A 133,467-nucleotide genomic window follows, 5' to 3' on the forward strand; every position below is an offset into this window, starting at 1 on the left:
GCCAATTATTATTCATAAATATCTTGTAAAAAGATATTTAAATAAAATTATCTGTTATATTTTGTCTACACTTTTACGTTGCTCAGGCTGCCAAGTGCCAAGAAAAAAAAGAGAAAAACTGTCTGCTTACGGCTGTGGTTTCGGCATCCACCAGCAGGGGCAAAACCGCTCCTGTGAAATCACATCATCACATGCGCTCAAATCACCTGCTTACATTCCCCTGGATCGCATTGCTCTAAGGTTTTAATTTCACTTTCTTTCCTATTCATTTTTTACATCTGCCAGATTTTCTTGCAAATCAGTCAGCAGGCCTAAAGTCACGTATAAAAGATTCGTTTATTCTGCAACCTTTAGCCTACCTGTTTTCAGAATAATCCGACAAGAGAGGATAACGTTAGATTTACCATGAACTTTGGTTAATCCGGCAAATATGGAAACATGTAGCCTACTTAATAAAATATTAAAACCGAATAACTTAATGATAATAAAAATAATTAAATATTTAGGGTCTGTAGGCGACTTTGTAGACTACTTTGCGATATTTAATCAAAGGATCACTCACTTTTGAAAATAATGAAAGTTTCCTTAGGTAAAACGACTGTGAAAACAATGGAAATTAATAAAGAAAATTAATATTTATTTATATGTGAAAATATCTGTAAATCTGTATCGATTCGTATGTCAATTGGTAACAACGTGGTTCATGATTATTAAAGACTAAATGATTGTGAATAATAAGCTAAAACATTTGAAATAGGCTATTCTACTTTTTCCATTTTACCAACTGCCTACATTTACCAAGCGCCCGTGATGCACTTGCGCATTGTGTCTTCAGATGAACCCGCCTCCTTAGCCACAGCATCCTCAGAGCAAACTGAATGAATAGACACGTCTTGCGATACTGACATCATATGAAATACTATCCGAGAGCAGACTCAGGGTGATATTGAGTGAAAGACAAATGATCGTTCAGACAGAGGCAAAAACCGAGACCTGGCACAGGACGTACGGCTCCAACATCCTCGCATCTGACTCAAGAAATCTGACCAGTGATGCAGCGGGAAAATGCACACGAGCATCATTTCTAACACAGAGACTTCTGTAAAGGACTGCTCAATACATTTCATTAAATAAATCCGGGCTGTGTTATTTCGTGTTACTGGAGCTATGTCGATTCTTGGGGTTATACTCATACCAGGTGATGTCAATGAAATCGTTTATCGTTTATAAATAAGAGGAAACACGCAACACGTTGTTGACTGGCAAATAGGAGCTCAAGATTAATCCAGCCTTCATTCAGTGAGTATATGAGTGCTTTACATTATACACTATAATTATATGTAAAATCTAAAACTTCATATTACGAGCAGGAGTAAGAAATAACATCTCAACCAAAGACCAAACCACCCATGGTTTCAGACTGTTTAAGACAAAATAGTGCAGTTTTTCTGTGGGTTGTCATATACATTTTGTGGTTGTAAAATAATAACAGTGACACGCATACTGTACAAATAAGTTTTTTTTCTTTGCTTCATGCTTGCATATTTATAATATAGAAGCCTAATATGTCTATTGCATTCCACTGCAGTGGAATAATAAATACATACAAAATACATAAATACAAAATTTGTTTATTTTGCCATGCAGTGTATTGAATTTCAGAATGGACATCTACAGCAACAGTCAATCTTTTGTTCGATCAGTAATGTTACTTTAATTAAGTAGTTTTTAAGTCGTTATCTCGAGGTGTGAGGTTAGAAGCTTAAGTTGCTTAATGGTTGAAAATAGACATAGAGCTTATAAAAATAGATCAAAAAACTTTCTTCTTCTTATAAAAAAAACAAAACAAAACAAAAAATTAGTTGTTTTTAGACCAGCCCACTTGTACACCCAAGACAAATGATCAAAACATCCTCAATCGTTGTGGAAAAGATCCTATTATTTCAATTTTAGTGCTAAATATGCACAATTTATTGTGTACAGTACCTTGATCTCTGCAATGGTTAAATTATATTCTCAATAGCAGATTTATGATTACTTCCCTAGCTGTCCCTTGATACATTTTTTTTTAATAAAACGTTTTTCAAATGTTGCTCTTATTGGTAAAACACTTAATATTGTGAAAACAGATATGCAGAATATCTGATGCACAAGTGCTTCACCTTTACATTTATGCACTTGGCAGATGCTTTTATCCAAAGCGACTTGCAGTGATTTACAAAGCATATTTTTTCAGTCAGTGTGTGTTCCTTGGGTTTGAACCCATGACCTTTTGTACTGCTAATGCAATTCTCTTCCACTGAGCTATAAAGGATGAGTTCTGTATACAGGTCACCATGTCTGCATGAAAAACATCCTTAAGGAAAACAGTTTTCCCCTTTTAATTTGACAGGAAAAGCTGCTGACTAAGAAATTTAATCACACACTCTGTCTCTGAAACTGCCTGAAGTGGTTTTACTGGAAGTGAGCATTTTCTTAAAAGAAAAAAAATTCCCGCTTAAGAATCAGTGCTCAATAAGATTAGTGAGCTCCCTAAGCTCTGAGACATGCTATCTTTAAACAGATTGATGACCTAATGTACAAGGGTTTGTTGTAAAGGACTTTTTGTGTTATCCAATTAATAGTTTCAACCCAGTTACTCCAATAATTCCAAATTGACATGAAAAACATACAGGCTATACTCATTTTCATTACCTTTGTCTAGATACCTTTATCCTACATCACAGTTAAACCAAAAACTTCTAGATCAGTTATATAGTTGCTTTGCAAATTACAATGTGTTGTAGGCAGCCTACTGTAATTCCATATTGCTTAACACGATGTCTTTGATACAAATAAACTCTCAGCATGGGTCAAATAATTATATCTGCAAATTAATTAAGTCTCATTGGGTAAAAATCTCTCAATCTCAGACAAAGCAGAGTCCCAATATTAAGTTTAAAGCCTCTTAATTAAGAACCAATCAATGCTCTCCACAGGTTTTGAGTTTCAGTGGACAAATGATAATAGCTTTGAAGTAACAATACACCAGACAAAGGACTAAGTGTGAGGTGACTTTACACCAGGCTGCTGGTTAATTGAATTTAAAAGAGAAACACCACACCCACATTTAAGATGATGCTACAGTAGGTGGCTGCTAGTAATAATGACATTGTTTATTGATACTAATTATAATCAAACAACTGCAAATTTGTTTATTTGTGATGCAATAACGGTATTAAAGACATTTTAAAGTATGCTTGATCTCCATAGTTTATCATTTGTAAGTGCACTAAAGGCCAAGGACAACAGAATGTGAGTTTAAAATTCTCAATACACCCTGATAGCCATCATGGTAGTCCCTGCTTGAAATTTTTGGGTCAGATAGTGAGAGCTTGTGAGTGCAGATGGCTGGTCTGTTAACCCAGCTATTCCTGAGGGAAGTTTAGCCACACTCAGACACAGCTTTGACACAAAGACAGATGGGCAGAAAACAATCATGATCGGATCTAAGGCTCCAGCATTTGTGATGTGAGCAGTGAGTCTGTGCATTTAAATACTGATTTTTTGATTACGCTGATTTTAAGGCCATGTTGGTTCATAAAGTTTTCAGGAAATTTACTATTCCCTTAACAAATCTGAAACGAGTCCCTTAATGCTCCCGTTCTTTCTATGTTTTTGAAGCTTTGATTGTGTTTACAGTATGCAATATAACATGTGTTCATGTTTCACGTGTAAAAAAAGTGGTATTTTTCACATAATTTACTTATCTGTTTAGGTTCGTTTTTACTGTCCTCAAAACAGGCTGATGTCTTCCTTGTTCTATGAAGTCCCTCCTTCAGAAAAACGTAACGAGTTCTGATTGTGTAGCTTGTTTAGTGTTTTGTGATTCGATAGCAGCTTAGCTTGCCGTTAGCTTAGCTGACGACTGACATATTCCTGTGGGCAGAGTTTAGTCAAAAAACTGTTCTACTTGCGTCATTAAAGCAGGAAGTAGAGGGCTGTAGTCCAAACCGGCCGTTCGCTGTAGGCTTTGAAATAGGACTTAAAGAAAATATATCGCCTGGCAGTGAACTTTGAGTTTTATCATTTTACAGGAATTATTTATGCTGTTATAGCAACATTACAAACTAACTATGGTTTAAAGAATGGGATCAGAAAGAATGTGAACTTTAAAGTTGAATTTTTTTTTTACCATCAGCAATTTTGACCATACACTGCGTGTACACAGTGATATGAAACAACGTTCCTGCACCATATGGCATTAACAGAAACTCACCTGTTATGCCAAAAGTGTTACTTTGTATAAAATCAGTGCTTAGATATTTAACTATTAATCTTTGCTAAAGGCAAAATGAGTAGTGTGTGTGTGAGTTTTGGCAATGCAGGATCCACCTATAGATGGTATTATCGAACGCACGCACATTGTCACGTTTGGACGGATCTTAACTTCCGGTCTCTGTTAGTTTAATGGTCTGACTTGTGGCTAAACTGAACTCAATACCTCAAATACCTCAGTGAAAATAACAAATGTTTTGGTTTTCATAAAGATGAGGGGAGACGACGACCATGGCTCACCACTTTCTATGAAAACCGTTTGTTCATGTTGTTACTGCTGAAACTGTCTATAATGTTTCTGTCTGTCTTGTCTTTATCCAGTGGGATGACCTTCTGCCGTGTGGCCTGTCCCATTAACCCCTGCATCCCTCTCCTGTCTGTCTGTGAGCTTCGGACTCCAGCAGGCTGATGAGACGCTTTGTGTACTGTAAGGTGGTGCTGACCACCTCTCTTGTCTGGGTGCTAGTGGATGTCTTCTTACTGCTGTACTTCAGTGAGTGCAACAAATGTGACAACAAGAAGGATCGCTCGCTCTTGCCTGCACTAAGAGGTGAGTTAAACCATTTAAAAGAATTAAGCTTTATTCTTAACTTGCATAGGTGCAGGTGTGCAGTTTCCATAAAAAGACTTGCAGAAAGCTACCCCTCCTCTGACACTGCTTGAAAATTTTATTCTCACTTGTTCACATTCAAACATGTTTGAGTCTGCTAGCATTTGTGCAGTTTCTTCTAATGTGTCTTAAAACAGTGACTGCTCAATAGATGCCTTTTTCTTAACATTAATTCTAACATCATTGGATTTTTGTCCTTGAATGCTCTGCCTAAATAGGTTTAGAGCTGTAAGCTGCTTTCATGTTTAGATGAGGGCAGCCAATAGGACAGCTTTTTCTGAAACTTTTTTCCTTAAATGTCTGGTTATAAATTTAGATCATGTGGTCTGTTTGTTGCTTAAGGAAAGTTGACAAACAGAAAGCTTGTATCTGTCTGAATTACAATCTGTGTCATGTATTCGTTTTCTAATAATGGCATGTAAGCTGTTAGGGTATTAAACTGTCAGTTAGGGCCAGCAGACATTGTGCTGAGAAAAGCAGTGCTTAGAAGCAACCCAGTCTGTGCAGTTGCTTTTATATAAGCTTGGTTCAGGTTGAAGATCTTTTCTTGCTGAGGTCATGACAGTCATTGGCTTATTAACCCTAATAGTGGCAGTGCGGCAATGTGGCTTAGTGTATAGCACTGTTTTCTCACAAGCCTGTAAGTTTTAGTCCTAGCTGGACCATGAAAGCTTTTTGGGTGCAGTTTGCTTGAAACACTTCAGCAGTGCACATAACAGTGTACTACAATCATTTTGAAAAAAAAAAATAATAATAAATAATTGCATGTATTCATGTGAAACAGGCATAACACTTTCATTATCTGCAGAGAATAAATTAAACTACTACTTAATTAGTTTAAAATATTATTATATAAAATGTAAAATAGTAAATCATTTTTGTTGTGAAAATAACAGGCCGAGTACTGCAACTGTAAATACATATATCAAATCGTCTAAGAAGTTGTCAGGATTCGGACGATTATGAACCCAAGAAACAATAATTTATTTAAACAAACAGAAAACAAAACCCATGAGCGGGCAAACAGAACAGGGCAACCACAAATCAAACGAGACTACACTAAACACTATCATTTAAACAAAACACTAAACAGGAACAATAAACAGGAAAACTCACTGGTAGACTTCTTGGCAAACAAACTAACACTGACGAACCCACACTAGATGACAAACACAAGGACTCTTAAATAGGTAGAAAATAAATTACATACACCTGGAAAAATCACAAGTAAGGGATCGGGGAAAAAGTGACGAGACCCGGGAAATGCGTGGTCAGAATAAACCAATACTAAAACCACGCATCTCCCACATAAAACATTGGACTGTCAGAACCCTGCCATGATGACTAGATCTAAATACAAACAAGGATCTGGCAGGATCCTGACAGAAGTACTTTTTAAACATATTTTTGGTCCAGTATGATCCAAGAGCTAGAACTAAGTGTTGTGTATAGCATCTGCTATTGCCTTTAATGTTACATTTTAGATTTAATGGAAGATAAATATTCATACATGTGTGTAAATTTGCATGTCTTTTGATGTATGCTACTAGGAGTTATGTATATACAGATGTTCCCCAGCTCATATTTAAGACAAATATCTCTAACTATACTGCCAAATGCACTTGTTTTGCCTTTGTTGTGTTTATAAGGTACAAATGACTGTTTGGGTTATTTTTAGATTGACTGTGCAGGCAGTTTTTACCTGACTGCAGAAGATGTATCACTAAAAGCTCCACCATAAAAAGAGAATGAAGTTTCAGCAACCGACCTTTTATTACCAAATAAATAGCGGACTGGGATCAATACAACAATGCAGTGGAGAATTGTTGCTTCCCTGCCTAATTGCTACATCATTAAGTATACATCAGTCTCTTTTCAGACTGCATTTCAAACTAATGATGCATCAGAGCTTTACATTCAAATAAAATAAATGAGATGGTGCTTAGTGAACATCAATTATTCAATGGCCTTTCATAGCTTGCCAAATAACTGTAAGTCAGAAATCCTCAAATCTCAGATGGCTCCCCAAGAAATTAATAAACAATGAACAATTTCTTTTATTATCACAGTTTAACAAAAAAGTTATATTAGGTGTGCTGAATAAACATTTAAACCAGCAACATTCACAGTGTCACAGAAAATTATATTGTGATGTCACTTGCCCAGTGACAGTTCCATCAACTTGCCCAAACATAAAACTGTAACACTGCCAAACAGTTGCCTTGGCAACCTGTTCCCTCCAGGATTATTATAAAAAAAGAGTTTGCAAGTTTTCATTCTTTTTATAAATGTTTGTCTTATGTTGGTTTTTAATGCCTTTTAATAATGCCTTTCATAATTTAGATCAGATGGGCTCTGTTCAAAAACGTTGTCAGCTGTTTTGCTGTCGACTGTTTACATGTGCTTTTTTAAATAAGGTATTTTAATGGGCAAACATAGTTATGTTGCCAACCTTTTCCAAAGTCCTTATGTCTAAAATGTGCCTGTTGTCCCTTAAATTCCCCCTGTAGTCAAAGATAAGATTTCTATCTTAGAACTATAATTGACAGCATATAGGCTACAAATAATACATTTTATTTACAAATAAAACCGGTCCGGGCCACTCGTGCGTAAAATTCTGGTCTCTGGATGGTTGATCGGAGAATCTTTGAACATCAAAACAGTATGTAAAAAGTTATTTTTTTATTATAATTTCTTAATGCCTTAAAAAAGCTTGAATGTAACTTTACACCCTTGCCTTATTTAGTATACGCCGATCTATGAATATGTGAATTAGTCCTTGCCTCCACAATTGCAACAGCTCAGACCCTAGATAGATATGAGGAGCTCAGATGCAAAATCTGCTAAACGCCACCTTTGTCAAAAATTATATATTAAATGAATGCTCTCGGCACATATTATACTTAATTATTAATTATTATAATAATAATTATTAATATTATGCTTAATCCCGGACTCAGGCCAATTAGAAATAGTTTTTTTAAGCAAAATTTAAGGGTGATGCAAAATTCAAATTTACAAGAAAACGTCAGATGCACTTAGAGGGTTTTGCAACTGAGGTCTTCATATTTACATTACATAGTTACCACATTCGGCAGTTCCAGACACAGCAGTTAAGGATGGTTTCACAATGCATACATGAATTGCACATTTACAGCACTCATATTTTTTTCAGCGGTGATGGTAACAGGTTAGAGTGTTATGAGTCCGCAGCACATGGTTACGTCGCAGACGTCTGAAGCAGGAGTGCAGCAATTGTTTCATTGATAAGTCTATGCGGCATACATATCTATGGGTCGTACTGCCTGATCCACTCACTGAACTGTGATTTGTAACATGTTTGTCACTTATGAAACCGGATGGAGTTTGTCTTTGGAAAACTGCAGTTTTATAGAGAAAATACTCAGCAATTGTGTTGAATGATGCATTTGTACATTCTTTGTATTAAAGCATATTAAAAACACCACATAGACAAAAATAAAAAACTTGATTTTCACCACAGGGGGACTTTAAAATGCGGCTTACACAAGTCTCTGTAATGTGACAATGATACCAGATTTATTTCAATGGCATGAAATTATGGGTTGTCCTTGTGTCCAAGTGGATGCTATTTTTGGATTAGGTAGCTAAATATGACTGCCGTGTATAAGTGTGTATCAAAATCCTCTGCTGTTCTGCTTTAATATAAATTACTGTGAATGTTCTCAATGTTGTTCTCACTGTTATTGTCAAAGACCTTGATAAGTTGCTTTCTGTCATACTGCGGTCACAGCACTCCTTCATATATCTGTTTGTTTTTTGCTCGTTGTATCATATACTGTTCCCTGTCAGAGTTCATATAGCCATGTATATGCCCCTACATTCCACCAGGTTCAATCAGACTTCTTAACCGAGAAACCCATCAAAGCAGACAAGCCATCACAGTGGCCTCTGATTGGATCCTCGTAACCAAGTCTGCTGTAAATGGATCTACTGCTCCGAAAAAGCCCAGAAGTTTTATAAAAAGCACAATAATAAATATGGGGATGGTGGCCATCCTCTTCCCTCAACTCGAGGCACATAACTCATCCTGTGTCATGGTCCTGCCAGTCTTTCATAGTTGGTTCATGGTCATGTGGCAGGATCGTGGCGGTACCCATGTTTTGTGTGGCAGCACATGGCCTTTTGTTTGGGTAGTGTGCTGCTGTGTCTCGTTTATATTCCCGCCCCCTTGTCTCCTTGTTAATTCATTATTGGTTAACTCCCCTCACCTGTCTTTCCCTTGTTGTCTTGTTTAGTTTTCTTATTTAAGGCCCCAGTGTATTCTGTCCTGTGCTGGATTGTTTTGTATGTTTGTACCGTTGCTGTTTGTAGCAACTCAGTCAAAGTTTCTAGTCAAGTCTGTTACTCTTTGTAATTGTCTTAGTCAAGTTAGTCTAGTCTTGTGTGTAGTGTCATCTGTTCCTGTGCTGTTTTCCCCCACGTGGGCCTTTGTTTTTGGTTTAACAAACCCTGTTTGAGTTCACCGTTACCTTGCACTTGGGTCCCGTTCTCTGTGAATCATGACATCCTGTACTGTTTGCCCTGTGGATGGCTGTGTCCAGAATAGCCCTCTATACCCTTACATAGTGCCCTGTTCCATGGTCCGAAACCATAGTGGACATTATTAAGTGCAAGCATTCAATCCCTGATGCAGCACAGTAACAAGTGTACAACTGATGTAAACTCACAACTTGCTGCTACCAATCCAATGTGAGTGGTGAAAGAATTCCCTGAGATAACACCCACAGCCCTCTGGCGCAGTCAATATTCAAATTCACTCACTCATTTTCATTTACTCCTTTAAGTGAATTTCTGTAACATTCACAGAACCTTTCTGTTTCACATAAAGTTCTTTGTATAAAATGGCTTTAAATAAAGAAATGTTTATTTTAAGAAACTTTGACTGAATGGTTCTTTGGGGCACCAAAATGGTTCTGTGGCATCACTGTGAAGAAACCTTTGAAGCACCTTTATTATTAAAGTCAAGATTAAATACATTTTTACTTTTTAATGGAATATTGTAGTGATTTTTAAAAAACAAGGGTCATTATTATTATTTTTAAATTCATGTGCCATCACAATCATTAATCAAAATCTAAAAAAACCCACCCTTCTACTTACACCCTCTTGTGGCGATCCTTCTCAGATAGGAAGGTAGCTGGCTTGGGTGGAGCATCTGTTAACCCCAACAGTTAGTCTGTTACGATTTCCATTCGGAATAAAATACCTACTTATCTATATCCAATCAATTCACAGTGGAAAGCACAAGCCACACCCACTGTTTTCTTCTGATATTCCGTTTTACTCAGAAGTACGTCAAATTCATAGACTGTAAAAAATATGGACGTAGGGTCTGTGTCATCACCCATTGGTTTGTGAAGAGCATTTTTGAAGTTCAAAGTAGGCATTGCCTGCCGTCGCTTATTGGCCGCGCGTTACCGCACATCACTCGTGGATAAAACGAAAATGGGTAAAGGCGCGGGACATAGGTGAAGCTGAGGTGGCTGGTTGCTGAAACCATGCCCTCCTTGCTCGATTCTAGTGACAGCAGTGGCCGTTCACCCCTCACTCAAGTGGCCACGCCCTTAATTATGCAGAAGTTTAAGGCTTAATATAATTTAAAAAGATGAGTTAGCAAAATTAGCTATACAGACCAAAAAAGAATTTGTACCAGGCTGTAAAAAAATATTATTTTCTACTGTAAAGTTGGGCATTTTAAGATGGAGGTCTATGGGAATTGACTCCCTTTTTCAGCCAGCCTCAAGCGGCCAGTCGATGAATTGCAGTTTAAGTCACTTCCGTATTGGCTTCATCTGAGAGATCGGAAGGTTGCCCCGCACTCACAATACAGTAGTAAAGTTGATTGCGACTTCCTGTTCTCGGTTACATGGGAAGTGTAGCACTGTAGGAATTTGGCAGAAAATGTTAATTTTTTCCAAGCATTACCTGAATGTTTAATCAAATTTTTAGGACATTATGTGTGTCTGTCACAGACAGATTTTATGACATGGATCGATGGTCCAGAACACTGCTGACTGTTGTTGGTGGATGTTAAAATGTGCATTATAAATTTGCATAGTTTTGAAACTTTGTCATTAATCGCTATGCACTGTGCAGTTTGTGAAGTTTTGGGCATCTTAATTCAAATGAAGGTGTATTCATTTGTAACATTTTTTATTCATGAAAGGCCATTGGCAAGCTATATAGGTTTCATAATGTGACATTTGCTGGTGAAACAGGATATTCACTGAGACAAAATGTAGGACTGTATTTAATCCATCAGGAATTTTTTGAATAATAGAACTGATGGTTGGAGCAGGCTTTTTTGCTTCTAATTATAATAAATAAAAATATGTTTTGTGGAATAAAAAAGGTGACAAAAGCCAGTATGATTACATTTTTGATTTAATTCTACAGATTTAAATACATTGTGAAAATCATCTGAGCTACATTTACCAAATGCTTTTTCTGTATTTTAGCGGTGATGTCACGAACCCCAGAGGCTCCTGGTGAAATGGGGAAGGCAGTGATCATTCCAAAGGAACAGCAGGACAAGATGAAAGAGCTCTTTAAAATCAATCAGTTCAATCTGATGGCCAGTGACATGATCGCACTCAACAGAACTCTGCCAGATGTCAGGCTGGACGGGTGAGTGTGTATATATGAGAAACAAATGCACCATGATCACACTATTGACATTAAAGGGATATTTCGTCTGTAGAAACATTAATCTTTATTGAGAGTGGGTCATATTTGTAGTCAAAATGTAATATAAATTTAGAATTTGGTGCCTATTTGACAGAGAAAAGACAGAACGTGACCTTAGGGCGCATCTGTATGGAATACTACAACTCCCACAATGCATAGCTCTGCAAGCCACCACCACTAATCCAGAACACCGCTCGCTCAGCTGTATGCAATTGTGTACATACATGCCACGTTAGTATAAGAAAGAAAATAAAAACACTCACTTTATAGTCAGATGTCCATTTATCCCTGCAGGCTTTGACTGTCGCGTACAGTTTCTAAACCATGTATCCAGGATGCCGCTGTCCATATACGGTATGAAGCTTGGGTGGTTGGTTCACCACACAAACGAAAGGCTTAACTCAGTTTCTTATTTATTTTTGAGAGTGCTTGGCCAAACATGTAAATAATCCCAAAGAAGAAAATGCCGCACCCTGCATACAAAACGAGTTCACCGCACAATACGTTTACTCTGCTGATGCGTGGGCTCAGCGCCTGTGCTCGTGAGTAGAAACGCGTCTGTGAAACAAACACGCCAAAACGCAAGTAGTAGTATTTCTCTTCCCTGGGACCATTCACCACACAAACATCCATATCCTGATCTGATGCAGAAATTTCATACAGAAGGCACACACAAGAGTACAAGCACTACTAGTCGGTCCAAGTTTCCGCCAGTCCGGGCTCCTCTACACAGCCGAGGTTGCCGCATCCTCCCCGGGCTCTTCTACGCAGCAGAGTGATGTCACACAGATTTGCTTAGAGCGCCTTTCAGCATACGGTCTTGTGCCACTGGCCTAAACACAGCCGTGATGAGAGAGAGCTACATCACACTCCTACTCGAGCGATATTGCTTAAATACATGAACGTGACCAGCCCCCACTCCCAAATACTTCTTGTCATTAATTGGCTTGAACACTTTTTATTTTTCATGCTGCTAGGTTTGGCCACTTTGTTTTTGTTGCAGTTTGTGGAGCCGTGGCTGTCTACAGAGACCATGTTTTTTTACAATTTGTTCAGGGAACAGGCAGCAAGCAGATAGTGAGGAGATGTTTACTGTATGAAACAAAAAAAAATTATGGCCTAAAAAGCGTGAATCCGCTTAGAGCACCTTGAAGAGTTTGGTTCCAAAACGCAATAAATCCATTTTTACTAAATTCGGTAAAAACTTGTTTTCTATACCAAGAAAGTGACAAGATGAAAACCACTATTTTCTGTTACAAACTTTCACATAGCATCTTTAGGAATCCATAATTTGATTTTCAAATATTTATTATAAAAACTGATAATTTTTCCACAAAATGCAATAAATAATTTTTTTTTTCCAAAATATTATAAATCTATTGAATCAATATATAAATGTGCATTCATATTTGCCATGTTATATTCATTTAGTTGACTAGCGGCATACACTGTTTCCTGAGTGCCTCTCGTGTAAATTATTTCTCTCGTGTAAATTATTCGTTCCTCTGTTGGGATGTGTAACAAATTTCATAGATACTTTACTGAAAAAGTGGAAGATATCTACAGCTCCATGGCTATTGATCACTCTCATTCAAGTAACAATTTTCATTGTATGTATTTATCTTTTACATTCACTAATTTTGTCACTGTTACCACAGATGATATTTCAAAGCTGATTGTGTCTATGAACTCATCTACATGTTCTCTCGATCCCATACCCACAGAGATGTTAAAAAAGTGTCTACCACTATTGTGCCCCTCTATCACTGATATTATTAACCATTCTTTATTAACTGGTCAGGTTCCTTCGGCCATTAAGTTAGCTGCCATCACACCAGTCCTTAAAAAGACTGGCGGTGTTGTGGAGGATTTGGCCTATTTCCCATCTAGCTTTTTTAGCTAAGGTCTTGGAACGAGTTGTAGCTAGTCAGCTACAGCAATATCTGACCATCAACAATCTTCTGGAACCATTTCAGTCTGGATTCAGATCAGGTCATAGTACTGAAACTGCCCTAGTTCGGGTCACTAATGATCTTCTCATTTCCGCTGATATGGGTGTATGTAGCATTTTAGTTCTGTTAGACATCACTGCCGCATTCGACACAATATCTCATGCTGTCCTTCTTGAAAGATTGTCTGCATGGTTAGGAATCTCTGGTATTGTGCTTGAATGGTTTACATCTTATCTCACAAATCGATTTCAGTTTGTGTCATTGGGGGAAAACAAATCTCTACCAACACTAGTCCAGCAGGGTGTCCCACAAGGGTCGGTGCTTGGTCCCATTTTATTCAGCATTTATATGCTGCCTCTGGATGACATCATTCGTAAGTTTGAGTTAGGGTTTCATTGTTATGCTGACGATACGCAGATTTATATCAGCATGCACCCTAATCCAAACCTTGCAGTCACAGCCCTTAGCACCTGCTTGGATGAGATAAAAGCCTGGATGCATGACAATTTTCTTAAGCTTAACCAGTCAAAAACTGAACTTCTTTTTGTCGGTACGCCAACATCCTTACTCAAGCTTAACATTTATGAATTGATAACTGCTAATGACTTTCTTAACCCGTCTTCTCAAGTGCGCAATCTTGGCGTTAATTTTGATTCTGAACTTATGTTTGATGCTCATATTAAAAATGTCTCAAAAACGGCATTCTTCCATCTTAGGTATATCGCTAGATTGCGACCATCTTTATCGCTGCCAGATGCAGAGAGGCTTATTCATGTCTTTATTACATCGAGGCTCGATTATTGTTATGCGCTCTACTTTGGTCTCCCTAATCGGTCCATCAAAAAATTACAATATATCCAAAACTCAGCTGCTCGGTTATTGACACATACAACTACTCGCCAGCATATTACTCCAGTACTCTTTGAGTTACATTTGCTACCCATACAAGCACGTATAGAATTCAAGACACTGGTTCTAACATATAAAGCCATTCACGAAACGGCCCCTGCTTACCTTTGCAGTCTGGTCACTGCGCATATCCCAGTACGCTCTCTGCGCTCTTCCAAGTCATGCATCCTACAGCAACCTCGATGTAAATTAAAGTGTATGGGTGGTCAAGAATTCCCAAGTCACTGCACCACGTTTATGGAATGCTTTGCCACCGGAAATTAGAGACTCTCAAACATTGGATTGTTTTAAGAAGTGTTTAAAAACACACTTTTTTAGAATTGCTTACTGTACTTGAATGTATTTAATCTACTATATATTTGAACTGTTTTCTAATGGTTGGTTATTATTTTAGTGTATTCTATTGTGTTTTTTCTGTATGTTGTAGCGCTCTGAGTCTAAGAAAAGCGCGTTAGAAATAAAATGTATTATTATTATTATTTGATTTTGATGGCTTACATTTCTTCCCCGCCGCAGAAAACCACCACAGGTTTATCAACGGCATCAAAAATAACATTTTTGTTTTTGTTTGTTTGTTGATCACGAAGTACAAAGTAGATGAGGAAAGATAGGATTCCATGTGAATTCAATGGGCCACCTTTGTTGTTTACAATGCGTGGATTTGTTGAGCGGATTAATGCATTGTACAGAGAAGGAGGAGTGGTGTTTATCACAATTTGGGAAAAAAGATGACAGAATAGCACAGCGGATATTGGATTTTGCATAAAATTAAGAATTTACTTTTTAAAACTGACCTGATACCATACTGATTTTGGCAGTAACTCATTTTTATTAAAAATGTATACCAATAACCAATATATAAATTAACACAAGGTAGGTCTACCTTACGTTATTTGGCAAAATACATGAAAAATATTATTAATTAAGAAAATTATTTAAATTTTCCATCTGTTGCATACTTCATAAATCTTGCTTGTGTGTTTTATATCAGCGGTTTACTATGGGCTACTGAGGATTTAATTATATTATTTGAATATAGTCAGTAGTGAACTAAAATGGGACGGTCTAAGGCAGTGTTCTTCACTCCCAATCCTGGAGAGCCGGTGTCCTGCAGAGTTTAGCTCCAACTTTAATCAAACACACCTACCTTTGATTTTCTAGTGATCATGAAGACATTGATTAGCTTGCAGTTGTGTTTGATTAAGGTTGGAGCTAAACTCTGCAGGACACCGGCTCTCCAGGACTGGGAGTGAAGAACACTGGTCTAAGGCCTGAAACTCCAGGGCTGAAAATGCGTTCCACTCCTGATCTGTGTTAAACTGACAACAGTTCTATTTTGTGAAGCTTAAAAATCTTTTGCTTTAAATCAAAACTATATTCCTTGCAAGTGTCATTTTGGGTGGAAGACGCCAGGAACATGTCCTTACCATGGCTGTGTATAGCCCCGACAAAAGGTTGCCCAAAGTTTTTTTAAACAGAAACGGTGATGTGTTGAACACCCTGTTCTGATGACACAAGAGTTGCAACTTTGATAGCTGAGAAGGCCATTATTTCTGTTCTTTTTAAAATATTTTCAGAGCCTGATGCAATCGTTATAAATACATGTTTAATACTGTAAAATACGCTTAATGTTACAGTCACTGCCCTTGCCGTCCAGAATGAAAGAGAACATTTCAACTTGAACCCATTGTGCAAAGCTGTCTCTTTAGTACCAGGTGGTTTATTTTGTAAGGGAAAAATAATATCCATCCGTTGGCCCAATGGTGGAAACCAGTTGGCATGGCGAAGGATTCTCACCCATTCTGTCTTTTCTGATCCTCACTAATGACGCTTTAACGTTACGTTATTTAGGTAGTTTTATCTGACTCCAAAAGATAAAATCTGGTTGTTTGTAATTTTGAATCAAATAGATATAATTGTTGAATTTGGATAAATGTTTTTTTTAACACTAGCTGTGTTTTATTTGAACACAAAATCAACACAAAATTACACATAATGTGTTATAAGCTTAACATAAAAATTAACAAATCCTTTTTAACAGTGCAGTTATCAATCCAATTCAAATACGAAGCATAAATCAATAAACAGTGTAATGAAATGAACATTGGAATGAACATTTTATTCATGGCAAAAGGATGAAGATCTGGCTATAGATTCTTCAAAGTAAATTAAAATAAATGATGCTGTGTCAAAGACCCAACATCATTGGGTTCATTTTTTAAATATACTGTAGAAAATCCCACATGAACCAGTTACAACCCTTTCTTTAATATCCAGAAAGAACAAAGTAATGATAAAAAAGTTGGTAGTGATTGGGCATTGTGAACTTAGGGGCTGTGACTAATCTGCATATAGTGAGTGATTGGTTACAGGTTTAAGGTGGGGGGTCTCTCAACATTGAGTGAAGTTTGCTTACTTTATTGTTACACTTTACCAATTAATTCTGTTGTCATGTGAGTGAGACTATTGTACCACTTGCACTGAGACATTTCAAATGATATCAAACAAGACCAGATTCAGATTATTTGTGCATGTAGAATGTAGTAATTCATATACAGTTTGCTCTGAGAAAATGAGGATGGCTGAATGTAGCGCTTTTTACATACTATATAGTATGGAAGTAGGCGGTTTGGGATTCAGCCGATGATATCTGACATTTACATGTTGCTGCTGATTGGACTGCAGTTCTGACACACCTACAAAACAAGAGAAACATATCTCAAACCCTGTTGCACACCTGAAGCAAAACCTTGCAGACTGGTTTGAACTTGAACGTGCCCCAGGTGTGCCACATACACATCTTGAAAAATTAAGGCCAAAACATTTTGATCGCCCCCTGGTGGCTGGCTACATGTAAACGAATGGCACATGAGCCAAACTTAAAAATCTAATAACACTCTTCCCAATGATGGTTTCTGTTTCTTTAGTTATTTCTATCTTTATTTCACAATAATTCACTGTAATGTTCAATACATATGATTTACAGTATCAGTTCTTATTCTCTTCATTTTAAGACATTCATAAAAAGTTACTGAACTCTGGCAATTTTTTCTGATATTGCAGAGATATTTTGCTCATAATAATTGAAAGGGGTGATAATAATCTTTCCCACAAGAAAAATGTGAATTGGAGAAAAAACATTTATTTCGTTTTTTGAGTTAAGGATCAAGAAACAGTGCATCTTTATTTCCACAGTCTTCTGTGCTCATATTTATAGAGAATTCCAAGACAGCAAGAGAAATATCAACCAAATATCAAATCAAAGATCAAGTATTATAGTATGCCTAAAGTATTCCAGGCAGGAGCATTACTATTTATCTGCAGTTGAAATTTCTTGCAGCTGAAGAGTCCCTGCAGGGTGTTTATCATAAAGAGATGCTGCTGGGGTTTGCTGTAATCTTTCTCTGTTTGTGGCTTTCCCCCCCTTCCTGTCACGCTGTCTGTGCAAACAAACAAGCTCTTCTCCTTACTTCTCATCCATCCATCCATCCACTACCTCTCTACTCTACTTTTATAAGTTCACTCCATCACTAACAAAGTCTTATACTTTATTTAGCTTCTCCTGGTGACACTTCTCTATTGACCACTAAATGTGAGGAGCAGATAGATTCAGCGATTTCACATACAGTTCTGTAAGAAAATAAGAATGACAAATGTATTCTCTAATTGAAGCGTGACACTGTATGTGCAGTATTAAAGGAATTGGAGTTGACATCTGCTTCACATCAATTTTGATATTACATCAAAAGACATTTAAAATGCAGGGAACCAGTTTAAAACTGGTTGGTTACAGCAAATAATGATCCCCTGCATCGTAAAATGGTGCTTGGTCTTTTCTGATAAGGTTAAGAAGAGTGGGGATAAAACAATGTAAAATGCAAATAATAAATTATGAAAGAACTAATTAATGATTTTACTGTTAACTTGTGTGCAACAGTTGTTTTATGTTGGGCTTGAGTGCTAAGGAAAAGTTTACTTGCAGGATCAATTAAAATTGTAACACAATTTATTCTTATGCCATCCCAGATTTATATGACTTTCTTTTATCAGCACATAGACCTACCATAAAAGCCTTCATAAAAGTAATGTGGGTTAATAAATGTCTTCTGAATCGAAGAGCTGACATGTTTTCTTGTATATGAGCACTTTTTTATCAGACATTTATTGGATTCTGCCAACAAATCAGTATTTCTGAATGGCCTGAGGCCGGGATTGAGTGGATTTGAAGCTAAACTATTTGATGAATGAATAATTTGTGCAGAGAGCATTCGGTTAATTATCTCGAATTTGATTAAGTTGGTATTTTGAGGGATTCCCATCTGACCTCTTCAGTTACTGGAGTCTGTGCTTTTGGGAGCTACTCCATTTTGAGAACCATATAAGATAATGTAATGGCATTTTAAATTCACAGTATGTACAATTTTTGGATAAAAATATTGTGATACTTTGATGTCATATGCCTGATTTGTAGGTTGAACTGAATTGATTAACATCCACAGCCAGGGCCATGATATAATGATGATATAAACTGGAACGTCCTATTTGAATGACGCAGATGAGTTGGTGGTGTCAGGGGTCAAAGTTATACATTTTAACAGAATGCTGTGTCATCCCGGGGATAGCTGTCCATCAATTGTAATGTGTGCAAACGGATGGAATATGATATCAAACCATCACGAGAGCAGACTGTTCTGCATGCTATCTAATCACTCTCGCAGTACTTTTATGTTTTTTTTTTGTGGATCGACCTGCAGTCAGGTGGTAAGGGTGTGGAGATGCGGGGATGGCTAAAAATGACGAAATAACGTTATAACATTTCGTCTTGTCTCGTTTTAGTCAACGAAAATCATTATTTACATTATTTTGTAAATCACTTTTAGTCTTGTTTTCATTCATCAGTAATATTGCATTATACATTTAATTAGTCATCATTATGATCAGCATTTATGTTGTGTCTTGCTCATTTTCATCATGTAATAAAGGATCGTTGAAGGTGATATTTACTCATACTTTTTGTTGATGAAAGCAACACTATGTTAGACAACAATTAAACCTGACGTCATATTTTACCGGTAATGATTGATATTTTAACTGGAAGGGGGGACATCCGTCGCCACAGCAGATAGATATATTGAGGGTTGCATTGTACCCTATTTATAGTAATAGTAGTATTCAATATCCAATAAATTTAACTAGTTAACATTCGGTAAACTGTTGCATGGATATGTAACAGAATAATCAAAGTGTTTTTCAAGCTGCATTGCAAAATAATGTTTGAGCAATATGAGTTCTGCCTATTGTTGATAAATACCATTGGTGACATTTCACAATGAACTTAAAGGCAGGATAGGCAGGAATTATCTAAAAAAACTTTTTTACAAATTTGTTTAAACTGTCTTTATATACCAATACATAAGTAAAATGTAAGTACTCTGAAAAAGAGAGTTTAAAAATCGAGTAACCTCTCACCACTGTTTTAAACACAGCTCATTTTTCCATTCACTTCATCCCCTCCCTTCTGGGTTTCTTCTAAAGCCACGCCCCCAAAACACATGAACGCGCGACACTGACTGGCTCTGCTGGGAGCGCGGTGCATGTAGTAACATCATGTCACAATCACATGTAATAATACACCTAACTACTTTATCACTATGAATATAAACAAATAGGATGGCTTTTAGTACTCACTATTAAGCCAGTGTTTTGCATAAAAGAGTTTCCGTGATGAAAGCATTGTTGACTCTGATGAGGACTACACTCCGGAGACAATACCACTACCGCATCGTCGACTCGAGGAAAAGCCACGTGATATTTACTCTCGTTTGATTGCTTCGTTTATTCCTTTTGTTTGCCTTCGCTGACCGCATATGCAGGTACTGTGAGTTCTGAATGCTCTTTCTCTGCCATACTTTTCCTCTTCCTAGAGTGCCTCGTGCACGTTCAAATCAATCGGGTGTGCGCATGTGTGGGCAGATCCCATAGCAACAGCAACAGGGGTGGTGCCATGGTTGCGAGAGAGAGTGATAGTCACGCAAGCCAATCATTTGTTTCGTCCCGAATGGAAATAATGAGCTGTGTTTAAAACAGTGGTGAGAGGTTTACAGACACTCGAGTTTTATACTCTCTTTTTCAGAGTACTTACATTTTAATTATGTATTGGTATATAAAGACAAATTTGTAAAAAAGTTTTTTAGATAATTCCTGCCTATCCTGCCTTTAAGTAGTCACATTGTGGGATAATACACAGCATGTCATCAGTGTCCATATCTGTGTAAGCGCTTACTAGTGCCCAAACCCATGTACATAATGTTTTTATCCAGGGAGCTGGTTAAACTCTCATTGTCAATAATTAACCTTGATTCAATGATTCAGTGATTTTTGCTGTGCAAAACCAATACCTAAAATGCATAAAAAATGACTCTGCATTCTTTTGTGGTTGGTATCAGTCATATTTTTACTCTGTCCTTGTGTTTCCTAGATGTAAGACGAAGACATACCCTGATGATCTCCCAAACACCAGCATTGTGATCGTGTTTCACAATGAGGCATGGAGTACTCTCCTGAGAACCATACATAGCGCCATAAACCGCTCACCCAGACACCTGCTGCTGGAGATACTACTGGTAGACGATGCCAGCGAGAGAGGTGCCAGTCACATTACCATCATAATTCTAATTGTGTTTTAACATGGGTCCACAAGTCTTTAATTTCACACATAGTCTTTATTATTTACGCATATACACAATTGTACTCATTGTGTCTCAGAGAGCATCAAGCAGGTCTTCAGACTTTTGTTGGTGTTGTTTGGGTCAGCGTAAACTAGCTAATATAGTTTTTTAATAACAAGAACTGGTCTACTAATATTGATTAGTTATTTGTGGTTTTATCCAGATTTCCTAAAGAGGAAACTAGAGGATTATGTTGCTAATCTAGAAGTTCCAGTGCGCATTTTGAGAATGGAACAGCGATCTGGTTTAATACGAGCACGGCTGAGAGGGGCAGCTGCTACACGAGGGCAGGTTATCACCTTCCTGGATGCCCACTGTGAGTGCACCGCAGGGTGGCTGGAGCCACTGCTGGCCCGGATTAAAGAGGACAGGTGAGCTTCTAATGGTTAGGACCGCAACTTCACCCCTCCTACAAAGACAAGCCGCTATATTTACTGTGCTCCATTTGACCACTGATTCACCCTTCTCCATTTAAAATTCACATGCACTCTAAACTGTTTGCAAATACAATGTTGGTAAAAATAGGATTGTTAGACACTATATTGTACTGGACAGCAACCTCTAAAAGCCCAATTTTATTCTAATGTTTCATCTAGCTATACTTTATGTATGACGTTAACTGGCTGCTACAATCTTTGTGATTGATGATCAAGTCGCATACACTGCTGTTTTGTAGGTCTGGGCTGTGCTGGGTAGATTAGATGGTAAGCAGATGGTAGATTAGATGGATTAGATCAGTTCTCGTAATCAGCGTGTTTGGATGCAGTAGGAAATGGACAGGAAAGAAGATCTGTTCGATTTGGACAAGAGCCAGATTGTTATGACAAGGCAACTGGGTTAAAGTACCTCTGAAACATCAAGGTACTGTATGTGGGTTGTCCTAGGAGGGACAAATCACAAACTGGTGACAGGTGTTAGGTGCCCAACACTCATCAATACACAAAGGCTTCTATAAATATATAATCATACAAATATATAAAATGAAAAAAAAAAATCAGACACTCTGCTTTCAAATACATAAACATTTAAAATTAATTAAATTAGTTTTTTTATAAATTGGGTAAGAGCTTTAATAAGGGCTAATATATATTTATAATATACAGTGAAGACTGTGCAGTATTATTTTAAATTTGATTACTTTAAATTTGAAAATTACAGAAAATGACAGACCAACCTGAAAAACATAAACATTTCTAAATAAATAGTAAAATGTTAAAATTACCGTATCACGTCCAACAGTGTCAGTATCCTGTTCAGCCTGGCACAAAATGATTAGCTGAACTAATGTTTTAACAAAACTGTTTGCTTGAAAGACAGGTGAGTTGTCTGTTTGATAAAAAAATCTTATTAATGCAAAAATTGGTACTAACATGATTTCATTTTTTGAGAATAGTAACTAACTTATTCAGTCTTCCATTCTTTTCACCTCCGTTTGAATGTCTTTTATATTTTTGATTCATGGTTTCTCATATAATAATCCTATTATCTATCTTACTGATGTGCAGTGTCTCCATTTGTAAAATGATCTTTATTACATTTGGATAGATTCAGGTACAGTCAGAACAGTCATTCAGAATTACATTACCGAAAAATATCCTGTTACTCCTACAATCACACAGATTCTGTAGCACATACCGCTCACCCTCATCTTCCGATGTGTTTAACACTTGAAACCTCTCAATGTCAGAGCATGCATGGTGTACTGCATATTTTAAAGCGGACAGAGAATGAAAAAATGTTTTACCTTGTCTTTGTTGAATAATGGTAGTCTACCCGCATTCACGAACATAGCAGCAAAGTCAGCCAATCAGTAATGAGATTGCAAGTTAAGCCAGTAGGGGGAGCCAAATGGGTGCAAAACAATCCCCCACCCTAATAGAGCTATCTGAGAGAGGTTTTTAGGAAGCTTCAAAGGCATTACAGACCAAACAAAAAAATTTTTTGCCTACATGTCACATCAAAGAACAAGAATAAATACCCCGTTCAATCAATCGATGTCCCCTTTAAAGGTATTTTTTGTGCCCGCTCTAGCTATCTCTAAGTAGTAAGGCTTATGAGTTAGTCATTTTGATATTTCAAGCATTATGTGGTTCCTGTACTGAGTTTGCATTGATCAGAATTAGTCTAGTGCTCAAGCCAGATGTGTTTATAACATTAGCAGTTGAATGTCAATAAATATTGTTGAGTCATCTCGTTGATAAAGAGAAAACGTTGTCTGAGGAGTTTCTAACTCAAGTTCATACGTCCGCTATTATCCACTGGGTGGCGATCTTACCCAACTTAAACACTGACGCATTCACGCAACACTGAAAACAGCATGTTTTCATCAGGCTCTGAATCTGATCTCTTACAAAAGTTCTTCAAAAAAATGGAATTATCTCTGCTTTTAGCTGAAAATTTGAGAGGTGATAAGAGAACAAATGAAGGTAGGATGAAACGTTTTTTTTTGTTGTTGTTGTTCTTTCATTTGATATTTTATGTTAATTTAAAGTAGATAATTTTTCTGCAAGGCATTAAACTAAAACTGGGTGGCAACTAAAAAAAAAAAAAAAAAAACGCTGATGGTGAAAGAGTTAAAGGGACACTTCACCCATTTGCATTAATCTTTGTAAAGTTAGAACCCCAGTCTTGTTTTAGAATGGTAATGCATCATTTCCTCAGTTGCCACTGAGACAGGAGGAATACAGATTTCAGTGTTGCACTTCCTTCTTTCAATGATGTAAAAATCATCATTTTGCATAATTGAAAGAAGGAAGTCCAATATCTTTGTTGAGGGAGTGAGACTACAAACACCCATTTTCTTGGTTAAATAGGCACCAAATTCGAAATGTATGTTACATTTCGACTACAAATATGACGCACTTTCAATAAAGATTCATGTTTCTACAGGTGAAATGTACGGAGACCGCGAGGGGACATGGTGGTGGATAATATTTGGGATGAGAGGGAATTTTTTTTTTATAGCTTTTGCGTTCCCCCGAGAAGCTTTTTGCGTTCTCTCGCAAAACTTTTGCGTTCCCCCGAGAAACTTTGCGTTATCTCGCAAAACTTTTGCGTTCACTCGAGAAACCTTTTGCGTTCCCCTGAGAAACTTTTTGCGTTCCCCCGAGAAACTTTTTGCGTTCACTCGCAAAAAGAGCCTATGTTTCCGTGAGGACCCACAGCGCTTCACAGCGTCACCTGAGACAGTTCACAAGGTAATGGCATCATTGATGCCAGCTGTTTGTAGATATGATATATAACTAATGTTATTAAAGAATTATACCGTATTTCTTTGTATTTAAGTCCAAGTTCAAAATAACACTCTATAAACCGCTACATTGTGAATGCATTGAGCTGTCTGAACCATTGCTGACGGGAGATAAAGTGTTTATCTGAACTAAAAACATGACCTGTTTCACAATGGAGTGGTTTAAAGAGTGTTATTTTGAACTTGGACTTAAATACAAAGAAATACAATATCATTATTTAATAACAGTAGTTATAACAGCGGACATCAATGATGCCATATGGTGTAGTGCTGGGAACACGCAGCTATACGGAGTACCCTTATTAGATGGCATGGGGTAGCCTATATCCACCTCTAAATGTGAAATATTAAATATTTATATAATTTCTATAATGATCCTAATGCTGAGGAGCCAAGCAGCATAAGTTAAGTGACAATACTAGACCATTTTGGAGTGAACTAAGGCTATGCAAGACTATAGCCACTTACATGCCACTGTTTATTTTGAATTTGGACTTAAATACAAAGAAATACCGTATAATTCTTTAATAACAGTAGTTATATATCATATTTAAACAGCTGGCATCAATGAACTGCCTCAGGTGACGCTGTAAGAGCCGTAGTTTCTTGCAAAAACGTAGGCTCTTTTTGCGAGCGAACGCAAAAAGTTTCTCGGGGGAACGCAAAAAGTTTCTCAGGGGGACGCAAAAGGTTTCTCGGGGAACACAAAAGTTTTGCGAGAGAACGCAAAGTTTCTCGGGGGAACGCAAAAGTTTTGCGAGAGAATGCAAAAAGCTTCTCGGGGGAACGCAAAAGCTATAAAAAAAATTTTCCCTCTTATCCCAAATATTATCCACCACCATGTCCCCTCACGGGCTCCGTAGAAATGCTCCTTTAAGCATGCTTCCAAGCATATTTGATCATCACTTCAACAGTTGCCCAATATAAATGTTAATGTATAAATTAGATTAATGGTGATTTATAAAATAAACACCACAGTCTTAAATCATATTTTCATTGTGTCTTTGCTGCATATGTGTTGGTTGGGAACTGGGCTCTGTTTCAGTCACACTTGATTCTGAGGAACTACTTTGTTTGGCGGAAGAGTAATATTTGTACTAATATAATTACAACTTATTTGTGTTTTATTTTATAAAATCCCGCTAACGTTATGCATCTGAAGTAACCGTTTTATAAATGCAATAAACCCCTCGAAGCGTTGGGTTACCAGTTTATTGCTTTAATGTGCACGCCCCCTTACTTCGATGCTTAAGGTCATTGTCCTGCTGCATTAACAAACTACACTGAGCTTCAACTGAGCTTCCAAATCTTGATGTTCTCTCCACCATACTTCACTGTTGTGATGATGTTTTGCTGTTGGTAATTTGTGCCTTTTTTGTGCCATGGTATTTTTCCTGAACAATTCAACTTTTGTTTCTAAATGAGCATGCTACGCATGCCTAAATGAGCATGCTCAGAGGTCCTAGTCCAAGCTCTTGTCCTGTCCAGGCTGGACTACTGCAATGAGTGGTCTTCAATGAGCCAAATAGGGTGCACGTCACTCCTCTCTTTGTCGAGTTACATTGGCTTCCTATAGCAGCTCGCATCAAATGTAAAGCTCTGCTCCTGGCCTTTAAAACCACCACCGGGTCAGCACCCCTTACCTTCACTTACTTATAGAGCCTTATGTACCCTCTCGATCCCTGTGCTCTGCCACCGAGCGGCAGCTTGTGGTGCCATCTCAAAAAGGGAAAAAAACATTATTAAGCACCTTCTCTGGAGCTGTTCCACAACTGTGTAATGATCTGCCGGTCGCAACACAATCTGCTGACTCTGTAGCAGTCTTTAAGAATCGGCTAAAAACCCATCTCTTCCACCATCACCTCAATTACTAATATAGGACTTATTATCTTTCTTTATCTCTATCTGTACATTCTTACGAAAATTTACTAACCAACCCTTGGCTATGTATACTGTGTTAGACTTGATGATACTATTTCTAGTGCACTTATGTATTGCTGTTCTTGTGTTGCTATATTTGCTTCTATTGTTTACCCTGAGTTGTAAGTCGCTTTGGACAACAGTGTCGGCTAAAGGACTAAATGTAAATGTTTTATCCATAAAATATTTTCCCAGTAGCACTGGGGTTTGCCAAGGTTCTCTTTTGCAAACTTTAGGCTCACAGCAATGTTTTTCGGGAGAGTAGTGGCTTCCTCCGTAGTGTTCTGCCATAGACACTGTGCCTGTTCATAGGCTTACATATGGTAGACTCATGAACAGAGATTTGTGCCAGTTCCAATGATGTCTTCAAGCCTTTAGCTCAGGGATGGGCAACTTCTGTCCTGGAGGGCCGGTGTCCTGCAGAGTTTAGCTCCAACCACAATTAAACACACCTGAAGCAGCCAATTAAGGTCTTACTAGGCATACTAGAAACATTTAGGCAGGTATGCTGAGGCAAGTTGGAGCTAAACTCTGCAGGACACCGGCCCTCCAGAACCAAAGTTGCCCATCCCTGCTTTAGCTGATACTCGTGGGTTCTTCTTTACTTCATTGAGTAATCTGCGTTGTGCCTTAGGAGTCATCTTGGCTGTGTGCCCACTTTTAGCAAGGGTAGCTACAGTATTAAACTGTCTCCATTTATAGACTATTTGTCTAACTGTTGATTGATGGATGTTTGAAAATTTTGAGATTGTTTTGTATACCTTTTCAGCCTTATGGAGTGAAACAGCTCTTGATCTGATATCTTTAGCCCCTTCTTGCGTAGTATGGTTCAGAAGAGCTGATGTTTCTTAAGGACAGCAATCTTAAAATGTTTTAAGTGTCTTTTTATCAACCAAAGAGTGACTCAACCACACTTTGAATTCATTTTATTTCCGACACAAATGAGCTTTCATTAAAGTAATAAGTCTATGAGTTCACTTACATTTTCCTCCAGCACTATGAATGTTTAATGTTTTTATTTGATTTTTTTAAAGAAACTAGAATTATTTGCGTGTTGTCAGCTTATGCACATTGTATTTGTTTGTTGTGACCTAGATGAGGATCAGATCACATTTTTTTGGCAAATCACTGTAGAAAGCAAGTATATTTCTGCGAGTTCACAAACGTTTTCTTGCCACTGTATCAGGTCCATCACAGAAAATCTAATAATTTCCTATTAATTCAATAGAATATTTTCCATACCAATATGGTGTGGTAGTTTCAATATTATAAAGTCACTTGCAATCCATTTCTTTAGTATAGATCAGTGGTTGCATCTAAAAGTTATGTAATGCAGGAGTATTCTTGTAGCTCAGTTGGTACAGTACAGCCTCACATTAGCAATGTAACAGTCATGATAATAATGTACCTTAAATGCACTGTAAGTTGCTTTGGATGAACGTGTCAAACAAATGAATACAGTATGTTTAAATGCATATGAAATAGACATGGGCCTATAACCGGTTTCAAGGTATACTGAGGTTTTAAAGAGACAAGGTTTTAAAACCACAAACATTTTCTGTGATACCGTTTTCAAGGTATGAACTGTTTACACAAAATCAATTAAATCATGTAATATTATTCATGTTTACAATTCATTTCAAAATTCAAAGTATCAAAATGCTGGTAATCTTGGTGATAAAGCGGAAGTTACCTCTATTAAACTGCCACGCAGAGAGCTCAGTGTTGTATGTGTAAACAATGGCGGGTTATGACTTCATCTCCACGGTCCGTATTTTGTTGTTTTCACTTCTGTGGTAAACGCTGACCGTCGCGCAGTTTCTCAGTGACTTTAAACAGAATTGAAATGGCGAAGAGCATCTTGAACCTGCATCTTGAACAGCTGTTGAAACATAGGCCTCATAGAGTATGTGTGGAGAACCTGGGCTTTTTGGCAAATAGTTGGTAAGCTGTTTGAAACAACTGTGGTGAAGAGATGTGGATGTTAACTCCAGATGTGCAGTGTGCATGTGGAGACATCTGTATACAGTGCTGGGGTAAACGTGTAATTTGTATCAAAACATTATGATTGGCTTGAAGCTGTCGCATTCTGATGCCATCTATTCTAAATGCTGGTAATCTTTGTTCTCCATTCACACATAGCACTCAATTAAAATTTCTGGTAAATTACTGGTAATCTTACAACCTTCCTAACTGGTAAATTGGCAACACTAATTTACCAAAAAGGTTCTGTTCACACATGACCTGTTAACTGCAATTTTGTTATAAACATATCACTGAGCCCACTTGAGCATAAACACAAGACACTTTATTTAACAACCACAAACAGCAACTTATGGTGATAATAAAACCAAAATGTGTGAAAGTATATATGTTTATAAGTTTTATGTTGATTATAGTTTTTGGAATATGCAAATTTGCAGAAAATTGCCACTCACTAACTAAATGCTTACCACAGTTAAAAATATGTAAAGAATAATTGACGACGGGCCATTGAATTATTAGAAAAATAATGCACACTCGGCCATGGCCACGACGTTGAGGTACATTTACATTATAAGTGACTAGCAGTAGCAGAGCGATGCGATCTCATTGATTTCAATGGAAGCTTGGCATCTGGCGACATGAGCGACAGTGACCATTGATGGCTGGATGGCCGTGTCCAGTTGCGCGACAAAGTTGAGAAAACTTTATGCACATTTTGAACGACATTCGGTGCAACTACCAATGTGAGCAAAGCAGAGGAGTTTACGTCATCCGTCTCTCGTCAGTTACTGGAGTGGACGTTACTCATTTGTTTATGACAACTAGATATAGAAACGCCTCTTTTGAAAGATACGAGGGACACACAGCGACAAAGTCCCTTATAATGTGAATGTACCTTAACACCTCGGGTGTGCATTATCTAAGGAATAATTGACGACGGGCCATTGAATTATTAGAAAAGGTTACACCTCGGGTATGCATTATTTTTCAATAATTCAACGACCCGGAGTCAGTTGTTCCACTTATACTATGGTAACCACACCTCAAGACATTGATCACATGATATATTTAAGGGATTTGTCCAGTGTTTTTACTTAAATCGCTATTGTGAGTAGGACTATTTCTTTCGTGTCTTATCCAAAGGCTCTTTTGCTTGTTTCCAAAACGTAATTTTAAAGCTGGCAATGGAGGCTTGAGCCGTTGATAGCATTCTAATGCAGTTATTAATGAAGCATTCAACAGACCCGTAGTATAAAATAAGTTTAAGTTAGTGTTAAAGTAAAAATGCACTAAAGATAACAAAAGTTCTCTTGAGTTCATATTCTGCGGTGGGCATTTTCAGGTTGACAGTAAATCTAGCTAGCCCAATGAGATTGGAGGGGGGGCACCAGAGGGGGCAATCATATTCCAGGGGGCTGGTGCCATCCCGTGCCCCCCCCCTCTAGACACACACCTGACAGTTTCTTGCGCACGGATCGAGAGACTTCTGCATGCCAGAGACTCAGCTGCACAAGCACAGATAGAGCAAGCACAGAGAGAGAGAGACCTGCACCTCCCTGGTGCTTATAAAATTTCAGAAAATACTAATTTGTTAGTGGATTATTTCCCGTTTCTCTGTCAAACTCAGTCTAACATGCAGGAATGCCAAGTTGACCATGCTTATTTACATTACGCGGAAAAGAAAAATCTGTTACATCTGACATTTTATTTTTACACTAAGTTACAGACCAATCAGCAGCCATGTAACATGCAGTTATTGACAGTTATTAACAGAGTTATTGACAGAAAAGCTGACAAGTTACATAACAATACGACCTTTTCAGCTCATCATGAACGTGAACATGGGAGGCCCCTGAACTTGGGAGGCCCCTGGGCTTCAGCCCAGGTAACCCCGTGCATTAAAGCGGCCTTGTATGTATGAAAGGGACTATTGACTACAGGTATGTCAAAGATGTTATTTTGTTATATTAAAAACAATTTCAGCTGACATTTTAATACTTTTCATTTTAACTTGGATAAATCCTTTTATGAAGTCTTGATTTTTTGGGGGGGGGGGGGGGGGTGTACTAGAATCAGTTTGCTTGATTGATGTTTTTAATGTACCGTAAGTTACATATACAATATTTTAAAGCTCCAAAAAGCGAGCATCCATCGAAAACAAATCCATGCAGTTATGAATTATTTTCCAAGGTGAAGCAGTCAGTTTTGGTAAGGAAATGTTTATATTTTAAACTTTATATACTGCGGCGTGTTCACAAGAAAGTTGAGGTCAGGTGTAAGGTGTAAGGTTGTTACAAAAACCCATCGCTTTCCCTCTGAACACACAAAACAAGGTAAATAATGCTATCAGATATAAATAATGATGTGTTGATTCTCTTAGCTCCCAATATTTACTGATTAGGAAGTTTCCAGACCACTATCTGTTATTTCATGTCAGCGTAACAATAACTCTGATGGGTAAATCTCCTCAGTGGGTATGTTTTTGTTTTGCAATTGTCCTAGACCTCAGTGGTTGAGCAGAGGTTGTGGTTTCGATCGTAGGGAATACACATTCTGATGAAATGTATACCTTGTAATGTCGCTTTGGAGAAAAGCATGCCAAATGTGTAAATGTAAATAGCTACAGGGTTTTAACTGTGGCCACAAATACAGTAGTGCACATATATTTTGGGGTTTACAAGTCACTTTGTAAAAGTGTTCATAAAAATGCTTCTTGCTTTGTATTGTTTGTGCTTCTTGTGCACCTAATAAAATTTTAGATCACACATCAATAACATCCATATGATATAGCCCTGTATCAAGAGGAGATAAAAGTAACTTTGTGTTGTAATAACTTTTAGGTGTAAATGCAATTTAGGGTGTTCATCTATATGGGGTTATATGGGGTCATAGTGATATCTGTACAGCTTTAAGTAAAACAAGAAGGGCTACACAATGTCTTCTCAAAATCAATGGAAACATCTCTTCACGTTTTAAAATAGTTATATTAAATATGTGTAATGCAATGACCAATTAAAAACCAAAAATCAAATTTCCGACAAATTAGACAAGTACAACAATTGAATCCTGAATTATGTTAAAACGCTACACATATCAATATAAAATATTTTAGCTGCTGTGTGTTGCCCAGTCTAAGACACAAAGGTTAATTATTTTTGAAGTTGGTTTTCTCATATCCAGTTAGTCTTTCATCTAGTAGTTCATCAGTATATGCATGCAGCAGAAAAAAGCAGAAATTCTTGATACAATTGGTTGCACTCCACTGCCATGTTTAGCTGAAGGTGAATGGGTTATTTCTGTTTGTTATTCTAGGAGAGCTGTGGTCTGCCCTATCATTGATGTCATCAGCGATGAGACATTTGAGTACATGGCTGGCTCAGATATGACCTACGGGGGATTCAACTGGAAACTCAACTTCAGATGGTATCCAGTTCCTCAGAGAGAGATGGACCGACGCAAAGGAGACAGGACCCTCCCTGTAAGGTACAGAAAAGCATGAACATGCTAAAACAGTACAATGTGGACATATTTTAACTTCCAAAAATTGCAATACATTTAACATTAAAAAGCATGTACGTGTTCAAATCTTTAAATACATTATTCATCAAGATGTTAGACAGGTATCATCTCAGAAATTGTGTGAAATTGCATCAAAGTGTTATATATAAATATCAGCCATCCTTAAGGTCTAGATATAAGCATCAACGATTAAAAACCCCATTTCGGTTTACAGATGTATCTCTCAATATTTTCCCCAGAACTCCAACAATGGCCGGAGGTCTGTTCTCCATTCACCGCACATATTTTGAAGAAATTGGCATGTATGACTCGGGTATGGATATATGGGGAGGAGAGAATCTCGAGATGTCTTTTCGGGTGAGTGCTCAGTTTTAGCAATTCAAATGCCAGTTTTGTGCTTTGTCATACAACAATACAATTATGATTGAGTTCTGTACTACTGTGCAGTATGTGGAAATTTGTATTAGTTTGATATAGTCTGTTTGTTAATATACTCTATAATTATAGTTTTGTGTGTGTTGGACAACAGATCTGGCAGTGTGGAGGATCTCTTGAGATAGTCACATGTTCTCATGTAGGCCATGTATTTCGTAAAGCCACGCCATACAGCTTCCCTGGTGGAACTGGTCAAGTTATTAACAAGAACAACAGACGATTGGCTGAGGTCTGGATGGATGAGTTTAAAGATTTCTTCTACATTATCTCACCAGGTAATGCTTCTTAGAAATCTATAGAAGACTTACAGTACTGAAATTAAACACCTTTGTATGTTTGGGTTGTATCATGAGCTGGTTCCTTCGCCAGTATCATAAAGGACAATAAACTATCTATCTATAAAGAGTTATATTAGAAAATGTCCTGGCTGTTTATAATTCTGATTTGAAGCCCAAAAGTCCATCCATCCTTAACAGAAATAATCCACATGACTCCAGGGGGCTAATAATGGCCTTCTGGGGGCAACTTATGTGATTTTTATAAGAAATATATAAATATTTAAAACTTCACAAACTAAAATAACTAGTTTTCAGTAACGACCGACGTGCATTCACAAGATAGTCTGTTTTATAGATCTGGTGATAAAGATTTACCTGCACTGCTCTTCGATAAGATAACTAGCAGGGCATTTCATTCTCTAGTCTAGTGATAAACCCTATGCCCTAATAATGTCTCTGAGGACCCTATCATCTGTTTTGAAAGCTATTCTGTGTAATACACGGATATTGTGTATGCTGTCTTTGTAAGATGATTACAACCGGTTCTACCCAAAGCCTCTTTAAACCGAAACTGAACCAATGATCACGCCGGTAAGAGAATTGGTCGCTCTAACAAGGAGTTAGGTTATACAATGCACAGATTTCAGACACTAACTGGCCTGCACTGTTTCTCTGGAGGTCATGAAAAAGGATTCAGGAGTGATTGACAGCATAATACGTAATACGTATCATATTCTGTATATGTACAGTAGTTTTTGGGGATGTAACGGTACACATAGCAAACTATTTCAGTACAGGACTTCCGGTTTGGTGCACATCGCACATGAGTGCTAAGTTTTAAGATGCCGTGACAAGTTAAAAGAATTTCAACTTTTGCAGGCAGTGCCGCTTATCAATGTCAGGTCAAGAACCAATCAGGAAACCCTGGAGGCGGGATAAGCATTGCAAGGTTTTGTTTACAGTAGCAAGTTGGCAATTTGCATTATTCCTTGCATTATTATTTTTATTTTAGTTAAACCAAGCAGATGTTTTATTTTAAAATCTGTCCTCTCCACACCTAAATTGCTATGTTCATCTGTGTAAATCATTATATCCAGTCTTTCCACATGACCTGAAACATTTTTTAAGAAATCTGTATTACCTACAATATCTCACACATACCATCATGTGTTCTGCAGACACAATGCAAAACCCTAACAAAAAAAAAATAATTCATTGTATTATTAATATTGGGTATTTACCTTATCCGGTAAATACTGGATAAGGTACTGCTTGCTTTGGCAATGGTTGCTGTAGTAGGTGATGCAGGCTGACTGAAATGTCATATTGATGCTGTAGTAATGTGGTTGTATGTTCTTAAACAATTAATATGTGTGTTAAAATAACACATAATGTGTTAAGTAGCATAACACAAAAAAATTTGTAAAAAAATTAAATTAACCTTTAAAATTGCTTATTGTTCTGTCATGGTGACTGTTTTAATCATAGCAGCATCATGTCCTTGCATTTTTGATAAAATGTTTCCATGTTCATTTTAATCCATAAACAATGCACTGTCACTTTAATTGAGCGTTAGCAGCGCAGCAAAAATAGTCTTGGCGCCGAAACAATCACAGTACTGCTGTTATAGCTCTGCTCCTGCTGCGTGTGGCTGCGTCACATCTAAGTGCAGTGTGAATACTCTAACCTGTTAACATAGACCCCAAAATAATATGCACCACTTATGGGTGTGGAATGAAAAGATAAATATTTTCCACTACAGTACTACAACCATTTGTCTTCCATTCATATGAAATGGACTTTTCATGACAGTCAGCAGATTTCTCCACGCCACTGCAGATCAGTGAGAAAAATATTTCACTCTGATGTGAGATGTGCCAACTTTTATAAGTGTCTGGCATTGTGCTTCAGTAAGTGTCTGAGTTGAGCTCAGCTGTTCATATATTCATGAGCGTTCTGTTTTTCTTATCTGCATCTTGCCCCCAGGGAGATGTTTGAAAGAAAAAAAAAACACAAAATTGTGTACAAGGACAATTATAAGATTACCCTTTACTGTTACCTCTGTCGTTTCACTGGAGAGGGAGGATGAGAGTTACATTGAGAAATTCTGTGGTGATGTGTGTGTTTGGGGGGGGGGAGTTGTGTTGTTCCTGGAAAGGCATCCCAGTGGTGCTGTGATGTGGGGACTGAAGCGTGTGTGTCTGTCTGTGATATGAATAAACAGTTTGTTCTGGATTATGTGTAGTGTCTAAGGCAGTGGATCTTATGGAAGTATAAGAAATTTGGGGTCCTGCTGCAAGAAAGCTTTAGATATAGTCAGAGTTTGGGGTGGAGGAAATGGGTGGGCACTCACAAAAAAGAATGTAGATGACCTGGTGTTACTTTATCTTTCCTACAAAATCTGACTGCAAAATCTGGATGTTCTCTCTGAAGGCTGAATTAAGGTGCTATCATTGCTGGCATGCAAAGTATATATCTTGCCAGGTGCTCATACTTACACTAAGTATTATTTCACAAAATTTTATACCCTAGTCTAAAATCATAACTTTACGACTGCTACAGTTTTTAATTTGTACATTAAACCATTGTCGCATTAAATCAGGAATCCGGCAGATTATATTTTGCAGTATGTTTGGTAGCACTTTATTTTACAAAATGTGTACTTACCTTGTACATATAGGGTATATTTTTTGTACTTACAGACAAATGTGTGGTACTCAGAGCCGGTGCCAGACCATACTGTAACTAACAGGGGGGCACGCGGCTTCCAACAGGGGGCGTGCAATTAGCAACAATAACTTGCAAAAACAAGGCATTAAAACATCAAATACAGTGCAAGCACACACTCATACAACTGGTACAGATTGTCGGCTCATTTCCCGTATAAAGTGCAGAAGAACTAATCAGTATTACCATAATCACGTCGAAATGCTGTTAACGATCTATAACCACATTTCACATTTAGGCTTACGTAAATTAAAACAACTCTAACTTGCCTTTAAAAAAGCTGAAGGCAGCGTGTGTGAACATTAACTCTTTCCCTGCCATTGACGAGTTATCTCGTTAATCTGCAATACCGCTATTATCAACCAAGTGGCGCTCTTCCGCAACTTTTAAAACCCGGAAGTATTGCTCTAGGGCAAACAGTTGTATGTCCGTGTATGTTTAAAAGATCGCTCTGCATCTGATCTCTATCAAAAGTCCTTCACAAAAATTTAATTATCTCAGCTTTTTGCTCAAAAGGTGTTTTTGATGAAACCTACACATATTTGAGAGGTGATAAAAACAGAACATTTTTTGTTTGAAAGCAGAGGGTCTGTTCTTTTATTTCATATATTGTAGGTTTATATATAATAAGGAGCATTTTCTGGAAGGCATTAAAGATTTAAACTTCCTGAAAACATTGTCCTGTAGATTTGAAAATCTCCGAGTGTGAGCCAATCGGTGTTTGCATGAAGTCAGATGGAGCAGGCGGTGCTGGTTGGTTCTAAATGTTCTAATATCCATATTTTACACGATTCATAAAATGCAGCGAAAAACACGTTGCTAGTATCAAGTCACATTAATATGCTAAAGACGTTAAGACGCATGAGACGCTGCAATACATCCAATCAGAGAAACTGGCAAAACATATATCAACTATATTTTTCTCAATTGATTACATTAACTCTTTCCCCGCCATTGACGAGATATCTCGTCAATTAAGAGAAAACGCTTCCCCGCCAATGACGAGATTTTCCGTCTTTCCGCAATACCGTTATTATCCACCAGGCGGCGCCCTTCCGCAACTTTTTAAAACCGGAAGTATTGCCCTATGGCAAGCTGCTGCATGTCCGTGTCTGTTTTAAAGATCGCTCTGAATGGATCTCTATGAAAAGTCCGTCATAAAAATGGAATTATCTTTGCTTTTTTCTCAAAATATGGTGTTTTTGCAAAAACCTACCCATATTCAAAAGCTGATTGCAAAAGAACCCCTAAAGGTAGGATGAAACGTTTTTTTTTGTTTGAAAGCAGAGGGTCTGTTCTTTCATTTGGTATATTGTATGTTTATATATTTAAAGAAGAACATTTTCTGGAAGGCATTCAACTTTGGTGAAAATCATGAAAAACGCTGGCGCCGGCTGGCAACTTTTTTTTTAAAAACGCTGGCGGTGAAAGAGTTAAAAGTCATGAAACATTAAAGGTTTAATTTATTTTAAGTATTATTGATATATGTTAAATTAATTAAAAACTGTGTAGGGGGGCACAACAACCTGTTTGGCTTGACGCCGGCCCTGGTGGTACTTACTTTTGAGTATCTACATGGTAATGGTATCATTACTGTACTTGCCAGTGGTACATACTTGGTCGTTATTATGTAACTCTAAATAAGTACTGGGTAATACCAGATACAGTACATACTTATAGTGTAGGTATACTTTAACTAATGAGAAGCACTACTGTACTTACAAATGAATGTACAAAATAAGTTTTTAGTACTTAAAGTACTAAAGTGCTGGTTAATGACAGCAGGTACTTATAGTGTACGTATACTGTAACTAACGAGAAACACTACTGTATTTACAAAGTGCATACACACAATAAGTGTCTGGTACATGCAGGCAAGTGTAAGTTTATTAAAGGCACTTATAGTGTACATATATGATAACTAATAACAAACATAACTTTTTTTGTTATAACCCTTTGTTAAAGGGTTACCTGTCATTCTGAGCTTCAAGTTCATGGTGGAAGAAAGAAGTTCCTTTTAAAATCACTCTGTTGTTGTTTTCTAGTTTTTGTTTATCAAACTTGTGCCATTGAACAGTTGTGTAAAAGCAATTTCGATCTCGGAGTCATGTGATATAGCTCTATATCATCACAGTTGTGATTTTAAAGGTCAAATCTTAAAGCCTGTGGTTTACTTAAATTAACTAAATCATCTCCTGGATAAGAAGTTAAGGCTTTGCGTACAAACCATAACTATGTTGAATGAAAGTGAATGAAAGTTCAAATAAAATTTCTGCACATTATGAATATTAATCATAAAATATAAGAAGACGAATAGATGTTTAAATGCAGAAATATAGAACAAATCCCTCAAGTTCCACAAGGAAAGACAAAAAAGCGGAGGAATGTGTCTCTGTATTTGTGCGCGCTCTTCAGCTGCAGTGCAAGATGCACAGAAACAGAGAAAAACAAAAAGATAAATAAAAAGGCTCACAGGTAACAAATACCAATTAAATTCGCATGGGATTAATATCACAGAGAACTTCCGCAAACTTATTACAAATGACTAGAGGTCACTACCAGGTCATACTAATGGTGTGCTTTAGACCTGAATGAGAATTTCTGAAAGTCTTATCTCAGCAGAAAGACAGGGATGCCTGAGTTTTCAGCTGTCCAGAATTGCACTTGATGCAGTGACCTCTGGGACATCGTCAACTAATTGTGTATGTGTTGTACTGAATGTGATAAATGAATCTCTATAACTCTATAGAAACCACACACACATAAGAAATCTAGACCATGAGAATTATCATTGTGTTTATTTATTGTTTCTTGGAATGAATTAACAGAGAACTAGAGTTTAGTTACCAATGTTTGTACAATATAAAATATAACTATAAAGAAAAAAATTGTGTTTTCTTTCTTTTTTTTACTTGAGGAAGTTATGTTAAAATGCCATCTAGTGTTGGATAGAAGGCAATACAGTGTTTTAAAGAGGACGACTTCAGAGAAACGGCAATGGAGCAGAAAAATTCATAAATATTCCTGTTTATGTGTCACATATTAAAGTCTTAAGAGTTGTTTAGGCAAGAAAATACATGTATAGGCTTCAAATCTGGGGTCAGTTACCAAACATCACCTATTTAAACATTTTCTCCGGCATTTTTTTGGTCTAAATTATTTTACTTTGATTTAAATTGAATAAATTTGTTTGCATATCTGTGCAGGTGTTGTTCGGGTAGATTATGGAGACGTCTCCTCTCGGAAGGCTTTGAGAGAAGCTTTGAAGTGTAAACCCTTCTCATGGTACCTGGAGAACATCTACCCCGACTCTCAGATTCCACGGAGATATTACTCACTAGGAGAGGTATGAAACTCGAAATGATTTAATTTTATGGTCCTAGTAGTTGAATAAGTAGTTTTAGCCTATGATTTCTCATTTTGTGTGTATATTTCACAGGATCTGAACTAAAGAGTTTATAGAAATGGTTCAAAGTTTTTTATCATTTAAACAGCTGCAGTAAAAGTCTTATTTGTTTATGTACTTAGGAAAGGACATTTGTTTAGCACAGGATTTAATATAACATTTGTACCAATCGTTACTGGGTGACATTTTTGTACCCATAAAGTTTGCAGCAAGGAGGGGAAACTGTTTGTAGGGTTGTTGGACAAAAAAAATGGACAAGGGGGTTCCAAAGCAGATTCCCAATTGTTTGAATTGTGCAAAAGATGTACAAAACATACATTTTATGAAAATTTGTTCCTGTTTTGTATTTAGATCAGAAATGTTGAGACCAATCAGTGTGTGGATAACATGGGCCGTAAAGAGAACGAAAAGGTTGGGTTTTTCAACTGTCATGGAATGGGTGGAAACCAGGTGAGAAACTCTACTCAGAAGAATCTGTGTAATCATTGTTTACTTTCAAATATTGCCTAACATGTGTTCCCTTACAATATGTCTGTTTAAATTGTATTTCAAATTGATAAATTGTAAAGTGAATTTACATATACATTTTTCAACATTAATTCCCAACTGATACTTCTGTCCTGCAGGTATTCTCATACACAGCTGATAAAGAGATCCGTACTGATGACCTTTGTCTGGATGTATCACGGCTCAATGGACCTGTCGTTATGCTGAAATGCCATCACATGAAAGGAAACCAGATGTTTGAATATGATGCAGAGGTAATAATCTGATTATATCATAATAGTCAACACATTGAATGTAAGTGAATGGAACATTTAAAGTCATGGATCCAACATGGACCCAAACAGTAGAACATGTTAAGCTACAAGGATCATTATTTTGCTGGATTAGAATACTGAACCTAATAAGTAACTCAACGTAATATTCAACAAACACTCAACATAATATAACTGTAATATAATGATAGAAATATACAAAGTTTGTGATAAGGACTAACCAGCCCCGATTGAGATTCTGATGCGCTCTTTCTATGTTCTTTACCGTAATTTAGGCAAGTTGCATGTGAAAGGTCCAACACTCAACAAACAATGCTTTTATCAAAAAACTGTGGTATGTAACGTTACGTGTATCTAAGAGCAACCTCACAAGCACAATAGAAATATACAAATTTAGTGATAAGGACTTACCAGCCGCGATTTAGATTCTGATGCATGCTTGCTGTGTTGTATACGGTAATTTAGTCATGTCGGGTTTGAAGTTTTGTTGCTACTTAACCATAAGTATTGTCATTTATGTGCACCCAGAACCTTTGATGGCTCAAATATATATGTCTTTTGGCTACTTTTACACCTTAATGTTTTCAAAACAATTCCTCACATGTAATTACGGGGAACGAAGCTATCCAATCATAGCAGTGGGCATTTACATCCAGGTCTTCAATGCGGCCTGCCCATCAAAACAGAGCATTTCTCGAGCCATCCAGGGTACACAATAGCCTATTACTTATTGCTTTTGATGTTTTTAAATGTAATAACAATGCAAACATCATTAGTAGACATCAGGCAACAGTATAACACAATAAGGAAAGTTGGTTCATTGGCCCTTAAATAGACTTTATTGCACCCCAACAGTTCACAGTTTCAATGCAGTTTAAAATTGCCATTTTACCGCAGCTTCAGGGTGCTCTAAATGGTCCCAAACAAGGCATAAGGGTCTTATCTAGCAAAACGATTGTCATTTTCAACAAGAAAAATAAAAAATATTTACTTTTAAACCGCAACTTCTCATCTTGCACTAGCCGTGTGACGTGTCAGCACAACCTCATGTAATGTGTAATCATGTCGAAAGGTCATGCATGACGTATGAGGACCGTTCCTAAGTTGCTGTATATGGAATGATACAAATTAATGTATTTAATGTGTTTCACATATGTAACACGTGGTTGCACTGGCGCATCAGATGAGAAGTTGTGGTTTAAAGTGCATATTTTTTATTTTTCTTGCCAAAAATGACAATCGTTTTGGTAGATAAGACCCTTGTGCCTCGTTTGGGATCTTTAGAGCCCTTTGAAGCTGGGTTGAAACTACTGCATTTTAAACTGTAAACTGGTGAAGGCCAATAAAGCGGCGCGCGCCGAGTCGAAGTACTCCCAAAAGTGCTATTCCGCCATACATTATAGTTACCCATTTTAACCTGCTTTTAAAGCGCCACGTTTTATTTTGTGCCACCATACTTGGTCGTATAGCTACTCGTTTCAAATAGGGAAAACGTTGATGTCTTTGGTCATTTCTCACTTCGTCTCTGTTTGGTACCATTGAATGAACTGGCCTAAGCAAAGTGCTACCAAAGTGTCGTCGTGCGCCACAGTGCTTAAGTGCATTCACGAAGATGATAGAGGTATGTATCAACCCTTCTTAGTTAAGGTAATAACATAGTTTAATATGACAAAACGATCCTGTGTGTCTCAGTTCCCTACCTCGTAAATAAGTCTGTGAATACTAATAGGAAGTGATTATCCCTAATCCCGTCGAAGAACAGCTCTCTTGGATGTAAACTTTCTGGGGTGTAACATTACCACAATAATGTCACATCGTGTGGACGATTAAAATATACTTGGAATAACAATGAAAACAATAATTTTCAATGGACCGATCTGTTTACACGATTCTCCCCCCATTAGAAGGATGCAAAAACATTTGGAACTGCAGGTAAGGAGACTTACATTGGGACACTTGATAATTTATTTTCGCATGACGTGGCTATTAAAATACATTGTGAGATATCACCACCACTGATATTTATAAGCAGAAACATCTCTCTGACTTATATAAAAAAAACCTGGTTACAATATAAAACACTTAATTATTCTGTTTTATGTAGTACTGACAAGAACAAAGAACAAAGTTCGATAATAAAGCGATTGTTCGTACCGCGTTAAGATGAAATGGAAATCAACAGATTTATTAACTTTTACCTCACGCCAAAACAATAACAACACAAAATGCACTAAACATGAATAAAAAAACAAGAAATGGTTTCATGACAACAAATACTGCTGGTTTGATCTCATCAAACACAGATAGGCCTACATCAGAGCCAGGGAATCCCTGTCAGAGATCAGGCCAGCCCAGATCAGGCTGTAGTCCTCTGGTGCGTTTGGGTCTTGTCCAAATCTTTCTAAGCAAATGTTCAAATAGACGCTATCTTTACTAATGACTGCAGATTTGAATATTATACATATATATTCTCGACATAACTAATCTTAAAACTACACTTTGTGACCAAGAAACTGTAAGATTAAAGCAACACTATGTAGTTTTTTTACCTTTAAATAATGTCTCTAAAATTATTTCAGTATAGAACAACTTTTAACTGGACAAATTGTACTGTTGCTGCAACCTGAGCAGCCTCCTAGCTGCTACAAGCACACTCTGAAAGTGGCGGTGGAGGGTAGAGCACACAGCCCCGCTCCTCCCCCTGCCTGCAGAAGAGTGTCTGATACCCGGCACTGTTGCGCTTTTCAACCACATGGGGGAGCTGTAAGTCATTCAAAACGTTTTTAAGTTTTCTTTTTTTCAAACGTGTGCCATCGAACTGTTGTATAAAAGTGGCACTCGTTTGAAAAAAGTAAAGCTTGAAAAAGGTAAAGCCTACAGCCTCGTGCCTTTGCCTAATCACAGCCGTGATGATATAGAGCTATATCACACTCCTACTCGAGCGATATTGCTAAATTGATCAACACATTTGTAGACAATAGCAGGCCGATTGCAGATTAGCAGAAATATAAATGTGAGTTAGTCGCTTAGTTGAGGCTGAGTTAGCCCGTCAGCTTGAGTACCCACCACACTAAATACAAAACCACATATTAAGCATCCTTGACAAAAGCTAAAAGCAACAATTTTCAATTGTACTTACAAGTTATGATTCAGAGGAGCAATCTGAGAGAAGTCATCATCCCATATGGCACAAAAATATATATTTTCAAAAATAATTAAACATTTATGTAAGGGATAATCCACGGCTAGCCATGCATTAAAGGGTTTTAATGCACGACGTAGAGGCGAAGAACCACCCGACGCGTAGCGGAGGGTGGTTGTCTCTGCGAAGTGCATTAAAACCCTTTAATGCATGGCTAGCCGTGGATTATCCCGCTTATACCTTGGTTATTTGCCAAGTTAAAGCTGTAATTAATGTTTACAGTGTAATTTTTTAACAGACGGGTAAAAATGACGGTCATTTTCTTAAGTTAAGGCTCGCACTCCATCCGCTTTAAATAAAGTAGTGCTGAAATAAAACCTGCACACTTTAAAGAGAGACGCACTTATGTTTCTCTCTCTCTCTGCAAGAGTAACTGTGTTACTATGGTTACCAATGTTTATAGTAGCAGATTAATTTCTAACTGTAATTAAACTGACTGGAACTACCTGTGCATTAAATGGTTTTAATGCACACCTTCCAGCCAATCAGAATCGAGTATTTAAATAGAACATGGTATAATTCAAAATATAAAAAAGTAACCAGAAATAATTTTTACAAAAAAAGTGAAATATGTTTACAAAAATGCATTTTCACCAATATATTTCTTGGCAAGTTTTTTGTATATTTTGAAATATATTTAAAAAAGGTAACACTTTATTTCGATAGTCCACTTTAGACATTTTACTAATTATAAGTAATTTTGCAACTACATATCAACTACCAATCTTTAGAGAATTAGTAGACTGTCTGCTTACTATCTACTTACACTTTATTGTGATGATATCTCAACAGACATTCAACTGACTACTAGTATGTTTGCAGGTGCATGTCAACTTATTCCACTAACCCCAACCCTTACAGTCTACTAATACACTAATGACAGTTAGTTGACGTATAGTTGCAAATTATTGAAAGTTAGTTGATATGCAGTTGCAAAGTTATTTATAGTTAGTAGGATGTCTAAAGTGGACTATCAATATAAAGTGTAACCTTAAAAAATAAATATACTGTATTGTAAAGCATTTATTTTCACGTTGCATTGAAAGAAAAAAATGTATATGTTACAAACCGGTAAACTTAACCGGTTTGAAAAGATTTAAAGTAAATACATTTTCAACTGCAAAAATATACTTATAATTTTACATTTTGTACAAACTTTTATATTTTTGACAGGAAAAATATATTTTTTGCTGCATGGGTTGTAAAATTTGAAATGTAATTGTTGTCCAGGGGCCGTATTCACAAAGAATTTTAAGGCTAAAAGTAGCTCCTAACTGGCGAATTTAGGAGCAACTCCTAAAAATACTGGGCGTGTCACTCCTAAATTTAGGACTCCTAATTTTTTTCACTAAGAGTAATTCACAAAGCATTTTAGCCCTAAAAGTAGCACCTAAGTCTGGGACAGCTTAAAAGAAGTCGAGAGGACTCCTAACTCACTAAGACCTATTCACAAAGGATCTTAAAATGTCTTACGTGCTGATCCTCCTTAAAATGGACAGTTTCACCAACTCAAAAGCATTGCACATAACACTTAAAAGCACACTTTAATGTAAGCATATTGTTTATGACATTTGTTTCATAATTCATTACATTCATGACAAGCAGGAAGTTTTTTAGAATTACATGAAACAATAATGATATTAAATATTTAATATTATAGGCATACCTGTTGCCATGCTAGTCTGTTTAAATGCTGCAATCTCAACCCTCTACTGCGATTGTAATGCATACCACCGCCTCTCGCATTCGTCCGGGGTCCGCGACACAAGCGGGAATGCTGCATTGTTCTGCAACAAATCCTCTCCCCAGTGATGCGCGGGTTGATCCGAAATGAGCGGATGCATGCGGTCACCCGCGGTCACGAGATATTCGGGTCGCGTTCGGTCGGGTCGTTTGAAATAAAGATGGCAATTAACTATTAAACAATTACTACTTAAAAAAATGCTGGCCAGGGAGCGGGTCGGGTACACTATTTATTTTTTATTTTTTGCGGTCCGAGTTGCGGGCGGGTTAGTTGAAAACGTTGGTCGGGTGCCAGTTGTTTTGTACATTGACCCGCGCATCACTTTCTCGCATGTCTCACGCTTAGTTTTGCTTGATATCTCAGTGCCGAATTTCCCTTTTATTACGTTTCTTTTTTCCAGCAGTAACTGATCCTGCATCCATTTGGGCTTTCTTTTTCGTTTTGGCAAAAATTTATTTATTACATAAGGCAGGCTTCTTTAACCTCTTCAACCCTGAGGACCCTGTCCCGGGTCCAGAATTTCGTATTTTGACTTAATATAAAAGATTCTTTTAATCTTTAATGCTCCGTCATGGACCCCAGTAACACATATGAGATACTGTTTGAAAGCTTAGAGTCTCTACTTTCTGCAGATATGCATCACTTTGACATATCTTTTACTGTAAGAAAGTTATTTACACTTAATTTACACTATCACCCCCCCAATATTTTTTGATATCATATAATATTCACATATTTCATATTTTTCAAAAATGACAAACATGGGCAAGTCTTATATCAAATGAAAGCTCTCACTCTCAGAAATAAGGCTACATCATTATTTTTGTTCTAATATCAACACATATCCAACAATCATCGAATGAATAATAAGGTAAAAAATGGTCTTTTGTAAACATATGTGAAACTTGAGTGTGAACTGCCTCAGATAGCACATATAGCCACAAATGATACACCATCTTTTATTTTAGGTCCTACTCTAAACAATGAGTCCATTCACAGCATTTTCTTTGGTTGTTTGCATAATTAATCCCTAGCTTTTTATTATATGTGCAAAACAAAAAATTAATATTTTTATGAAAAATGTATTTCCGCACCCTTCAGTAAAATAAGAATATCTTTTGAATGCGACATGCTAAAGAGTTCATTCTTTTTTTGGGTGTTTACTGTCTGCTGCTGCTAACAACCAGAACTGTCTGCAGTCTGCTAGAGCACACAGAACCAGAGTTATACACTATCAAAGACAGTGTTTACAACATAAAAAATAAAATTTGGTGTTTCATCATATGAAAAACAACATAAATAACAATATTTGTCACAAACAGCAGCTTTTTATGTAACTTCAAAGGGTTTTCTTTAAAATGATATAAAGAAATTGCATTTATTCCACTGTATATGGTTATGGGAGCACTTCAAATGTTTTTTGGCAGAAATTGTACACCATAAGCGTATTATTCCTCCCATCAGTTGGAGTAAAATAACTTTTGCATAGATTATGATAGAGAAAAAATTCCTTTTTCCTCTGTAAGCTGACAATAGCTGGAATCAAACAAAACTGTCTGCAGGGACCTGAGATACCCAGGGCCAGAGTTATATACTTTCAAATAAAAACTTTAGAAAAAAAACATAAAAAGCGCCTATTTATTTTTGTGTTTATTAGAGGCCTGACATCACATACAACCATGTTTAGCACTTTCAACAGTGTTTTATGTAATTTCAAAGGGTTTCCTGTAAAATGATACCAAACTTTTGTATGTAAACCTCTGCATGTGGGTATGGGAAGCTTTTGAAATTGGGTAGGCCAAATCCAGGCGAAAATCCCCAAAATAGCTTCAGGGTGGAAGAAGTTAATATGGGCAACGTTTCCTTGCTTTAAGTAGTCTATTTAGGCTAATAGGATGTACATTAATCAAGCAAGTGTTAATGCAATGTCGTTTTATTATTAGGCAATTGGCGGTTTTCATTTGTATTAGGCTTGATTTAATTTAATTTAATTCACGACTTTTCTTTTATATATTTTATATATCTTTTATTATATATATTTCGATGGCATTACTATTATTATTATTTTGTATAGGACACAGATATATTTCGATATTGTAATTCCATGATTTGGTGCGTCTGTGTTATGTTCCGCATGACAGCCCTGTCATGTAACAACCAATCACCGTGGTCATTGCGAGGCAGCTCGTGCATGAGAATTGACGTCATCCGTAGCAACGAAGACTCACTCTTAGTTTAAGAGTTATCATTTTTCCTTACTAAAAGTAGGTCTGAAAGGCGTTGTGAATAACTTTTAAGAGAAAACTCCTAGCTAAAATCTTTTAGTGCGATTTAGGAGTAGGCTACTCTTAGTGATAAGATAAAATGCTTTGTGAATACGGCCCCTGAAATACATTTTAAAATATGAAGTTTAAAACTAAACATATTTTTAACTTTTAAAATTTTATTAATTTAGCTTTACTTTTTATAAAATTTATTTAGCATATATTTAAAACATATGTGTGACATGATGTGTATTTGCTGTACACATGAACCGCCTACTTCATACTATATAGTACGTGAAAAGCAGTAGGCGAGGCGAGAAGTATGTCAGAATACACAGAATTCGAAAAACAGTATGCGAAAAGTGCCCGGATGACCTACTACTTCCGGTTAGATTTTGCGGTATGGATACGATGGACACTTCACTATTCCATGATGCCCCGGGAGAGGAGTTATCAAATGAAAAAAAAAGAGGCATGCCGCTGTTTTCGCGCTGGAATGACATGATGTGATGACGACGTATGTCACGTGAATTAGCAACATGGCAGAGATGCTCACAAGTCTCTGAGCTCGAGTCCGAGTCAAGTCTGAAGTCTTTGAGCTCGAGTCCAAGTCAAGTCTGAAGTCTTTGAGCTTGAATCCAAGTCAAGTCTGAAGTCTCTGGGCTCGAGTCCAAGTCAAGTCTCAAGTCTCGTTGTAACAAGTAAAACTCTAATAACAAATAAAGAAATTATAAACATTTATAAAAAAGAACAAAGTTGCACATTAAGTAAGGTCTAAAATTAGCATTAGGTACAGAAATTAAATTAAATGGATAATAACACTGTCTTTATTGTAAAAATGAAATATTAATATTATTATTTTTGAGCAATAGAAGGGATTTTCTGTTTGTCTTGGGTTGTGTGATTAACATAAATGACACAGACTTAAATAGGTTAATTGAGGTTACAGTCTCTTTATTAAGAACAAATAAGCCCAGACTGGTTTCTGACTGATTTCTTAAGACATAAACAAAAATGTTTTTATTAGAAAAAGAATGCTGTGAGATTATTTTGTGTGTATGTGCCCTGACAAGAAAAGAAAGATTTTATTTTGGCTTAACTTTTGAAACACTTCTCTCTGTATGTGCACTACTGAGGGCACTTAAACGCGTGCTCAAACACAGGCGGAGTGTGAATTCCAAACAGCGCTTCAGGAAGAAGATGCAGCAGTCGCTTCACATAAAAACTTAACGTTGTTTTTCATTGGTCTATTCAGCAAATTTATGTTAATGGGCTACACTACAGTATGACACAAAGTAGCGCAACTCTGGACCTGACTGGAGCTGGACCGGACACATTTAAACGCATGTGCGTACAGAAATCTGCTCACTTGAGCACCTTTTTGCGGTTAAATTGTTTAACCATTTAAACAATTGCAAGCCTTAGAAACACGTTAATGATAATCTTACCCTATTTAAATTGCATATTAATCCACGAACCGCGGATCCGTCACAGCACTACCCAAAGCTTCAGATGAATGGCACAGCAGCAGCCGGTGCAGTTGACATATGTTCGCGGCCGCACGCGTGGAGCAGATACATCACGTGTGACGTCGTGGGCAGGTTGTAGGTAACGGAGGGAGGGGTATGACAGCGAGCTCATCAGACGTTTTCTAAAAATAAACATTGTTCACGAGTCGCGCGGCTCGAGTCCGAGTCGAGTCTGAAGTCTTTGAGGGTCAAGTCTCAAGTCGAGTCTGAAGTCACTGTGTGTGCGACTTAAGTCGCACTCGAGTCCGAGTCTCAAACTCGAGTCCCCATCTCTGCAACATGGCGGATGTAGTACGTCTGAATCTCATTCATACTACCAGGATTCATACTATACAGTACCTACTGTTTTAACTTCATCTTATTCAGTACCTACTATACAGTATGCGGTTTGCCAGACGTGAAGTAGCAACTTTACGGAAAAAAGGATTCGAATTCAATTTGTTCCAACGACTCCGATTCGACTCTTTCTTTTGAAAGCCAATAACTTGAGTTATGGTTCACTTTCAGCTTTTCAGCTTTTGCAGACTGTTTACATTCACTTACAACAACATGACACACTGCATGAAAGTAAATATATTCTCTTTAATCAGGGTTGCCACCCGTCCCGGTTTTACCGGGAATGTCCTTCTTTTTAATAACCTGTCCCAGGAAAGTTATCAACTCTCCCGGGACACTGAACGTCCCGGTTTTCGAAAAGCTATGTGAATATGTAATTAAGCGTGCGCACGGCAGAGAGGGAGACCTTGCGTCTGTGTGTGTGTGTGCGTCATCAAGCGCATGTAAGACAGAGAGCATCCTGATTGGCCTGTTTCAGGATATCACCCAAACAATTGTCAGTGTGGGCGGGCTTTTATCTCTTCTCCCGAAGCAAATTATCTAGAAACAGGAGTGCCCCAAAAGTGAAAATATACACATTTTACGCCAGACTACACGAAAGTGTACCCATGTCTTATAAGAGTTAAAAGTAATGACAATCTTGCATGCTGTACAGTTTGTAACAGTGATTTCAGCAGTGCCCATGGGGGGTTAAATGATTGTAAAATACATGTTGAGATGAGTCCAACAAGTTTCATTTCATTTTTCAGGCCGTCTAGTTGCTATTTAGAAATGAAATATAAATAATAACAGTTTACCTAAATAGTATAAGCAGCTTATATAAATTGTAAAAGTGATTTACATTTTTTTATGCAATTAACAAATAATTGCGTAACACTTTACAATAAGGTTCATTAGTTAACATTAGTTTACTACATCAATTAACATGAACTAATAATGAACTGCACTTATAAAGCAATTTTTTTAATCTTTGTTAATGTTAATAATACATTATCTAAATCTTGTTAACATAGTTAATGCACTGTGAATTAACATGAATAAACCATGAATAGCTGTATTTTTATTAAGTAATTTTAACAAAGATTAACAAATACAGTAACAAATTTACTGTTTACGGTTAGTTCATGTTAGTTAATACATAAACTAATGTTAACAAATAACAATTGTAAAGTGTTGGCAATAATTGCATCTATAGAAATATTATGCTATGGGGGGGGGGGGGCGTTAGGGGGCTTGTGAGCAAACCAATTGGTTGGGTCATCGATATATCCCGTTTTTTTATCAGACATGGGTGGCAACCCTATCTTTAATATTGGGTCAAACAAGGGGTTCTCAACATTAATTCTGAGGACCGTGCTACAGGACAGCACAAATATTTCATTGTTATTTACTCACGCTTGAGTCATAAAACTCCTTTTGGCTTTCTTTGTTTGAGAATGTTTGATGACTGTCACTTTCTTCAAGATTCAAAAGTGCACAAAAGGTTCATTAGAGTAATTTCATGTGATTTGTGCTTTATAGTCATAGTGTTCTAAAGGCATATCAATCGATTTGGTGAACAGATTATTTTAGTAGTTTAGTTAGTTGGGGTTAACTATGGGGGTATAAACAAAATGAGTAAATAATGACTTTTTTTTCTTGGTGATCTTATTGGCAAGAAAGATGTGGAAGAAAAGTAGCAGTGCTGTAAACCACCAGATGGTGCTACGTATCACATTATACATCCCAACTGTTTATGGTTTAACAGTGCTGCTTTATTTTTAGAATATCAAAGAGTAAGAGCTGATCCACAATCAGATATCCTCCTTGCCCGGATATTGATCAGAAGTCCTAAGTGAGAACTGTTTCTGTGAGATGCTGTGCACTTACTGTCACTGAAAATATTGACTTTGATATTGACATTCATTAGCTTTTCTCTCTGTACATTTTTAGTATGTGGGCAAGTGGGAATATGACTTTAAGGTAAGACAATCCGAGGGTTGTTGTGTTTGTATAAGTTTTGGTAGTGGTGTTCGTGAGCTAGACTTGTGAACTAGATACTGTACATAGCATTACATTGTCAGTTGTTTAGAAACCTAATGTTATACATTAATATATATAAACATCTGTAGGGCTGTACCTGTCATTTAGAGCAGTGGTTCCCAAACTTTTTCAGCGTGTGGCCCACCTTGTGTATGGTTCATTCCTTGGCGCCCCCCCCCCCCCCAAAGAAAATTTGTGACAAAAAACGTTCTAAAACTCAACATTTTAATAAAAAAACATTAAATTTTACAAAAAAGTAGTGCTTTTGGTAAGTAGCCTTATCTTTTTAGGTTTAATTACACAGAATTCATGATGAATTAATGTATTTCATAAAATGTCATAAAACTGGGGCCCCCCTGGCACCATCTCGTGGCATCCAGTTTGAAAACCACTGATTTAGAGTATAGTAGGGGTGTCCTCGACTAAGGATTTACATATTCGAATCAGAATTTTCGAATCTTTCCATAGTCGACCGATAGTCGAATCATCTATGTTTGTGTGCATGGGTTGGGAGGGGGCCAGACCAGGTACAAATTGGTAACTTTTATTTTCTTTCACAAGCAGCACACATAAACAACTGTCTGATAAAGTGACCAAAACTGTCTTTCAAGTAATAAACGAAGACAAAACTGACGATGCATTTACATATATATATATTTTTAAGGTAAAATGAAAGGCAACATTTGTTTAATTATTCCTCATAACATTTTAAAGCCACGATCTACAGAACATCACACAAAAATAAATTTTGATAACTAAACCTAAAAAATAACAAAGGTGATCCTGCCTTGGAAACTCCGGCTACAATTCAGTGTTTTTATTTAATTTGGAGATAGCGCGTCAAAGCAGTCATGACCAAAAAACCCGACAAATGAGAAATGAAAAATAATTTGTGATTGTGACTGTAAATTATAAAAACTAATCTTTATATACAATTTATTAAATTTTAATTTATAACAAGAAAAACACTGAAATTAATGATTTTATAGACATACGCGTTATTATTTAGCACAGAAATACCTGCTTGCTTGCTTTGACTTTGATCATCTCTGTATTCACTTTAGATACAGAAAGACCGGATGATATTATTTATTTCAGGAGTCTCTTTGCTATCATTTGAAAGTGAACACGGCAGAAATAAGAAATAGGTTGTGTCAGGCAGAAATAGGTTCGGTGCAGATAGTTTCCGTTTCATCACCGAAATAAAAAAAACGGCTTACCTGTTTTGTAGTTTAACTTTAAGATAGACAATATAACCACTCTGTTTTAAATACATTTTAAAAACTTATACTCGTCGAAAAACATCCTTTTTTAATGTTTAGTTTGATGAACTCCTAAATATGAGACGCAGAGCACACCTAACCCGTTCGGCTAAATTACATGCGCAAGCATGGCCAGCACGCAATAGCGCAACATCCATACAACGAAAAGCTATCCAAAATTTACATACTTAAATTAGATCGGAATTTACGTTTATAATAAATACATTTTTTTTAATAAAATAAGGTCAGAAGTAACAAAGTGCAGAACAAATATGCAAAATGCCTCAAGTGCACGGAAACAAAACACAAGCCAAATAGTTAAATCAGATAACCCAAAGTGATTTATAAATAAAATAAAATATAGAAATTATTAAAAGAACGAAAGTCATAGTTTAATTTGCCAGCTTTGTCTTTTAAATGTCGAAACAAAGAGGCAAGGCTTTATTAACATAGAGACCTCTTATGGACGTGAAGCCCGGTCACAGGGGTTGTTGGATTTATTAACGCATTTTAAAAATATTTATTGAAAGCTGCTACTTCACATATTATTTGCAGCATTATCATAATATGCAGTATATTAATATATTGTGAGAAAGCTGTTATATGTGAAATCAGATAATGTGCACCCATATACGGCCAAAATTGAATGATCCTCATTTCATAACACATCTGCGACGATTCGACTATGAGATTGGTAGTCGAATCAGGCTTCTCCTATCGATGCATCGAATCTTCGACTATTCGGGGTCACCCCTAGAGTATAGTGGAACGAAGACGTATATTTGTTTATATTACACATTACTTCCCCCTCTTATGGTTTCCACTAGCCTTTCGAGTACATTGATTTTCTTCTGTATGTTACGATCGATATTTGAGATTCATTACAACATTCACAAGATATCAAGAAAAACATATCATATTTACACAACTGGCATTTGTTTCTAAAGCAAAAACAGGCAACTGTCAAAATCTCCTATTGTAAATATGAAAAATCTTTTATTCAAAGGACATCACACTCCAGCTGTAAAGGACCTGAGAGTGCTGAATCTCAAAGAGGCTAAAGAAATCATAAGCCATCTAAAAATAGAGCTCCGCGCCCTCTGTGGCTTCAGTTTTGATATTGAAAACAGGGATGCGTTCAAAAGCACTTTTTCTACAGCTGTGAATGTTATGCTCATTTAAACATGTAGTGGAAAATGATACTGACGTCATTGACCATTTCTGACCATGAAATGTGTTTATGTTTCCCATTTAAACCATTCAATACACGCCAGACCAGAGAGATTTTTTTTTAAATAGCTTTGGTTTTTAACACTGCTTGAAGAAATTGATTATTTGGGTTTGCTCAGCTGCTGGCACTGTTTTCAATTAAACAGCTATTTTAGCTAAGCAGCACTGCATCTAAGCAAGCCCCATTACACTTTATATCTATCTTTACAAAACACAAACTACAGATTTAACTTTACTTTTCACAACCCTTTTCCATGACTCCCTATTAGTTCCCTTTTAAATGTCTTATTAATTTACAGTACTGCACAAATGTTTTTGGTACATTAGATCTGACAGTGCATATACAGTACACTCAGCTGGGTTCAGCTGGGTTATTTGAAACCCAATGCTGGGTCATTTCAATTTATGGTTGGGTAACAACAACCCAGCATACGTTTATTTATAATCCACCATTTGTTCTGTCCATCTTTACAGAGCACCGGGCTAAAATTAACCCAACAGAATTTAGTATGTATTTTTTTCCGTTTGTGTGCTCTCTGGGAATTTAACCAATATATAGCCTTTGCTCTGCTAATGCAGTGCTCTACCAGCTGAGATACAGGAACACTTTACGAATATACAGTATAGATGTGAGATCAGATCATATGTTGTTTTCACATAAAAGTCTTTTTTGAGTAGTTTAGATAACGGTAAAGAATGTTTATCTATTTTAATTAATAGTTCCCTTTCAGTCGGTCACTACGACGTCACGTCGTGACCGACGAATTGGGAACCGCTTCGCGGGTGACCTATCTACTTCGAGAACTATCAGAAACGCCAATGAACTTGGCATGCAGGTATTTGCATAATGCCGGCGCCGCCCGCCAGGTGCGTATATAAGCCGCAGGTGCATAATACCAAATCAGCTTTTATTGCTTCGAAGCCGGCAGACATCTGCTCTCGAGAAGCTTTCAAAACTGATCTTCGTAGATCCTGTTCTGAGAAGGGAAGAAAAAGATCTCAGCTTGCTGAAGTTGGTTGGGCAAAGACACCTCAGCGGAGGCTCGCAGTGTTTTCTCCACCCTTTCTCTCTCTCTCTCTCTCTCTCTCTGTCTCTTTTTTTAGAACTTGAGTTGAGTGAGTGCGTTTGCCTCTCCCTGTGTGTTTCACCAGCTCGCACAAAAGAGTGATTTCCCTAAAAGAGCAGCACGTTTGAGCTTTGTGTCTTTTTAAAGACAGTCACTCATTCGTGTCACGGTCGGGTGCGTCTTTTTAAAGATGGCATTCCGCCCGTGCTCCGTTTCTGGATGCGGTGTGTTCATCGCTCCCCGGGATGGCCACGAGCGCTGTGTTTCGTGTCTGGGGCTCCAGCACGCTGAGGCAGCGTTGCGTGATAGTTCATGCTCCATCTGTGAGGGCATGACTATGGCGGATTTGCGGAGACGGGTGTCGTTTCTCCGGGAATGGCGCCCGCCTTCCAAGTCTGGTGCTGCTAAGGGCGCAGCTACCAAACTTGTGAAGGATGACCTCCGTATAACGGTGCTGGGTCGGTCTGCTGGTTCGTCCAGCAGCTCCCAGCGCCCTGATCCGTTGCCAGCGGAGGTCCCGATGGAGACGAGCGGCCCGTGTTCTACGGCGTCCTCGCGCTCTGTCGAGCCTCCACCGGACGCGATGTCCACCGTAACGTCGGAGGGGGGGTTGTCAGCCTCGGACGTCGATCCAGATTCGCTCACGCCTTCGGGTCAGGTTGCGGGTACTGCGTTCGACCCCGAGATGGCAGCCATGCTCGCTCGGGCGGCGGCGGCGGTCGGCTTGGAGTGGACTGAACATCCCCCACCTGAACCGTCCCGCCTCGATGATTGGTACTTCGGGGGTGCCAGGGCTTCTCAGTCCTCGCCCCCGGTGCCCTTCTTCCCCGAGGTGCATGAAGAGCTGACGCGGTCGTGGAAAACCCCGTTTTCCGCCCGGAACCGGCCATTTCAGCCTTCACCCCTCACCTCTCTCGAGGGTGGAGATGCCAGGGGGTATACTGGTATCCTGTCAGTGGAGTGGCCGGTCGCGATGCAGTTGTGTCCGGCCGGTGTCGCTTCCTCCTGGCGGGACTAGCCTACTCTCCCCTCACGGGCTTGTAAGCAGTCTTCGGCGCTGACCGGTGCTGCTTACAAAGCTTGTGGGGAGGCAGCTTCAGCCCTGCATGCCATGGCATTGCTGCAGGTTCATCAGGCTAAGGCTCTGAGGGACCTGCATGCGGGAGGTCACGACTCGGCGGAGTTCCCTGGTAGTCCAGGAACGCCATCTCTGGCTGTGTCTGGCGGACATGAAGGATGCTGATAAGACCCGGCTCCTGAATGCTCCGGTTTCCCAGACCGGCCTGTTCGGCGAGACGGTCGAGGAGTTTGCCCAGCAATTCTCCGCGGCCAAGAAGCAGACTGAGGCCATAGCTCAAATCATGCCGCGTCGGAAGCGTCCTGCGCCTGCCCCGTCCACGTCGGCGCCTCAGCCTGCTCCTCGCCGAGGGCGTCCTGCGGCGGCCGCCTCCGTTCCTCCCCGGGGCTCTTCTAAGAAGCGAGGAACCGGTCGTCAGCAGCCCGCCCCGCCCGCTGCGAAGGGTGGAAAGAGGAGATCGAAGCGGCCCTGAGACGGGCGACCTAGAGATGGAGGGGATCGCTCTTCGGGAGATGGTGAAGGCACCACTCCCCCCACCGGAGGAGGGCCGGTTGGGGAATCCTTTGTTTCATTTTTCTGTTCCGCCGACTTTTCAGTCGGCACCCACTCAATCACAAAAAAAAACGAATTCCACTTCCATCTCTAGGTCTTCAGATGAGCGCCTGAGACACGAGCGGGCTCATAACCCCCCCTCGTTCTCCGACTCATCAGAGGAGTACGCGAGCAACGCACGGGCTCATAACCCCTGCGCGCTCTCTGTCTTCTCAGGGGAGAGAAGACAATCACAGGCTCATAACCCATCGTCTTCCTCCCCCTTCGCCAGAGGTCCCCCTTCACCGTCCCTCTCGCACGGTGTCTGGGGGCGTGGGAACAGCTTCCCAGCCCGTCGCGTTGGCTTTTACGCACGATTCGTCTCGGCTACGCGATCCAATTTGCCCGGCGTCCCCCCAAATTCTCCGGCGCTCGTTTCACTGCGGTGAAAGCTGCCGATGCGCACATCCTCCGTGCGGAGATCGCTGTCCTACTGGCGAAGGACGCGATCGAGCCGGTCCCTCCAGCGAGATTGGGGTTGGGGTTTTACAGCCCTTACTTTATTGTACCCAAGAAAACCGTCGGCTTGCGACCGATCCTGGACCTGCGTTCGCTGAACCGTGCACTTCACAGAATGCCGTTCAAGATGCTGACGCCCAAGCGCATATTTCCATGCATTCGTCCAAACGATTGGTTCGCATCCATCGACCTGAAGGACGCGTACTTCCACATATCGATTCTCCCCCGGCACAGGCCGTTTCTCCGCTTTGCGTTCGAGGGGCGAGCATACCAGTACAAAGTCCTCCCATTCGGGCTCTCTCTGTCTCCCCGTGTATTCACCAAAGTAGTGGAGGGGGCTTTAAAACCCCTGAGAGAGAAAGGTGTGCGCATTCTCGCGTATTTAGACGATTGGCTCATAATAGCTCAAACACGTCAGACGCTGTGCGATCACAGAGATTTAACTCTAAAACACCTCGCTCGTTTGGGTCTTCGGGTCAACTGGGAAAAGAGCAAGCTTTGCCCCGTGCAGAGAATCTCTTTTCTCGGGATGGAACTGGACTCGATCGATTTGACAGCTCGTCTAACAGAAGCGTGTGTACAGTCGATTCTGACTTGCCTGAATACATTCAAGAGCAAGAGCGCGGTCCCGCTGAAACAATTTCAGAAGCTCCTGGGGCATATGGCAGCAGCCGCAGCTGTAACTCCGCTCGGACTGCTTCATATGCGACCGCTTCAGCATTGGCTTCACGATCGAGTCCCATTCACCGTGTTATCATTACACCTGCGTGTTGTTGCACTTTCACTCCGTGGTCAGACCGTGCGTTTCTCCGAGCCGGTGTGCCTCTGAGACAGGTCTCCAGGCATGCGATAGTATGCACAGATGCTTCAGACACGGGGTGGGGGGCCACGTACGATGGGCTAGCGGTTTCGGGGGTCTGGACGACACCCCAGCAGCATTGGCACATAAACTGCCGGGAAATGTGGGCTGTATATCTTGCGCTCGTCCGTTTCAGCAACGAGTTACGGGGCAAAGATGTATTAGTTCGTACAGACAACACTGCGACTGTGGCGTACATCAATCGTCAAGGCGGTTTACGCTCGCGTCACCTGTCGCATCTCGCCCGTCATCTCCTCACTTGGAGTCAGAAGAATTTGAGGTCTCTTCGTGCCATTAACATCCCGGGCACGCTCAATGTAGAGGCGGATGCGCTCTCTCGGGCTGCGCATCCCGGCGAATGGCGACTCCACCCCATTGCGGTTCAGCAGATTTGGAGACGTTTCGGCAAAGCGCAGATAGATCTGTTTGCTTCCCCAGAGACGACCCATTGTCGCCTGTTCTATTCAATAGCCGACGACTCGTTCGGCGTGGATGCATTGGCACACAGCTGGCCGCGAAACATGCGCAAATACGCGTTCCCTCCGGTGAGCCTCATTGCGCAAACCCTATGCAAAATCCGGGAGGACGAGGAGAGCGTGCTGTTGGTGGCACCGTATTGGACAACCAGGAGTTGGTTTCCAGAACTCTCTCTCCTCGCGACAGCCCCTCCTTGGAAGATTCCCCTGAGGAAGGACCTTCTTTCTCAACAAGAGGGCACATTATGGCACCCGCGCCCCGACCTGTGGAACCTCCATGTGTGGTCTCTGGACGGGGCACGGAGGATTTGAGTGATTTACCGCAAGAGGTATCTAACACTATTGCTGCAGCGGGAGCGCCGTCTACGAGACAGGCTTACGCGCTTAAATGGAACCTGTTTGTCGACTGGTGTTCTTCCCAAAGTGAAAACCCCCGAGAATGCCCGATTAGTGTTGTGCTTTTATATCTCCAGCGCCGTTTGGAGAATAGGCTGTCACCATCCACTATTAAGGTCGATATCGCTGCGATATCAGCTCACCATTCACCCGTAAACGGTAGGACAGTGGGTCAGCACGACCTGGTCATTAGATTTCTTAGAGGCGCTCGAAGACTGAATCCTTCGCGTCCTCCCTCTATTCCTCCTTGGGACCTGTCCTTGGTGCTGAAATCACTCCAGGAAGCCCCATTTGAGCCTCTGCATAGTGTGAGTGTTAAATTTCTTACTATGAAGACATTAACTCTCCTTGCTTTGGCTTCTGTTAAGAGGATAGGGGATATTCATGCATTTTCGGTCGACGATTCGTGCCTTCAGTTCGGGCCGGCTGCATCCAGCGTAACACTGAGACCCCGGCCCGGCTTTGTGCCCAAAGTTCCCACCACTCCTTTCAGAAATCAAGGGGTGAACCTGCAAGCGCTGCCTTTGGAGGAGGCAGACCCAGCCATGGCTTTGTTATGCCCTGTTCATGCACTACGTGTGTATATAGACAGGACGCAAAGCTTTAGGACCTCAGATCAGCTCTTTGTTTGTTACGGTGGTCAGCAGAAAGGAAAAGCTGTCACCAAACAGAGGATGTACCATTGGATTGTGGATACTATAGCCCTTGCATATCAAAAGCAGAATGTGCCTTGTCCGTTTAATTTACGTGCTCACTCTACACGCAGTGTGGCATCATCTTGGGCACTGGCTCGCGGATCCTCGCTAACAGATATTTGTAGAGCTGCAGGCTGGGCGACACCTAATACGTTCACAAGATTCTATAGTGTTCGTGTCGAACCGGTTTCCACTCGTGTTCTTTCTACTAACTAGTTAAGAATGCCGAGGGTCGGCTCGTGTGTCGGCTTGGAGCCTCTTTTTTGGTGCTGCACATTTGCACCAATATGGAAGGCCATCGGGGCAAAAACGTCACAAAAACTGTTTTTGCCTCTCCTCCACCGCCCTGATAGCTGGTGTTGCGGAGCATCCGCTGTCAACCTATCACTGATGTATTCTCTGTAAACCTATGTAGGCTAGGCATCCACATTTGTCCCCTACGTGGGGTTCATTTGTGTGTATACTCCGTGGGGTACTAATCCTCCACGTTTTCCTTAGCAGAGCCTGCTCTGCATCTCTCTGCATACTATGTTTTGTTCAGAGACTTCTTATGAGCAACCTATCGGTTGTTTCATATTTTATGTCATCCATTCAACCTTCTTAGGGGATGGCTTCCGCAGTGTTCTAGCTCCGCTCAGTTTAGACGCTTCCCCAGTTCGCGGCTTCACTATCGTGGGTTAAGGAACAGGTAGTGACCGGCCTTCTGCATTTCGCCTTAGGTTCCGCCCCTTATGTGGAGGGCGGAGGGCTTTTACAGACACTGGAAGGGTTCAGCTGCAGTGGCGTTTTGGTAGGGATTCCCAATTCGTCGGTCACGACGTGACGTCGTAGTGACCGACTGAAAGGGAACGTCTCGGTTACGTATGTAACCCTCGTTCCCTGAAGGAAGGGAACGGAGACGTCACGTCCCGTCGCCACAGTTTGCTGTTCCATTGCTGTTTTCAGGCCGGGCACTGTTGCTCGGCTTCTCAGCAATAATATAGCTGATTTGGTATTATGCACCTGCGGCTTATATACGCACCTGGCGGGGCGGCGCCGGCATTATGCAAATACCTGCATGCCAAGTTCATTGGCGTTTCTGATAGTTCTCGAAGTAGATAGGTCACCCGCGAAGCGGTTCCCAATTCGTCGGTCACGACGTGACGTCTCCGTTCCCTTCCTTCAGGGAACGAGGGTTACATACGTAACCAAGACGTTTTTAACAACACAGTAAAGCAAAATATCTTTTTAAACTTTAATCTGATTTTTTACAATCATCCAATTTTGCAAAGCATTGTATGTGCCTACAGTTCTTTGCATACATATGAAGAGTTCAGATGCCAAACATTTTAAGTGCGTATATTATGTTATGTTTTAAGTTCAGTAATTTCACCTTAATGGAAATGAAATGGTTATAAGCTGGGTCCGACGGAATCTGCTCACTTTGTTTGCTTTTTCTGCAATTTTTTTTTAAATCTGCGGAATTCTGTGGAATGATTTTAAATGTTATAAAAAAGATATTAGAGAATTTAAGCTGTTAATATTACAAAAATGGATCTATAATAATTAATTTTTAAGGTTTACAATACACCAAACCAATAAGTCCTCTGATTTAAATTTGAATATGTGGGCTTGTAAGGCATTAAAGGGATAGTTCACCCAAAAATGAAAATTCTGTCATCATTTACTCACTCTCATGTTGTTAAAAACCTGTATAAATTTCTTTGTTTTCATGAACAAGTCAGTAATTAGTATGTAATTGAAATGTCTCATTTTCACAAATGTCACTTTAGTCATTTCAGTGCTATTCAACTATGGGCAAAAACAAAAACATGTGGGTGGGTACAAAACATTTACTGGAGTAGATGCTATTCTGGTGCCTTTTAAATAAACAATTGCTTTTATAGCCTAGCCTAAAAACTTTGTTTACCTTGTTCTGTCTCAGCACGGAGTGCAGCAGACAAAAGTAGTAAAATTTTCGAAAACACCAGAAGTTTAAATTATATGGACTCTAAATGAATCAAGCGGAATGCATTTGAGGAAGCAGCACAGTGAAAGTCAAGGCTGTAGCTAAAACGCTTAATAAAGTTATATTTATTAGGACATTTCTCTAGTAGAATAGATTTAACTGACGCAGTCTGACAAGTAAACAGAGTTATGCGCCAAATTAGAGGAAAAGTGAGTGGGTCCAATATCAATAGTCTTAAAAAGTACATAATGGTTATATACTTATACACATATTTGATGGTTCCAACGCTCATGTATTTAACAAATCTGACTGTCAAATGAAGTGAAATGCACAACCCTTTTTTGGCAAAAATATCTACTTCTAAAATGATTCTCCATTTACTCTCATTTCCTCTGCTTCGCGCAGTGTCGCAATTCCAGATTGGGTGTGCATTATTTTTCAATAATTCAACGGCCCTGTCGTCAATTATTCTTAACCTAATTTTTGGTGGTGTTACGTGGCTTTTGCATTTGAGCTCTTCATATTTTTTTATTATTATTATCATATCTGGTTTATTGTTATTTTTCATGGCGACCATCAGAAACGCACCTTCTTCCACATAATCACCCAGTCATGTCTGACCATCAGTCGGCTGGAGGATGGAACGTATGGCCCAACAGTAGAGTACTGTGATGATAGTCCCCTACAGGCCTGGGTGCTTCGCAACTACACTCGTCTGGAGGTCTTTAGGAAAATCTACTACAGCCCAACTGATTACATTCTGTAACTTCCACAACTTCATGTACAGTATATGTCAGGTCAGTGCTGATAGAGTTAGAGACCCAACTCAGAACCCCTTATCAGAATAGATATAGAGGTTGGCAACCCCAATTTATTAGCTATTAATGTATGTGTTGTATCTGTTCTCCTCTAAAATGAAGGTTGGATTTTTTCCCTGCATATCTGGGCCAGTTGTGTAAGGAATCATTTTAACCAAATTCACAACATTTTGTTGAAGTTTTAATGTAGCGATCAGCTGTGTCTGATAGCTTGAGGGGTTTGTGGCATAGGCTATGTTTAGATGGTTATCAAAGTCCAATCTGATTAAAAGACTGCCCAGATTAAACAAAAAGACTAAAAGGAAGAAAAACCTAAAGCGGAGAGTTTGTGGTCTAATAACGTATTGAAAGATGGTTTTGCACGAACACACAACCTGCTAAAATGCAAAGGTGGCGAACACACTTATAATTAAAATAATTAAGCCTCATTAAGCGGTAAAATGGTCCGTCTCACATCAATGACCCTAAACGTAATCTTAAATTCATTATTAATTCAAATTCAAATATTGCATCTCAGGAAGCAACACATTGCTTTATGGCAGTGATATCAAAAGCTCATTGGCTCTTGTGTGCAATGTCACAGATTTGCATCATTGCTGTCTTTCAGTGTATACTCTAAAAACAAACGGTGCTAGAACCCTAAAAGGTGTTCACAGGCACATAATCATAGAGGAATTATTTTAAGTGCCATATTGCACCTACTGTATGTAGTACCTGTGTAGCACCTGTGTAGAACCATATTGTGCTATATAGAACCATAACCATGGTGCTATTGGTGCTATCAACCACGGATGGTTCTTCATAGGTGCATTATAGGTGCTATATAGCACTAAAAATGGTTCCCCTATGATTACAACCTTTTAGTGCTATTTAACACCAATTTTTTTAGAATGTATGTACATTTGAAATTCATGCCTTACAAGAGAGAAGCCGGATTAACGTTACCGTCAGGGCTTAAATTGAGCCCTGGTACATAGGCTGAAGGTCTTGCTCTGCTTCGCGCCAGTGTACTAGCTGCCGCTGGTGTGTGTGTACTGACACAAAGCAAAAATAATTTTTTATTCACTCCTATGGAAGGTAGATTTCATGCTCGTGAGTGCAGGACACCTGCGACAAAAACTGATTGCACGACCGGGTTTTTACTGCTCATTTGCATGACTAATCAATGGTTTTGATCACCATCTGCTCAGTTCATCTACATCGGAATTTTTTTATTATACATATCTATTACAACCTAAGTATTGTTTTACTACAGGGGTGTCCACTCCTGCTCCTAGAGGGCCGGTGTCTCTGCAGAGTTTTATTCCAACCCTAATCAAACACACCTGATCCAGCTAATCAAGGTCTTACTAGGCAGACTAGATACTTTGATGTAGGTGTGTTGAGAGAAGTTTTAGCTAAACTCTGCAGGACACAGGCCCTCCAGGACCGACTTTGGACACCCCTGTTTTACTAGCTGCTAACCAGGATAGGGAATTTCTTTTGCTTATTTAGAAGACATTTGCTTGTTAATTGAGTCTTTTGTGGTATTTTATGCCTAGAATTTGTAAAGGGGGTGTGAGGGCAAAAAACACAGAGAGATCCCAGTGCAGATGAACAGAAAAAATTATTAAAATAAAATAATATAAAGGAGAGTCAGTAGCACGTCTGGGCACAAAGGCCACACCGAGGCAGATGGCAAAAGGTAATGAGGAAACAAACTGGGTCAGAGAGAGAACCACACACGTCCGGGCTCCAGCCACACTTAAACGGACGGTGGGAGAGAGGAAGGAGGGCACACGGCACAGCAAGAGAAATCCACAACTCGCCTGGGCACAACGCCACACTCGGCAGGCGAGAGGAGTGATCCTGTGGCGGGCAGAGAGAGAGAGAGAGCATTAGTGGTGCTCAGTGCTGACAGGGAGAAGCTGGACAGCTCCCGAGGCGAAGGACCGCCCTGCTGGACAGCGGCAAAGCCGCGATGGGAATCCTCTGCACGGAGATGGTGGTATAAGGCAGTCTTTGAAGAGAAATTGAAACAGAGGATCACTGATGGAAACAGCTGCGGTAATCCAAATCTTCCGGGTAGCAGAGAGCACAGATAAACAGGGAATATACTATTATCTGACTAGAAAAACTGACGACACCCATATGAGAGACGCGCACGTGTGAACAGGGCCGGTTTTTGCTATGGGCAATGTGGGCGAACGCCCAGGGCGCAATCTCTGTGAGGGCGCACGAGCGCCCTAAATTTTTTTTATATCAAAACAGTTTTCTAGACTACCACTCATTTCCATGTCAAGTTAGTGCTGAGATACACAGGTTGTGTGCGTGTCAGAAGCAGGTCAGGGGAGGCACGGGGGAGTGGGGCGGGGAATCAACTTAGTTATCATTTAGTTTAGTTTAATTTTAACTTTGCATTACATTTTGCCAACAACAACGTCCGTTCGCCCGTCAATCAACCGGAGTCACGTGACGTGAGTCACGTAGATGACTATACTTTTTTTTCACATAACCCAATTAATTACATGTTCGTAGGTATATGGGTCTATGTTAATTTTAGGAATGAAAAATGCAATTTATTTGGAAGCAGACGCAGCAGTTTGTGTGGCCTGGGATCAGTCAATCCCTCGCTCGCCCCCCTTAACACTCACAACATTTCCAAACCTGGTACAGTAATGTGCAGTTAACCTCCTCTGTTTAGAAAATGTATGGTTTAAAATGTGACAGTCTCGACTTATATTAGTAGATTTCTAGATTCATCTTGGTACAACGCCAAATTCTCCAGAGTTCACTGGGGCGCAGAACGCTCACACACGAGGTAAAATTTTATGCAATAATTCGTTCCCCTAATAATTTTATCTAAAAAAAATTTAAATCATTATTGAACATAAAAATCAATTATGCGGCTATAGCTTATGTCATTTTCGTTGTTTATATAGTCTATGGATTTAAAATTACATTACTTTTATAGGATAATGCAGTTGTTGTTAATGACACAATTAAACAAAAGTCATTTATTAAAACATGCAGTTTCAGATGTAAATATGATACAAATATGTCATTATTCCGATTGAATAGTATTTGATATGAAAGTTTGTCAACACTTTATTTTTGAGGTTTTTTGCATGAAAGAAGGGGTGTTCAGATTGTTAGAAATGTAAGTGCCATGGAAAAGACTGAAAGTTAAATAGTATTTTGTTTGGTGTCTGCACAAATTTCTGTGAGCTGTGCACACCGTGCCCCCTTAAAAACAATTGGTGCATGACGCCCCTGGTTTTGGGTAGGACTGTATTAGCGGCTTAAAATATCTTTTAAATGCTATTGTTAAGTGGAGTGTAAGGAAGGAACCCAAGTGCGGACAGAGGTGGGGATGAACACAAACTCTTTTATTAAATGACAGAAAATAAAGCCCATGAGGGGGCAAAACAACATAAAGATACTTTAACAGATGGAGAGAACACTTAACAAGACAAGATCTTAAAGGTAGGGTAACAGATTTGATCCTGAAACATTTTTTGTTATGCTGGTTAAAAGTCTCCTCACATCCTGATAGCAATCACTGTGTTAAGTTGTTTAAATGTATTTGTAAAAATGTATGTCATCTGTGAAAGGCGTAGGACCAAAAAATGTTCAACAAATCATAGATTTCGGTCCGAACGGACGTTTCCTTTTATGACCCTCATACGTAAGCGTAATTTGAATTCCCACCGCGCAGCGAGTCCACGCAGATACCATACGTCATCGGCGCGTTCACGTGCGCTCTGTCTGTAAACAGCGTGAATGGCAAACTTTTCTGCTGAATTGACAACCTACACAGGAGCAACAAAACTAAATGCATCTTTTATAACAACAACAGCAAAAACTGCCTGGATCAGCAAGAGAAAAAATCCAAATTAACATCAGTAACTTTAGTGCTTTACCACGAGATGAAACAGCTACAGGAGGCAAATGGTCTGAAAGGGTCGTTGCACTGTTTATTTTGGTAAGGTAGGTACGCGATATGTTTGTATTGAGATGGATTCAGATATTATACTTTGATGAAACGTTGTGTTGCTTATGAAATTTGTGTTCGTTTACGGATTAGCATAACGATATAGTTACTACGTCTACACAACCGAACGTGTGCTTAAACTAATTCTGATGTAAACCAGTTGTTTATGTTGGTTATTTTGGAAGTGTTATTCACTTTGTACTGCAAAGTTTTCTCACTGGTGAATGAGAAATGAGACGTGACCGTCTGATCTGTGCGTGTTCATGTGTTTGGAAAGAGGCGTGACTTTGGAGAGTGATTTGACTTGAGGGTGGGATCGGGATTTCATTGCTAGGCGGCTACCGTTAGCATTTTTCAAAATGTGTTACCCTACCTATAAAGGAGAGTCAGTAGCACGTCTGGGCACAAAGGCCACACCGAGGCAGATGGCAAAAGGTAATGAGGAAACAAACTGGGTCAGAGAGAGAACCACACACGTCCGGGCTCCAGCCACACTTAAACGGACGGTGGGAGAGAGGAAGGAGGGCACACGGCACAGCAAGAGAAATCCACAACTCGCCTGGGCACAACGCCACACTCGGCAGGCGAGAGGAGTGATCCTGTGGCGGGCAGAGAGAGAGAGAGAGCATTAGTGGTGCTCAGTGCTGACAGGGAGAAGCTGGACAGCTCCCGAGGCGAAGGACCGCCCTGCTGGACAGCGGCAAAGTCGCGATGGGAATCCTCTGCACGGAGATGGTGGTATAAGGCAGTCTTTGAAGAGAAATTGAAACAGAGGATCACTGATGGAAACAGCTGCGGTAATCCAAATCTTCCGGGTAGCAGAGAGCACAGATAAACAGGGAATATACTATTATCTGACTAGAAAAACTGACGACACCCATATGAGAGACGCGCACGTGTGAACAGGGCCGGTTTTTGCTATGGGCAATGTGGGCGAACGCCCAGGGCGCAATCTCTGTGAGGGCGCACGAGCGCCCTAAATTTTTTTTATATCAAAACAGTTTTCTAGACTACCACTCATTTCCATGTCAAGTTAGTGCTGAGATACACAGGTTGTGTGCGTGTCAGAAGCAGGTCAGGGGAGGCACGGGGGAGTGGGGCGGGGAATCAACTTAGTTATCATTTAGTTTAGTTTAATTTTAACTTTGCATTACATTTTGCCAACAACAACGTCCGTTCGCCCGTCAATCAACCGGAGTCACGTGACGTGAGTCACGTAGATGACTATACTTTTTTTTCACATAACCCAATTAATTACATGTTCGTAGGTATATGGGTCTATGTTAATTTTAGGAATGAAAAATGCAATTTATTTGGAAGCAGACGCAGCAGTTTGTGTGGCCTGGGATCAGTCAATCCCTCGCTCGCCCCCCTTAACACTCACAACATTTCCAAACCTGGTACAGTAATGTGCAGTTAACCTCCTCTGTTTAGAAAATGTATGGTTTAAAATGTGACAGTCTCGACTTATATTAGTAGATTTCTAGATTCATCTTGGTACAACGCCAAATTCTCCAGAGTTCACTGGGGCGCAGAACGCTCACACACGAGGTAAAATTTTATGCAATAATTCGTTCCCCTAATAATTTTATCTAAAAAAAATTTAAATCATTATTGAACATAAAAATCAATTATGCGGCTATAGCTTATGTCATTTTCGTTGTTTATATAGTCTATGGATTTAAAATTACATTACTTTTATAGGATAATGCAGTTGTTGTTAATGACACAATTAAACAAAAGTCATTTATTAAAACATGCAGTTTCAGATGTAAATATGATACAAATATGTCATTATTCCGATTGAATAGTATTTGATATGAAAGTTTGTCAACACTTTATTTTTGAGGTTTTTTGCATGAAAGAAGGGGTGTTCAGATTGTTAGAAATGTAAGTGCCATGGAAAAGACTGAAAGTTAAATAGTATTTTGTTTGGTGTCTGCACAAATTTCTGTGAGCTGTGCACACCGTGCCCCCTTAAAAACAATTGGTGCATGACGCCCCTGGTTTTGGGTAGGACTGTATTAGCGGCTTAAAATATCTTTTAAATGCTATTGTTAAGTGGAGTGTAAGGAAGGAACCCAAGTGCGGACAGAGGTGGGGATGAACACAAACTCTTTTATTAAATGACAGAAAATAAAGCCCATGAGGGGGCAAAACAACATAAAGATACTTTAACAGATGGAGAGAACACTTAACAAGACAAGATCTTAAAGGTAGGGTAACAGATTTGATCCTGAAACATTTTTTGTTATGCTGGTTAAAAGTCTCCTCACATCCTGATAGCAATCACTGTGTTAAGTTGTTTAAATGTATTTGTAAAAATGTATGTCATCTGTGAAAGGCGTAGGACCAAAAAATGTTCAACAAATCATAGATTTCGGTCCGAACGGACGTTTCCTTTTATGACCCTCATACGTAAGCGTAATTTGAATTCCCACCGCGCAGCGAGTCCACGCAGATACCATACGTCATCGGCGCGTTCACGTGCGCTCTGTCTGTAAACAGCGTGAATGGCAAACTTTTCTGCTGAATTGACAACCTACACAGGAGCAACAAAACTAAATGCATCTTTTATAACAACAACAGCAAAAACTGCCTGGATCAGCAAGAGAAAAAATCCAAATTAACATCAGTAACTTTAGTGCTTTACCACGAGATGAAACAGCTACAGGAGGCAAATGGTCTGAAAGGGTCGTTGCACTGTTTATTTTGGTAAGGTAGGTACGCGATATGTTTGTATTGAGATGGATTCAGATATTATACTTTGATGAAACGTTGTGTTGCTTATGAAATTTGTGTTCGTTTACGGATTAGCATAACGATATAGTTACTACGTCTACACAACCGAACGTGTGCTTAAACTAATTCTGATGTAAACCAGTTGTTTATGTTGGTTATTTTGGAAGTGTTATTCACTTTGTACTGCAAAGTTTTCTCACTGGTGAATGAGACATGAGACGTGACCGTCTGATCTGTGCGTGTTCATGTGTTTGGAAAGAGGCGTGACTTTGGAGAGTGATTTGACTTGAGGGTGGGATCGGGATTTCATTGCTAGGCGGCTACCGTTAGCATTTTTCAAAATGTGTTACCCTACCTTTAACTACACTTAAACACTAAACAGGATGACACTAAACAATGAACTTGACTAAATACAATTTACACTACTAGACTAGACTTCTTAGACAGCGTACTCACTGGTTTTTGGAACAATGCACAAGCACAGGACAACAAACACAAGGACCTTAAATAGGGGAGAACTAATGAGGACAACAGGTGACATGGGTTAAACAATCAAGAGGAGGATGACAAGGGAGCGGGGTAAAAGTGACACGACACAGGGAACACATGGTCTAGTAAACCAATACTGAGACCAAGTGAACCCACACAAAACATGGGTCTGTCATGATTCTGCCACAAGACTAGATTAAACAAAGGACAAGAAGGCAGAACCATGACAGCTATATTGTTACAAATATGTTCCTAGACATTTCTGTCCATTACTTTGCATAGTATAAAACGAATACATTATATATATATATATGCAACCAAGGGCGTAGGTTTGATTCTGGCATTGGTGGGGACATAAATAAAATGGTTGCATTGCAAAAACTGTTTATCACCGTTTACTTGACATAAACAACAGACAACTCAGTATGCACTTTACTCAGTGACATCTGACTCGCCACCCCCGGTGCCATCCCAAATTTAATGTACTATAATAAACAATAACAATTCGTTATGTCCTAGAGCCTAATAAACAGTAACTGTTTAAGTCTTTGTCAAAAAAAAAGAAAATCACATTGTAACATATATGAATCCATATTTACTTTATAACAACGAAGAATATGCAATTAATATTTAATTCTTAATTTAATTTTGCCAAAAAAATCCCAGTGTTGAAGTTGGTATGTATATCATGCTGTTTCCTGGTTTTACCATGTTGGGGTTATTTTCTTTCATGGATTAGGGACCCCCTAAATAACCTTGCTACCCCATTTATAAAAGGTTGACAAAAGTTTGCAACTCCTCAGGTTAACATGGGATTGTCGTGTATTGTTGAAAACACTGTCCTTGAATCATTATGTGACACAACTTGTTCCGTATTTTGTGCATGAAACAGTTACAGTGGGTATAATAATACTTTCTTCCTCACTTACCTGTAGCCCGAATAATCACGCGCGTCTTGTTGAGTGAACTTTGGCGCGTTGTACAAAGTGAAACCATCCTATCACATGTAGCGAGTAAAGACAAGCCCATAAAGTGATGTGATTTAAAGCGGCGGGACTCAAGAAATGCTAATCCAATCATATTAGCAATGTGAGTAGAGAGGCGGGACTAAAGAAATGCAAACCCAATCATATTAGCGATGTGGGTTACGGAGGCGGGCATTGCAGAGAACGAAAGCTGTTAACCGTTTGTGTACCACATAGAGCGTCATTTTTACAGAATGGGATTGCAAAAGATTTTTAATCTCATTTAAATGATTCCTGAAAATATATATAATTAAAAAAGTAAAGTAAAAAATAGAAAACACAAGAATAAGACGGACAATAGTGGTTATATATAAATACAGATTAATTGTTTGGTCGAAATTATTGCTAGGGACAATTCAGTCTTCCCTGAATATTGCTAGGGACATGTCCCTAGCGTCCCACCCTAAATCTACGCCCATGTGTGCAACACTTCTATACAATGTCCTTTGCTTAACCCACTATTGTGTTGACCCAGGGATAACATTGTTCTAAATTAAACCTAAACCCACCACAAACCCCAACCCTAACCAAACCCTAAAATCAGAGGGACATGATAAGTGAAAAACAATGGTCTAGAAACCTGGTTGTAAGCTTAAACTTAAAACAAACTGTAAACTTATTTCTGATATCTGATTGGTTGATTGAAATGTTGTCCCAGGGTCAACATAACGTTGCCCTTAGGACATCAACCACTTGGCAAAATCAGGAGAGCCCACTATTCTACAGTGCAACAGGTACAGCGAAAGATACATATATACAAGTGTAATCTTCATCATACCTTACATTATTAACATGTTTGGAGGCATAAATGGCGTAACATGTTTGGAAATAATGACAGCAGAGAAATATTCTCTACATTATACAATGATAGCAATGATTAATAACTTATTTTTACAAGAATATTTTTACAAGAATATTTTAAGAAACATCATATTTACAAGAAACATCATTTTATGACTCCGTCTGCTAACTGTTATGTAAGTTAGTGTCCTAGATTTAAATATTAGTAAACTAAATATTAATTTCATATATGAAAATACAGAACAGTGTACTACATACATGTGTTGATTTTCTCAGCAACAATGCAATTCTTTTGACTTGACAAGAGGTTTTCCAGAGATTTTTCCTCTAATGTTTGAGACCTGAGAGGGTGAGAATGTAGTTTGTCATAATCTCTCATTTCTGCTTCCCATTCCCTGCTTGCACAAAACATTTCTGATGTCCATCTACAGTAGCCAATAATGATCGAGTCAAAATAAGATTATCATTATTATTTAGAAACTTACTTTAGTCTCGTCATGTTTTCATAAGCTAACTCACTCGCGAGGTGTCACCTTTTGAATGCGGTTGTGCGCGGACATGGATACGTGCGTGCACACGTCAATGCGACTGCTTCGTCGCTTTTACAAGCGTAAAGTGGCTAACTACATTGCATATAGATCCGTTTTGCCGTGATTGTCTTTGTTAAGGATTGCACTAGTTAACTGCTAAAATTCAAACTTGAGATTTACACCGGGGCACAAAAGATTTACACTGGGGCACGTGCCCCAGTAAAAGGGATCTAGCGATGCCCCTGACAAGCTCCCTGATCTCTGCTTTAGTCCAGTTTGCTGACATTTCTCATTGTGAATGTTGTGTTTAAATCCCTGTGTCAAAGAGCTGAATCATAACTTCTGGTTGCAATGACATGCACGTCCTCACTACGGCCCGCCCTTTAAGACATTGTTCACACACAATGCTTTCCTGTAATCCCAGAACATTTACGGGACGTGTTTGTGTTCACACAAAAGCCTCTCTGACAATTTAAAGGAAATTTTCTGCAACCAAAGTGCTGTGTGAATAAGTTATAATAGGTGTATAAGTCAAAATTCATGGGAATACACATGTGTACAGTGTCCTGAGAATAAACTGTGTTCTCGTTTTAAGGTGTAGTTGAACGGCTTTGTGGTTGAAATTGAGGACTTTTGGCCTGGCGTTCTGGTTGTGCGCTACATTCAAGGTTTTCATTAATTTATGAGCATTTAGACTTTTTGAGAGAAATGTTTTAGTACAGCACCTCAAAAAACACAAATGTAATAATCTGTCTGTTCATTATTATTTTTATGAATACACTACTATTTCAAGGACACATCCATGTCATATGTGTCATGTGTGTCATATGTAATTTGAAATGTGTTGCTATTACCTTAATATTTTATTTCATGTATGTTTTCTGACAACCAGCATGCCCACCTCCACCGACGATTTTATTCGAGGTTGATTATCTGTTTGTGGTGGATTGAAATGGACCTGTCTTTGTTTACGAGCTCTTTTGAAGTGATCTCATTGTGAAAGGTTTCTTTCATGGCCTGGGCTTTCACAGACAGACCCTTTGCATTAACATGCTCTCACAGCCACACAGCAGCTGCGTTCATCACAAACAGAATATATTTTTTTAATTAATTGTAAAAACCCTGAATTTTAATGGCCACTTCAGGAGTGTTAATCTGCATTCCCTTTTTTATCATGTTTAGACACCAATGTGTCATCAATGCTTGTTTCTTTGCAGATGAATGATGGTAGTACAGTATGTTTCTTACATGTAGAAGACTTTATTTTATGATTTAATCCAAAAGATCCAACATTAACGTTTCATAAAATTGTCAATTTTGAATGTCTGAATTCACATTTTATGTTAAGAAGTCACACTCAAATATAAATTCAAATATAAATATATTTTATATTAGACAGAAAGACACCACTCGTCTTACACAAAAAAAAAAAAAAATAGGCCAGTCAATTGATTAAACTTTTTATTAGAATTATTTACATGACATTCTGTGCCATGAATAAATTAATCACCTTTAGTTATAAATATTTGCTAAATTAAGCCCCATAAAAAAGATTGTTGTTGGATACCAAATCATGAATAGACTTTAAAAACAAGTTTTATTTATTGTATTGTCAATATTGTATGGATAATTTGAGGTGTGTTTGATTTCTTGCAACGCTGTGCAGATCAGTCAGCGAATGACAAAAATTAAGAGCATTTCGAAAGCACTGAAAAGTTGCTCTTGTGATATTTCAATGTCATTTGCTGCTTAATCTGTGTGGCACCGCATATGAAGTAGTGTTTATAGCATCTAGCATGCCAATCTGTTGTTGATTTATCAAGCCACACTGTTGGCTTATGTTATAACATAACAGTTATAAAACTTTATTTCATTATGTTATCTATGAACATGATTTGTGAGTCCCATCCACGGGCGTCAATTTGGGTAGGTACGTTAAGGACATGTCCCTACCAATATTCAGGGAAAACTGAAATGTCACTAGCAATCACTGAATTGTCACTAGCAATCATTTCAACCAAACAAATAATTTTTATTCATATATATATAACAACTAATGTCTGTGTGTTTTTTAATACTTATTACTGATCTCTGTATAACAGTGCTGAATCGGTCTGCTGGTTTGTCCAGTGGCTCTCAGCCCCCTGATGCACAGCCAGGGGTGCTGTTGGAGACGGGTGGCGCATGTTCTACAACGCTCTCGTCCTCACAAGGATTCTGTGTCTGTCGCAGAATCAAAGGGCCATCTATTTTGGATGTTGACTCGGATCCGCTCCCTCCTGTCGGCTCCAGTCGGCTTAGTGTGGACTCAACCTCTCCCACCCAAACCGCCCCGCCTCGACGATTGGTACTTCGCAGCCCCCACCTCCTGTGCCATTCACCCCCGATGGGCATGATGAGCTGACTCGGTCATGGAAAACCCTGTTTACCTCCCAGAACCGACCGCATCAGTCAGGGTCTTCTTACCGGGCTTGTGGGGAGGCGGCTTCTGCCCTGCATGCTATAGCGCTGCTGCAGGTTCATCAGGCTAAGGCTCTGAGAGATTTTCATCAAGAGTTGTCTCCTGAATGGTCTGATTTCCCAGACTGGCAACTCGGCCGAGAGCATTCAACAGTTCTCGGCCGCCCAAAAGCAGACTGAGGCCATCTTGCCGCGTCGGAGCCCAGCTGCCCCTTTAGCTTCGTCAGTGCCTCAACTTACTTCTCGCTGAGGGTGCCCTGCTACAGCTACCATTGTTCCTTCATCCAGGCAGTGTATAGGAACCTGCCGAAAAGCAGCCAGCCCTGCCCACTCAGCCCACTCCCCGAGGTGGTAAACATAGACCAAGCTGCCCTGAGATGGGCAACCTAAAGATGGAGGGGATTGCTCTTCAGGTGTTGGTGAAGGCACCACTCCCTCCCCCCGGAGAAAGGCCGGGTGGGTATCTTTGGTTTCCCTGTTCTACCAGCTTTCAGCCGGCACCCACAACCACACACAGAGCGAATTCCCTTTACATCTTCAGGTCTCCAGAGAAACAGTGGCGCTATGACCAGGTTCATAACCCATCGTCCTCCCTTCCTCTATCCAGGAGGCACAGTGGAGCTACAACCGGGCTCATAACCCATCGTCATCCTCTTCTTCCAGGAGGCACAGTGGAGCTACGACTGGGCTCATAACCCTCTGTCCTCCTCTTCCTCCTTCGCCAGCTGGTGCATCGAGCGGCTCACACCAGAGTCTCACCTGACCAGCCAACCATCTGCGGAGTCAGGTGAGTGTTACCTTACACAACACTTCTGTCATTGTGGCCAAGACGCACACACCGGCGATCACCTCTGCTCCGCTCGCCCCCCTGTGGACTCAGGTGAGTGTTACTACACACAACACTTTTGTCGGTGTGTCCAAAACACACACACCGGCGGCCACCTATGTTCCACTCGCCGTGGGTACACCGGTCATGCCTTTAGTCCCTCTCGCGCGGTGTCTGGAAGTGTGGAGACAGCTTCCCAGCCCGATGAGAGCGTGGCTTCACGGCGTTCACCGTGTTATCATTACACTGCGTGTCGTTGCACTTTCACTCCGTGGATGATAGACCATTCCTTTCTCCAGGCCAGTGTGCCTCTGAGACAGGTCTCCAGGCATGCAATAATATGCACAGATGCCTCCAACACGGGGTGGGGGGCCGAGTATGACAGGCTTGTGGCTTCAGGCATCTGGACGATACTCCAGCTGCATTGGTATAGCTGCTTTGCCAAGAAATGTGGGCTGTATATCTTGTGCTCGTCCACTTCAGCAATGAGTTACGGGGCAAAGACGTATTAGTTCGCACAGACAACACAGCGACTGTTGTGTATATCAATCGGCAAGGTGGTTTATGCTCTCGCCACCTGTAGCATCACGCCCGTCATGTCCTCTTATGGAGTCAGAACCATCTAAGGTTCCTTTCGTGCCATTCACATCCCAGGTTTGCTCAATACAGCGGCCGAATTGGACCTCCAGGAGTTGGTTCCCAGAACTCTCACTCCTCGCGACAGCCCCTCCCTGGAGGATTCCCCTGAGGAAGGACCTTCTTTCTCAAGAAGGGGGCACCTTATGGCACCCACGTCCTGACCTCTTGGGCCTCCATGTGTGGTCTCTGGACTGGGCAGGGAGGTTCTAAGTGATTTACCGCAAGGGGTATCTATCACTATTGCTGCAGCGCGAGCGCCATCTATAAGACAAGCTTACACACTTAAATGGAACCTATTTGTTGACTGGTGTTCTTCTCAATGAGAAAACCCCTGAGAATGCCCAATCAGCGTCATGCTTTATCTCCAGCATCGTTTGTAGAGGAGGCTGTCACCATCTACTATTATATCCGCAATATCCGCTCACCACTCGCCCGTAAACGGAGGACTGAGGGTCAGCATGACCTGGTAATTAGATTTTTTAGAGGCGCTCACAAGTTAAATCCTTCGCGCCCTCTCTCTATTCCTCCTTGGGATCTGCCCTTGGTGCTGAAAGCTCTTCAGGACGCCCCCTTTGAGCCTCTGCATATAGTGTGTATCAAATATCTAACAATGAAAACTCTAACACTCCTCACATTGGCTTCTGTTATGAGGATAGTGAATCTCCATGCATTTTTGGTCGATGATTCGTGCCTTCAGTTCGGGCCCGTTGCATATAGCATAACACCGAGACCTCGGCCCAGCTACGTGCCCAAAGATCCCACAACCCCTTTCAGAGATTAGGTGGTAAACTTGCAAGCGCTGCCTTTGGAGGAGGCAGACCCAGCCATGGCTTTGTTATGTTCTGTACGTGCACTACATGTGTATGTGGATATAACTCAAAGCTTTAGGACCTCAGACCAGCTCTTTGTCTGTTACGGTGGTTAGCAGAAAGGGAAAGCTGTCTCCAGGCAGAGGATGTCCCATTGGATTATGGATACTATAGCCCTTGCATACCAAAAGCAAGAAATGCCTTGCCTGTTTAATTTACATGCTCACTCTACACGTAGTGTGGCATCGTCTTGGGCATTGGCTTGTGGTTCCTCACTTACAGACTGGGTGACACCTAATACGTTCTCTAGATTCTATAGTGTCCATATCGAGCTGGTCTCCTCTTGGGTTCTTTCTTTAAACCAGTGAGAACACCGAAGGTTGGCTCATATGTTGGCTTGCAGCCTCTGTTTTGGTGCTACACGATTGCACCATTATGGAAGGCCATTAGTGCAAAAACTTCTCAAAACTTTTTTTGTACTCCTCCTAGGGGTGTCAACAATAATCGATTCGGCAATGCATCGCAATGCGCACATGCACGATTCAGCATCGATGCAGCAAATGCCATAATCGATTATGTCACTGTTTATTTTCTGGAGATGACCGTGATAGACGGGTAAATAAAAACGCACCCTTTTCCATGGAAAGTGGACATATGGGCACATTTCGGATTCTATGAAGTTAATGGGGAACAAGACTTACGCTGTGTGTAAAATTCTCATCTCGGGCAGGGCTCGCAAAATCGCTAGCCCGACGTTTCTATTGTGAATTCCTGTCGGGGTACCAAAATGTATCTCCACCCTGCCTGTCGGGCTATCTCGGGGAGGAAATAATATTTTAATGTTTTTGCTTTGTCTCAGATTTAGTTAGGTAATTATAGTGTATGTATTTCGGTGTCCTCTTGTCAGTCATTATCCTCACGTACCAAGTGAAACTGTCAGGAAATGAAATGAAAGCATAAATAAACTCATCCTCTAATGTGCACGTCTGATATATGCGCGCGACCCTCTGCACGCGCTTCTACCGGCTAGATTCTTCATGAGCACCTGCTTGCGCGAACTCAAGTCATTTAATAAAATAACGTCATTTCATTTTTACCTCATAGACTAACATTGTTTTATCGTATTTTTTTTCTTTCTTCAGTTAGTAACTTAAATATGTGAGAAGGAAAATATGTTTGAGTGATTTACGTCTAGGCTATTGAGAGTATGATGTTACAAGCTGATAGGTGACTAAACAGCAGTGGTAAGATATGTTTACCTAAAGCGAATAGAATGTGTGTTTGTCATTTCGTTTTACCTCAGAGTCTATTAGGGGAACATAAAGGGAATTAGGTTTATTCCTTTTTAATAAATATCTGCTTTAAGTCTTTTATATTGTGTTAAAGTCACTGGTTGTTTATATATTTGATAAAATACCATGTTATCTAAATACAATGTGTGATGTGTTGAGGTATTTTTTATAAAAAATAACCTGTATTATAATACATTCATATAATATTTCAGTAATATAACAATTAAATTATTCTAACGTTAGGGGAACGTTAAAATAACCTAAAAATAACATTAGGGGAATGTTTATTTTCTTAAAGAAAACATTCCTGGCTAACCAAAAACCTTGGAAAATAGGGGAACGTTTTGGGAACCAAATTGTTAGCTGGGATGGGCAGGAATATTTGGCCTAAATGGAAATCCAGGATTTATCAATATTCTACATTAAACAGTGTATTTTTTTATTCTGGCTACTTATATTCATTTCGGGCTACCAAAAATTAAAGAGTGTCTGCCCGAAGGGCTACCAGGGATTTAAAAATTTTGCCAACCCTGGTCAGCTTTCGTTTTTGTTGAGAATAGTTGCACATGAGTTTACTACTTGACTTATTAAAAATTTGCCTTGTTGTGTACAGTAGAATTCTGATGCATCGCAATGCATCGTAGAATCGAATTGAATTGAATCGTTACCTGGTGAATCGTAATTGAATTGAATTGTGAGGGCAGTGCCAATGCACACCCCTAACTCCTCCACCACCTCGATAGCTGATGTTGCAGAGCATCAGCTGTCAGCCTGTCACTAGATGCATCCAATTCCTCCAATTTTCCCTTAGCAGAGCCCCGTTTGCTGGTTCACTATCATGGGTTATGGAACAGGTAGTGACTAGCCTTCTGCAGAAAAGCCTCAGGTCCGCCCCTTACATAGATGGTGTTAGTGACCGACTGAAAGGAAATGTCTCCGGAGATGTCACATCTTGTTGCCACAGTTTGCTGTTCCATTGCTGTTACCAGACCGGGGACTACTGTATGCTCTGCTTTCTCAGCAAATAATATAACTGATTTGGTAAATGCACCTTCCTCTTGTTAAATACTCCGACGGCGGGGCGGCGCCGGCAGATTCAAATACCTGCATGTTCATTTGCTTTTTGTTAGTTTCCTGAAGTAGATTGGTCTCCGCGATGCAGTTCCCAATTCGTCTCCGTTCTCTTCCTTCAGGGAACAAGGGTTACATTCGTAACCATGACGGTTTGTCACCAAAAATTATTCAATTTGCTGAAACACAAGAAAGTTGTGGCCAAATTAAGACTCAAAAGCACCCCATAGTGGATGAAAACATCCCCAACAGTATAAGAGTTACCTTAAGTGAGTATGTACCCCTGACTCTGTTCTGCTTTTGTTCAATTAATTGCTTCATTTGGGCAGCTACACTGGCAGGAGATATTTGCTCGAGTCAATGAACCGAAGAATGATAAAAGTATATTTTTGTGAAATTCATGTACAGCTCAGTGGGCATGATTAATTGTGTTAGTTTGTTAACACATTAGTTTTGGTAAATACACATGTTTAAAAGAAAATACTGTACAACATGGTGACAGGGATTTCGTGAATTAAGATATTTTGTTGTCATTAGGCATGAAAATCATGAGAGAAATAACATTAAAGCTGCTTATAAATGATTAATGTGTGTTATTTTAAAACTTTAGATATTTTAATTGTTTTGTGTTCCAGAAGAAATAAGCTTTAGAATGATTGTTAGTGACTTTAGTGAAGATGTGGCTTTAATTTTAGTTCACAGCCGATGCTATCAACAGCTGGATGTGTTTATTGAGCGACTGAGACTCACACTGCATCCAGCACTTGACATTGACACATAAAATAACCAATGAAATGGACTCATGGATTGGTTTGATATTTAGTCTGAAATATATATTAAATATTTGTAATAAATTAACATAGAAAGTCACAGTTAAATCTTTAAGACATAAGAATAAGGGGGCGCGACTCCAATGTAAATTATGACAATTTGTAATTTATTTGTAAAATATAATTTTACACCATATGTCATTGTTTTGTTGGGCACTTAAAATACCTTTAGCAAGTTACTTGTTTATTAGTAATGGTGTCATATCAAAACATCTCTGTTTGATATTGTAGCTATCTAGGAGAATCAATAAAGATTTCACAGAGATCTCATGTGCATTTTTTTTTATTTCTCATGGTAGCTAGCTGCTGTTCATTAGGAACTGCTCAAGGATTTGTGCTGAACCTCACACAGCGTGCGGTCCAGCTCATTTCTCTCTCTCTCTCTCTCTCTCTCTCTCTCTCTCTCTCTTTGCTACTTGAACTGTGAAATAGTGTCAGAGTCTGCACAGTGTACAGTTGAGGAGAGGCAAAAGAGTGCATATTCTCACCTATGTCTCAGTGTGAGAGAGTGACTGATTACCTTCATTCAGATCTGTGGAGGAGCAATCATGTACAGGCTGGAGGCTTTTGACGCAGTGCTGCACCTTTCATTATCTGCTCCTGGACTTCTGTTAAATGTCAGAATGCATAAAGACCATCTTAAACACCCATTCTAAGGAGTCTATTTTTGTTTGTCGGTATAGATTTTATTGATTATTTTAAAATATTACATCTTAGAAAATCACTTGCTAACTTTGTTGCAGAAAGTCAACGTTTATATTATGAAAAGTTTTTCACCAAAAAGTGAAGGGCAGGGATAAAGGAATAACATGCTGGTAAGGGCTTCACATATGAAAAGAATCTATGTGTAAGTTGTATAATATGCGAATGTATATGTTATTTATATATTGAACACAATTGTTTATTTTATTTCTTGTAATATTCTGTATAAATTTGTGTTTTCTCCATAGCAGCTGACTTTGCTCCATGTGAATAGTAACCAGTGTCTGGACATGCCTTCTGAGGAAGATAAGATGGTTCCTACTCTCAGAGACTGTAACGGCAGGCGGTCACAGCAGTGGATCCTCAGGAACATGACGATAAGTGTTTGACAAAACCACCAACTACAAGTTGAGACCTGAACATCTGCGCTGTACCCTGATGACACCAGAGTCAGGTTTATGGCCATCTTCACAGCGCTGTGAGCTGTCATTTTCTGGTCCAGCCTGGCTTTGATCAGAACCACAAAGAGCACATTTGCTGATCCATTAGTGTCTCCAGCACAGGCTTGAGTCTCTGCTCATGTTTGGACTGCTCTGTTTGCTTGATTCTTTTAGTGCTCAGAGTCACTGGTCAAGGGTCAGATCGCAGGCTATGTTTGGTCCACAGTGTGTTTTAAATGCTCACCGTCTTTGATCTGAGCTTGTGTCACTGAGTTTATGTGGCTGGCTAGCATTGCTGCTCGTTCTGTGGGGCCTCTTTCAGAAGAATATCTTAGCTGTCATATTGTAGACAATAACCCATGTTTCTTCAGAATAGGAGAAACTGTGTTGGCCTACAATGAAGGTGCATCCTGTGGTATAATGAATCATGTGTTAGTCAGTGGATTGTGCACTGACACCATATTAATTGCTGCTGTTACTTAAAACTATCTGCTATCTTTTATTGGGGCTGCAATATATGTCTGCCTTAAGGAAACTTAAAATCAGAAAATCATAGACAACATAAAAAAGAAAAACTGAGACCAAGACGACAAACATTTTCAGATATCTGTTACACACACAACATCATTTTGCTTTATATTTTGGGATTTTGTATTTTTTAAACTAATTTGTTTCGTTGTATTGTATTGTGTTATTTGTAGTTCTATTGATTTTACTCATTGGTTAAAGCACAAGGCCAAAGCATTAAGTTTTATTATTACATTTAACTATTATTTAATTAATCTGCATGTTTTTATGGAAATAAAATCCTGAAAAAGTTACATTTGTTAATTGGACCACTGAAAAATAAAACTGCTTTTATTTTTCCTTAGTTTCTTTGATGGTGAATTTAGAAACTTTCAAATTGCTTTAGTTAAAAGAATCTGCTAAATGCCTAAATATAAATGGGTTTTTTGAAGTCTATTCTATAGATAAATGTTATCCCAAAAATTAAAAATTTTCTCGTTATTTACTCACCCTCATGCCAAGTTGTCACATGATATACAGCCTCAAAACACACAAGAAGCAAGTGTTCATAAAGGATTGTCGCCATATTTGGAAATAATATGGAAATAATATTATAGGAGTGCGAAAATCCTGCAGTGTACTCCGGCCTTTAGATGAGTCACAGTATCCGGATGAGCAGTCCATTCCTTACTGAAAAATCCAGCTAAGACCACCATAAGCTGGTAGCTGCTGGTGGCAGTAGCTGGTTTAAGCTGGTCCTCCCAGCCTGGCAAAGCTGGTCAAGCTGGTGGGTCAGCTGGTCTTCCAGCCTGACCACCTAAGTCCAGCTAGACCAGCTTAAAAAGTGACCAAAACACAGCTAGACCAGTTTGCTACACAAGCAATACAAGCTAAAACCAAGCTGGGAGACCAGCTAAAACCAGCTCACCAGTTTATGCCGGTCTTAGCTGAATTTTTTATTGTGTTATTTTGTGTATTCATGTTATTTGTTTTACCTTGGAACATCTTCATCAAATTACAGTGCTGCTGTCAATTTTTCCTCAACGTTGAATTGCTATAGATCAGACAATTGTACAAAATATGATCTAGACCTTTCTGAGCATCGTTGTACATATTAAAATATAGTCAATATTTTTTTAATATAAGTCTATAAAACTTAATGGACTTTTACCGAGTGGGACTGCCTGCCTGCACTATCTACTGCTGTATGCCTACACTGATACTGTTCAAGAAATCTAATGTACTCACCATGTTTATCAATGTTCACTGTCTGTTTACCACACAAAAATATGCATTACAGTAATGAATCTTGAAATATTTGGTTTAAGCACTTGTAATCTCTTACAAATCAGAAAATAACAGTTTGAACATGTATTTGCAAAGTGTATTCACGTACAACTGAATTAATTTAGGTCTCATAAACACATCTCAATCAATATATTATCATGGCTTTCCTAGATTTTCACTTGCATGGTACAGACTATACATGTATTTTCAACTTCATAAAAGCTTAAATGTGTAACTTTGCATTCATCTTAATGTTAACTGTTTGTACTTTTTTATCTGAATCGATTTTGTTTAATAGATTATCAAATTTAAACTGTGATCTACTGTATAATAAATGATTTGTTGTCAAATGCACACAACCCTTGTTCCTTCACTGAAAAAAATAATTTTGTGCCTAAGTCAATTTAACTTACTTAAAAAATGAGTAATTTCTATTTCAAAAATAACAATCTATGTAAAAAGTAAAAATAACACAAAAAATGTAAGTAATTCTAAATTAACACATTATTGAGTAAATTTAACTTAATTTTATCAAGTAAAATCCACCTAAATTTGTAAGAAGGAAATTAATGTAATAATTTTGTGTTGAAACTATGTGAATTATTTAAGTAAATATAACTAACTAGACAGTGGACTTGTACTTCCCAGTATGCTTTGCATGGGACTGCATTTGGAGAGTAAAATGTAAAATTAAACGCTATTTTATGTTTAACAAAAAAGAAAGACTTGATAGTGTTTATTGTTAAATTATCTTTGAGATTTTGAAGAGTTTATGTTCTGCGTTTTGTGGTTACCATGGTTACCAGTTTTGTGGTTACCATCATTCAGTGGTGCTTGTGTATAGACAATAGGTGACACAATGAAAATCATGATGTATGTAAATTCACTAAATGAGCAGTAGCTGTGCTAATACCAGTACTGAGACCTATTGAGTCTCATCTTACTTGCTCAACATAATGTGGCATATAGTAGTAAAAAAGGAAAGAAGAAATTTTACGTGATTAAATCAGTAAGATTCCATTAAAGAAGTAACCTGTTAAAAGTACTTAAAAATGTTTTGGTAACAATATTAGGTAACGCTTTAGATTACAGCCCGGAAAGTACTACGTAAGTACAGCGAATTTACAGCGTATATTTCTGTAATTATAGTTTACTTATGAAGTACATACGTGCAATTATAAGGGAACAATTTATAATATTTGGGGAATAAAGGGGTAACAACCAGGAAAAATACAAAAAATATATGCAGTAAAGTACTGCGTAAGTACAGCGAATTTACAGCGTATGTTTCTGTAATTATAGTATACTTATGAAGTATATACGTGTAATTATAAGGAAACAATTTATAATATTTGGGGAACAAAGGGGTAACAACCAGGAAAAATACAAATAATATACTGTATGCAGTAAGTATTTAAGATTACTAAACAAAACTTAAAATTCAGTTAATGTGTTTATGCTATTTATTAGTACGATACAATTTATTTAGAATTTTCAATAAAGGTTCCTTACCTTAAGAAAGAAAAAGAGTTCAGGAATTTGTTGGGTCATCAAGCAAAATTAAAAATAGGCAAGGCAACTTTGGTGAAAACAAAGCAAGCAAAACTAAAACTACACTCTTAGAACGAATGTGTTAAAAACAACACATTAGTGTTGATTCTGGGTTGACACACTAAATGCGTTGTCCCACAATCCACCCATCTCTGTGTTATTATGGAAACAACCAACACATCCTCATCCCATGGCGTCAATATTTGACGCCACTTGACCATGCGTCAATATGTTACGCGGAGGGTATACCCTTCGCGTCATTTTTTGACGAACTGGGGACTTCAATACTATTAGGTACGCGAAATTAAACAGTTGTCGCATGACATTGGGGTTAGGGATAGGTTTGGGTAGGGATGTCATTATGTAAATCTAACCCTAAACCGACGCGAAAATGGTAAGAAAATGGTACGAAAATAGGAAAGAGAATGCAACGGACTCAATAGTATTGAAGTCCCCAGTTCGTCAAAAAATGACGCGAAGGGTATACCCTCCGCGTAACATATTGACGCATGGTCAAGTGGCGTCAAATATTGACGCCATGGGGTGAGGATGGGCTGAAACAACACATTTTGTGTTACTTTTAACACAACTTGTGTTATATTTTAACACAAAATCTGTCATGACTGCTGGGTGATCGATGGCTGTGTGGGGTTTGTGTGTGTGTGTTGTTTACCTGTGGTGCCGGTTCCTCGTGTGTTCACTAACTCCGCCCCCTTGTTTCGGTAATTGTTCACCGGTGGTGTCTCGTTTACCTTTTCCTTTATATGGCACGTAGTCTTGTCTTTCGTTGCGCGCTCATTTGTTTGATCACAGTCTTGCTACTCTGCCTTGTCTTGTCGGACGCTTTCTGTCTCCTTCTCTAGTTACCCCAGGTTTGGATTTCGGCATCCGGAGGCTCGTCTTCGCCTGGACTGCTCGCTTGTGGATTACTGGAACTCATTGACTTTATTTGTCTCTCGGAACAGCTGGTTCGCTTCGTTTTTAGGTGGTACACCAGCTGTCTCTGTTTCACATCGGCTTGCATCTTCACCCGTGAGTGGATTACACTACTTCACCATTGTGGATTACATTGACTCTATTGACTGTTTGTTTCTCGGAACAGCTGGTTCGCTTCGTTATTAGGCGGTTACCAGTTACTTCCGGGTGGCTTCATCTACATCAGGATTCCACAGTGGATTACCCCGTCTGAGAACTTTGGATTTTCCACCTTCCATCTCCGCCTGTCATCCACCTTCAGGGCGGCGTGTTTCATCCCTCTGTTGCATGTGGTGACTGTGCCGGTGTTCTCGACGGAGTGCGTGGGTGGCTCTCTCTCTCTCTTCGGATCTGTGCTGGACTATCTTGTAGCGCCGACTCACTCTCTCCTACTGTTGGGAGTGCATCATTCCCACAGTAGTGTTATCATCCAGAGTGAGTCGAGGGTGTGTGCCGTGTGTGGATCTAACCAGTGACTTTGCTCTCCAGATCTCTATTCTATATTTTTCTCAATAAATATTGTTAACTTGCACTTGACTCCGAAGTTTTTCCTGACAAAAATCAACACAAAATGATATATAATGTGTTAAAATTACACATAATGTGTTAAAAACTTAACACACAAGGATGTGTAAAAAATTAACACATCCTTTCTAAGAGTGAATTTTCTGTAGTTACTGTTTTGTGTTGTTACAGTCTAAGTCAAAAAATTTTACCCCCTTGTTTCACGTAGTTACAGAGTAAGTACAGAATCTGCGGGCTGTAAATTAAAGTGGCACTTATTACCCCCTTGTTTCACGTAGTTACAGAGTAAATACAACATCTGCGGGCTGTAAATTAAAGTGGCACTTGTTACCCCCTTGTTTCACGTAGTTAAAGAGTAAATACAACATCTGCTGGCTGTAAATTAAAGTGGCACTTGATACCCCTTTGTTCCGTAAATATTATAAATTGTTCCCTTAAAATTACATGTATTTACTGTATAAGTACACTATAATTACAGAAATGTATGCTATAAATTCGCTGTACTTACGCAGTACTTTACTGCATATATTATTTGTATTTTTCCTGGTTGTTACCCCTTTATTCCCCAAATATTATAAATTGTTCCCTTAAAATTACATGTACGTACTTCATAAGTAAACTATAATTACAGAAACATACGCTGTAAATTCGCTGTACTTACCCAGTACTTTCCGGGCTGTAATCTAAAGCGTTAATATTATACATAAAAAGTAAACTTCAGATATTTTTTACAATGTTATTTAACTTTACTTAGTAAACTTAAGTAAATTCTACTTATATATATATATATATATATATATATATATATATATATATATATATATATATATATATATATATATTGTCGTGGAAAAATAATACTAATACGTAGGATCTGTCCATCAGAGATGATTTATTTACTTGTACAAGGACTCAACACATAACGACAGTGAAACGATATGTGAAGAAGTGAAGAATCTCAAATCCTTCCTTCATTATATACTGACATTGAGTTTGTACCACCCCCCCATGCTATTCGATCAAAACAACTCCTTATTAGGTGTAGTTTAGACACTTCTGGGTGGTTATATTTACTCTACTTGTATCCAGGCAGACGATACATAGGTTCTTTAAGCACATCATCACACAAACAAAAACCACACTTGCACCTTGCCATACTTCCTATCCCGAGCTCTATCGAGCTAGACTTCCTGTCCTAGACTTCACCCCACGCAGATGAAAATGTCATGACTGACATAAATCATACAATGAAGAATACAAAAATAATATAAATGCATAAAGAATAAATTTCCATTACAATTCCACCCCAATGTCCAAATGACATTTTTATCCAGACTTCCCTGCAGGCTTTTACGCTGCTCTCAGAAGCCCTTTGTTTAAACATTGATTGTAATACTTTAAGGAACTCAGCCAGTTCAAAATCATCCTTCCCCATTTGATCCTCTTCCTCTAATTTACAGTCATAATTACCATAAAAAGCGATCACCTTGGTTGTTATCAGATTGTTAATGCACTTTAAAACAACATTTTTAAAATAGCAATTTACTCATCCCTTGTGAGCTTGCCTTAGGTTTTCAACACATTATTAATGCAATAACACAAGTGACAAACCACACATCAAAAAAACATAGATTTCTAAAAAACAACATTAAAGATAAAATGAAACATCAACACACCAAAGCTTACAGGCTGGCCAGTGTAAACATTTCTATATCATGAATCAGCATTTGAGCAATCTCACTGTGAGTATGTTATGCAAATCACTAGTGAGCTAAACATAGTTAATTATATTCCTATATGTGTATGTGTAAAATTGTGTAAGCATGCAGATCCTCTTCAACCCAGGCAGCCCCCTTTAGCCGTAGAGGGTCGTGTGAGGGGCGAGGTTCCACTAGCACCTCCTCATTTGCAGAGCCCTCCCACAACTATCATCCTCATTTTGCTCCTCAATTTTATTCTCAATTTCCTCCTGTTCGACCCGTTGGTACATCATTTTAGTCATACCTTTATCAATTGTTTTCTCGATGAGACCTCTTAATAAATGGTATGCAACAACATCCACACCAATTCAAAATAGCAATCATTACACCTATTGACAACAACACAGATGAAATCTACACACTCCATTTACCAAACCACTTTTTTAACATGGAATTGAAAGGATGATCTACATACAGTTCCACGCCCTTCAGGAAAATACTCATAGAAATAAAAAAATTAGAAACAGGTGTGGAGGAAGGGAATTGCCCTCGAATGCGCATGCTCAATAGAACATTTTGGCTATTTTGTGTCATTTTACTTAAATTGGTTCAGTTGTGTGAACTTTACGTTTTAACTTATAAACAACAAGTAGCTATTTTAAGCAAACTCAACATTTTAATTAAAAATAAGTAAACAGCATTTTCATAGTAAGGTATACTTTTTGATTTTACAGATTGTGTTCTGAGCTTTACCTTTACCAACATATTGTAGCAAAGTCAACCCATCTGGGAGGTTTAGGGTGGACAGGCTTTTTGCCATGGCTTAGTGGTATATTATAGTACTCACGATAGCCCCGGCAAAGGTTAGTGAACATGAATCTGCGGCTGGCGAACATTAACGCAACCCGAAACTGGCTGTCCAGATGTACTGGCACTGAATAAAACACATTGGAAATGTCCACGGTCATGTAAAATGCGGTGCTCTGTGATATTTGTAACAGGGTGGTATAAGGGTTGGGCACGTTCGGAGCCCTTGCTTCTACAGCCGCATTTACTGCCTGTAGATCTTGTACAAATCTCCACTCAGTGGGCTCAACTTTTCCTCTAATTTTCTTTACCGGAAATATTGGTGTATTTTCCGGTTACTACGAGCATGGAATAATAATTCCTTTTGCGAACAACGAATCAAAAACAGGTTTGATACAGTCCTCTGCTTCTTTTTTGAGAGGATCTTATGGTTTTCACTGGCGAAAATCACTCTTTGGTGTGATCTTTACGGACGCACATGATTTAATGAGACCCACATAATACTTATCTGTGGCCCACTGATGGAGTGGCATCGTGGACCGATCCACCCCATGTGTGCTGCCAACTGTCGCTGCGCTGCTATTCCCTGCGCTTTCGCAGAGAATAGCTCTGGTATGCGGTTCTCCGCACACCTAAGGATGGAAAATAAGACATGTCATCATTTTACATATGCCAATTTGCGGCATTTGTGCATGCACTTACTATAGGGCCCACATACTCCCTTTCATATCAGTAGCTTTGGCCAGTGATATGTAAGGACCAGCATTTGCAACATCATACAACATAGAAGCACATTTAGGAAGCATCACACTCAATGCAGCCCAGGCCTCATTCCAGTACAACCAATTTGTGGTCAACTGATCACCAGACTGCTGTGCCCACGCCGCTTGGTAATCTGCTTCGATTTCCCAGGTGACATGAGCTGTGCAGTGCAAATCTTCTGGTGACATAAAATCTGAGGATGGGCGTGTACATTAGTGTGTTTTCAAACCAGCATCACTCTCAGGCCTCTCCCCCACAAACACACTGAGGCACACTTCCTTACACAGAGTCACATTCAACCCAGTCACTTCATCACACCATACCGTCATGTGCAGTTTACACATGATGTCTCTACCGAGCAAGTTATATGGGCAAGTCCTGCTAATTAGAAAAGAGGTAAAAAAAAGAAGTTTGATTATGTTCATATATACATTGTAAAGGTTGAGAAAAAGTTTCTTTAACAACATGCCCTGTGGCACTGAGGGAACATTTTTCATTTTTTTTTTTATCATCTGTACAGATTTGGGCATATAATCAGCAATATTGAAGTGGGGGCCCCTGAATCTACAATAAAAAGAATCTTTTTGCCTGAGATAGACAATAAAACATATTGTAAACTTTCAAATGGTTTTCTTGCGAAAGATTATTTAGTATCACAGAGTAAAGTAGGAAAAATACTTCTTACCCCGGCCAAGCATTCTTCATTGCGACAGAGCATAAAAGAACCTACTTCAGTCTCCTCTCCACCGGCCCCCTCCCCGCTATTTAGCACATTTCAGTCTGCATGAGGTTTTTGAACTTTTAGTTCGGGGCATTGATCTTTCCAATGATCCATTGAATCACAGTTGAAACATCCGCGTTGCTTCCACCGGCCGTTCCCTCGTCCCCGTCCTCTGCCTTTACCCCTGCCCCTTCCTCTGTGGCCGCCTCTCCCCTGCGGGTTAAGTGTTGGAAAACCGGAGTTACGATCCTGTTGTTGTCGATCGTTAAGGGTGCATTGCATCATGGTGAAATTCATATCTTGTGCCTCCCTGTTCTTTTTGAGGCGTTCTTGTTTAAGTCTCTTCTCGTGGTGTTCCGCATGTCTCACCACTTCCTCCAATGTGGCCATTTTCTCCCCGTCCAGGGTAGCTTTGATAGGTTCAGACAGTTCAATATCTAGATTTCTCATGAAGTACATTGGTAAGTGCCTACTGTACGCTGGGTGGGGTTCATTATTGGGCATTTTTGCAGTTATGCCAGAATGTCTCTCAAAGTCTTTTTCTAATCTTGCCAGGAAATTACTCACGGTCTCTCCATCTTGTTGTTTGCACGTAGGAGTCCCGTGCAGCCACAGCGTTGACATAGAGATCGGCAGGGGGTATCGGTGTAGTTGGCAGCACGGGGCTCCTCCGACTGCTCCATTTTGCTGTTCATCGTATGGGGGTGATGCCGGCTTCGGAGGTAATTGATTGTTTTCGGAGAGGGTTTGGGTGTACAGGAGACTGGAAGTGCGACCCACATTGCCAGGTCCACTCAGGTCACATACATCACAGGAGGAAAAAGAAGAAGAGTCACTATAAGGCATTATTTTAAAATACTGCTTATTCAATCTTTCTTCAGATTCTCTAATGAACATATCCATTACTGTTAACAATCTACCTTTATTCTTAGAATGATCTTTCTGTATTATTTTGTCTCTGAGCTCTTTATTTTTAGTTACATTGAAACTTATTTCCCCATATTTTTGTATCAGAGGTATGGTTTCTATCCATCCTCTCCCATAAGTTCTTATTAAACCGGTTTCATCTCCGACAGACAATCCACTTTCCGTGTTCCATTTCGGACGGGGAGCGCTACTTCCCGTGTTTTCCATTATCTACAGGCGGATACAATTCCGTAAGTAATTTTAGAAGAGACCCACTCTTCAATTTCAGGAGAGACCCACTCTCAAACTGTTTACGTCACTTTACTGTAATTTCGGAAGAGACCCACTCTTCAATTTCAGGAGAGACCCGCTCTCAAACTGTTTACGTCACTTTACTGTAATTTCGGAAGAGACCCACTCTTCAATTTCAGGAGAGACCCGCTCTCAAACTGTTTACGTCACTTTACTGTAATTTCGGAAGAGACCCACTCTTCAATTTCAGGAGAGACCCGCTCTCAAACTGTTTACGTCACTTTACTGTAATTTCGGAAGAGACCCACTCTTCAATTTCAGGAGAGACCCGCTCTCAAACTGTTTACGTCACTTTAGATAATAATTGGTATTTACCGTATTATAGCCACTGGTTCGTCTGGATTCCGTCACCTTAGGATCAGAGCCAACGCCCGCGTCCCTTCAGTTGGGGGTTTGGGTCACCTCCTATCTATGGTGAGTTGATCAGACCGTTGACCTGCCCTCAGGTTATTGGAATCCCATCCTCGTCGCCAAATTGTCGTGGAAAAATAATACTAATACGTAGGATCTGTCCATCAGAGATGATTTATTTACTTGTACAAGGACTCAACACATAACGACAGTGAAACGATATGTGAAGAAGTGAAGAATCTCAAATCCTTCCTTCATTATATACTGACATTGAGTTTGTACCACCCCCCCATGCTATTCGATCAAAACAACTCCTTATTAGGTGTAGTTTAGACACTTCTGGGTGGTTATATTTACTCTACTTGTATCCAGGCAGACGATACATAGGTTCTTTAAGCACATCATCACACAAACAAAAACCACACTTGCACCTTGCCATACTTCCTATCCCGAGCTCTATCGAGCTAGACTTCCTGTCCTAGACTTCACCCCACGCAGATGAAAATGTCATGACTGACATAAATCATACAATGAAGAATACAAAAATAATATAAATGCATAAAGAATAAATTTCCATTACAATATATATATATATATGGTGCAGAAGAAAACAGGTGGTGGAAATCATAGACATATAAAAAAATATGGATGTAGTGTCCGTGACGTCACCCATTGGTTTTTGAAGATCATTTTTGAAGCTTAAAGTAGGCTTTGCCTGCCGTCTGCATTTTGGACTTGCTTCATTGCAAATCACTCGCGGATAACCGAAAATGGGTAAAGAGGTGGGACATGGGTGAAGCTAGGGTGGCTGGTTGCTCAAACCACGCCTGCCTTGCTCGATTCTAGTAACAGCAGTGGCAGTTCACCTGTCACTCAAGTGGCCATGCCCTTAATTGTGCAGAACTGTAAGGCTTAATATAATTTAAATGGATGAGTTACAAAAAAATTCACCCCCCTCACAGTTGTCATGAATGGCAAAATTAGCTATACAGACCAAAAACACTTTTTATACCAGGCTGTAAACATATTATTTTCTACTGTAAAGTTGGGCATTTTAACATGGGAGTCTATGGGAATTGACTCCCTTTTGGAGCCAGCCTCAAGCGGCCAGTTGATGAATTGCAGTTTAAGTCACTTCCGTATTGGTTTCATCAGAGAGATCAGTAGCCCCTTGTTTAAAATTCAAGAATGCAGTCTGGGTCAGACCCGCAGATGGTAAGTATCGACTCCAGACCTATTGGTTTTGACTGCAATAAGTGCATAGACTGTAAAAACAATATCATAATAAAATAATTTGTTAAGTTAAAGAAACATAAAATATAAGTTAAACAATTCCAACTTGTTTTTATAAGTTATGTCAACTTATCACAAGTCAAAAATTAAAATAGCAGGCTGAATTGACTTCAATAACCAAGTTGACAATGCATTTTTTTTAACAGTGTACGAAAGTTCTTGATTAAAACACTCAACTTGTGCATTGGGCTAAAGACGGTAACCAGAGGTAAGACATTAATGTTGAGAAGTTTAAAGTACACTCTAAAAAAAACTTGGTTATTTTTAACCCAGCGTTAGGTTAAAAAGGGACGAACCCAAGCCACTGGGTTGTAATTTAACCTATCCTTGTCACGAACGGGATGTAAGGACAGGACGCAAACGCAAGGTTCCAGATAAAAAACATTTAATAATAAAAACACGAGGGCTGACATGGTGAAGACAGAAACTCAGGAACATAACACAGGAAACAGACAGGGTATCAATGACAATAATCCGGCAACCGGTGTGACAGAACAAAGGCATATAACTACAAAGACCATTAAACATAGGACAGGTGTGGTGTATTGGCGTAATGAGTCAATGAGAGTCCCGGTGAGACGGATCAGTGCAATACACAAAACATGTCACGGACTAGCCGTGAAAATCCTGGGTTGTTTTAAGTCATTGTTGGGTTAATTTATAAAAAAAATTTGGGTTAATTTAACCCAGTGGCTGAGTTTGTACCCTTCTGGCCCAATGCTGGGTTGAAAAGGCAGCTTCTTTAAATCAGCACAAAGAAATAAAAGGTCACCTGGTCAGACCCTGCAGAAAGAACAAGCTTTCAAACAGAAGCTATACTCTTACCTGTTCTTATGTACCATTAGCATTGAAGATGACTCCTTATTCTGGTGGAATGCTCTCAAGGAACAGTATCCAAGATTATCTGTACTAGGCAGGAAATACCAGGTTGCATTCATGCAACCAGTTCCCTGAAAGGCTTTTTAACACAGATGGCAAGATTGTCTTTTCTTGCCATTCTGGACTCCTGATGCAGTGCTTCCAGCTGAAAAGATACAGTCCCCAGTGTTACCTTGTCTTGTCCATCTAATGATATTACACAGAGAGTGGGAATGCAAAGCGCACTATCAATGCACAGCTTTATTATTATTAACATTAGTGAATTCTACAAAAGTAAAATTAACCAGAAGCTGCACAGAAATATATATATATTTTTGCCATTATGAACGTAGTTCAATTCAATTAAATTCAATTTTATTTATATATCGCTTTTCACAACTGGTAATTGTTTCAAAGCAGCTCTACATTAATAGAAGCTGGGAAAGAACACATAAAAATCGACAGACAATATAAGTAGCAAAATACAGCGGCTATTAATAAACTTTACAAGCGAGCGTATTAAAGGGATAGTTCGGCCAAAAATGATATTAAACCCATGATTTACTCACCCCCAAGCTGTCAGAGTTGCATATGTCCATCGTTTTTCATACAGACACATTTTCGGATATTTTAGAAAATGTTTTAGATCTTTCAGTTTATTAAATGTTATGTTACGGGGTCCACCCATAGTCCACGACCTTCAAGTCCAATAAAAGTGCGTCCATCCTTCACAAATTAAATCCAAACGGCTCCAGGATGATAAACAAAGGTCTTCTGAGGGTAATCCGCGCGGTGTTGTTGTAGAAATATCCATATTTAAAACTTTATTAACGAAAGTAAATACCTTCCGGTAGCGCCGCCATCTTAGACTCCTCTGTATTCAGGAGAGAGTATTAGCGTAGTGTACGCACTTTTCTTAGTGACGTATGACAAATTCGGAGGGCGGGGGCACAGAGCAGCAGCAGAGTAGCCTCCGTAGGCTGCGTAAGCTCTCATCCTGAATGCGGACGCGACTAAGATGGTGGCGCTACCGGAAGGTATTTATTTTCGTTAATAAAGTTTTAAATATGGATATTTCTACAACAATACCGCACGGATTGCCCTCAGAGGACCCCGTAACATTACATTTAATCATTGTAAGATTTCTAAAATATCCGAAAATGTGTTTGTCTGAAAAACGATGGACATATGCAACTCGGACAGCTTGGGGGTGAGTAAATCATGGGTTTAATATCATTTTTGGCCGAACTATCCCTTTAATAATGTATCGTATACAAGAGTGTGCTAAGTTAAGCCAATGTTGGCTGACTCCCCGGGGTTGAAAACCCCCCTAGGAGAAGAACCTCTTTTTTTAGCCAGCCCCGGACACCAGATCACGTCAGAATATATAAGTTTACTTTGTTAAAGCATCTGTCAGATACAAGGCTCATCAATCGCTGCTAGAGGAGAGCATAAACAGAGTCTTGAGACTGAGGTTTTAGATGACGCAATAGAACAGAGTTTTATTGATGGACAGCAGTTTCAGTTGCATATGCCTCAATGTTCAAACCCCGTCTACCCACACAGGAATTCAGCATGCATTATATCAAAATTGCTTAGCTATAACATCCTTTAGACCTTGGGCTTTGTTTACACACAGACAGAACAGCTCTATCAAACTCCACAAATGTGAGACTGAACCACCATGAAATAATTAATAAGAACATATGATTTATAAATACAATAAATGAATGAATGAATACATGAATGAATGAATAAATGAATGAATACATGAATAAATGAATAAATGTAATAATAAAAATGATAATAATGAAATTGATAATGATAAAACAATATTAAGTAATCAAATACAATAATTAAATGGATAATAACTAATGATTATAAAATTATAATGATGATTACATGAATTATGTAAATAAATGATTAAAGATAAAAAAACAATAAAAACATTCTGCACGTGAGGATCTAAGGTAGGATCCTTCAAATATATGCTCAGTTCCAGACAGGCTAGCTATTGTGGCATTAGTATATTACCCAGATGAGTTATGTGAATGCTTGGTTCTGTAAAGGCTAGAGGCGCAGCGGATGATTGATGGGCGGGGGAACGCGCAAAAAGAACCATGGAGAAGGACGAGACAGGCATGTGCTAATGCAGACCCGCCTCAGTTCAAATCTTATGAAAGAAACCCCTGGTCATATAGTGGTCAGACCACTTTCCACTGACAAGAAGCGATTGTTTCTTTCATATGAAAGGTAGGATTCATGCTCGAATACGGAATTCCCGCAGGGTTTTTAATGCTCATTTGCCCGACGCGGTTTTAATACCATGCGCATTATCTTCCGAGGTCTAGCAGCTTTGCGTCAAGTCAAACACAACTTAAGAACGTCCTCGAGAATGCGCATGGCTGCGTTCTCCGATAACGTTGTCTCTTAGCGCGCTACGAAGATTCAAAAGGTACACCTTAACTACAGGTATACCTTTCCTACGTGTGTTCTCCAAACTATACCTTAGGATGTTGCTTAAGGTAAACCATCTTAAGTTCAACCTTAGCGGGTGCTGTCCATGGTGGAGGTGCTGAATAGGTTGATATCGATTGCTCGACAATAAATTATTCACTTCATGTAATAGGTTTCGCTGCGTTATGAGATAGCCGTGTTCTTTATTAAAGAAACATTTTAGAAATAGTTCAAGTTAAATTTATTAGGAATATCTGGTAAAAATATTTCAAATTGCAAACAACTAAATTCAACCTTCTAAATTTTATATCAAACCCGCGCAAAACCCGCAACTTTATTTCCAAATGTATCATGCATAAACTGCTCCATTGCATGCGCCATGCCTTCACTTGAAATGATAATTTACTATATTAGGGGTTCCAGTAAGTGCGTTGAACAGTGGAATAAAGTGGGTCGTGCAGGTACTTGGCTGTGCATTACACTTAAAATATATAAAAACAAACTGTTGTTGTTCATTAGTTCACGCGTTTATTGTGCTTGGACACTGGATGCGCAAGCAGCGTGGTTACAATGCGGATAAAGCTTAATGAACGCATTTCTGGAGCCTGTCTGTCTACTTCAAATATAACATATAAAAATATATATTATATAATAGCCTTTATAAATATATGGTATGATTGCTTTAGATTTTAGTTTTGATTAGTTTTAATGTGAAAATTTTGTTGACCTTAGGAGACTATACAAGCCGTAATCAAGTGGAGCATTTTATTTTGAATGTTTATAAAGAATATGGCATGCAGTTGCCTCAAAGTTATAAAACGTCAAAAAACTTTGATGCAAAGTCGAATTAACATTAATAATCATAATTAGTTTTTTTTTTGTAACTTTACCCGATTATTTTATGCAACTAAAATACTAAGATTTAACGGATATGAAATGCACAAATGAAATAGTAGATTCGCTGTATAGCTGCCATAGATTCACCAACTCCAACACCCAATATATATTTTTGTAAATAGTTTCTTAAGCCTGTAGCATTTAATAGTTCGCAGCTGATGTCCCATTGGAAAACATAATTAAAAATCTAACAACCATCAATGCAATGATGTCTAATTATGTGAATGTTTTATTCTTTAAATATAAAAATATTTGCCTAATTAAACACGGAGTGTATTGCAACTTTTTTTTTTACAAATATTTAGTTATATAGACTGCAATGTAAGCTTTTATGAAAGTGATGGCCCCTAGTGGAGTCATGTGGGATAAGGTATAGCTAAGAGTGCTCCAGACCAACCTTACGGACGTATGACTTACAGAAGGTATACGTAACTAAGAACGTTTTGGGATACACGTATTAGCGATAAGGTACAGCTTAAGGTACAACTTAAGAACGACGTAGCGTTAAGGTAGTTTCGGAGATCACACCCCAGGTCAGCGAGTGAGTGAGTGAAAGAATAAAGGTCTTATACATCAGGTACCCAGGTCAGGGAAGCTAGAAGACAATAAACGTGTCAAAACTATATAGCCATGGCACTCATCTCATTATAGACCATTTCAAAAGATGTAAACAACACTGGTCCAGAAGCACTTACTGTTTCCGTTTTTTAACACTAGTTAAACGTTGGGATAAAATAAACCAACAGAACATATAAACCTGAATTAACTGAAGTTAAACAAACATCTTAAAGATAATAATATATGTGAAATAAAAAAATAACTGTCACAAACTGTAACAGGAAGTGTTTCTGGACCAGTGTTGTTTACATCATTTGAACTGGTCTATATGCTCATTTAAACTATATACTGTATATAGTTTAATAAAATAATGTATGTTACAAGCAATACATCAATTACAACCTTACTATAGTGAATGTATTTAGCTGCTGACCTCATATTATTTTTGCTTTAAAAGTGCATAACTCGCATGTAAAAATCATTAAACAATTCCATACTGTAAATGTTTCTTAGTTTAAAAAAGCTTTTTATTTTATTAACTTTTTGTTATTGCACTTTAATTGTAAAGATGTTCCTACAATTAAAAACAACTAGTTTGAGATTTATATTTCCTTGTCGCTTTGAACTATACTAGAATCATCCACCTCTCCCCGCTGTAAAAAAAAGTAACTTTTACTCTGAGTAAAGTTAAAATGACTTACTTTTTACTTTTACTTGAGTAGATTTTAAGGCCAGTAACTTTACTTTTACTTAAGTAAAATATTATTAAAGTAACTTTACTTTTACTTGAGTACAATATTTTATTACTCTTTCCACCTCTGTTGATATTCTAGGGATAGTTAAGAGACCAGAATTTTGCGACGCAATGTACGGGATGGATTGTATTCTGATAGTAATTCTCTAAGATACGAGGGTGCGAGGCCATTTTTAGTCTATTCTAGAGGTCATAAAAGTGTGGATAAGCTTCTCTGCATCTGATGCAGACAGCATATGGCGTATTTTTTAGATATTTCTGAGATGGAAGAATGCTGTGCTGCAGATGTTGGAGATATGACTATTGAATGATAAATTGCTGTTAAACACCACACCGAAGTTTTTAACCATGGAAGATGGCACCACAGTGCAGCAATCTATGAGCAACTTGAAATCTGACATATTTTGTTTGGAGTGATTCAGTTAAATAATAAGTATCTCTGTCTTATTGGAGTTTAGCATAAGGAAGTTATGTGCCATCCAGTCACTTATATCGCTAATACACTCTGTTAGTTTACAGAACTTGTGTGTTTCGCTAGGATCAGAGGAGATGTAAAGCTGGGTATTATCCGCATTGCAGTGCAAACGTATGTTTCCTGATGATGTCTCCTAAAGGTAACATATACAACGAGAACAGGATAGGACCTAAAACTGATCCCTGCGGTACGCCGAATTTAATCGGGGAGTGATATGACTCTTCCTCATTTACATAAACAAAGTAATAGCGATTGGTTAGATATGATCTAAACCATGCTAATGCCTGACCACTGATGCCAACATAGTTTTCTAGTCTATTGAGTAAGATCGTGTGATCTATTGTGTCAAAGGCTGCACTAAGGTCTAATAATATAAGGATTGAGATTTCACCACGATCGGATGTTAAAAGGAGGTCATTTGTAACTAAGCAGTGCTGTCTCTGTGCTGGTGGGGCCTGAATCCTGATTAGAACTTTTCATACGTACTTCACGTTATTCACTAAGAATGTGCATAGCTGACTTGCCACTACCTTTTCTAATATTTTAGAAAGAAAAGGGAGATTTGAGATGGGTCTAAAGTTATTAAGATCTCCTTGGTCAAGGTGTGGTTTTTTAATGAGTGGTCTAATAACTGCTAGTTTGATAAGAATGTCAAGAAAAGAACTGGAAACTAAACTCACTGGAACATGAGAATCAGCAGATGAACCCTATTGACCAAACTCTTTAGAGTTGTATGCATTAACAACACAAATGCATCTTTTTCTTTCAGCTGGGGTTATCAGAGACTAGTGATGGCCACCAGCATATGCTGGTGAATGATCTGGTGATGACAGGCATCCTCACTACGGCATGCCCCTTATGGCATTGTTTCTGTCTTTGTTTACACACAACGCTTTCCATAAATGTTACGGCAATGTTACTACAGTAGGTCCCCTTCACAGGAACGATCCCAGAACATTTAGGGGATGTGTTTGTGTTCACTCAGAAGGCCCTCGGACAAGTGCTGTGTCAATGGGGTTTATGTGAGATTACAAATTCTTATAAACAACTGGAATAACTGTTGAAGCAAGAGTCTTTATTAGCTAGAACAGATTGTAATGCAAATAAGAGGCCACGATTGTACAGTAGATGGATTTCAGGGCAGCATCAGGCGATCTGCTCTGAGCAACGAGTGTGTGAGAATGTAATTACTTTTGTCGCTGTAAAAATTTTTTCTGCTAAATGCCTAAATGTAAATGTAATCAAAAGATAAAATATACTTTTTGGTAAGATAGCTTTAAGAGTTTGTGGTCTCATACAGCCGTTGCCTATTTAAGCACTTTACCACACAGTAGAGGTAAAATGAATAGTACCTTAGACCTCAACATTTTCAGATGTTCTAAAAAGATAGCTAAGGGTGAGGTGGCAAACGGTGCAGCACACTTTATTTATTTCATATTGGAAACACATTTTCAAGAAACACAATTTTGTTTGATTTATAAGCTTGTTTCCTCGTGGGGACATTAAAATGTCCCCACAAGGTCACAAAAACACTGGTATTTCTATCTTTGTGGGGACAATTGGTCCCCACAACATGATAATTACCAGGTACATACACACACACACGCACGCACGCACGCACACACACACACACACACACAAACTGCACTAGTGGTCAGATATCCAATTCCCCAGTCTCTCCTTAATGATGAACAAATCCATGACTCCATGAGTCCCTACCTCCATGGCAACACATACACTTCCTCCATAATCTCCTAAAAACTCCCAGAAGGAAATTACAAGGCAGTTAAGAATAGAACTGCAATTGCTCTCTTATTTTATGTTGTGTGGCATGTCTCCTGTACAGATAACAGAGGACCATTTTTATCATGGAACCAAGCATTTATCATTCTATTCTCACTTTAACCATTACATCCATGTGTTAGTACCTTTCATTATGAGGAATTGGCCTTAGTATTAAAATAATATCATAGTATATGTTGCTCATCAACTTAAATGAAGTTTTGGAAACATCTACAGAATTTAAAAAATTCTGAAAATAACTGAGCACTTGTGGAATTGTGTAACAGATATAGCAATTATAGTGATAGATTTGTTGCAGTGTATGTCATCTTGGAGAATGTGCAAACAAACCCAACCTCAAGTTTGTGCTGCAAGAGCTTAACTCTGTTTTAACCATTGGTAAAATGAAAAAAAATGAAAGAAGGAAAAAACCTAATAACCTAATATTTTGAAATGTTTTGTGATCTAAAGTCATGCATGCATTAATGTAAAAATACAGATCAGCAAAGTAAATTCAAATATGGAAGAACATCAATAACTTCTTACCATCTTGGTTCTTGTGTCTTATAACTAGGGCCAAATTCGAGTCTAATGGTAAAAGTGTCATGCTTGTAACCCAAGAGTTGGCAGGTTGCGACTGTGGTGCCCTTGAGCAAGGCACTTTGACCCCACTGCAACCCCAACGCCAACAGGATAGTAATATATGCAGGTTATTTACTAAAAAGGAGCAAATTAAATATAGGCGCAACAGCTGATTTCCATAATGACCAATGCAATCTACTCTGATCTCTGTGATTCCTCTTTTTATGGCAACAATTGCAGCCATTTCAAGTGCAAAATGATTTAAGACATGCTTTTATTCGGCATTAAATGATGGCACAAATACCAGTCATAACACACGCACAAACATTAGTAAATCGCATTGCATGAATAATTTAAATACTCACCTCCCATAAATTTTCATCTGAAATGGAAACTCTGAGAAATGTAATAAGGACATGCAGAACAATAATTTCCACCACTAAAGATAGCTTTAATAGCACTCTTCCAGACCGGTCCCAAATGAAACAGCAGATAACCATGTAGATCTGGATATTGTAATAGAAAACCTAAACAACGTTTGTTCTATCATGCTGGAAGCCGTTGCTCCCATTTGGAAAAAGAGAATCAAAGAAAAAACGCCAGCCCCATGGTATGACCATCATACTGCAGCCCTTAAAAAGGTAGCTAGAAAAATGGAACAAAATTATAGTAGCACAAAGTTAGAGGTATGGCGTGCAGCATGGAAAAAGAGTGTTCAAATAATAAAAAAAAATTCATAATAACCCTCGTTTCCTCTTTAGTACAGTTGTGAAACTGACTAGAAACAAAGAACAAACAGAAACCGATACTAAACTTCAACACAGTAGTAACGACTTTATGAACTTCTTAACCAACAAAATTATGGTTATTAGGTAAAACATTGAAGTTACGCAAGCAGCCACCAATTGTACATTTGACACTATACGAACATTTGGAGGCATTTAAAGCTACTACAATAGAAATGGTAAATGGACCTCATTTATATAGCGCCTTTAACAGACCTATGGCCATCCAAATTCACTCTCTCATTCATACACCAACGGGGGTCTCATCCATGCAATGCGCCATCCAGCTCATCGGGAGCAGCTGGGGCTAAATGTCTTGCTCAAGGACACCTTGACACTTGGTCAGGTGGAGCCGGGATTGAACCACCAACCTTCCGGTTTGTAGACAACCTACATGAACCACTGAGACACTGCCACCCAGAGAAGAGCTCTCTAAATTAGTAACTTCATCCTGTTACTTAAGTAGTGTCAGACCCATTCTTACAGTTTTTCTTGATTGCTAAGACACATATCTTGAATGCTGGTCTCCTTTTCTCTAAACTGTGAACACAAAACCCAATTTTCAAGCTACATTCACAAAACCTTAGACTCTTCTTGCTAAACCAAACTTTGACCTCAAAACAGTTCAATCTGTGCTCAAAACTTAACTACAGTATGTTGTCAAATCTTACCCCGAGTCAACCAAAATTAAAAACACTAGGGAACAGTCACTAAACACTATGTAGAAAAATAAAAAACACAATGCTCAGGACATGAAGCTTGAGAAATAAATGTTTATTGTTTACTGAAGGCTAAATGCATGTTGCAAAAAAAAAAACTGTGCATTTAGCACTTGTACAAAAAGCCAAAACAGAAATCTTATGCAGAACATGGTCAATCACAGTAGCTCTGATTTCATCAGATATTACAGTTCTTTGTCTTCGCTGACCACCTCGACCTCCTCTCACACAAACTCTTCCTCTCAGATTTCTATCCATTGTAGGGCCTCACAAACCAGTGCTCTCTGAACTGGCTTACTGTATATGTTTCTTCATATCATTAGCCACAAGTGTGATCAATTTTAAGTTGTTGTGTTCTAGTGGTGACACTTGTGCTTTTCAGTTTTTACCAATTGCTTACACACGTTTTTTTCAAAACTCTACACACAATTCTCAAAACTGCACACACAAAATGCAAAATAGCACATATCTCCTTCAAAATGCAACACTGCATTCAAAATGCCACAAACACAAACACTCCTTTTATAATAAAACATTTTTGGATATACCATGTAAACACTGCTATTCTAAATCTAAAGCTCTTTGGTCTTTCATAGGCTTATATCTACATTTCAATACAATGTTCTATGGTGAAAGTAATCTGCTGAGAGGGGTAACAAGTACACCGGAAATGCCAATGCAATGTAGAAACAAAAAATATTTATTAGTCCAAATGTTACCGTTGTATACATAAGCATACAACAAAACTATAAACACGTAAACCAAAAGTATATTCTTTACAGTAGAATAGAGTAAATTGTGTGTGGGGTCACGGTCCAGGAATTGCCATGGGGGGTGGGGTCCAGATTGCCAAAACAGGTTATCTGAACTTTGACCTATTTATAGGCCTATCTATACTACTGTAAAGTAAAGCAGTGATTGGTTAGTGATCAGTTAAGCAATTAGTGTTTGCACATGTGAGGAGTGTGTCTGTGTGACCTGGTGAATAAGTGTAGCATTTTGATTGGTTGTGTTTGGAAAACAAAAGCAAGTGACTTCCTCATAGATCTTTGTGTTTTAGGTAGAGAATTGTGTGTAGTGTTTGGAAGAAATTGTTTTATGCAATTGAAAACCGAATCAAAGGCTGAGAAATAGCTTATGGTTTTGAAGATTTGGCTTGTAGTTTTGCACTTTGAGTGAGAGGTTTCAAAAATCGCGTGACACGAAAAGATTTTGTGTGTAAGCAATCGTAAAAAACTGTAATTGTGTTTGACTTGTGTCACCTGTGCTCACCATTATGCAGCACGGGTGCATCACAATGAAAATGTGTTGGCAAGTTGTGTCTAAACAGGTGAAAAGTGCACATGGTTTTGCCAAAAGAGTGACTGATTCAATCAGTGGGTTCAGGCAGAACCTGTAAAAAATACACTTCATGTACGCTAGAAATTCTGTTTAATTTTACCTTGACAGCATTCAAAAAAGTATTCATATTTCTTTGTAATCTAATTACAGTGACCAGTACACAAGGATTAAACATTTCCTTTACACTCATTTTATGAAAAATAGTGCTGAAGAAGAGAGAGGAGAATAGGAACGAGATGAGAAGGAAAGTGCTGCAGAGGGGAGAAGAGAGAATGAAAAAATTAAGAGGAAATGGCTGAAGACAGTAGATGCGCAGAGGGAAGAGATGAGGAGGAAAGTGCTGAAGACGGTAGAGATGAGAAGAAAAGAGGTGAGAAGCATAGTGCTGAAGACGGTAGAGAAGAGAAGGAAAGAGATGAGGAGCAAAGTGCTGAAGGGGGAGATCAAAGGATGAGGAGAAAAGTGCTGAAGACAGTAGAGGAGAGGAGAAAAGAGATTAGGAGGAAAGTGCTGAAGACGGTAGAGGAGAGGAGGAAAAAGATGAAAAGGAAAGGGCTGAAGACAATAGAGGAGAGGAGGAAAGAGATAAGGAGGAATGGATGGAGAAAATAGTATTGCTTTATTTAACCAGGTAAAAACTTTAAAAAATTAAAAATCTATTTAACAGAAGTGACCTGGCCAAGATGAGCAGCACAGTATTGAAGTAAGAAATAAAAGTATAAAATAAACACGTCAGACAGAGTATATACACAACATTAGTACACATTTAAAACATTTAACAGGGTAGCTAGTTTAATGGTATTCTGTAAAGAGTTCCAATCGCTGGGGCTGCATACCAAAATGCTTGTTTTCCAAATTCAGTTCATATAGACTGTACTAAAAGGGTGTACCAATCTTGTGATCGCAAAGAGTAAGCTCCAGAAGGTTTATGTTGAGTAAGAGAACAGAAATATTGAAGCAACTGTCCCAAAATAGATTTATAAACAAAAAGGTACCAGTGCTTACGTCTGCACATAGATAATGACAACCATCCGACTCTGTGATACAATTCACAATGGTGAGTACTATACTTGAAGTTTAATATAAACCTAAGCGCCAGTGGAACAGCAGTGCAAAAGTCAGTTTATATGGTGTATAGATATTAATCAGTTTGTGATCTGAAATTAATTCTTATTTAAGATAGATAAATTAACAGGTATAAGTAATCGTAACAGTAGTAATAACAACTAAAAGACATGAAAAAGTGTAAAAATGAAGGTGGTAGAATAAATTTATGAATTTATTCTCATCAGCAAATAATGGAAAACTGAAGAATACTAAGATAGACAGACAGAGTAATTAGTGCAGTTAAAGGGATAGTTCACCTTCAAATGTCAACATCCTCATGTTGTTCTAAACTTTTTTTCTGATGAACCCAAAAGAAGATATTTTGAGAAATGATGGTAAGCACACAGTTGACAGTACCCATTAAATTCCAGTATATTTTTTATTCCTACTATGGAACTCAGTTGTCACTATCAGCTGTGTGTTTACCATCATTTATCAAAATATCTTCTTTTGTGTTCATCAGAAAAAAGAAATTCATACAGGTTTAGAACAACATGATGACAGAATTTTCATTTTAAGGTGAACTATCTGTAAAGATTCAATCTTTGGGCTGTTGTTCCACTCCTGGCCTGCAGGGGGCGCCCCATTAAAGCTTCCTTGTTGGACACCCTCCTCATCTCCAGATGGCACTGTAACCCCAAGCTCAGTGCTCACCACGCCTGCTGATGGCAATATTGTGTGTGATTGTTCTCTCCTCATTAGCTTGATTTCTTTCACCTGTGTCTTGCCCTTTATAAGAGTGCTTGTTCTTTGCCATCTTGTTCAGTCTTGAGCCATAGTACCCCAGGCTACAGATCTCCGGACAATAATTTGTATCTCATTGTACCTTTTTGACCCTTGTGTCTATTTTGTGTTTCACTGTTTTACGGAAGCTCTGCTATCCTAGTTTTTTTGTACTTTATTCCTTGATTTCTCAAGTAAAGACTATTTTTATTTTCTGGAAACTGAAGTCTCTCGACTCATTGCTCTTCTGCTATTGGGTTCCACTGTCTGGGAGTTAGCTCAGCAGATAACACGCCACGCTTAGAACACCAGAGACCTGGGTTCAAACCCAGCCAAGGTCAATCACATTACACTATCCCTTTAAAACTTAATGCTCAATATTTATGTAAATAAAAACTATTTGTTGAAATTAAAAGGGTGTACATACTTTTAATATATTTTTTCCTTTGGAAGATATCAGCAAATCCCGGGAAGAACCACCTGTGCAGCCAGTGATGAATATGTACCTAAGAACTCTGATGGGGGGCCGCAGGAGGAGCTTCAAGGCTGCCTGGTACCAAATCCACCCCTGGCTTGAATATTCCAAGCAGTCAGACTCTGTGTTTTGTTATGCATGTAGGCATTTTAGCCCTCTCAAAGTCGTTTTTTGATTCAAAATTGGGTTTTAACAATTGGAAGAAGGCAACTTACAAACAGGGGGGATTTGCAATTCATGCAAGGTCTGAGCGGCACAAGCAAGCAATGATTACATGGAGAGACTATCAGAAAGCTGTAAATAGTAATGCAACACTGGTAAATGCCCTAAACAAGGAACACAACAAACAGGTTCAAGAAAATCTGAACTATATTAAAACAATAGGAGAAATACTACTACTTACAGCCACACAAAACATTGCACAAAGAGGACACGGTGAGTCTGCAGAATCAGATAATAAAGGGAACTTCATGGCAATCTTAGAAACAATAGCATGACAAAACTGTGCAAAAAAGGTTGAGTTCCATTCATAATGCAAAATATACCAGCAAAGGGATTCAGAATGAGGTTCTGAGTTGTTTGGCAGACATGGTTCAAACAAAAATTATAGAAGAGGTGAAAGACAGTGAGGTCTATAGCATAATGGTAGATGAAACAAAAGACATAAAAAAGGAGCAGATATCTCTAGTACTCCGGTACTATTTCAGTGGAGCTGTCCATGAGAGCTTTCTCCACTTTGAATCAGCTGATCGACTAGATGCAGCAGGGCTTACTGACAAAATCATACACCTGTTGGAAAGTCATGGTCTTGAATACAAAAACAACCTAGTAGGCCAAGCATATGACGGTGCTTCAGTTATGAGTGGTAAGCATTCAGGTGTCCAGGCACGCATTAAAGAACAAGCAAAGCATGCCTTTTACATTCACTGCAATGCACACTGTCTGAATTTGGTTTTAGTGGATACAGTCAAAGCTATCCCTGAGGTAGGAGAGTTCTTCTCCTTACTAGAAAGACTGTATGTCTTCACATCTGGGTCATATGTGCATCAAAAATGGCTTAGCATACAGAAAGAGATGTACCCAGGTGTACCGGCTAGAGAGCTTCAGAGGCTAAGTGACACTCACTGGGCATGTCGATATATGGCTCTACATACTATTATGGATAGATTGCCTGCCATAAAGCGAGTCCTACAAGACATAGTCCAAGAACACAGTGGTGACAGATCTGTTGAGGCTAGAGGTCTGCTTGCACAGATAGTTTTACAGTTTATTGTGTGTCTTGTTACCCTCCATAAAGTGTTTGGAGAAGCAAAATTTCTATCAGATATGCTACAGTCTTCATCACGTGACTTGTCAAAGGCTGTTGATTTAGTTGAAGCCTTAGTTCAGACTTTGAATGACTACAGGGAGGAGTCATTTTTTGATGACCTATGGAGTGAAGTGTTGAACACAGCTGAGCAATGTGATACTGCAGTACAGCCCCCTGCAAAACGACCCAAAAAGCTAAGCTCTCAATTTAGTGCAGACTGTGTACTCAGTACAGTGGGTCAGAGGTCAGCTTCAGAACGAGAAAAGGATAGTTTTCGTACAACCTTTTTCTACCCTGTTTTAGATCAGATGCTCAATGAGCTTAACAGAAGGTTTTCTAGCAAAAACTGTGAAATAATGACTGACATCCAAACTCTAAACCCTACAAGTGATGTGTTTCTCAAAGAAAAGTCCCTGTTTCCATTTGCTAGAATGTATGAATCAAATATTGAGGACTTGGGGTATGAACTGCATCAGTTCAGAAGAATTTTAGAAAGGAAAATACAGAGTGGCATGCAGCAACCCTCCAGTCTAGTAGGGCTGACATTATTCATTGAACCTTATAAAGAAGTTTTTTCAAGCTTTTTAAACTATGCAAGATAGCTGTTTCACTCCCTGTTAGGACTGCTTCTTGTGAACTGAGTTTTTCTGCTTTAAAACTGGTGAAAACATATCTCAGCTCCACGATGTCAGATGACAGATTAATCAATTTAGGTGTTCTAAGTATTGAGTCAAGTAGGGCAAAGGCCTTAAATCTAGATGAATTTGCTAATCTTTTTGCAAAAAGCCACAAATGTCCTTATGCTCCGTCTCAGCAGTATCCGAGTGCAAGTTTCACCCCCCACCACGGAGGAAGAATGGTGGAACGCACTCGCCGACCTAACTTCCCTCCGGCAACAGGGGCAACCTGTGCGAAGTTTTGCGAAGACTTTCTGGTCACTTTCGCATGGCCTGGACCTCAGTGACTCGGAACTGAAAGTCTATTTAAATGAATGTCTCGACGAACCCGTGCCGCAGCAAGAGGTGGACGGGCTGCGAATACTGGATTTCTGGGGCTTCGTCGGTTACCTGCACAACCGTAGCCGATGGAATTTGTGGGAGTTCCCCGCCGAAAGACCCGCAGAGACTAAAAAATCACTCGAGCCTGTCATCAGTAAGCCAGCGCAATGCTCACGTCATCGGCAACGGAGGAAGAGACCCAAGACTGAGCAATCCGCTGTAAACACGGACGTTGTTCTCTCGAGTTCTGTGTCCCCTGTGTCAGCGTCCGCGCACAAGATGGCCGCTACGTCATCCCACTCCATGCCTCAGTTTGCTGTTGTTAAACCTGCCCCAGTTTTCGAGTTTCCCACATCCATACCAGCTCCGATTTATCAGAAGGCCAACATCATCACTGTTCCAGCTGTTAAAGGTGCAGTAGTTACACCTACACCCATTGTCAAGATGGCTCCCATACCCGAACAAACTCACAAAATGCCTGCCACACCCACTCCTCCTCACCAAACTACATTGATGAACTCTCCAGCACTGCCAAGGTTCCGATGTCTCATCGCCAGCCTGTTGGATGCCCCATTAGTATCTGTACGGGTGGCTGGAGTCCCTCGTCCTGTGGTCTCCAGCTTCGTAATACCCACTGAGTCTAGTGAATCTCTTGTGCCGAGTGAATCTCCTGTGCCGAGTGAATCTCCTGTGCCGAGTGAATCTCCTGTGCCGAGTGAATCTCCTGTGCCGAGTGAATCTCCTGTGCCGAGTGAATCTTCTGAGCCGAGTGAATCCCCCGAGTCTTCTGAGCCGAGTGAATCTCCCGAGTCTTCTGAGCCGAGTGAGTCCCCTGGGTTCTCTGAGTCCCCTGAATCTCCCGAGTCCCCTGAGCCGAGTGAATCTCTCGAGTCCCCTGAGCCGAGTGAATCTCCCGAGTCCTCCAAGCCGAGTGAATCTCCCGAGTCCCCCGAGCCGAGTGAATCTCCCGAGTCCCCCGAGCCGAGTGAATCTCCCGAGTCCCCCGAGCCGAGTGAATCTCCCGAGTCCCCCGAGCCGAGTGAATCTCCCGAGTCCTCCGAGCCGAGTGAATCTCCCGAGTCCTCCGAGCCGAGTGAATCTCCCGAGTCCTCCGAGCCGAGTGAATCTCCCGAGTCCTCCGAGCCGAGTGAATCTCCTGAGTCCTCCGAGCCGAGAGAATCTCCTGAGTCCTCCGAGCCGAGTGAATCTCCTGAGTCCTCCGAGCCAGAGGTGGGTAGTAACGAATTACATTTACTTCGTTACATGTACTTGAGTACATTTTTTGTGTAACTAGTACTTTTAGAGTAAATTTAAGGATAGGTACTTTTTACTCTTACTCAAGTACATTTCTAGTGAAAAAACTGTACTTTTACTTCGCTACATTCGGCGGCGTTACTGCGCTACTTTCAAATGGTAATAATTAATGAATATATATATTTTTTTAAGTTTATAGGGCGTGTTCGAAAGTTTCGCGAGACAGGCTGCGTCACCCTTTAGCGCGCGCGACCGCGCGGTCACCCTTTAGGGCGCGCAACCGCGCGTAGATGATAGGAGAAGCAGATGAGGGCGCTTGTGCGTTGTGCGAGATATCGGAGGCAGATCATGCATGGCGGCTTCAAGTTCGGTCTATGTTTTCACTCCAAGAGGTCAAAAAGAATAGTTTCATGATGCGATGCATGCTTTGTTCAATGAACGAGCTGACATCTCAGCTTACAGGAATTCAAGATCCAACCTGAAGTAAGTGTCTCAGTAATGTCTATTTGAACACTATTAATGGTCATTTCACACACTGTCCGAGTTTTTTTGCCATATGCACTCTTGTGCAAGCGATGACAAAACCTAGTGTAAGTTAAACCATACAAACAGCACGTTCATCTGCACATTTCAGTATAATTTCCCCACAACTAAACAAACTGAACAGCAAAATGTAAGGACGTCTTGCATTTATAAACAAATCCGGACACCTCACTAATGTGTAGAAAATACATTCAAATAAAAACGGGATTGTATTTTATTTAAATCCTTCCTAAAGAATGAATGAATAAAAATAATGGAATAAAGTTTGATTTTAAAGAAAAATTTATTATATATTATACTAAATGTAGAGTTGATTTGCACAAACAGATCAGCATATGAAATTCTAAAATGATCATTTTTATTAAGCTCGTGTTAATGTTCAGTAATTGCACTTTAATGGCAATGAAAATAACCTATTCATATAAAAACATGATAACAAACAGACACACACGTTCTTTTTTGTTTACTGTTTGCATGTTAAGAGTTAACCGACAGAAAATATCTGTGTGTGTTTGAGATTTTTTCTCAAATGACACGTTATGTGATAATGTACCCATTGCAGGACTGAGATAGGCTGCTTTACTTGTATATAAGCAGAACAATGAGACTTTTAAGGAGAGGTTTTTGAAAACCCTCCAAGTAGTCTGAAATTCAGTGCTTTTGTGCTACTTCTCTATCAGATCGGAAGTAACGAGTAACTAACTACTTGAGTAGTTTTTTCATCTAATACTTTTTTACTCTTACTTAAGTAAATAATTAGATTGATACTTTTACTTTTACTTGAGTACATTTTTGTATAAGTACTTGAACTTTTACTTGAGTACAGATTTTGGGTACTCTACCCACCTCTGCTCCGAGCCGAGTGAATCTTCTGAGTTCCCCGAGTCCCCTGAATCTTCTGAGTTCCCCGATTCCCATGAATCTTCTGAGTTCCCCGAGTCTTCTGATCCTCCTGAGCCGAGTGAGTCTCCTGTGTCTTTTAAGTCCCCCGAGTCCCCTGAGTCTTCTGATTCCCCTGAGTCTTCTGATTCCCCTGAGTCTTCTGATTCCCCTGAGCCGAGTGAGTCTTCTGATTCCCCTGAGCCGAGTGAGTCTTCTGATTCCCCTGAGCCGAGTGAGTCTTCTGATTCCCCTGAGCCGAGTGAGTCTTTTGATTCCCCTGAGCCGAGTGAGTCTTCTGATTCCCCTGAGCCGAGTGCGTCTTCTGATTCCCCTGAGCCGAGTGAGTCTTCTGATTCCCCTGAGCCGAGTGAGTCTTCTGATTCCCCTGAGCCGAGTGAGTCTTCTGAGTCCCCTGAGCCGAGTGAGTCTTCTGAGTCCCCTGTGCCGAATGAGTCTTCTGAGTCCCCTGTGTCGAGTGAGTCTTCTGAGTCCCCTGTGCCGAGTGAGTCTTCTGAGTCCCCTGTGCCGAGTGAGTCATCTGTGCCGAGTGAGTCATCTGTGCCGAGTGAGTCCCTTGTGCCACATTGGTCAGCTAGAGTGGCCACCGAGATGCCCCAGAGACTCTTTATTGTCACCAAGACTATGGCCAGTGCTGAACTCTCTGCAGATCCCAAGATGGCTGTCCCCAAGCTCCTTGCCCTCACTGTCTGGTCCGCAATTACTATAATTGAACTCACTGCCCTGCCTAACCTGGCCCAGAGGGCCTCTCTCTGTTGTTTCCCTCTACCCAGGTTCCTGATACCACCAGCACCACCTTGGTATCCAGTCCCTCCCTGGGCTTTTGCTCTGCCGGCTCCTCCCTGGGCCCCTGCTCTGCCAGCTCCTCCCTGGGTTCCTGCTCTGCCGGCTCCGCCCTGGGTTCTTGCTCTGCCGGCTCCGCCCTGGCTGCCTGCTCTGCCTGCGGCTTCTCCTTGGTCCCTGTCTCCGCCTGCGGCTCCGCCTTGGTCCCTGTCTCCGCCTGCGGCTCCTCCTTGGTCCCTGTCTCCACCTGCGGCTCCGCCCTGGCCCTTGGACTTTCATGGCCTTGGCCCACCATCCCTCCCCCGGGTCCACCTCCATGCCACCGCCCACCTGGACTGATAGACTTTGAGTGTTTTCTGGTGGGCGTCTGGAAGCCGCCCTTTTGAGGGGGGGCTATATAACGTGTCCCTGTTATCTGGTGTTTTGGGTTTATACTATGTCTCTGTGTACCTGTGTTTCACCTGTGTTCATGTATACCCTTGTTCCCTGTTGTATCTCCCTGTGTTAATTAGTGTCTCCGCCCCCTTGTTTGTTACCATGGATATTCATTGTGATCATGCTTCTCCCCTTGTGTGATGTCCTAGTTACTCATTGTTTCTGCTCTGTCATTGGTCATTGTCTTGCATTTATACCCTGCCTGTTCATTCTTGTTTGGTCGTTCGTTGTTAGATGTCGCTAGTCCCTTGTGTGTTCCCTAGCTCTTGTTTTTGCCTATTTACTTGTATATATTGGAATAAACTGCATTTGGATCCGCATCTTGCCTCATCCTGTCTTACCTGGTTCTCACCCGTGACAATATGTAGTGTAAATGTAAAAATATAATTAAAATGTAAATAGTGACTGAGACTGAATATGTAATGCAAAAATATAATTAAAATGTAAATAGTTACTGTGACTGATACTGCATATGTAATGCAAAAGTAAAAAAATATAATAAAAATGAAAATAAGTTCTGTGACTGATACTAAATATGTAATGAAAATGCAATTACAGTTAATGTAACTAATACTGAATGATGTAAGGCAAATGTAAAAAAGTTGAAATGCAAATACATTGTTGAATGATTATAAACATGGTATTTTGCCTGTTAATGCCTTTAGTGCAGTGCAGAAAATGATATGACAAGAATAAGGTCTAAATGTAACTGGCCCCTCTAACAATACAACTGGCCCCAGATTGGCCCCCCAGTTGAAATGGTCTAGAACCGCCACTGCTAAGCGCACCATGATATAAAATATCCAAAGAACTTAAAAGTTTGTCAGTTGCTGATTTATACAAAATATATCCGTAATCAAGGACTAATTTTCTTTTTGCTTCGAAAGAAAAGCTAGATTTATTTTTAAAATAAAACCCTAATTTTATTTTTTATTTAGTCCTTACTCGCCCAATGTGAGATTTAAAAGACAGGGAATCATCCAACATAAAACCAAGGTATTTATATTCTGTCACTACCTCTATTATAGTGCCCTTTTGGGTTTTAAGAGATGTTTGATTTGTCACTTGCTTTTTTGATCTTAAACAGAACATTACTTTAGTTTTAGTCTCATTCAAAGTCAAGTTTAAATCATAAAGCCTTCGCTGCACGTCGTCAAAAGCAGGTTGTAGCAACGACACTGCAAGATGTAATTTAGGAACACTACAGTAGAACACAGTGTCGTTGGCGTAGAAATGAAAATTTACATTAGTTATATTAGCATCGAGATAATTAATATAAATGATAAAAAGTTATGGCATAAGATGATTGGAATCAGCAAAGTTGTTCTCCAGTTTTCGTGCCGCATTTCGCTTTCAGATAGTTGATTCCACAAAAAGACGAGACTTTCAGTAAGCTGAAATACGCCTTTCTTGTCCACACATTCATGGCTGATCTACAACCCTCCACGTGAGACTCTTTTGTCTGCCAGATTACGCACTCCCTGTGGATCTGTCAATTCATAGCCGTCTTATACACGGACTTCTCCGTTCAATGAGAAACTCTTTCTGAGCTGTCCTCCTTAAAAGCGGCAGTTATGAGTGGACAAGACGTGAAAATGCGTTACGAAAGAAACACAAGCCACCAGTCCAGTAGTGCAAATCACAGAGATGACAAGCTCGAACAATCTTAACACAGTCATGTACGGGCCATCAGTTTAATCACTCTCTTCGTTAACTCTTCCACACCATCTGTTTGCGCATCCAGGCTAAGAATTCCAGCTATATTTGTCCACTAATTTCATAACATTCTTAAAATGAATTAAAAGTAAGAGCTTAAAAGGAAGAAAAAATTAATAATAATTAAACAAACAGAGAGACTAAAAAAAGTTACTGATACTGCTGTGCCATCTTGGAAAATAGGAGAGAGGATTAAAAAAGACCTTCAAGGGAAATGGACACGAAAATTGTCTTGTCTTTGAAAATGAACAGAAAGTGAAATTAAGATAACCTTTAAATTATTTGGAACTGTGATGGAATTTCAGTTTTTGAAAGCAATACCTAGATTTGGCCTATTCAGTGTCATATCATATAGCTACTACCATTGTCAAGCAAACATAGAGTATGTATGTCATGCGTATTGTTTGGTGCAACTAAGCCAAATATGCCAACCATTTTGACTCAATTTGTATCGGTGTAATGATTGGTGAGATAAAAGGCAGGCAGAGGCAGCAGATCCATATTAAAACAACACAAAACAAGGCAAGCAAACAGAAAACAATATACTCCATGGAACAGGGAACCAAACCCTTACTTCCTTCCTTCCCTCCCTCCCTCCCTCCCTCTGGCTAGACAGTAAGCACCATGACAAAGACTGGTACTGGCCCCAAAAAAGTATTGTAAAGAGCTGCTTGCTGACGAACCACCAGTAGAGATCACAAGGACACCAAGATCAACCAATGACCAGAAATTCTGAAAAGTGTCTGAATGGAGATAATTGTTGCTGTTTTATTCATGACCAGTTTCAAATGGGATTTTAGTTTTCATATAAGTTTTTGATAGATTCTTTTACACGATTTTATAAACGTTTGCCAAATTAACATGGCACCGCAGGCACATCACAAATTTGTGCTGGATTTTAAAAGTTTATATGGGCCTGCAATTGTTTCTTTTAATGTGCATTTACTTATTCAATTGACAGCAAGTCTGTGCAACTGGGGACCATTGGGGACTACCAGTCATTTAATGGGACTCTGCTTAGGTTTTCAATGGTGCTACACATGTGCCCACACAGATATTGAGAATATTTCTTAGATGGAGGAGCCTATCCATAAAAGGTGAGAAGATCATGGTCACAACAAGTGAGAATACCAATAAACTTTTTAACAAAGTAGCTCTAGACTTACAAATAAGTTTGGGGAGTTTCAAAAACATGTACAAGGTTTTAGCTGCCCTATAAAAGAGTGCACATCTGTGTTACAGAAAATGGCCATTGAACATTTTTCTGGTGTGACAGTTCAAGTTTTTTTTTATAAACGGTGCATTTCTAAAGGTGATGTTAATCATTTTTACAGTAAAAGCACACTTACAATAAGAAATAACTCAGTTGTTCAGTTGAAAGATGAAACCCTCTGTAAAGTCATGGGTCTTGTGGCTTTTCAATACCTCCAAATTCCAATGCACATATATCTTGTTTTTGTAAAGAAGCTTGCAAGAATTGGAAATTACCTTTGCAAAATATTTAACTTAATAGATCCTCTACATTTGTGACAGAAATGCATGACACAAACAATGTATTTGCTATCTATCCTTATTCACTCCAAAGAAAATGTATCATGATCAATTCAGTCACAAAAGCCAAATGTATGTTATTAAAATGCCAAACAATATTGAAAGGGACAAATTGTATTTCTTTACTTACAGGCTGTTATTTAAGTCTGTACAGTACTGAATTTCTCTTTATTAAATCTCTTTTGTATAAAATGATAAATTAGTAATGTTAAAATTAGTAAAGTAACGAGAGATATACTTGCTCTCAATAACATTATGCAATTTAATTGAAGTCCTTTTTGTTTTTTCACACTTTTGATTTTATAAAGAATACTGCATATGTGAACTTCATGTCAGTGTTGTGTAAAGAATAAAATCTGCATTTAAAATGATTAAAAATGTAATTTTTATATTTATGTTTCCAGTAGTATACTAGTAATCTTTGTTGTATAAATATGTGATTTTTCTTTTAAATATCATCATCTGTTCTAATAAAACAAAATAATAATACAAAACATATATTTTATGACAAATATATTTTTCTAAAGACACACACCAAATTTTTATATAGTTTCAAACGCACTGTAGATAGAAATTAGAACTGAATCAGTAAACTTTCTTACAGCAAACTGTATTTCAATGTAATGTTTACTTTCTCCTAACTGCATGTTTAAAAGCTGCACTACTTTACAACTTATTACACTGTAAAAAGTCTTTGTAAATGTAAGGCAGCAAATGAATTTTAAAGTGGAGTGCAAAAAGTTACTCTGAGTGCATTTGAAAGAGCATGAAAAAAGTACAATTATGGGGTATTTTTACTTACTGTAGTACAAAGTGGATTTATTTAGCATAAAATAAATGCATTTCAAATACATTTCAGTATGTTTTTTTTTCACTAGGGTGTACTGTAAATGATTTTGGATGCATTCTATGATTGTGCCCAACTGAATCAAAATTTTTATATAGCACAAACAGCAGATTTATCAAAGTCATATACATTTACTGTAGGAATTCATGGGGCTAAGTTAAGAAAGAATTTAAATTTTCAGTGAACTATTTCTTTAATGCGATCCGTCCCATTAAACATCTTTTTGCAGTATCTCTAATTACACAGTCATGCAAAACATCTCTGTTTTTAAGACCCACCAGGAGCTCTTGCTCAGTGGTAATAACTGCAAGTGATGACAGCCAACGTTTGTTCCTGGACCACGTTGTGATTCTTTGTAGTGCAAAACAAATCTCAGGGAGTCCCTGAGAATTGGTTTACTATAACTGTGTTGTGTGTAGGTAGTATTTGTCCATAATTGGTGTCTAATGCTTTGCTGTCACTGTGAGATTGTATAAAACAAGGCCAGCTAGAAGATCTTGACATACAAAAAAACTACACCGACCAGGTACAAATAAGCGCTTTTATTGGCTGGTTAAAATGACAATGTCAGAAATAAAATTGCATTGTTGTGGCATTAATTGGAAAATTGTAAAGGATTTAATTGTGCTAAGAATTTGGCATTGATTTTTGTAAGTTATTTTGCCTGCCCTTTATAGCAAGGATATTTGTTATCCAACCGTAACAGTGGATAGCAACATATCCAGGAAAAATACTTTGTTGAAAAATACAATAAACCAAATCCAAATAAGTATCTGGCAAAAGTGTACAGTTTATCCACTGCCCAAAGAATCCTGGCATGTATGTGTTTTATACAAGTTTGAGTTCGACTCCAGAAGTGGTCATTGCCTATTAACTGTCTGCAATACAATGCTGAAACTGTGGGGTTCACAAAATCGAATATAAAAAATTCTAGCGTGCCCTTAATGTATAGGCTTACTATTAGTGTCACATTACTCCACTGAATTGAGTCAGTTTATTTACTTTGAAAACCTGAATACAAATATTAGACTTGACGACAATTAAACATGAGACTTGCTGACAGCTGTCAGGGTTTTGTGTTGCATTTAGTTCTGTTCATTGTTAATCATCTTATAGTTAATTTGTTATCTCATTTCATTATTATTAGTCTCACCTGTTTGATTATTAGTTAAGTTCTTACACCTGTGTTTAATTAATTTGCTCACCCTTTATATTCTGCCCTCATGTGTCTTTGCCTGGTCAGTCGTTGAATGTGCATGTTATGTGAAGCTCGTCATCGTCATCGTCATCGTCATCGTCATCGTCATCGTCATCGTCATCGTCATCGTCATCGTCATCGTCATCGTCATCGTCATCGTCATCGTCGTGTGTATTGAATAAAGTTCCAGAGCATATATATAGAATCCTGTTTCCTCGTTATCGTTTGTATTAGTAGAGTTAGAGTACGTGACAACAGCAGATTGACACAAACAAAGTCAAACAAAGACAATGGCCAACATTGGGGTATATGTACAGAAATCAATCAAGGTAACAAGACACACCTAAACACAACAATGGGTTACATGAAAACACTACAATGTATATGGACATGGACTACAAAAAGTTAATAATAAGCTAAATAAAACGTACAAACTTAAAAAATAAAAAACAATTAAAAAATAGTCGTAGTGTAAGGTGTGTTCTAGTGCAGTGTTTCCTAAAGTAAATTTGTATCTGTTATCCTGTAATCTGGCTTTTTTTCTGGAAAATCATAATTTTTTTTTTTCAGATTGACCGTCAGGGCCCAGTTTTGACAGTATTTCTCCAGCAGGTCCAGGTGTTGCTGTAAACCTTGTGCAGTGTCTGACAATATCACCAGATCATCTGCATACAGAAGAGCTTTAATCTCTGAGTTGTTTAGGATGAGACCGGGTGTGCTGGATTGTTCCAGTAACACTGCTAACTCATTAATATATAAGTTAAACAGAGTTGGACTCAAGTTACAGCCCTGTCTCACCCCACGCCCTTGACTGAAAAATTCTGTTATTTTGTCACCGATTTTAACTCCGCACTTCTTTTCTGAGTACATGGATTTAATGATGTCATATACTTTTCCTCCTATGCCTGATTGTAGAATTTTATAGTATAAGCCGTCGTGCCATATCGAGTCGAATGCTTTTTTAAAGTCAACGAAACATGCATAAACTTTGCCTTTGTTTTTATGATGAACGTGTTGATTGACAAGCGTCTGTAGTGTGTAAATGTGGTCCGTGGTGCGGTGGTTTGGTAAAAATCCAATTTGACTTTTACTTAAAACGTTGTGTTTGGTAAGGAAGGCCTGAATCCGAGAATTTAAGATACTACAGAAAGTCTTCCCTAGATTACTATTTAGACAAATGCCTCTGTAGTTATTGGGGTCAAATTTGTCTCCGCTCTTATATAGCGGGTGTATTAAACCTGTACTCCAGGTTTCAGGAAAGTGTCCAGTTTGTAGGATTAAATTAAACATTTTTAAAAGTGCCTCTTTCATTGCTGCAGGACTGTGTTTCAACATTTCTGTTCTGATGTTGTCTAAACCACATGCCTTTCTGGGTTTTAATTTCTTTAATGCTTCTTTTAGTTCTTCTAAGCTAATCGGGTAATCTAAAGGGTTTTGGTTGTTTTTAATGATGGATTCCAATTGTTTTAGTTTGGTTTGTACATTTTTTGATCAGGTGTAAGACTATCTGAGGAGATTTCCACGAATAGGTTTTTAAAATAGTCTTTCCATAGTTCTCCATTTTGTATGGGTATGTCCTGGTTTTGTTTTTTGTTTAGACTATTCCATTTTTCCTAGAATTGATTATTATGAATTGAGTCTTGGATTTCTTTGAGAGTATAATTGAGGTGTTGTTGTTTTTTGTAGTGAATTGTATTTTTGTAATTCCTTCGCAATAGTTTTGTCTGATTTCTGGTTTGTGTGGATCTCTGTGTTTTTGATTGGAGAGTTGTCGGAGACGTTGTCTTTTACTTATACATTCATGATCGAACCAGATTTCATCTCCAGATTTTACTTTAGTTTTTTTGTTTGTACGGAGTAGGTTCGCTTTGATTGCGCATCTGTCAGGATCCGTCCGAAATCATCTGTTTTATTACATCTAGTCTTTGTGTTCGGGGTCCTGGCAGTACCATGTTATATGTGGGAAATGTGTGGTTTTTGTATTGGTTTATTCTGACCACACATTTCCCAGGTCTCGTCACTTTTTCCCCGATCCCTTACTCGTGATTATTTTCCAGGTGTATGTAATTTACTTTCTACCTATTTAAGAGTCCTTGTGTTTGTTGTCCAGTGCGCGTTCGTCTTGTTACATTCCCTGTCGTGTTCCAGAGTCTTGTATTTGTGAGTATCAGTACATTCAGTCTAGTTTGTTGTTTGTAGTTAAATGTTGATTCATGTTTAGTTTTATGTTAGTTTAGTGTAGTGTGATCCTGTCCTGTTTTACCCCCTCGTGGGTCTTTGTTTTTCCCCTCTTTGTCAATAAATTATTATTTTGTAGTCTGTCTGCATTTAGGTTCATTTCCTGGTTTAAATCCTCACATTACGAACGCGCCAAAAAAGAACCCAGCAGACATGTACACCGGTACTCGCCTGGTGAGACGGGGAAAGGGTTCCCGTCCCGCATACGAGTCGGGTTACGAGTTTCATGACCCGCTCGTATGCGGACCCCAAGTTAACGCCAGGTGGAACCCGACCCGAACCGCCAAACCCCATCGACTCCAGTCCATCCGAGAGGGACGAACCGTAGGGATGTGGGGGTTCGGCGACCCTGAACTTTCTCCTCCGGCTCCAGAGAGCCGCTCCCGACCTCTGTCCCTTCGAGGGAAGCGTGAGAGGAGGATCTCCTGGGAGTCTTCGTCTGGGGGGTCCTCCTCCGACTTAAGAGCACCACCTCATCCACTTACTGCTCCGCGACCTCGAAGGAAGAACAGGAGGAAGGGGGATCTTGCTCAGCCGCCGGAGCGCCCAGAGCCGCCGACGCAGCCGCCGGAGCGCCCAGAGCCGCCGACGCAGCCGCCGGAGCGCCCAGAGCCGCCGACGCAGCCGCCGGAGCGCCCAGAGCCGTGTTCGACGCCAGCGCGCCCCCAGCCGTGTTCGACGCCAGCGCGCCCCCAGCCGTGGGCGCAGCCAGCGCACCCCCAGCCGTGTTCGACGTCAGCGCAACCCCAGCCGTGTTCGACCCCAGCGCAACCCCAGCCGTGGGCGCAGTCAGCGCAACCCCAGCCATATTTTGCCATTTTTGGCCATGAACCGTCCAGAACTCTCCCCAAGTTTACCCAGACTCCTTTCCCACCCTCCCACCCTGGACCACCCCCTTTGAACTCTTGTGTTCCCCCACCCCCCCCTCCCTTGTTTGTTATTTTTATTGTCCCACCCTAGTCCTGTCATAGTTTTTTCCTGTTTGCCCTTGTTAGTCTTTGTTATTTTTTCGTGGGTTATGTCTTGTATGCAGTCTGTTTTGTCCCGTGTTTAGTGTTCCCCTTGAGGAGCGTCTAGTAGCCGCTCTTTAAGGGGGGGCTACTGTCAGGATCCGTCCGAAATCATCTGTTTTATTACATCTAGTCTTTGTGTTCAGGGTCCTGGCAGTACCATGTTTTATGTGGGAAATGTGTGGTTTTTGTATTGGTTTATTCTGACCACACATTTCCCAGGTCTCGTCACTTTTTCCCCGATCCCTTACTCGTGATTATTTTCCAGGTGTATGTAATTTACTTTCTCCCTATTTAAGAGTCCTTGTGTTTGTTGTCCAGTGCGCGTTCGTCTTGTTACATTCCCTGTCGTGTTCCAGAGTCTTGTATTTGTGAGTATCACTACATTCAGTCTAGTTTGTTGTTTGTAGTTAAATGTTGATTCATGTTTAGTTTTATGTTAGTTTAGTGTAGTGTGATCCTGTCCTGTTTTACCCCTTCGTGGGTCTTTGTTTTTCCCCTGTTTGTCAATAAATTATTATTTTGTAGTCTGTCTGCATTTGGGTTCATTTCCTGGTTTAAATCCTCACAGCATCTTTCATAAATATGATTTATTTGTTGTACTGCAGCATTTACCTCGATTTTACTAGTCATAAACTGTGTTGTTTTAAATGTATTAATTAAGTTGGAAATGTCTTTGGAGCTGACTGCACTAATAAATTCGGGTTCAGAGTTTGGGGACCATTTAAATGTTGGGTTCAATTTGGTCAAATTGCAGGGCTTTTGTTCGCTTCTATGAGTTTGTTGTGTTCTCTTTATAAACACATTTATTTGACAGTGGTCTAATAAGGTACTGTGGTCTGACTGTAAATGATCGTAATAGGGAGGGGTCTAGGTCTGTAATGGCATAGTCATGGCACATGTAATGGCACCATTGGCACCAATGGCACCATTCATGTGATCTCTCTCTTGCTCTCTCTCTTTTTCTTTCTTTCTTTCTCTCTCTGTGTCTCTGTTGCTCTCACTCTCATTTTTTATTAACTTCTTTAATAACTGCATTAGAATGCTATCAATGGCTCAAGCCTCCATTGCCAGCTTTAATTTGCATTTTGGAACAAGCAAAAGAGAGATTGGATGAAACGCGGAAGAAATAGCCCTGCTCACAATAGTGATTTAAGTACAATAACCAGACTAATACCTTTAAATATATCATGTGATCAATGTCTTGAGGTGTTATAACCATAGTATAAGCAGAATAATTGACACCGGGCCGTTGAATTATTGAAAAAATAATGCACACCCCAGGTGTAATATTACATGCATCTCAAACCCGTCTTTGTTTAAAATCCTGCGAGTAATCTAGAGCCAAGATTTGGTGTGTACGCAGCATAAAATGCCCCATTCACATTACAAACAACATTACAAGCGACACCATTCATTTTAATGGAGGACTGGTGATTTCTAGTGACATGAGCGACAGTGACCATTTATGCTAATGACGAGTGACTATCAGGAGCAACTACCAATGAGAGTGGATCAGTGGAGTTAACGCCATCTGTCTTTCATCATTTACTGAGAGGACAGTTACTCATTTTTTTTAGGATGATTTAGGAAAGCCTCCTAATAATGACCTAAGTGAAAGATTAGGGTAACACACAGTGACAAAGTCACTGGTAATGTGCATGCAATGTAAGTCAAATCAACTATCCAATGGAATGCCTCAGTGTTTTTATCCTTCCTCTTCTTGAATTACACAACCTTGCTTAACACAGATGTAAAGGTAGCGTGTGTGTGTGTGCATGTATGCATAGCTTTAAATGGTAGTGGAATAAATTCTGCAAATTAGTGCATGAGGCATGGATTAGTAATGTCTACTGTATGGCATATGCATTAGTGATGGTCAACCCGGATCTTTTTAAGGATTCGGGTTATTCTGAGTCACTCACTAATATGATCCGGGTTGTGCGAGTCACTTGAGTCACTTGAATCACTTGATCAAAATCTCCCAGTTCCAATCGCTAATACTAATGCAACCAAGCAACTCAGATCACGCATGCAGCTGAGTCTACGACTCCTCTGCTCGCAAAAAAGGGCTCATGTGACCTGAGGAACTTGTAAAAAAACATGCATGTCCGTGGTAACATTATCAATAACATAATTGTAAAAGTTCGGTGTGTGTGTTTAGTTTCATTTCATAACGACAAATAAATCAACACCACGTTTAAAAGATGTGAGGCTTTGTTGAATTGGCACGTGAGAGGAACGTGTCCTGTTTCAGATTGACTTACAAGATCCCCGATAGGCTTCGGTTAATGCAGCTACACAGTCACTCATCCACGCAAGAACATGATATTGTGAGTGAGTCCCAGACAAAGCCGCTCGCCCGCTGCACGGGTCCTGTGAGTGAACCACTCACGTCACTCAGTCAACAAGAGGAGCCGTGTACGTCCGTCGGTGGCGGATCTTTACAGCAGCACTGCTGCAAAAGTCATCGTATTTAAAATTTTTAAACATTTGCAGCTTCTACCCAAAACATTGTGCCAGTCAAATATTGCAACAGATTAGCCTACATGAGTCAGTGGGTTAATAAGTCAGTGGGTTAATAACACGAGCAAGGCTCGTTTCTCCTAGTCCAGGATTCAAGCTCTATGAGTTGAGTCACTCTCTGTGTGAATCCTCGAGCCGCCGACCAACTCATTGTCGCGCGAACGCATCCCTTTGGACTCGGACTCAGAGCTGCAGAAAATTACGAGTGAGCTTTTGGCTCACTCGGTACCCCCAGTCGACATTTGGTGATGTAAATTAACTCATTGTTTCAAGTTATAGAACATATGGCAGCTTATGCAGAGTTATGTGTTGCAATTGTGTTGTAAACATATGAAGAGCTTTGTGTTTGATACAATTTCTCATTTTCAAAGCAAAATCTGAGAGGACTCAACTGACTCGGGTTAATGGTCACTAAGGACTCATGGTTCTCGAGTCATTTTAGGGATCGGGTTAAATGATCCGAGTTTCGAGTGACTCGCTCATCACTAATATGCATTGTCAATGTTGTATATTCATGGGATGTTACAGTACAGTATGTGTAATGATGTGGTGTCCTCAATAACAATAATTTCTCTGTGCTGGTCCTGACATTGTGGTAATGTTGCCCTGCCGTGAAGAAGCTCTTGCTAGGGTAGCTGGGATCCATAACTATTTTCCCGCTACTGGTGCATGCATTTTAGCTTGAGATCAGCATACTGAGTGGTGCACCCAGCTGACCTCATTGCTCTTTACAGAGATTACCTGCAGATGGTAATGCCATACAAGGCAAAAATACATGCATGAATGTTGCTCAGGATCTGGGTGACCACAAAAAGCCTCCCTAGATAACTGAAGTGGTAGAAGCATTGTTGGACCTTCTTGACTAAACAGTAATATAATGTGCATAACAAGTCCAAAACATGAACACCAATGGCTCACCCTTGAAGCACCTTGCCTGTTCCCTTTTAAATGGTAAACTAGGGAGCAATGTCAACGGTCTTAAGCAAGGAAACTTATACTCAATTGCTCCTTGGGTGCTGCAGTAATAGCTGCACACTGCTCCAGGTGTGTGTGTGTGTGTGTGTGTGTGTGTGTGTGTGTGTGTGTGTGTGTGTGTGTGTGTGTGTGTGTGTGTGTTCGGACTTATATTGAAGGTATTTACTACTCACTATGCAGATTTCAGTTTCCAGGAATGGGTTAACATACAGTGACCAATATTTCACTTTTTTATCAAAGGAAGGCAGGACATTTTATAACAGACTTTTAAAGAGCTTAAATTTTGTCCATAAGCAATTAACACAAAATTAGGAAGATCCATAAAGAAACCACTTTTATTGTTTATTTTGTTTTTGATGTAATCGGACTGGATGAGCAATCTTAACCTCCTAAGCCCTGGATGTCCACATACATGGACATCACATTTTTTTGGTTGTTTACACCATAATTCTTAATTCTGTGTAACTGGAACCTGTTGTACACAAACATAGACAATTCCACTGCTTCATGTTCAAAGAAAAATATTTGGTTATTATATTTATTGGTTCTTCCAAACCCCAAATAGCTGGAAGAAATCTGAAAATAGACAAACCAAAGCTCGGGTCTTAAGAGGTTAATGATGTCAGATGTGATCTGACATGGTATTTAAACTGAATAAAGGAGGTGAGATTTGCAGACAGGCCCTATAGACCTTTTTTTAGAGAGAGGTGTTATTAAAAGCTCCCAGCCTTACGTTTAGACTTGTTTTGAGTTTCTTTAAATAAAGCTGCAAATAACTTCTGAAGATTCATTTCTCAAGAGATAAAGAGGGGAACAGAGACATTGAAGGGCAGAAAGATCCATGATTAAAAAGCCTCTCAACATTTTTGTTATTTGTGTGTGTGCGCGTGCGCGTGTGTGTGTACCTGGTAATTATCACGTTGTGGGGACCAATTGTGTTTTTGTGACCTTGTGGGGACATTTTGATGTCCCCATGAGGAAACAAGCTTATAATTCAAACAGAAAGATGTTTAATGCAAATGTGGAGTAGCAGAAAGTTTTCTGTGATGGTTTGGTTAGGGTTTGGGTTAGGGGCAAGGCTTTGAACCGGTTCATGGAACGAAAACCAGAAACTTTTGATGTTTTGCAAGGAACAGAAACAAAACCAGAAACTTTCAAAAAATATATGTTCCGGAACAGAAAGGTCTATTTAAAATAATGGTAACCGGTTAATAACGTTATTTTTTTCGTTCTTTGACAAGATTTCTGTGCAATACTCGATGAAGTTCACTTCCGGTTGTCATTGACTCATCTGAGAAATGAGAAGCTTTCCACCAGCAAGTAGCCTACTCAAGCCCAAGTCGCTAATGCTCAATCATAAGGGGTAAATATTGTAGGCTACCAAGTATCTCAAGATGTTTTTTTTATACTAATTAGTGGTGTAAGGGATCGCAGTTGATCCTTGATCCGTACAGATCACAACCCACGGTTCGGCTCGCATGCGATTTTCGGATTAATACACAAATTTAAATAGGGTGAAAGTTGATAATTTGCATGTGTGAGAGTTGCACTACTGTGTCTCATACTGTAGTCCATTAAAATACATTTGGTGAATAAAACACTGAAAAACAACGTAATTTTCACTTTATGTGGAGCGAATGTTTATGCTGCATCTTCTTCCTGAAGTGGCGTTTGGAATTCGTCCTCCGTCTGTGTGTGTTTAAGTGCACTCAACAAATGTAGGCATGTCACGCCGGATTTCCATCAACTGCAGAGCTGCTGCAGATCGGCTGCGCTGCGTTACGGCTCCACACTCAGCCCTCCGCCAATACCCACCAGTTCCATATTTGTTGCAGAGCGGCTGCGTGCTGAAGTGACGAGGACCCATGAGGTCTCGCAAATTCACGTGATGACCTAGTTCTCTCTCCGCCCATTATGCCGTTGAAATATGACGTTTTTACAAACCAGCCCAGATCACAACACGAGATCTCGCGTAGACAGAGCAGTACATCAAATCCATCCAAAATTCAAAAACTAAGAAGTCTGCTAAAACCATTTATTTATGCTCTATCTTTAATTTATTTATTTGAAACTCCCCCTGTTCTTGTCTATTATTTGTTGTTTCTGTATTAATGACTTTATTTGTGTGTGTTTGTAATGTTTCTATTTCAAAGATTTAATAAAGGGAAAAAAAACGAGATCTAGCGAATTCATGTATGATCACGCGATAAAGTCATGGCTCCGCCCTGCGGAGCTGTCCGGCATCCGATAAAAATAAAAGCTCTGCCTATTTGTGCCGGAGGGCTGCAGATGGCCTGAGCTTTAACGGATTCGCAGCGCAGTCAGTGGAAATACACTCATTGACTTGAATGGAAACCGATTGACTCTGCCGCCATTCTGCAGCGGATCCGCAGCTTGTGGAAATTGGGGGTCAGAATAACAGTTATGCCGCTTACATAATGTAGCCTTCAGTGTTGGGGAAAGTTACTTTTAAAAGTAATCCATTACAATATTAAGTTACTCCCCAAAAAATTAACTAATTGCGTAACTTAGTTACTTTTCATGGAAATTAATGCTTACGTTACTTTTGCATTACTTTTGCTTTACTTTTTCTTACTTGGCTGAGGCTTGATCTCTTTTAGGCCTTGCAGGTGTTTTTATGATCGCAAAAATGTCAAGCTCTGGCCTGCCATCTCCGTTTCTGACTTAAACTGTTCCACTTCAGGCGCACAGAGAGCGTAATTCTACGTTAATATGTTCAGTTTAATTCAATACATTATTTTATTGTTAAATTTAAGTAATTAAACTGAAAAGTAACTTGCATTATTTTTTAAAAAGTAACTCAAATATGAATGTGTACATTTATAAAGTAATGCGTTACTTTACTTGTTACTTCAGAAAAGAAATATTATTACGTAATGTGCATTACTTGCGTTACCCCCAACACTGGTAGCTTTTTTTAATGTTTGATGACAAGACAGAGACTTAAGGAAAATTATGTAGACTAATAATTTAAGTTTAATGTCCTTTAATTTTTTTGTTATAACCAGTTCAGGAACGTCAACTTTAGGGTTGATCAGAAAACCGGAAACGTTAAAATACTGTTTCTGTTCGGAACGAACCAATTGGGATAAAAATTCTGGTTCAAAGCCCTGGTTAGGGTAAGGGAATAGAATATACAGTTTGTACAGTATAAAAACCATTACATCTATGTAATGTCCCACAAAATATGGAAACCAGAATGTTTGTGTGCGTGCGTGTGTGCGTGCGTGTTTGTATGTGCATTTCCCTTATGCACTGTGCTTTTGTCAATTTAAGATTAATAAAAAAAATGAAAAAGAAAACATTGATGTATAATCTCTCTCTATCCCTGATCTCCAAAGTATAGCTGTTCTTAATTGGGGTGGGGGATTGTGGTTCAGTTGCTCCAGAGAACAAAAGCATTTTTAATAAGTGGCTGTCTGAAGCGTAAGTCTCATGAGAAATGGCAGATTCAGAGTAACAGTGAATTGGGATAACAGCTGAACACAATGTCCAAATCCCCCATGTGGAATACAGAAATTAGACTCACACTTGTTTCCCTTATGTTGCATTCATGCTTGCATTTCTGTGTGCTTTCACTGAAACTTATTTCTTCTGAAAAGAAAAAGCAAGAAATGTGTGCACGTGTGTGGAAGTTCTATTTGGTTGCTAAAGTGTTTTGGGTAATTTCTAGATATTTTCTCGCTTACCCAAAAGAGCCCACCCAAAATCTGCAGGATATTCCAGTACCGCCTCACTGCAGAACACGACATCCAGGGGGCGGGGTTGGATCCAGAGATCTCTTCCCACTGCATTTTGATTGGTCAGCAGTTTTCAACAAGACACGTCATACACATGTTGTTGTGTTACCATTTCCGCATTGAGTCGTAACTTAATTAAGTTATTCTTTTGACGGAAAAACAAACTTATGACTACAATAAAAGTAGTGACTTTAAGGTGAAATGTAAGTGTTTTTGATATAATGCTTTGGAGTAAAACATTTCGAGCACTACGAGTAATCTTACCAAATGTAGTTTAATACCTATGAATGTATACAGTATATATATGCATAATTATTACCTATATATGGCAAGTTATTTAGAAATTAATAAATTACGTTTTGTATGTCGTTGTCGCGTCTACCTGTCTGCAAGTGCAAATACAGCCGCGAGTTTCTGCTCAATGTCGGCAGAACCACATTTTTACAGTTAAACTCCGCGCACGCAGAACAGCTGCAGGATCTCGGTCTGTTACGGAGGCCTCCACCATCACCGACCCCCACTACTGCATCTCGCCCACAGCGGAGGCGCCACAAGCGGTGTGAGAGGAAGCAGAAGAGGGGTAAGCAACAGCGTTCCAGACTGCGATATTCAACTTGACCAGCTGACGTGCTATAGAGCGGACAGAGCTCTCGTCGGAGGATGAAAAACTCGCAGCGGCGGGCTTTGTGTTTACATAAATGAAGCGTGGTGCCACCATACTGTTGTGATCTGCAAACACTGCTCACCCCTGGTGGGGTTTATGATTATTAAGTGCCTGCCGTTCTATCTGCCGAGGGAATATATTGCTATACTGCTCATTTCGATGTACATTCCCCGTTCAACATCATCAGCAACAGGAACTTTCCAACACGAGGTAATAGCATTTTGGACTTTTGTCACAGGCCGGAGTGGACCACAGGCTATGTGCGTCACACTCCTCTCAAGTCCCACCACGAGGAGGTCCCAAAAGCACCCCAATGACCAAACAAACGAGAGATGAATGAAAGATAAAACAATAACTTTATTTAATTTAATTAAAAGAATCAAGGGAAGTGGGGAAGGGAGTCTAAAATATATCCTCTCGCCCTCAGGGGGAACACTACGGGCCAGGGACGTTGGAGGGGAGAGGTCGGTTCCGTGGGGCCAAGGGATCACAGGGCAAGGGCCGGGCGGAGCTCCTTCGTCCTCGGCCCACCTCCTGCGTGGAGAGACTTCTCGTGGCGCACCTCGTCCTCCTGAGGGCAAAGTAAAACACAAGGTAAGTATTGCAGCGACTTGGTCGAATCAATGTCGTCCTACTAATTTCCTCTTGTTTTCCACAGACCGGGGTGGATAGATTGGATATGGCTGTAGCCTGGACTCGTATCAAAGTAAGTATCTTCCTTTTTCAGGTATATCTAGGCGTCCTGGATGTACTGGGCAAATTCGGCTTTAACTCCTCACACGGTAAGTATCTTCTTTTACAGATTGCTCTGGACCTTCAAGTCGCACTAGGTGAGTTTTAGCTTTAGCTCGTAACACGATAAGTATCCTTCTTCTACAAATGTCTCTGGACGTTCGGGCGTGCTGGGTAAGTTGAGCTTTAGCTCGTAACACGGTAAGTATCTTCCTTCTACAGATATCTCCGGACGTTCAGCGTGCTGGGTAAGTTTAGCTTTAGCTCGTGACACAGTAAGTATCTTCCTTCTACAGATATCTCTGAGCGTTCGGGGCGTGCTGGGTAAGTTTAGCTTTAGCTCGTGACACAGTGAGTATCTTCCTTCTACAGATATCTCTGGACGTTCGGCGTGCTGGGTAAGTTTAGCTTTAGCTCGTGACACAGTAAGTATCTTCCTCCTACAGATATCTCTGAGTGTTCGGGGCATGCTGGGTAAGTTTAGCTTTAGCTCGTGACACAGTAAGTATCTTCCTTCTACAGATATCTCTGAGCGTTCGGCGTGCTGGGTAAGTTAAGCTTTAGCTCGGGACACAGTAAGTATCTTCCTTCTACAGATATCTCTAGGTGTTCGGGTTATACTGAGTGGGAACTTGGCACTAGAGAGAATATGGAAATGAGGCTATACATCACCACACCATCACTTGTAGCAAGACACGGGGGCGGGAGTTCCTCCTGGCACTAGGCTGCGGCCGGCGCGACGGCGCCTCGCTATCGGTGAATTCAGGCTAACAGAGTCCACACGTCCTCTTCCCTTTCTCCTAGGGCAGGCGAAGATCTAGACGAGATAGCAGTTGTTAATATACACTTGCCACATGCAGTACACACACAGCGCCCGGACCCTCGGTCCCCCCTTTGGCGGCTCCTCTGCCGCTGGGTGTCAAGTAAGCCTACTATTTGCCTCTCAGTACCTTCCCCGGGCTCCAGCTGGCTCCTACAGGACGTAGTCCGTGGCGTGTTGAATTTTGGCCGGGCGTACGTCGGCGTAGCGGCACCCGATGGTCTCCACAGAAGACTAATCTTCCCTGAGGGGAGTACAAACAGCAAGGACACGGCACCACACTACAAATTCAGTGTACTCACGTCAAAAGATCACTCTCACGCTGCACAGCACACACTCCAGTGAATAATTAAGGTCCGTACTCCTCTCTTGGCAAGACCAGCTCTAGATAAGGGAGTAAGGTCTAGCTTGTCACGCCAACGATGTCCCAACCGGGCTTGGAAGCACAACACTCGTCTTCCGGCTCACCCACCTGTCACACACCTGGTGGGGCCGTGCATAAACAGAACACACACTCCTTTAATAATATGCTAATTTCTTATACAGCGGTGTTTTCAGGTTACTCACGAATGCGTTGTCTCTAATCGATCTCTCCTTCTGATTCCTCCTCTTTTAGGCGTCCTCAAATACAAGCAGCTCCGTGGGGACGACTCGCCCAAGCCTTCTTGTAAACACAACAGTAATCCGATTGTTGGGAAACGTTCACATCACTCTAATGCTCACCATTTGTTGACTCCAACTGTGTCTCTCTTTGCAGGTCTCCAGCACTCGCCCAATACTGCTTCCTGTATCCACAAATCAACCCAGCGGAGGTTTTCCCAGCATCTGCCCAACGCAATCCAAATCCAACAACTCCTTTGTCTCTTCTAACTTCCCCTTTTATACACCTTTTCCCAGCGTGACTCACCCAATCATCATTCGCCACGTTGTTGGTGCAGTTGTGCCTCGTTTCGGTGATTTCGGGGATCCCGGGAAACCCGGAAGTGTTTGTGTTTGTACAAACGGGTCCGGGCGGAACCTCTCCACTCTCACTTAGGTTCCGCCCCATCGAAGTCACTCCGTGACACGTTGTTTACACCACACAAAGAAGAGCTTACAAAGCCCTCCCCCACCTCGGTGCCTCAGACCACATCACTGTCATGCTAATGCCTGCATACAGACCACTCGTTAAAGTCACCAAACCAGTTTACAAACAGATTAAAGTGTGGCCAGAAGGATTATCAGAGGTTCTTCAAGACTGCTTCAACACAACTGACTGGGACATGTTTAAGCAGGCTGCCACATGCAATAACACAACTGACCTCCAGGAGTACTCAGAGACTTTCACTGCATACATCAACAAGTGTATTGATGATGTAACGGTCACAAAAAACATCACTGTACAGGAAAACTAGAAGCCATGGATGACAGGGGAGGTCTACAGACTCCTGAAGATACGGAACGCTGCCTTCAGAGCTGGAGATGAGGTGGGCCTGAGAACAGCTAAGGCCAACCTGTCCTGTGGCATCAGGGAGGCTTAGAGACAGCACTCCAGGAGGATAGCTCATCAATTTAATGATAGCAGAGACACTAGGAAACTATGGCAGGGGATACAGACGCACCTCCTCCCAGCGACCAGGTGATGACGCTGACCTCAGAAAGCGTGAGGAGATCCTTCAGCAGGATCAATGCACGCAAAGCTCTGGGTCCTGAAAACATCCCTGGGCGTGTACTGAAAGACTGTGCAGCAGAACTCACTGATGTCTTCACAGACATTTTCAACATCTCACTGAGTCAGGCTGTCGTTCCCACATGTTTCAAAACTTCCACCATCATTCCAGTTCCGAAGAAGCCATCTCCATCCTGCTTCAATGACTACCGTCCTGTTGAACGGCTAGTCATGCACCACATCAAGTCTGCCCCCCCCCCAGGACCCGTTCCAGTTTGCATCTCCACTACCCTTCACTCAGCACTCACACATCTGGACAAAAAGGACTTATATGTCAGAATGCTGTTCATAGACTTCAGTTCAGCATTCAACACAATCATCCCTCAACAGCTCATTTACAAACTGATCCAGCTGGGGATCAACACTTCGCTGTGCAACTGGCTGTTGGACTTTCTGACTGGAAGACCTCAGGCAATACGGGTCGGCAGCAACACATCCAGCACCATCACACTGAACACTGGGGCCCCCCAAGGATGTGTGCTGATCCCCCTCCTCTTCACTCTGCTGACCCATGACTGCACACCATCACACAACTCCAACCTCTTTATTAAGTTTGCAGAGGACACCACTGTGGTGGGTCTCATTAGCAACAAAGATGAGACAAACTACAGGAGTGAGGTGAGTCGCCTGGCCAAGTGGTGCAGTGACAACAATCTCTCTCTGAACGTGGAGAAGACGAAGGAGATTGTTGTAGACTTCAGGAGAGCACACACTCAGCACGTTCCTCTGACCATCAACAGTGCGACTGTGGAGAGAGTGAGCAGCACCAAGTTCCTGAGTGTGCACATCACAGAGGACCTCTCCTGGACTGAAAACACCACAGCACTGGCCAAGAAATCACAACAGCGTCTCTACTTCCTCTGCAAACTGAGGATAGCCAGAGCCCCGGCCCATCATGTACACCTTCTACAGAGGCACCATCGTGAGCATCATGACAAGCTGCATCACTGTGTGGTATGGCGCCTGCAACGCGTCCTGCTGAAAGACTCTGCAACGCATAGTGAGAGCAGCTGAGAAGATCATTGGTGTCTCTCTCCCCTCCCTCCAGGACATTTATGGAACACGTCTCACCCGCAAAGCCCTCTGCATCACAGGTGATCCCACTCACCCATCAAACAGCTTCTTCTACTGAAGGACAACTTCATACACCAGGCTGTAAGGAAGCTGAACTCCCTCCCGAACTTGCCACCCCCTCCCCTCTTCTGCCCCAGGCACCACTGAACTATGAACCCCTCCCCTACAAAAATTAAATGATGGCATGCACTAGTCACTTTGTGCAGCATTGGTCTGCTCACTACCTCATTCAGCATGGAACTGACGTCATTCCACTACCTCATCAGTCAGTTAAATAAAATAACTGCTCTGAGCCCTTTGTCACTTTAATCAGACTTAAAATATTTTTTAATAAGGAATTGTTTTGCACTAAATATCTTTTATCTGCAATGTTGTTCAATTCACTGATTTGCACTATATTCGTCATTTGCCTTGCACTACTTTATTTAACTCTATTTTTAATTTTATTATATGCCTTTTTTTCTTTTTTTACATTCCCTTATTGCATAGTTGTTTCTACATTTTATATTTGTTCTAGATTTTTAGGCTTTAATTTAAATGTTATCTGTAAACACCGGGGTCTGAGGGAAACGCAATTTCGATTCTCTGCATGTAAGAATTGACAGTAAAGCATACTTAACTTCTTGACTTGAAATTGAATGTTTATCTTGTAGGGACTTTGAACTTGTTTTAACACGTCATTTGCATCGCCCCACGCAAGGATGCGTCTGATTGCGTCTTTGCATTGACTTTGTATGTAATCTACTCGCGCAAATCTGGTGTGAACCCACAGTAATAGCGCTTCTCCATTGTGTGGTACAACACGGCTCGCCCTGGTTTGCTTTTCCAGTTCAGTGCCAATTCAAAGTGGGTGGGACTATAGACTTATCGATACAGTTGCGGTGCCTCTGCCGTGACATCATTGTAAATCTGATATAAACAAATGTCAACACAGTGTAGTAGATTTACAGTTAAGAAATGTTGATCAGTGATGATAAATGAAGACCAGAGGTCAGAGATAAAATTAACAGAAGAAATTTTACTGAAGATAATTTTTGGCAGTCCACTCAGCAAAGGTCAGCTTCA

General features: G+C 39.6%; 1 protein-coding gene across 2 annotated transcripts; it reads left to right on the plus strand.

Moving 5' to 3' along the window:
• The first annotated feature begins 843 nt into the window (after positions 1–843).
• galnt13 (polypeptide N-acetylgalactosaminyltransferase 13) lies at positions 844–82,262 on the plus strand. 2 transcript variants are annotated; one of them, XM_065273127.1, is made up of 12 exons: positions 844–1,299; positions 4,639–4,867; positions 11,428–11,596; positions 20,996–21,162; positions 21,409–21,616; positions 31,714–31,884; positions 32,160–32,277; positions 32,450–32,630; positions 38,567–38,706; positions 39,118–39,216; positions 39,393–39,527; positions 79,959–82,262. In XM_065273127.1, exons 2-12 carry the CDS (start codon positions 4,726–4,728, stop codon positions 80,097–80,099), a joined length of 1,671 nt encoding a protein of 556 aa, XP_065129199.1. In that variant the 5' UTR covers positions 844–1,299; positions 4,639–4,725; the 3' UTR covers positions 80,100–82,262. The 2 variants fall into 2 exon arrangements, with proteins under 2 accessions (XP_065129199.1, XP_065129200.1); XM_065273128.1 differs by having other exon boundaries at positions 79,962–82,262.
• The last annotated feature ends 51,205 nt before the right edge of the window (positions 82,263–133,467 follow it).

This window comes from Paramisgurnus dabryanus, chromosome 15, assembly GCF_030506205.2.
Source record: "Paramisgurnus dabryanus chromosome 15, PD_genome_1.1, whole genome shotgun sequence".
NCBI lineage: Eukaryota > Metazoa > Chordata > Actinopteri > Cypriniformes > Cobitidae > Paramisgurnus > Paramisgurnus dabryanus.

Excerpts from the sequence above, each read along its gene's own strand:
- galnt13 (XM_065273127.1), top strand. The coding sequence starts at position 4,726 with ATGAGACGCTTTGTGTACTGTAAGGTGGTGCTGACCACCTCTCTTGTC. Across the intron at positions 21,163-21,408 it reads AGACGATGCCAGCGAGAGAG|ATTTCCTAAAGAGGAAACTA; the intron begins GTGCCAGTCACA and ends GGTTTTATCCAG. Across the intron at positions 39,528-79,958 it reads TGTTTGAATATGATGCAGAG|CAGCTGACTTTGCTCCATGT; the intron begins GTAATAATCTGA and ends TTTTCTCCATAG.